Here is a 144,179-nt window from a genome sequence, read left to right as displayed (position 1 = left end):
CTGCTGCCAATCCTCCTCTTTTTGCTGAGGAAGACTGGCCCTGAGCTAACATCCATACCCATCTTCCTCTACCTTATATATGGGACGCAGAACACAGCATGGCGTGCCAAGCAGTGCCATGTCTGTACCCGGGATCCAAACCGGTGAACCCTGGGCTGCCGAGAAGTGGAACATGCACACTTAACCGCTGCGCCACCGGGCCGGCCCCAACAACAAGGAATTCTTGAGCAAGGGGCAAAGTATGAGACAGAGAAAGAGAAACTTCAAATATGAAAAGGAAGAGAGAACAGTCTAGAGAAAGCACAGATCTTTCCTTCTTTGGAGATTTGGGGCAGCACCAATTCTTTCCTGCTCTGTCAGTACTGAAAGACCCTAATGGGAAAATGGATTAACAATAGTGGGTGGGGTTAAGACTGTCAATCATTCATAAAAGGCAGCTGCAAAGGCGCTTGGTGGGCTTCCTCAGCCTCGGCCCTGACAGGCCACCCTACCTTTGAGCTCTGACATCTGGTTCCCCAGCTCCTTTCCCATCATCTGCACAGCCCTGGGAATTTTGCCATCGACAACATCCATCTTGATCGTGCCGAGGTTGGTCAGGAGCAGCATGGGGTCGATGCCCTGACCACTGCTTTTAATATTCTCCAGTACCTTCAGACACTTGTATGACTTGAGTTCACTTATATTCTCCTCCAAGAAAAGATTGTAGAGGCTCATGTCGTTGTACCTTTCAGACTTGAAATGCAGAACTCCGAAAGTGGGCAGGATTTCGTACACTTTGAGAACATCTGTCTTCTGTCGGAATGGAACAAACAGCGTGTAGACAACGACGGGAGCCAGCAGAACGTAAACCACAAGGTTGATGAAACTGAGCAACTGGAAGATGCCGACTGCAACAAGTTTGCACTGAAACCGATCAGGGACAGTGCTGTCATTTCTCAGGATCCCAGATTTGATGCTGCAGACAAACTCATCCGAGAGGGAGGAGAGGCTAAAGTAATAGCCCAGGTAGACACAGGCTAACAGTATAATACTGAGGGTTAGCACCCGGCAGCTGAGGTACCTGACGATTAAATCTTTAGAGTTTTTCTTTGTCTTCAAGTACTGCTCCACAATTGGGTACTTGAAGTGGCTTTCAGATATCTCCCACAAACTAAAAAAAATGAACAAAAATGTAAACCCTTACCAAGGCCATCAAAGATATACCCACATTCAGCCACACCCCACTAAAACCCTCAAATGCCTTCTCTCCTGTACTTCTCTACCTGTAACTTCAGTAGAATACCAGGGAATAAAATCAGGTTTTAAAAAAAAGGAAGAAGGAAAAGCAATAATAAAACACTTTTCCCCTTAATATTTTAAAGGTCTAGTTAGTTAAATGAGTTATATTTGTAAATTCTTAGAACACCTGGCACCTAGTAAATGTTAAATGTTTGTTAAATAAATTTGATATTTCTTATTCTGCTTTTTTTTAAACTACCATTTTGCACTCATGTGTGCAGAATAAGGAAAAGAATTTCCCAGCCCAACTGGAACACATATGCCTCCTATGGGTGAGGGGCGGGAGGCGACAGCTGAGTGTGTGTGGGCTCAGACTGCGGGGCCTGACAGACCTGGTCCAGGTCCCAGCTCTCCCACTAATAGCTAGAGGACAGTGCTTCCAACTGGAAAACTAATAATAAATGCATTTAGTTGAAACGATGCTCTGAGGGTGAAATGAGATAATGTACTTAGAGAACTCAACACAGTGTCTGGAATATATTAAGTATTTTAAAAATGAGAGCTATTAATATTCTTGTTACTATTGTTGATAATAAGAACCAGAGGAAGAATGTCAAAGAGGCAACACACTGCCTATTTGTTCCCTACTTCTCTCGCAGGGGTCTCTGAGCTCAGCAGCCTCATCATCCATTGCGCTTCTCCATTAAGGAGTAGGTCAAAGCAAGCAGGCCACACCTAGTTCCGTAACCTGCCACCCCTACTAGAACTGCATGTGAGAAGATGTGACAGTGATGTTTCACTCAACAAGGGAAGGACTCAACATGAGGACAGGTGTTGGGACAGACAGGTAGGGGAGAGATTTGGGAGAGCAGCCCTTCCTGTCTCCCAGAGAGCGTCAGTAGGTGAGTGATGGCCCCCCATCTACCAGCTATGGGAGCCCTGAGCTCAAACAGGCAGGAGAAGGGCAGAGAACTCGTACCCCAAAACCTGGCAAGACAGCTGCTGGGGGGTAAGTTACCTTTGCCCTGCGTTCTCATTAACACCCGGAACTGGGCTGGCACCATCTGTCACATCGAGGTCGTGCATGCTCTTTGCGGCTTTAATGGCGCGGTTGTAAACCTTGTCAAGTTCTTCCATGATAAACTTCAAATCTGAGCAAAGATGAGGAGCAGCTGTGAAACGCCAGAACAGGGAGGGCAGGTACAGGAGGATCGCCACCAGCAACAGGATGTAGGGGAAAAACTGGAAAACAAGGGAGCAAACCATGGGATTAACGGTCCCCCATCGAAGTAACCTAACTGTGCTAAGTGCTGCTCTCGCTTTTCTCATCTTGAGACAAATGTGAGTGCCCATGTCACTCATGGAAACCAGGCTCATTACCTAATAACCAGATAATGCTTGATATCGGTGACTATTTTTTTCCCCTCCTTCAATAGACTTTAAATTGAAGTAAATGGCAACTACACGGTGACACATGGTCTCTCCTCTCTAATCACAGAATGAAATGAAAAAATAAAATGATGTCCTTTAGAGTAATTCCTCAACAAAATCCCAATTAAGGAACAGGTAAATGTCACAGTGGCCTCTGCTGGGCTCTTTCTTTTTAATTGCTGTGGTTTTAGAAGGTCACTAAGGCAGAGCTGTTTGTTTGTTTCTTTTCTTTCTGGAATATGGGAGAATGTCACAGAAATGCATAACTTCACTCAAAACAAATTTAAAAAATTGTGGCTTTGGTGATCCAGTAATGACTCTATCAAACAGCTGAAATAAGCAGTTAAAATTCACAGAATTCGGAAGGGCCTTCTGTGCTGGGACAGACCTGAGGACCGCCCAAGACCCTCATTTTACAATTGGATCATCTCAAGTCTGGAGAAGCCAACCACAAAGGGGCAACGGTCAGGAGGAGAGCATCAGGATGTGGATGGATATGCAAAACAAGTGAGAGGGGATTCAGAGGTCAGAGCGAAAGCACTCTGTAGCCAGATCTGTGGGGCAGTCAGGAAGGGCTCAGCCTCAGGAGATGGAGGAAGACCATGACCCGCGGGCAGTGCAGATACAAATTTCAGCTCAGCTCAGTGGCCTGTGGATCTAACGGGCACATTATCATTAGTCCTCACAATGAGCCCGGCAAGGCCTTTACTGATGGCTCCATTTTGCAAAGGGGAAGAGGAAGCCCAGAGCAGCTTCTGGCCACAGAGCACAAAGCTAGTAAGTGACAGAGACAGAAGATGAAGCCTGACCTCTCTGCCCCAGAGCCATGACTTTTCTACCTTAATATACTGCAAATTATTTTACTTCTCTGGAAAACTTCTCCCTACCTTTGGACTGCTCTCGCTCTCAGAGTTGTAACAGGAAGAGGCCTCAGTGGCCTTGAGTTGACACAAAACCCCCACCCCTAACATCTCTGGGAGCAGGCAGTAGACCCAATGCCATGACTTCACTGTAAATTAAGATGCACAGAAAGTTTCAAATAGAGTATAGAGCATTCTCAAATAACCCTTGTCCAGTTTTCCCCACTGTTAACACCTTACGTTTCCGTGGTACATCACTGGTACATTACTAGCAACTAAGTTCCACACTTTGATTTGGATTTCTCCATTATTTCTCCAGTATTGTCTTCTTTCTCTTGGGAGATCCAATCCAGAGTGCCCAGTGCATATAGTTGTCATGACTTCCTAGTCTCCTTTGTTCTGTGACAGTTCCCTCAGCCTTTCCTCATTTTTCATAAAGAATAGTATTTTTAAACTCATAAAATAATACATATAGGTTCACAGAGGAAATGAATTATATTAATATAGTTATCAAAATATTAAAAAACAAATTTGCATGTGATTATTAACACATTGAAAGGGCTCTAACAGAAGGTCAAATACCTTCAGTAACTTTGCAGTAGTGAAGAGTAAACAGTATTCTAAGTTACCTGTGATTTCTGTGGGTGAGAAAGTCACTACATATATGTATATACTTATTTTTTATGTTAAATTTTAGTTAGAAGTGCCTAAAAATAAAGTTGTCATGTGTTTTCCCACCCTGGCTCACAGACTCCTTGATGCTACCATGGACCCCACGTTAGAAACCTCTGCTCCAGAACAAAGAGACAAATAGCACAGAGGGCTCTGAAACTTTGCAAAGCTCTCTGATCAATACGGCTGCAACGCTTCAGGGTCCTGACATGGGCTGGAGTTTCTCAAAATTATTAACCCAATTTGCAAAGGGCTGTTACACAATGACACACACAACAGGCTGTGATGAGCTGAATTTTGGCAGCATAATTCAAAGCTGGCTGCAGTGAGAAGCACTGTCCCTTCAACCCTTGCCCACTCTGAAGGGTACCCATTAGTAGAAAAATGTAACTGCATAATATAGAGTTTGCGCTGCTTCCATAACCAAGAGAGCCAGGCATTTTCTTTCGGAACCACGGAGAGAACACTATTGCTAACTTGGGGTTGTGACATATTTTTTAAAAGTCACTTTTGTTCCAAAGCTATCTAAATAACAGTATTTTACTTCAAACTTTTCTTCTGAATGAAACAGTGACTATTTACAGTCTGTGGCAATTTTTCTAACATGCCTATGTGGTGCACTAATTAGTACCAATGAAAGTTCAGCACAGCTCACTGTAATTAGAAAAACGAATGTTTAAAGGTATTACATATTGGCCCTAGGCTTTCTCCTAAAATACCCTGTACCTTGATCACCTCTTTAGGAATGTAGTTGAATGCCCTGTTTCTTGGTTTTCTCCACAATTCAACCTTTTTTTTCTTTTCCATCAAAAATAAAAAGGCGACTTTCAGTGAATCTGTAACAAGCTTGTATTAAAATCAATTCAACTGAAATAGGAATCCGAAAAAGCATTCAATTATCCTCTTTAAAATCCTTTTGTCCAAATAAGGAAGCCAGGAAAACTGCAGGGCCTCGGGAGTGCATCTGCTGGACAGGAACGACACTGCTCAGAAGCCCCATCTCCTCCAAACTGTCCGAGACCAAAGCTGTGACTGCGCTGCTCTCTAGGACGTCCATGTTTGCACTGAGCTCTCCCCACGAGAGCGAAGCTTCTCAAAGCAACATGGAATGAAGGAGTTGGCACAATTTTCAGTCTATTTGCTTTAAAAATCTGTGTTGTTTCTGGAAGGGGTTGTAGTTAAAACAAGAGACCCTCCAGGTGGAAGGAAGCTTGCAGGGGATTGGTACAAGCTCCTTCCACATTCAAATTCCCTCTACCTCATCTACGGCAAAGAAACGTCCAGTGAGGCCTGAACAACTTGTCCCCTGGAATGCATGTGATCATGTCTTATGGGATTAAATGCAGATGGGTAAATTCATTCCAAAACATCGCCTGGGCACCTGCTAGGTGCCAGGCGGTGGGCTGGAAGCACGGTCCTCACAGATGAAGTGCACAGAGGCTGCCCCAGGACCACACTGGCCGGGTGGGAACATAAGCTAATAATTAAATAATCAAAACATAAAAGTGATGGCCACAAAATATGTAGGTTCTAAGTACTGAGGGAACAGACATGTCCGTGGGGAGGTCAGGGAAGGCTCTGTAAAAGAGGTAACATCTCAACTATGTCTTAAAGCACAGGGAGGCAAAAAAATAACATAAAATAAAGCATTATGGTAAGACTCAGCTCCAAATTCACCATCTCTGTGGACCTCCAGATATCCTCTTTCCTTTGCTGGAATCCTTTCTCCTTGTTTGCCTGGTGAGTTCTTACCCAACCAGGGGAGCAAAGGCAGTGAGCAAGACCACAGGTGAGGAAGTAGGAAGAGCTGAGGCTGGAAGGGTGTACTAGGTTGAACGGTGTCCCGCGCACCTGGAACCTCAGAACATGACACTGTTGGGAAATAGAGTTTCTGCAGATGTAATTAGTTGAAATGAGGTCATACTAACTTAGGGTGGGCCCTAATCCAGTGACTAGTATCCCTGTAAGAAGGCCATATGATGACACAGAGACACACAGGGGAGAGGCCATGTGGAGATGGAGGCAGAGATTGGAGTGATGCATCCACGAGCCAAGGAACACCAAGGATCGCCAGCAACTGCCAGAAACTATAAGAGAGGCAAGCAGCAGATTCTCCCTCTGAGCCCTCAGGAGAGAGCCAACTCTGCTGACACCTTGATTTCTAACTTCTGGCCTCCAGAACTATAAGAGAACAAATTTGTGCTGTTTCAAGCTACTGAGTTTGTGGTAATCTGTTCTAGTAGTCCTAGGAAACTCACAGAAAGGGTACGCAGGGACCAAATTACGAAGCTTTCGGCTTCTACATTATTCATAATAGGAAGCTCCTAGAGGAGGGCATGATCAAAATTCACCTAAGAAAGATTACAGCAGCAGTGGAGAAGGGAACGCACTGGAGAGGAGAGAGACAAGGCAGGAGGTTGCTGAGCAAAGAGGTGGGAAGTGACGAGCACTGAACTAAGTCAGCGATGGGGAGAGGGAAGCCAGATTGGAAAGCTCCGCAGAGAGGGAAACAGACTTGGAAGTGACAGAAGGAAAAGGGGAAGAACTGAGGCTAATTCTAGGTTTCCAGTTTACGCAAGGGTGTGGATTGCGGTACCATTAGTTGAAATAAAGAAACAAGGAGGAACAGAGTCAGAGCAGAGGAGAGTGAGGTGGGAGGCAGACGTAAGAAGATGAGAAATTTTGAACATGATATACCTGTAGTCATCTACCTGGTAGAGACATGTAGTAGGTAACTGAAAATGAAGGAAGAAAATCTAGCCAGCTTTCCATTTCAGGATCATGTAACATATAGATGGTTGAAGCCAAGAGCACAGTTGCGATTCTCCAAGGAGAATGTGTAGAAGAAAACAAGAGGAACAGGGAGGGATACGAGACCCTACCACTTAAGGGACAGGCAGAAAGAGAATTTTGGAGGAGATGGGAAGGAATGGTCAGAAGGTAGGAAGCATGTAAGCCAAGAACAAATTCCAGCGGGGAAGTCACACATAAAGATGCATGAAAGATGTTTGTTCTTGGCTGCATGTTGTTCAGACAGTAACCCACTTAAAGATAATCCCAAATATGGAAGTCTAAAGAGTGAAAGGCCACCAAGAAAGGTTAATGCACTCCACGAGCAGCTTCCAGAGGCCAGAGAAGAAAGATGGTAGGCCATTCTATCCTGCACTCGAGGGCACACACCTCAAGTAGCAGGCTTCATGATTCATGACATTCTGGGAGGGATCTAATATGAGGAGAGAAGATGGTAAGCAAAGCATTTGTGCGTAGAAGAAGAAAAAGACTCCTGTCCAGAATTAGAACCAAGTTACAAGGAAGCAAGGAAAAACTTTCCTAAAGATCTGCACAAAAAGGGAATGTCCCATGAGGCAGGGAGTTCCCTTCCAATGGATCCTCTGGAAGGGCTTTAGAACTCTAGATCCGGGGTGAGCAAACGTTTTCCTGCAAACAGCAAGACAGAAAATGTCTATGAGCCGTATGAGCTCTGTTGCAACTATTTAACTCTGTCATAGAGTGAAAACGGACACAGGTAATGTGTAAATGAATGGGCAAGGTTGTGTTCCGATAAAACTATTTGCAGAAACAGGCAGTGGGCTGGATTTGGCTGGAGTGTGTATGTCATAGTTTGTCAACCCCTGCTCTGGATTCTTGCTTCTCAAAGAGTGGTCCACAGACCAGCAACTTCAGCATCACCCAGGAGCTTGTTAGAAATGCAGAATGCAGGCCCCCATCAGACCTACTGAATCTGAGTCTACATTTCAACAAGATCCCCAGGTGATCTGTATGCACATAGAATGTGGGGAAACTGGTCTAGAGGAATGCTGCCCACATGGAACCCAAGTTGGGCCAGCAGCATCAGGATATCCTGGGAAACTGATAAAAACCATATTCCTGGGAGCTGGCCCAGTGGCATGGTGGTTGAGTTCCCACACGCTGTTTTGGCAGCCTGGGGTTTGCAGGTTTGGATCCAGGGCACGGACACAGCACCACTCCTCAAGCCGCGCTGTCGCGACATCCCACATAAAATAGAGGAAGATTGGCACAGATGTTAGCTCAGTGACAATATTCCTCAAACAAAAAGAGGAAGATTAGCAACAGATGTTAGCTCAGGGCCACTCTTCCTCAAACACACAAAAAACACACAAACAAACCCCAAAACTCCCATATTCCTGGCGTTAACTCCACAGGTTTCAACCCAGTGGTCTGGATAGGGCTCAGGATCCTGTATTTTCACAAGCCACCCCGTAGGTAATGCTAAGGTTTGCAAACATCTGGTTTGGGAGCCTCAGAGGTCCCCCTCTGGCTAAGTTTCTGTAATCCACTTAGGAGAAATAAAGATTTGTTTACTCTGCTAATTTTATTTTCTTGTTCTTGTTGTTCTTATTTTGTTTTGCAATCAAAATTCTGCTTCTCTGTTTCAGAAAGAAATCTTGCCAAACAGTTATGAACTTGAACAAAGAGAACAGAACACTCAAAAGAAGCCCAGTTATCAAACAGTCTTAGAGCACCACCTGTCGGTCCCCTTGACTGCACCACATTTCCACCAAAGACTCTTCCTTAGAGGTACTAGAAACCACCAGAAACAAATGGAGAGGGAAAGAAACAGAGAAGAGGCAAGGAGAAATGAAAGGAGAGGTGGGGAGAAATTGCAGCATTAATTATACCAATGCCATCAACTCTACACTGCTACACACTTAAATATGACACTGAGTAATTCCTCTGGGGGGAATTTGGGTCTCCTGGTTTTAAATCTGGCATCACAACTGACTTGAGGAGTGTTCACTAAACCCTGTGCCTATAATCCACTGAGCACCACTCAGAGCGCTCCTAGAGAGCTGAGTCTGGCTCTAAACACGATGTACCAGCCACATTCTGCCCTTCCCTCCCACCTATGAGCACCCACTATGGACTATGTGTTGTCCCAGGGGTACGCTGATGAATGAGATATGGACATGGTCTCTGCCAGCATGGAACTTACTTACAATCTTAGAAAGAAAGAATCAATTAAGCAGAATTAACGCAAGTAATTACCATATCCCAGGGTGACTCCAGGAAAAGCACAAGCTGCTCTGGAATGTACAACCAAGCAACACAGACCAGGGTGGGGTGCAGCTGACGTCCTGCTTGGGTAGCATTCCCCTTTTTACAATCTGACTGTCTTTAGGCAGAGTGTGTGCTCTGCCGTCCACACAGGGGCCCTATGGGCTTATTCCTGGAGGCTTCATGTTGACCCACCTGGCCCTTGAAGCAATGTGACCTGGCAACAACCCTCAATCTAGAAATGAAGGGGAAGCTTCTAGGTGGAAATGACATTTAAGCTGAGACCAGAATAATACCTTAAGAGTTAGCCAGCCTGGTGGGGTGGGGGGAGGGTATGTGTCAGGGGAAGGCTCTTCATAGGAGAGTGTGTGAAACAGCCAAGAAATATGAGACCTGTGGGAAGTTAGGGTCCCAGGGACACAGGGGGACAGTGGGAATGGGTCTAGATGTGAGGCTGGGGTGGTTCACAGGGGCCAGGGGGGGTGAACCCAGGTTGTTATTCTCTCTTCCTTTTCCCAGAAAGAGATTTTATGAGAAAGAAAAAAATGTGAATAAATTGTCTATTATCATCATGTTCATTTCCTCACTTCCCATTCACCCACTGCCATCTGGTACCGACTTCTCCACTGAAATCACTGCTGCCAGGGTCGCCAGTGATTTCACCAAATCCAGTAAGTTTTGTCTCACCTTCATTGCATGGTCTTCTCTGCCCAGCACTTAACAGAGCTCACTGCTCTGTCTGAGAACACTCATCCCTTGGTTTCCATGAGAACCACACTCTCCTTTTTCCATCTACCTTTCTGACTATTCCTTCTCGGTGTCTGTACACATCTGTTCTCCCAACTAACCAGCGAGCTCCCTGAGGGAGGGGCTGTGTCATGTGAGGCTCTGATGCCGAGCATACTCAAATGCACATGGTAGGCCCTCAACCAACATTAGCAAAAATCAACTCTATGTCACTTATTGTTTTCAGTTCAAGAATTTCCATGTCTGTGAAATTCTGCATATTGTCTTAGTCCTTTGAACATATTATTAACAGTTATTTAAATGTGTGTCTGATCCATCTATTATCTGGATCTCTTGTGGGTCTGTTTCTAGTTCTGATTTTTCCCTTGATTTTCTTGTATGCCTGTTATTTTTAATTGAGTGCTGAACATTACATGTGAAAAACTGAAGCAAGAATTTGAGATTCTGGGGGCCTGGCCCTGTGGCTTAGTGGTTGAGTTCAGCATGCTCCACTTTAGCGGCCCAGGTTCAGTTCCTGGGTGCAGACCTACACTGCTTGTTAGTGGCCATGCTGCTGTGGCCCACATACAAAACAGAGGAAGACTGGCACAGATGTTAGCTCAGGGTGAATCTTCCTAAGCAAAAAGAGGAAGATTGACAACAGATGTTAGCTCAGGGTCAATCTTCTTCAGCGAAACAAAACAAAAAACAGAATCTGAGACTCTGGAGGAAGTTACCTTCCTCTAGAGGATTTACTTTTGCTTCTGGCTGGCAGATAGGCTAGAGATTCATTCAAACAGTATTGAAATGATTCAAACCAGGGCTCTAGTCCCTGTGAGGGCTGGTTTAATTCTGGATCACCCCTTACTCTTCAGCAATGGCCTTTCAAGCTGGGGGTGTTGACCAGGGTCCTTCCAACTTGGCAGGTCCCAACTTCAATTTTTGTCTCCAGCCCTGTGAATCTGGCAAGAACTCTGCTTAGACCGTCGGCCAAACTTCCGTCCAAACAAACTAGACTACCACCACGAGAAAGAGGGCGCCTTACTCTCTCACTACTGGAAACCTAAGGCCTGGCCACCCACGCTGCTCTATAAGATTTCCTCTCCTACCCTACAGGGGCCATGGGCTGGGAGCCCAGAGACCTGATTCTAGTCTTACAGCCAGCACTAGTCCTGTGACTCCTGGGCTTAACTCCTAAAGCTGCCCCTATCTTTAAATGTAAAATGCATCTGGATCAGAATCTTCGAATTTCTTCCTGCTCTAAAGTTCTGCAATCTCTAACATCCTTGCCAACTCTTCCATTAGACATCCTAGATTACACATTCTTCTTCTGTAGCTCCATCAATGCCCAGCCCAGCAACTGATTATAACCTTCCATTCTCCTAAGAGCATTGTAACAAAGGGAGTGAAACTACCACAGCATGGATTCAGACTTGCAAACTAGGCTGTTCAACTTCTGGAACTGTGCCCATTCATACTAAAGATCCTTGTCATTTGTTGCCCTGGCTACTAAGTCATGCAAAGTTGCTGAGGACCCAACTAACGCGAAGGCTGAAAGTCAAAGAGAAGAGAGAACCCAGAAGAAGAAAGGAGCCACTGTAAGGCATCACTGTGCTGAGTGGCACAGAATAAATAACCATGAAAGGAACAGGCCTGAGTCAGAGCAAAGGATTTAAACTGTTCTTTCCAAAAAGAAAGATGCTGATTGTGTTTTTGGCAGCAGGTCAAAGCAGGAGAGAGTCACACAAACTTCAGCCTTTGGTTTTTCAGAAGCTAAAATACCATGTTTTCCTAAGTAGATGAGAATACCAGAAGACACACAAACGTTCTATTTGTTTTCATGATGGACAAAAGAACCAGTGGTTGAAAATAAGGACAGGCTGAAACAAAGTTCTACTTTCATAAGCACAGAGAAGACCTAATGGAGACACTTCACTACGCACAGAACGTTCTCCTGCACAAAAGTGCCAACTCTGGCCCACGTTCTTCACTGCCCAGCCTCTGTACACCCCCCACCTCCACCACACCCCGATCCTGGGGCTCTTGACCTGAACTTCCTCTGTGTGGGACACTGGTGTCTTCAGTGCAGTGTTTCCCGTTCCTTGCAGTATCTGGATCCATCAGAAAGTAAAGGAATCTATTCCAGAAGTTGTGCTGCAGCCAACACACCCAGAAGGAGTCATCACTGTGCTTCTCGGTGCTCCAGTAACACACTGGCTAGAAGCAGCTGAACTCTGTGTTGGTCCTTACTTTTTCCAAGAGACGCTGTACGTGTGGTGGACAAGACCCTGGCCAAAGCAGTGTTTCAGTCCTACCTCTACCACTATCAAACAGTGCTCACTGAGGCACTAGAAATGTACTGAGGACCTGCCATGGGCCAGACACTCTGCTGGGCATGAAGAATAGAAAGGTGACTAAGACACATGAGGTGCATGCCATTAAGGAGCTATAATCCAAAGAGTGCCTCAGTTTCCCCATCTGCTAAATTAAGGTGCTAGATCAAGTAATCTCTGAGGCTCCTTTTGACTTGAAAGTGCTGTGGTGGTACGAGCTGAGTGACCATCCATATCTGTGTGGCCGTGGACTGGCACAGTCTCTCTGGGCCTCAGTTCCCACACCTATAGAGCAAACAGGTGAGATTTCAAAATGTCCCCAGTTACCTTATGTAGCCACAATGGCAGGTTTCCAGAATCGCCCTGCAAGGACTCCTTCTGCTGAACAGCAGCCCAACAGTAAGAATCCACGAAGGCAGCCTGACGCCAGGAGAAAGAACTTGGGGAGAAACAGCTTATTTGTGTACCTGAGAAACAAAAACAGATTGTTCCAGATAAATGAAAGCACAGGCGTCTGGACCCTTCCCACCCCACCCATCTCCCCTTCCCTGCCTGAGGTTTCCAGCATTAGCTAAGTCCTGGAGCACCACGACAGGGTGAGGACAGAAGCGAAACCAAACACCCACAACTGTACTAAAGCTGAGTACTGGAGAGCCTTCTGGCCAACACTGGTCATGACAGCAGCCTGGGCTCAGTTGGGGAAAAACCCTTGAAAGAAGTGAACCCACCATAAAAAGAAAAAGTGAGCAAGAAAAGAACCAGAGGCAAAAATGTACAAAGAAGACATGCAGCGAGCTGGTTTAGTTTGGGGTGAGAGTTGAGAGAAGGGAGGGGGATAGGGTGGGGAGGGGAGAAGGGAGGAGGAGAGTCAACGAAGAAAACTGGACTAGAAAAGGAGTCCTTTTAGGCAAAAAACAGAGAACTTTCAGCCTGAGAAAGAGAAGGCTGATGGAACATTTGGTAATCCATCACTGGATGGCCAATCAGCAGTCTTCCATCTCCTCTAAGAAAAGAAGGCACAGGCTGAAGCTGCAGCCTGTTCTCAAGTGGTTCACATTCGGAAGGCACATGCTTGAGACTGCAGACCTCCAGACAAGGAGATGGTCGCCGGATGGGGAACTGGGAAAGCTGGGTCCCAATGAGGCTCTGCTGTTAACTCGTTAACTTGCTCTCCTGGGAAGGAGCTCTGGGACTCGGTTTTCTCCTCTGCAAACTGAGGACTACATTACTTACTACGTGGAAGACTCTTCAAGCTCTCGAGTGCCTTGGACTCATAAAGTGGCCAACAGACCTTTTGGGGTGCAGGGCAGAAGCCATGTCCCCCCTCCTTGCCAGCCAGCAGAGGGCCTGGCACTGAGCCCCTCCTGGCGGCCCCTAGCCCAGCCCCACTCCCCCATCCCATCAAGCACCTACAGGAGCGTGTGTTTGTCACAGGCTCCACGACCAGCTGCTGTCGCCCACAGCAGGCACACTCTCTCCCACATCCATGCAGCATGAGACAGTGCTAAGTTCTTGGGCTCTGACATTAGTTGTATTTAAATCTAACTCTGTCACTCATAGCTGTGGCCTCAGGTCACATAGCCTTCCAAAGACAGGAATCTTCAAAAAGGGAATGACATTAATGTCTATATACTTAGCATAGTGCCTGGTTTCTAGCAGTTGCTCAATAAGTGTTACATTCTTCTATATGAAGTAACTAGAAGATTCTGTTAAAGCTTTAAAGATTGGGGGCCTGGCCACCATTCTCCCTGACCACCCTATGGAGAGAACAAGACAATGGGAAGACACTGAGCTGGACTTCCCTAGTCTCTGGGACATAAAAAGCCTCAAAGGGTCGCCTTCCTCTGGGGAGGGGGTGGCCTCCTTTATCCTTGTGGGAGGAGAGGGCAGTGACAGGAATTCTGTCCAGATAGTAGATTCTTGTGGTGGAGAGGGTGCAAGGAGCACGGCCCTGAGTCCCCCCTCTTCTTCATCAGGTGCCTTTATGCCCACAGACATCAGGAAACGACTTCTCAGCAAGAGTTCTCAGAGGAGATCACTGTGAAAACCCAAATACCATCAGAAAGTGTCCTATAACAGGGTAAGTTCTTGCCAACCAGGAATGGCTTAAATATGTGTTGGGGATGAGGAAAATATTTCAAGGTCCCTTCCAACTCCCTTATCCCATTAAACTTGAGTCTTTCCATTTTATTTTTAAAAAATAGAGTAGTCAGGACAGCACAGGACCACACGGCTAGCCTCACGCTGCTCTCGCATGAGCATGCTTTCTCAAATGCTTCCTACGAGGTCCCACACACCAAGGCTTACTGGGTGTAAGAGCAGATACTACAAGAGGGACCGGTAGGCCCCAGGTTATAAATGGATGGCTTCTGGCAAGTTGCAGCATCTGTCCAAATACTTTCTCAAGAAAACAGACAATGCCATTAGGATTTTATGAAAACCTGTCTGGTCGTAAGTTCCTTAGGTACAGCTCTCATAGCGCATGTTGCAACACGTAGTAACATTCTTTCCATAGGAAAAGGTGCTTCAAGGTCTGTCTTGAGACCTCAGGGGCCTCCCCCAGGCAGTGGTAGAAACTGTTAGAGCATAAATAACTAAACTTATGGTACCACAGCTTTTGAAAAAGAGGAAGAAAGGAAATATAACTAAGTCTGGAGACAGAGATTGAGGACTTGTTGAGCTCATAAGTAAATGTTCTTCATCTGGAATGCAAGGTCAGAAGACAAGAGAGCAGACAACCAATATTCATGGCATACCAGGCAGCCCTTAAATCATTACCTCATTTAAACTTCACAACCAAATTGTGTTTGTGTGTGTGTGTGTGTGTGTGCGTGCGATAGAGAGAGAGAGACAGAGACAGAGAGACAGAGAGAGAGAAATCATATCTTTATTTTACCCTGGAGGAAACCAAAGCTCAACATAGTTCAGTAATCGGTCACCCAAGCTAGTAAACGCTAGCACCAAAATTTGAATCTATATGTATCTCTTAGTCTTTTAAAACACTCCTCTCTGGGCCAGTCACTCCAGCAAGGCCATGCTGGAGGAGGTCCTAGGAGTCAGGGCTCTGTCACACTGGGGGTGGTTTGAACAGATGGTTCCTCCAAGTGACCAAGCCAGCCAGAGCTTCCTAGGAAGGGTCAAGGACAAGTCCACGAAAAGTAATAGATCAAGTCCTGGGTATTGGGTATTCCCAGGCTAGAAATGAGAAACAGAGGAAGTCAAGAGCCAGGCAGGGCAAGAGCCAAATTGGGAATGAAGCGCAGGAGTAAAGGGAGGGGCAAAGCAGGAGGGTGCAGGAGGACCAGAGCAAGCTGGGCTGTGCAGCCGTATACCTTCCCCCCGGTGTGACAGCTCGGCCTGGCTTACAGGCACCATGTCAGGGTGTTCAGCTGCTGCCATGGGGCTAGGATGCTTGGGACCTGGACCATCCCGACTCATCTCTCCAAATGTAACTCCACATCTTTTATCTCATCCACTCTTTGAAATAATATTGGGAGGGAAACAGGTAGTGTTTTCCTAGTAGTCTTTCAGTAAGGAGAGCTTCTAGTCTTTCCCTATTCCATTTTTTTAAAGTGTTGCCAGATTATTCATCCTAAAACTCAGTTCTGATCTTGTCACTCCCTTGGCTCAACGTTTTCACTGGTTCCCCACTGCCTGGAGTACAAATCCAAACTGATGCTGTCACTAGCTCAGGCCTGAGTTACTTAACGGAAGTTTCAACAGCACTTAATGGTTCCTCAAAGTTGTCTTTCAGGTCTTTTCCAGGAAGACAAGCAACCATCTGCCACCCTGAAGTGCTTCAAACCCAACTCCAAGAGTGACGCCTGCACAGACGGGCTGAGTAGTGCCCCAAAAGTTACCTTTGCTTCATTTTAATGCTAATATCTCTGCCCCAGGAGGAGCCTACGGCTTATTAGCATAAGATGCGATGTATGTGAGAGCAAGCTTTCAAACTACACCTGTGTGAGCTTATACCCACCTCTACACGTAATGATGAAACTTCCCTTTTGAACATTCATTCCCCCTCCGAAATAAAAGACACTTGCTTTCCCTTGCTTGAGGAGCCACAGCTTTGGAAATGATTCCCTGTGGGCTCCTTATTTGCTGCAAATAAAATTTACTTTGTGTGACAACTACTTCTGGTGAAGGCTTTAATTTCAACTCACCAAAAAGTGAACCCATGTTGGTTTGGTAACAATGCTCCAATCCAATCCAATTATTGCTACAGTTTGCACAGGCCTGATTTGTTCCTAAATGGCTGCCTTTCCTTACACTATTCCCTCAGCCCAGGGGACCTCTGTCCAATACTTGTTTAAGTTAATGCCCCTCCCTGTCCACCTCCATGGCCCACCCTTTAAGCCCAGCTCAAATGTCACCCTCTCCATGAAGTTTCCTTCCCGCTGAGCTCCCACCACTCTTTAAAGCCATCAGAGACACCTTCAACCATGCTGTACACACATATATGTATATCTTATCTCCTCTAGGAATATCTCAACTCTTGGCCGGCAGGATGAAAACACACACACACACACACACACACAAACATACACTTTGTCTCTCTCAACTTCACACAGCACTCTGTATCAAATAAATAACACCTGTCTGGTGCTTTAAATGTTTCAAAGTACTATCATAAATGCTGCCTCAATTAATGTTCAAGTACCCCTGTAAGATATCACTATCCCAGTTGATAGCTGAGAAAGCAGAGCCCCCTGACCCACAGCGATCCTCCAGTCAGAGTCCCATGTTCTTCCCACTCCGCACTGCTGCGTGTTGGCTGTATGAGTGCTCGCTGATTTCTAGAGAGTAGCTTTAGTGAGATATGTACTGCCTTTCACAACTATATAGAAAGCAAGAAACGAGTTTCAGGTTTACACCAGGAATACTAAATAACATAACTGGATCAAAGTGAGTCTCCTCCTTAGAGAGTTAAAATCAAAACCTACAAGGGGCTGGCCCAGAGCTCACATGTTTGAATCCCAGGCATGGACCTAGCACCGCTCATAAAGCCATGATGTGGCAGCACCCCACATAAAAAATGGAACATGATTGGCACAGATGTTAGCTCAGGGTCAATCTTCCTCACAAAAAAAAAATTAAATTAAAAAAATTTTTTAAAAAACCCTACAACAGAAATAGTTGTCACACAAAGCTTAATGTTATTCACAGCATGCAGCAAACAAAATGGAGACCACAGGGAATAATTTCACAAAGCTATGGTTCCCCAAACAGGGAGAGCAGGTGCCCTTTTTTTCTTTTTTGCAAGGAAGATTGGCCCTGAACTAACATCTGTGCCAATCCTCCTCCACCTTGTACATGGCATGCTGCCACGGCAGGGCTTGACGAGTGGGGTGTAGGTCTGCACCTGGGATCCAAGCCCGTGAAGCTCAGGCCGCTGAAGTGGAGTGTAGGAACTCAACCACTACACCACCAAGCTGGCCCCAGAAGGGGGCTTTTATTTGGGGCAGAGAATGAATATGTAAGAGGGAAGTTTTGTCATTCCCTGTAGAGGTGGGCATAGGCTGGCACATGTGTGGTTCAAATACAAGCCTCCATGTACATCGCATGTTATGTTACTAAGGCTTAAGCTCTTCCAGGGGCAGTGATTTTAGTATTATCATGAAGTAAAGGTTGCTTTTTTACACTTTTCCAATCTTCTGAGCATGCATCATTCCTGAAGTGAGGTTAGGACTGGTCTGAGTTGGTTCAAGCCAATGGGTAGCTGTTCATCCTCCTGAAAAACAACTTTGAGGAACTACTGAACGCTGACGGCACTTGTGAAGCAGCTCTTTAAGCAACTCAGGGCAGATAGCTGGTGACAATCACGCTACTTTGGACTGGCTGAGAGTGCAGAGAGAGCTGCGGGCTTTATGTTTGTGTCTGGCCAAATATAATGAAAGATCAAGAGAGGAAACGCCTGCTCACTGGGCCCTGTGGAAGGAGCCACAACATCTGCTGAGTAAGCGACCCACACCACAGACATCCCCCTCACCCACCCTCCTGGCTTCGGCCTGGAGCCCAGGGCACGGATCACACCTTCCCCCTGAGTGGCAGCTCAGGTGGCCTTTGGTACAGCTTAGAACTGCACCTGTACCGTAGAAGCAGCTGGTGGAGAACCAGAGGGCAACACACAGACTGAGAGGAGACAGGACTGGGACCAGGGAGGGCAAGCCAGTCCAGCGGTTTCTCAGTGGCATCCACCACCGCTTGTGGACTGGCTCTCTCTTCCTGGTCCGACCTCACCAGAAAGGGCTTTAGCCCAGTTTTGCTAGTGTTCCTCTCTCTCTTAATAAGCTTTCTTTTCTTTCTTATGCATTACTAACACCCAGCTGGTTAGGTGGGCTCGCATCCAAAGGGCTGTGAGTTCTGAGCAAGCCTCAGGCCCCCTTCAGGTAAACACTTCCATCCTCCCTTGAGGGTGCCATGTGGGAATAAGTTTACCACCTTGCTTCTGTATTTAAATGCCACACACAACTGGGGGTGGCAAAGGAATCAGGCCTCCTGAGGAAGTTTCCTTAACAAAAGAAAACATGAATAGAAAGATCCAGTTAACTGGCTGGGAGGACTTGAGAGGAACTTTCAAAAGGAAGAGATTCTAAGCTGAAGTAACCAACATATTGAAGCGACTGAGAGGGCAGCAGAAAGCGAGCAAAGGGAAGGACCTCGTTGTGTACTTTTACCCCCTCTTTAGAGATGGGCAAAGTGAGGCTCTAAGACCCTGTGGCTAGTCGGGGGTAGAGCTGGGACATCCATCCGGGTCTCCATCTTTACCTCCCAAACACAAGAAAGAGGAGGCAAAAAGTACACGTTATTTGATGAAATTCGGGTCAGAGACGGTGGAATGAGAAGGAAAGAGCCAGGAGAGTTTCTTTGAGGGGAAGAATAATTCCTGGGGTTGCCTTTCTGAAAAGCACAGAGGGAAAACAGAATGTAATAATGATCATATCAATTATCATTAGTATCTATATGCATTTTAAAAGTTTGCAAAATGTTTTCATTTTGCAAAAAAAAAAATGAGTTCTAATTCACTTTAATGTAAAATATACACACACATATTTCACACATATGTAAACACACATAGGGGATCCAGGTAGATCATAACATAACCTATAAAGTAATGAACTTGAAAGTTCTGGCTATTATTTTAAGGTTGCCAAAAAAACTGAAAACTCCTCTCTTATAAACCCTCAAGTTCAATGAGAATAATTGCATCACAAGGACCCTGAATGTGTGGTATAAAGAGAAGGAGATAGGAAGCAGTCAGCTCTTAAAAATAAACAGAACAATAACAAGCACTCATAGGGATGAAACAGGTCTAAATGACCCCAACACACTGTCATCAAATGAATCTGCCTAAAGGATCCTTTCTTGCCACGCACTCATAGCTGCCAAACACCATAAAATACAGTAAAATTCCCAGAATCTCAGAGTAACTTCTCTTTCTCAAAAAAGAGACAAATCCCTCCCCATTTACCTCTCCGACAGACTTCAACCCAAACTCATCTCTAGCTTCAAACACAAGCAAATAAATATATTCTGGGAAGTCCCAAATTGTCCATTACTGCCTTCACTTTCCCTTTGCAGGAAACGACCCCAAGGCACACATGTGTTTTAAACCAGTGTGAAAACAGAAGTATTCCCTGTAGTCCAAACTAAAAAAAAAAAACGCTGAATTGATAGTTTTCCTTTCCTTTAAACCAAGTTGAATCACCATCTCTCTTTTTTCCACAGCTAAGCCTGGCTTTTACAGAGAACTCAACCAGGGCTAGCATCTGCTCCTTTGCTCAAATGGGCATAATCAAATGCCATCCGCTAAACGAGTTCCAGTAAGTCCCCAGATACTTGACTACCCATCCCCTATTGCACAGAGCAACGAACAACTGCCTGCCATTTCAGAATTAATGGCTTTCCTTTCAGTGTCTAACAGACTAGACAAAGGCCCCATCGGTACACAGTGCTCTTGCTAATGGAGAGGAATAATGGACCTGCCGACCACATGGTCCAGGATGTGTGACCACAGGGCAACACAGCCAAAGGAAACATACAACCAAGCTGGCGAGCCTTGGAAAGAACCTACAAGGCTCCTTTAATTCAGCCAAGAACAATGGCATAAACACTATCACATTTTAGAGACTGCCAAACACAAGAGCAGAAGCGAAAAGGAAGCTGGACTGAGACCACAGCCTCAAGGAACCACGAAGCCAGATTACACGCAGAAGAACAGACTAGAGAAGTCAGTCGTGCTTTGAGGGGTTCCTTTCCTGTGGTGGAGAGTCCAGTCCCTTAGCACATCCAGGAAGTCTAAACCACATTGAAGAAGAACTTGTATAAATTCAATGGGAAAACGTGACAGTTCTCCAGTCAATAAAATTTCCATGACCTGGGTACCAGGGAAAAAAAGGCATAAAAAGAACTCAATGTTCTAGTAAAGATGTAAAAAACTACTCAATGTATTTAAATATCATTTCATTTTCTAAATTTTTGTCATCTGAGATTAACTAACTCAAAATACAGGAACTGATATAACAGACACCTAGGAGCTTACAGTGATATTGACATTTTGCTCTATTTACCTCATCTCTTTCTTTTTAATTAAACATTTAATTTTGAATTTTTTTCAGACCTACAGTAAAGTTCCATTAATACTATAATGATATTCAGCATAAAAAAGAAGGAAATCTTGCCATTTCAACAACACGTGTGGACCCTGAGGGCATTATGCTAAGTTAGATAAGGCAGACAGAGAAAGACATATACTGGGTGATTTCACTTACATGTTTTATCTAATAAAACTGAACTCATGGGGCTGGCCCCGTGGCTGAGTGGTTAAGTTCCCTCACTCTGCTTCAGCGGCCCAGGGTTTCACCAGTTTGGATCCTGGGTGCGGACATGGCACCACTCATCAGGCCACACTGAGGTGGTGTCCCACATAGCACAACCAGAAGCACTCACAACTAGAATATACAACTGTGTATTGGGGGGCTTTGGGGAGAAGAAAAAGGGAAAAAAAAAGAAACGAAAAAAAAAACTAAACTAAACCCATGGATACAGAGAACAAATTGGTCGTTGTCAGAAGAGGGGGAAATTGGTCAAGGTGGTCAAGCGGTACAAACTTCCAGTTGGAAGATAAATAAGTCTGGGGGATGTAATGCATATATAACACAGTGACTACAGTTAACAAAACTGTATTGTATATTTGGAAGCTACTGAGAGAGTGGATCTTAACAGTTCTCATCACAAGAAAAAAACTGTAACTATGTAAGGTGATGGATATTAACTAAACTTATTGTGATAATCATTTCTATATATATAGTTGAGATATATACAAACTAAACAATGTTATGTGTCAATTACATCCCAATAAAACTGGAAGAAAAAATAAATAAAATTTGTAAAAATGAATAAAATACAGTATCACCATTAAAAGAAAAGAATATTACAGTGAAATCCAATACACTCTGGCATTTAGATTCAACTGTTATTAACACTCTGCCACACATCCTCTCTCTTTATTTATGTATATATAATCCATACATTCTTTTTTTTCTGAACCACTTTCCTCTCTCTATATATGTATATATAACATACGCATTCTTTTTTTTCTGAACCATTTGAGAGTAAGTTACAGAGGTCATGACCCTTTACTCTTAGAAGTATATATTCTATTCTCTTCTAAGAACAAGATATTCTTTTATATCACCCAATGAAATTACCAAATTAAAAAAAAATGATACAATACTGCTACCTCTATTTGGATTTCCCAAACTATCTTTTAAAGTAATTTTTTTCCCTCCAGTCAGGATCCAATCCTGCACCATCTGCTGCATTTAGTTGTTATGTCCCCTTGGTCACCTTATTCTGGAAGGCGCCTTTCTCTCATTCACGACTCTAACATGTGTGAAGAACACAGCCCCTCTGTTCTGTGTGATGCCCCTTAATCTGTGTTCGCGTGATTGTTTTTCCAAGCTCCATTACTCACAGGAATCCCATGGAAGGGTTGTGGGTCCTCTGCAGGACACGCTGGGAGGAACCTGACAACAGTTTCCCCCATGATGGGTCATGTCACCTATAACGGTCACTTGGTTAAGGTGTTGTCTGCCAGGCCTCTGCTATAAAAATGCCTTTTCCCTGTGAAATAAGTGGTCTGTGGGGAGACCCTCGGAGACTGTGTACGTATTCTGTTCCCCAACAAACTTTCACCCAGTGGTGAATCAAATACTTCAACTGCGGTTACAAAATGAAGATTTTCCAACTTTATCCTTCCCTCTACATTTTAGCATTTTACTCAAAAGAGGAGCTTCCACTTCCTGTCATTTACGTGTTTGTTAGTATCAATATGGACTCGTGCTGTGTTTCGTTTTTCAGTATTTTATAATCTGTCACTGTTATTCATTTTGATGCTCAAATTGTTTCAGTCCAACTAGCTCCTGTGTCCTTCTGGCATGTGCTCCCCTTGCTTTGAGCACTTCCTTACTTCTTGGCACAAGATGTTCTGAGCTTATCCTGTACTTTCCCTGCCCCAGGTCTGCAACTGGCCATTTCGCCAAGGAGCCCTCGGTTCCTTTTGGTGGGTAATAAAGTTTTAACACCACGATTTGGATGCTAGATGTGCTCATTGCTACTGGGATGTCATTTCTCCTCAGCCCTTTCAGCAGACACAGCTAGGAACTCGATTTGTGTGTGTGTGTGAGAGAGAGAGAGAGAGAGAATTCATACTGAGACTTCTAATTCCAATCCAACACCACCGGATTCTTCCTTACCTCCCCTTATTCCATGTTTGTATCTTTTTTCTTATACAGTGAGACCTCTAGCTCCCAAATATCTCAACATAGTTACGCATTTGCTCAATCCTAAAATCAACACAAAATAATTTCAGAATTTTTAAAGCAAAGACATCTGATTTCATTTTAAAAGATTCACTCTGTATGTTATGGCAATAATTGGACATTTGGAATCAAGGATAGAAGCAGAGAGCAGTCAGGAATCTACTGCAATAGTCCAGGAGAGAGACGGTACGAAGAAACAGTCACAGCACACGTCTACCTGAAGTCTCTTCCATTACCTCTAGGTCCTAGCCTGATCCAAGCTAAAGGCTTTGGTTCTGTGAAATGAAGATTAATGCAAAAGGTCAGATGGAAAGTAGAAAGGGAAATCAACACCAAGATGTCTGCTATAATACTATTTATATGTGAAAAAAAAGTGTTCTGCAAAATCACTAAAATAACAGAGCTTATGGAGCATAAAGGCTTGAGGCAGATCATTCAAAATCTCTGAGGACTTTGTACCTAGAACACGAACCAAACAACACCAATCCTGATGAAAACATACTAGTGTGATGAAGGGGTGTATAAGGAAGGCTGCTGAGTTATGCACAAAAGTACAGGAGCAAAATGCACAGAGACCAGAGAGAACCGCCTGGATGCACTTCCACAACAGGGCACGGGACCAAATGGAGCCAAGAGGAAGAGCATGGGGTGAATGGGCATCATGTGAACACCGTATTTCTCTGCAGCTTGCTTCATCCAGATCTTCTTACTTAGTGACACAAATCATTCACATGCTGGATAAAAGGCAAATGAACCAATGTGACTCCCACATTATACTGGTATTCCCCTATGGACTGCTCGCATATATGCTAATTCAAAGCACAGAATCATGTATTGAAGACCTGATGTCATTTACTAAATACCATTAGGTAGGAATTAGATGCTCTCATTCAATACAATAAAAAAACCTGTGGACTAGTTATCATTTAGTCCCATTTGTCAGATGAGGAAACAGAGGCTCAGAGAGGTTAAGTAACTTCCCAAGTCAGACAGCTAATACTTGATATAGGTGCAACACAATCCCAAGTATGTGGCCATAGTCTTTTCCCCAATGTGGTGACACCCTGGGAACGAGTGATCAGGGAGGAGAGAAGGTGGAGGCTGGGTGAAGTGGAGAATAGGCGTGTGGAATGCAAGGCCAGCCAATAACACAAGAAGCAGTGGGAAAGGGCCAGCTTCAATCTCCCCAGCAGCCTGGTCCTGAGCGCTAGGCTCCAATTCATAACAATGTATCATCAACAACCACAGAGACAAGGAGAGCAGACCCATGTGGTCAATGGCTGGTGTGTGACGACCTAACCCAGAGCATCTACTGCTGCTTTGTGTGGAGTCGGAAAGCTTGCTGGCAGGGTAGAGGGGACTGCAGGCATGGAATTCACCCAGCAGGGACGGAGGCTGGACCCAAGGAATGGAAAGGCCAGATCAAATAAACTATATCAACAAAAACATCACAGTAGGAATACGAGATGTGACAGCCAAGAAACAAATTCTTGCAGCAACTCCAGACTAGCCACACTTCCACTAGAGGAAATGTGGTCTTGCTTATCGCATTTGTAAGAGGGCAGTGGGGAAACCAGGCACTTTCCCGAAATGAACATGAGAAACGGATGTTGCCCGAAAGGGAGGGAGGGGGTCAGCTTAAGAAGAACATTAAAGAAACAGACCACTCAAGGCCAAGGGGCAACTTGGACATGTTTAAGAATAAAAAGGGTTAGAATAGAATAACTGTCTAGCTGGTCTTCACTGACACAGAGGCCTATCGTGTGAGAAACAATAGGGAAGTTTGGTTAGGTATGGGGAACAGATTTTAGCCTAAAGGGGAAAAATTAGGTAAATCTTCTATAAAAAGGGGTTCTGGAATCTTTATTCCTGAACATTGCTTAAAAAAAGATCCCATTATATCCAATAAGCATTGGGGTTTCTCTTTTACTTAGCAGCAAGTTACTTAACCTCTCTGAACCTAATTTTTCTCATAGAATTCCTCTAAGAATTACATGAAATGTCTGCCACAGTGCCAGCACACAGCAAGAACTCAATAAACAGTAGGTCCTATTTTTATTTCTGTGTGTCAGGCACCATGGTGAGCACTGGAGATACAAAGGTATACAGGGTTCCTTTGTCACATCCTGTATTGTTTTCTTCAATGCACTCACAATTATTTGAATTTCACCTGTTCTTACTGGTTTACTTGTTTGTGTTATCTTCCACAAGTCTTGAACATTCCCACCATGAAACCATGCCTTGGATAACTGGGATCTTAGATTTAATTGAGCCGCAGCCTGAAACTAGATCCAACTTTGTTAAGTCCTTTTGCATCATCTCTCCTTCAAAGACACCTTTTAAAAGCTAGCTTTTGTAGTTCTTGCAACAAAGAAACCCTATTGTGTAGGAGAAGGACTGAGTGTCTAAATTCAGTACTGAATCAAAGATTTAGTGACTCCAAAATGAAAAGAACTTACAATGACTGTTACCATTCTGTAGACAACTGGTCATGAGACATCTCTGCAAATACAAGGACATTCTAAATAGACTATCACAGATTTCACATGACAGATGCAAATGTTGAAGTGGCAAATGCTCTTTTCTCAAGGAAGCTCAAAAAAGAAAAGGGACATCCAAGCTCATCAGAATTGGGTATTTAATGTCACCAGCATGCCAGGGACAGCCAAGGACCCTTGCCTTCCCCGAGGGCTCCATGCTGGTATGCAAGGAATGGAAACATGATCCCATGGCAGCAGGGTCTGAGACCCAGCACACACTAGCAGCTTCTGTGCTGGGTTGTGAGCTCACTCTGCTCTCAGTCCACTGTCCCTCATACGCTCGACAAGCAAAGGGCAGAGTCCACGGCGGTGCCCGAGAACTCACGCTTTGGAATCAGAGCTGCACGCCAGCCCCTCTGTGCCCCTGGGCATTTTATCCCACTCCTATCAGCCTCTATTCTTTATCTGTCAGTCATAAACGTGTTGGAGTGTGTTTAGTAGTGGATAACCTTTACTAAGTGCTTCTTATGTCCCAGACACTGTTCCAGCACTCACGTGTGTGTGTTATTCCACTCAATCACCACCACCCTGTGAGACAGGTTCTATTATTACCCCATTTAATTGATGAAAAAACTGGGGCACAGAGAAATTAACTAAACTTGCCCAAGGTCTCAAAGTGAACGTGTGACATGCCAGGATTGGAAGGCAGGCAGTCTGGCTCCAAAACTCACGTCTTAACCACTATTCCACACAATCTCTCAAAAGTGAGAAAATATAACTGTTTTGAACGATTGCTGCTGGCAAAAATATTATGCCTAAAGGACCTAGAACACAGGTGATATCCATATATGGTGGAGATTCCTCAAAAGATTAAAAATAGAACTACCATATGATCCAGCTATTTCATTTCTGGGTATTTCTCCAAAGAACATGAAAACACTAATTTCAAAAGATATATGCACCCCTATGTTCACCGCAGCAATTATTCACAACACTTGGAAACAATCAAAGTGGCCATCAATGGATGAATGGATACAGAAGATGTGGTATATATATATATAACAGACTACTCCTCAGTCATAAAAACGATGAAATCTTGTCATTTGCAACAACATGGATGAACCTTGAGGGGATTATGCTAAGCGAAATAAGTCAGACCGTATGATCTCACTCATAACAAAAAACAAACACATAGATGCAAAGAAGAGACTGGTGGCTACCAGAGGGGAAGGGGAGTGGGTGGAGGGCAAAAGGGATAAAGGGGCACATTTGTACAGTGACAGTAACTAGATTTTTGGCGGCAAACACAATGTAGTCTATGCAGAAGTCAAAATATAATGATGTACACCTAAAATTTATACAATGTTATAAACTAATAATGTCATGTCAATAAAAAAAAGAAAAAAATACAGTGGCTTCATGTGATAAAGGACTGTTATCCAAAATATATATAGAACTCTTAAAATTCAACAATAAGAAAACAAACAGCTTGATTAAAAATGGGCCAAAGACCTTAACAGACACCTCACCCAAGCAGATATACAGATGGCAAGTAAGCATATGAAAAGATGCTCCACGTCATACATCATTGGGAAAATACAAATTAAAACCAGATACCACTGCACACCTCTTAGAATGGTCAAAGTCTGGAACACAGACAACAGCAAATGCTGACGAGGATGTGGAGTAACAGGAACTTTTATTCATTGCTGGTGGGAATACAAAATGGTAGACACTTTGAAAAGTAGTTTGGCTGTTCATTAAAAAACTAAACATACTCTTACCATGTGAGCCAGAAATCACACTCCTTGGTATTAACCCAAAGGACTTGAAAACTTATGTCCACACAAAAACCTGAATACGGATGTTCACAGCAGCTTTATTCATAATCGACAAATCTTAGAAGCAATCAAGACGTCCTTCAGTAGGTGAATGGATAAATAAACTGTGGTACATCCAGACAATGAGCTATTATTCAGTCCTAAAAAGAAGTGAGCTACCAAGCCATGAAAAGACATGGAGGAACCTTAAATGCATATTAATAAGTGAAAGAAGCCAATCTGAGAAGGCTACATACTATGTGATTCCAACTATAAGACATTCTGGAAAAGGCAAAACTATGGAGAGTGGTTGTCAGGGATTGAAAGGGTGGAGATTGAATTGGCAGAGCACAGAGGATTTTTAGGGCAGTGAAAATACTCTGTATGATACCATAATGATGGATACATGCCAATACACATTTGTCTAAAACCACAGACTGTATCACTCTGGTGGGGATACTGACAACGGCGAGGTTCTGCATGTGTAGGGGCAGGGAGTATAACAGCAAATTTACAAACCTTCCCCTCAGTTTTGCTGTGAGCCTAAAACTGCTGTAAAAGGTAAAGTCAATTAAAAACAATATATATATATATATATATATATACCACACACACATATAGAGACAAATACATATATATGGTGGCTATTAACATTGGGCCTAAGGACAGCAGGGGAAGGAAGGCATTAGGAGCAATTGCCTAAGTGCAGAGGTTAGTGGTAACATTTCCCCTCAGACACCAACCCCTTCAGGTGTCCACCTCCAGGCCCCGGCCAGGCCCTCCCAGAGCTGCAGCTTCTCACAGGCGCTCAGCAGACAGGCCCTCCTGCTCTGCCAGGTGAGGAGAGCCCACTGCTGGAGCCCAGCCAGGACCAGGCTTCCAGGCATCGCCTTCTTCCTCACCATCCACTGCGCCAGGCGGGGCTTCAAAGGCGACCATGAAACCCCAGAGCAGAGTCGCTGAATGTGACCAGCTTGGGTCCTTCCCAAATCAGCTCCAGCATCCCCAGGACAAGCGGGAGGCACTGGGAGTGCCCACAGAGCTCCAGCAAGGGCTCCCGATAAACTTTTATAAAATATCTGCCCCATACAAAGCGCTATGGCGGATTCTAAGACATAAGACAGTCCTGGTCCTCGAAGCAGATAGAAGTTAGTAAGTCTGAATTTAACTGTGGTAGCCTCTAACTAGTCTCTCCACGTGGTCATTCCATTCTCCACAATGTACCTGGGGTGAGATTTAAAAATGCCTATCTGACTATGTCACTCGTCGCTAAAAGCCCTCTGGCTGCTATGGATAAACTCTAAAATCCAAATCCCCAGGGCCTCCATAACTGGACACCTGGCATCTCTCTAATCTCTGACTCACTCTTCCCCTCTGCTCAACCGATTCCAGTAACACTGAACTTTCCATTTCTCCAAGAAACCATCTGTCCTCCCCCGAGAGGCTTCACATGCGCTGATGTCTAACTCAGCCCAAGTGTTGCTTCCTCGGAAAGCCATCCCCAACACCCCCGACCGGGCAAGGCTCCCCACCATGGCACCTGTTCCAAAGCACTTACAGCCAGAATTCTGTAATTATTGGGAAGCCAGCGCCCCTGCCAGGCTGCAAGCTCCCGGGACCATACCTGCCTCCTTCACTGACAGGTCCTAGTACACAGCGCAGTGCATGAACAAGTGTCCAATGAAGGAAAACATGAATCAATGGAGGCAAAAGGTGAGAAAGAACAATTACCATAAGGCGGGGTATGAACCATCAGGCCGGAATCAGAAGGATACTGGAGTGCATCTGATAACTAATTTTAGTCCAATGTCCTCATGTTACAAGGGGTGAAACTGATTCTAAGGGGAGATGCCTTCTGGACACACATGCTCCAGCCAGCTGTTCCTTGCTGTTAAGCCAGTAAGTGCCCTAAGAGTGTTCCTTCAGTTCTTAAAAGGGCATCATTTTTCTGTTCCAGTTTTTACTTCAATGTGCGCAACAAAGAAATCAAACTGAGAACATAAAGGCTTAGAGTGTTTATAGAGACTTAAAAGGAATGACGCCTTATTAAGAAGAAGAATGTCAAGACCACAGCCTCTGGACTCTCCTCCCTGGAGACAATGGGGAAGGGAAAGGAGGCAAGTCACAGCTACCATCACCCAGATTCTGAGCAGAACCTCCGGCGCCAGGTAGCGCCCGATTCTGAGTGAGAGCTGGAGAGAAGCGTGAGGCCTCTTGTCTCAGCTTTCTTGGCTGCTCACAATCTTGCAAAGTACCTTTAGATTGTAGATGCGTAATGGACGCTAGTTTCAGAGTCAACCTACATAATTCTGAATTTATACAAATGTATACAAATACAATTCTGTATTTGTACTGAATGTAAACCATGTGTCAGGCCTCTTTCCACGTATCATCTCATTTAATAGACATCATTGTCTGTTTTGCAGAAGAAAACCTAGTCAGAAAGGAGAGGTGAACCTCATAAAGCAAGGGTAGAGCTGAATAAGAACTTCTCTCTCTGAAAAGTAAACTTTCCATGTGGGAGCGACCGTGCTTTTTGAAAACTTGACAAACCTTTACCGATGATCATCAAATGTGGAGCAGATGTTAATATTTAAAAGAAAGAATTGGTGGGCCGGCCCAGTGGTGCAGTGGTTAAGTAAGCACGGTCCCCTTCGGCGGCCCGGGGTTTGCTGGTTTGGATCCTGGGTGCGGACATGGCGCCACTTAACAAGCCATTGTGGTAGGTGTCCCACATATAATAGTAGAGGAAGATGGGCACGAATGTTAGCTCAGAGCCAGTCTTCCTCAGCAAGAAGAGGAGGATTGGCAGCAGATGTTAGCTCAGAGCTGATCCTCCTCAAAAAAAAAAAAAAGTAAAAAAAAAAAAGAACTGTTTAAAGACAACTTCACGTGTCCTCTTAAAGGATATTTGCTAGTTTCGCTGGCTGAATAAACTTAAACAGGAAATAGAGGGCTCAGAAGGGAAACAACCTTTTTCCCCCTTAAGTTCTAGCTTCAAAAAAAGAGAAAAAGATAAAAAGGGCTAATTAAGATAGACCGGGGGGGGGGGGGGGGGGGGTTTGGGGAAGGAGTGGATTTCCTAAGCCAATGGTAACCAGCTGAGACTTGACATCTCTCTAGGATCAAACACCCCAACAGGCAAGGGTAAGCAGCCTGGAGCGAATAAGTAGTCCCTAGAACACGGCCAAGTGTTATAGCAAGAGACCAGAATGATGTCTTGTGAAATCCCCGTGTAAATACGGAACTACAAACTGAAACGGTGAGATGCCATTTCCATCATTAGAAGGGAACTTGAAAACCCTGAAAACGTGAAGCATCATGAAGAAGTGGGGAAAGGGCTGCTCCCTTACATTGCTGATAGGATTGTAAACTGCATTCTGGAGGGCAACCGGAAGCACCTTTAAATTTGAACTGTGCACACCTTGTGACCCTCTACCTGCAAACTCCACCCCCAAGTTTGACCCCAGAACAATGGTTCTCACCGTGTGGTCTGGAACCTGAGACTCTCAGGAGGCTCATGATGTTAACCCTATTTTCACAACAATATGAAGTTGTTATTTGCTTTCTCACTCTCATTCTCTCACAAGTGTATGCAGTGGAGTTTCCAGAAGATACACAGGATACCACCATGTAATGAACAAGAAGCAGACACGAGAAAGCAGTGGTCTTCTATTAAGCCAGACATTAAAAACATTAAATTAAATTAAGTGAGGATTTTAAAAAAAGTTCTCAGTTTTAATTTCTAATATGATAAACACCAATAGATGTAACTCACAAACAAAAGCTTTTGGAATCCTCAATAAAATTTAAAACTGTAAAGTGTAAAGGGTCCTGAGATCTGAGAACCAATGCTCTAGAGAACACACTTTGCAAGAGGAAGCAGATCAAGGATGTTCACTGAACCACTGTTTGTAGTAGAAAAAAGTGAAATGAATCCACATGTCCCTCAACAAAATGATCCAGTGAACTGAGGTGTAGTCATACTATGGACAATTACGATACATCTAAAAAGAAGAGGCAGATCTACATGCACTGACATGAAAATATCTCCAGGACACGTTACAGATAAACGAGCAAATTGCAAAATATTAAGGCATGGCATAATTTTGTGAAAAGTTCAATAATGACAAAATGTTAATAAAATCATGTTTTTCCATATGAACATAGAGCCATGTAGAAGGATACACACTGAAGAGTAACAACAGTTACCTCTAGGGAAGAGACCAAGATTGAAGCATGTCAAAAAATAAAGCTTTAATGTTCCCTTACCACCTGAACTTTAACACAGACACACGCAAACACACACACATATAGACATTTGGCAAATTCAAATAATCTGGAAAATTCCCTCTGCTGCCACAGCAGCAGCATGGTGGTGGGACCAACTGGGGCTGGTGCAATGAGCATCTCAGACTGCCCCACTGCCCACAGCCTGTCTCATCAGCTGAAGCACTGAGTCCAGGTATAGCTGATTCATCCTTCTTGCCAGAACATTTACCACTTTCCAAACCAATCTGGAAGTTGTAATAATTCTCAAAGCACTTCTACTTTATTTAGCCCATCCATCATCTGTTACAGCTTCCCGCAATCACAAAGGCAGTACTAACAGCAGTGATCAAATACAAAAAGAAAGCGGGAACCTTAATGACACCCCAAAATGTAGAGAGATAGTGGTTCTCATAACTATCAAAAAGGAAAATATCCAATAGTTGAGATAACCTGACATATTCTCAACAAGGATCTTGCCGATAATGATCCTCTTCCTATAATTCACAAGTTACGTTTTAAATATTTAATATATTGTGAGGAATCGATCTCCTAAAGATGCAACAATTTGTGCTAGACAAGGTAGTCACTTCGATTGCCAAGTTTTGGTTTCCTTGCTCATGGTTCCAATATTCTACAATTTTACTTATTTAATTTACCCAGGTATCTCCTTGCATCTAGAAATAAGCTAGCATGAAAGCAATAACAGAATGATCTGGTATTTTGTGAGAATTAATAGCCCCGTGGAACAATACAAATAGCCCTAAAAAAGGCTCCCTTTCAAAAGAGTTTTCTACACAATAAGGAAATCATCCTAGATCACTGGATAAGGAACGAGTTCCTCAATGACAATGAGGGAATCACCAACTAGAGTCTTGACTTATTCCACAGAAAGGATAAAACAGATTGAAGAGAGAAATGTTTAAGTAAAATCTTTGAAGATAATTAGGGAAAAAAATAGATGGATATTTAACTGCTCTAAGGATGAGCTCCATCAGTCTAATCAGAATGGAATCAAAGAAATAAAAATTAAAAGATGGACAGTTTTGACAACTTAACTTCTGTTCATCAACTTACCATAACCAAAATTCAACTGAGAAAAAAGTTATCTGCAATAAAGGACAGCCAAAACCCATATGAAACTATGTTATCCGTACATATAGTTAATAAAATCCATTAAGAAGCCCACATCCCCTTTGAAAGGTAAGCAAAAGACAGGAACAGACAATTCACAGAATTATATAAATGGTAAAAATACATATGGAAAAATTTTCAATGCCATAATTGAATAAATGTGACTTAAAACAAGGGCATACCTTTATTCGTCTATTAAACTGTCAGCAATAATCCCTCAATGCTGCCGGTGAGAAGGGTGTCCTTTAACTGCTGGCGGAAGGGCCACAATGAACTGACTGGAGGGTGACCCTACGTGAATCAAGAGTCCTGAGAACGTTCACACGCTGTGACCTCATGATCAGACTTACACAATTTGTTGAAATACTGAGATCTCCATAGCAAAGAGGTTTATGTTATTTATATACACTATTTATAATGCTATTAATATTTACATTTACATACTATTTATACATGTTTATATATATATGTTATATATATACAAATACATAAACATGTATAAATACATATATACATATATGTATTATATTATGTGTACTATATTATTAAGATATTATTTATATATTATATAATATATTATATATAATACAATATATATTATTATATAGTATACATAATATTTACAATGCTTTTTATATAAGCCAAAAAATTGAAAAATGGTTCAATTTTGATACACCCAGACAACATTCAATTTTATAGCCAACAAAAGCAAGTTTACAAGATTTAAGAAAGTGGTGAAATGGCCCCGATTTCGTGTTCGGTTTTTAAAAAGTAGAATACAAGTTGTCAACCACGTATACATAAAAAAGCCTAAGGGAAGATACACCAAGATATAACAGTGGTTTTATCTTCGGTGGTGGAATGACTGCTATTTTCTCTTCTTTCAACATTTTCCATATTTTCAAGAGTAAGCTTTATCTTTATAATCAAATACACATATGTATAAATATAAAGAAAGGGAGTGCAAGCTCTAGAGAACGGATAAACACAGGAGAAGGAGAAGCAGCCCCTTTCTTCCAACATACCTCTTGAACCTCACACAGAGCCAGGCTTGCGCACACAGCTTCTCCTTAGGTCCCTTCTCCCCAGCAACCTCCATCTCCAGCGCTGCCCTCAGTACCCCCAAGGCACACAGCTGTGCCTGCCTCACTCAGCCAGGGCACAACGCTCCCAAACTGCCTCACCCTCTCCCCTCTGGCCCACACTCTCACTGCCTCAGTCAGGGGTTTAAGACAAAAACAATCCAAGGGAGCAACTGGCAGCGGAAGGTTGGTGTCTACACGGTGTTTTAAAAGGATGTCACTAATCCAAACCCAGATTCTGCAAAGTTTCCAAGACGTGCGTTCAGTTTTCACTAGGGATAGGAGTTTCACCTATGTCGAAATAATGGATTATTTTCCATAGCCTCATTTTCTTTTTCTTCTTTCTTTCTCATCCTTACAAAATGTTGGCTTATTATCCGTCAGTTCATATTCCTTGCTCTATTACTGCTATTCTAGTCAGTTCCAGTGACATTATACAGAGTTTTCAAATATTTTTGAAGGAAATTTTTTTTTTAAGATTGGCACCTGCGCTAACATCTGTTGTCAATCTTTTTTTTTTCTTCTTCCCCCCAAAACCCCCCGGGTACATAGTTGTATATTCTAATTGTGAGTGCCTCTGGTTGTGCTATATGGGATGCCACCTCAGCATGGCCTGATGAGCGGTGCCATGTTCGTGCCCAGGATCCAAACTGGTGAAACCCTGGGCCACCAAAGCAGAGCACGTGAACTTAAGCACTCGGCCCCAGGGCCAGCCCCTGAAGGAAATTTTTTTAACAGCAACTCTTTCAAGATACATAAAACTTCCATTTTATAGACAGTATAATAACTAACACTCAGGATCCAAAAATGCTAAAATCCTACTGGCATCCCTGATGATTCTGTTCATTTACATACTCTATTGAACGCCTACTATGGACCAAGTTTTCTGCTGGAAGCTATGGACAGAGCAGTCAACTCGACAGAGGACAGATGGTCCCTGTCCCCAGTGAACTTAAAGTCTACTGGGGAGACAGTATTCAACAAATAATTACCTAACTGCAACTTGTGGTAAGTGCCTGGAAAGAAACTAACAGCGTGCTATGAGTACACATGAGGAAGTCCACCGAAAGTTGCCATTTTACCCCTGAAAGAGGCTATTTCCTTCTTAAAACCATGAACACATCAAAATGCCTCTTCCAATCTTCTGATAGGGTCACACAGAGGGAGCAGAGGTGGAGGGTATACAAGGCAGCGTTTTTTCCTACTTACTGAAATAAGAACTCAGGAACGCGAAACTATCCTGGAAAATGATTTCATCCTTCTGGAAATTGATCCTGCTCTCTTCTCCTTTCCTTTCAGTATTGGGAGGAGGGCAGTATTTATATAGATTTATGTACAAACAAACTTTACGTGTAATAGGTGAAATTTTGAAAGAAACTAAAAGTACATCACTAGAAGAGTGCTTAGATGAATTACATTAAGAATATATTACGCTATGGAATATTATTCTGCCTGCCTATTGAAAATAGTGACGGAACACTTATATACTGACATAGACTGCTCTTCAAAATACACTAAGTGGGGAAAAAGCAAACCACTACGGTATGACTCGATTTGTTTAAAAAAACGTGCACACATTATATTCATGCAGAGAAAGGGGACTTTCAGGCTGTGCAAGTGTCCACGGTGGTCCCATCCAGCTCACAGTGAAGTAGGTTTATGAATCCTTTGCCATGAGAATGTATTTAGGCACTAGTTGTACAATAGAAATACAACAAAAACATTAAAAAGAAAACCACATACGCATCAGTATGCTCTCTGGACAGCAGGCATCCTTCTGGAAGGGGGCCAGGAGGCTCTCTTGGCTCTCTGATTTTAAGTGTGAGGTGAGGATGTGTTCTTAGGGGACCTATGTCCCGAGACCCTAAATATTAGCCCATTCTTATAGACACCCTTCAAAAGAATCAATCAACTTTGCCATCTAGTACATGCTGAAAAGCAGCCTGAATACATTCCCAAAAATGTGCCTAAATTCAGCCACAGCAGAGCAGATGACTGAAGCCACTCTGCTGCTGGCTCAGTTGGAGGAAACAAGAGGAAGCGTAAGCCAACAGTACTGGAAGCAGCCGCAGTTCTATCTGTCCTTTGGGTCACTGTGGCTGGACCAGCGCTGCCCTGTAATGACAGCCGCAGAGCAGAGAAGGCTCCCTGGTCAGACCAGACACCCTTTCCAGGGATCCCCTGGCTTCCCCCGCTGCTCATCTGGTCCAGCCAGCCTGGCTCAGGGCAGGAAGCATCCCGGCAGGAGTCAGAGGTTCTCCTCTCCCAGGGTCTCCTAACATGCCAGGTTATGGCACCTAGGCATTCTCATCAAAGCAGCCCCTGAGGAGGGACATCTCGGCATCAGGCCCCATACAGCCCTAAGCCTAGGGAACTGAAAACCCTATCAAAAGAGCCCAAGAACATGAATGCCACTCAGAGTCTGGTCTGTTGAAAGGTAGCACACTTAAGGAATTCGTTTCTTCGATAGTTTAGATAAGTACTCCAAGAATTTCAGAGCTGGAAGGCCATGCAGTCCACTTATGCCTGTCTTCTACACGGAGGTGTCACCTAGCTATTTCCTCAGTCTCTCTCTCTCTGTCTGTCTGTCTCAGGGAGAAACGTGCTGCACATCTAGAGGCATCTGGGGACAGGTGTCTTAGAAATTGGGGTCCCTCCGTGGCACAGAACTCTTGTCTCCCTGCAGCTTCCACACTGGTGACACTCGCGTGGTCTCCGAGCCACACAGAATGACACTCCTCTGTCTTCCACAGAAGAGCCCTTCAACATTTCGAAGACAGATTCCTCCTCGCCACAAAAATACTGCAAAAGGGCATTTAAGGTACTTGCAGTAAAACCTAAGCTTATAAGTCAAGTGGGGCAACTTTGCCCCTCCCACGATGACCTGCACTCATGCATGCGATTATCAGGGGCGGACATCTGGGAGGAACGTCCTGGCCTCACCAGGACAGCACTTGTGTTACTAAAGGACACGGGTACCACAGCAACCGGGAAGCCTCCCTCCCCACACCATGGACCCCTTGCCTCCAGCTGGTGAATTCCAGGCACTGGCTGGGACCTGGCAACTGTAACCTTTGGCCAGATCTCAGCATCCTTCTTCCATGCTGCCCCTGCCCTGGGAGCCGTGCCCCACCCCACCCCCTCAGCCCAGCCATTCTCCAAGGGAGAACTCTGGAGAATGTGCTTCCAATGTGCTCTGGCATTTCCTTCACTACATTTTTATTGAGCACTTGTTGTACACCAGACATGATGCAAGGCGAGGGAGGGAAAAAGTGAGGGCTGGTAAAACCGAGTCAGTGCTGACTATCCCCTCTCTGGCTCCCAGTGGACAGTTTTGTAGCCCAAAGTCACAATTACATTTAAGCTGTCTTCTGCTGTGTGCCAGTTAACACATAATTGGGTATTTCCCCCTACCCAACTAATCTTACCCTCTAGGGGAGCCAGGCTTGCAGTATTTTGGAAGAGCCAACCAGAAGCAGCAGCCTAACCAGAACAGGTGTACGTTTTAACTCTTACATCAATGCAACAGTCAGAAGCTCACTATCCAAAAGCCTTCAAAATGCTCCCAGACACGACTCAAAATTCTCCCAGCAACTCCCTCCAGAATATTTCTGCTGGCAATTCTCACCATCACAGGGCTGTCAGGATCCATAAGCAGCCACAGACCCAGGCTGCCACAAAGGCTACCAGCGTTGCCCTCCACCTTGACAGTAGGCACCAGCCCTGCTCTGCCCTTCTGCCCCTCACCACTTCTATGATGACTCATAACCCATGAGCAGATGAGCAAGGGAAAGCCCCTTCTGCTCTCCAACCCCACAGCAATCCTCACCGGTCCAGGCAGCCCTACACCAGCACCCTCCACGCTGGCCAGTGTGAGTTGCCTGGGAAGTGAAAGGGCCAGAATTCTCACAGAGTGCACTCTACCTGCAGCCACCATGCTGGGACCCCGCAGAGCCTGCATAAAGGTCAGTTCCCTGCTCTGCCATGGGGCTCTGTGGCCTGGGCAGGGTCTGTCCCTCTTTTCTGAGAGGAACCCAGTGGGCTGAAATACTGAGACAATGGGCCAAAGACTAAGGAGAAGCCTTTAAATGAAGCCCAATATGTTTTATCACATGAGGACATTCTCTCTCTCTAACCTTCAACACCCCTTTTATACACACAGAGAGCCCGCCCTTAATTCTAAAAAACAGTCTATGCAAATTTTCAGATTTATTGGAATCTTTTCTCTAAAGTAAAAGTGTTTCCTTAAAGTAAAAATTGTCACCCAGTTACAACTTGAATCCTATTTTACGGAATGCCAGTTAACGGAAAATTTAGTTTTCAGAAAGTAACTGGAAAAGAAAATTTATTTTATGCTTAAGAAGATTTTATATCACAATCAATGGATTTTTATATATACTAGTTTATCACTACAAGTGCAAAGAAGAAATTTGATGTGTCATCATTCAAGGTGATTTTCTTGTTTCCAATCCTATATACACACGCCAGCTCAGATGGGAAAACCATGAGACTTAGTGCATCCTCTTCCATATCAGGCCCTCCAGACTGACCTGACTCCTACTTTCACGCGACCGTGCCCTTACAGCTCCCACGCCACACACCGTCTCACGCCTCCTTGTTTCAGCTCACACTGCTCCATACAGTTGGAATCCTGCCTCAGAGTTCAGTTCAAACTCTTCCTCGCCCTGAACCCCTGGCTGTTCCTCCAAGTCAAAAGCAACCCCCGCCCCCCGCCGCCTTCCACTGTACCAGGCTTTAGCACACACCTCTGACACCACCCAGATTCCATGAATCCTGTACTAGGAGGGTTATGTGTCCATCTTTTCTGCTCGATCGTGCTTCCAGGGGGCAGGTCCTATATCTTACATGTGCTTGTCACCCCATTGCCAAGAAGAGCACCATGCACACCAGGCTCAATAAACTTGTGATGATCCCAAAGATATATCACCTTTCATTCACTCAATAAATGTTTATAGAGTGGCTTCAATGTGCCACGCAAAATGCCAGCTTCTAGGGATCAACATAAGATCAAATATCTTGTAGGTGAGGCAGCCAAATAGACAGGTCACAGTGCAATGTGCAAACTACAACAGAGCATATTCCAGGCACCAGAGAGGCAGGGAGCAGTTCTCATGAGAGAGACAATGAAGCCATGTTTTAAGCTTGCAGGCTCACCTCACACTCCTCCTAGGGCCAGTACCCACTGACCAAAGTGGTGGGCAAAAGTGCCTGCTCCATTTAAATTACTCCTCTCTCTGTTGTCACTGTTCTCCTTTATTGCTTTGTCTTCATTTTTGCACAAAAGCTCAATTTGCACAAAATCAAATGCTGCATGACGTGACCCCACTGGACAGACTCCAGGCATTAATTTATGTCCCTCTCCTCTCTAAGCCATTCCTCTGTCTTTATCTCATGTGTACTCAACCTGAGAGGTCTTCCCTGGTCCTGCTGGCTTCATCCCACATGCCTGTCCTCTCCTTGGAAGCGTCTGAGAAGACGTAGAAGTCTGCTTGACAGCACTTCACTCAAATCCCTGCCAGCCTTCACCTGCCTACTGCTCAGAGCTGGACACTATCTTGTCATTGAATCACACACTGCTGGATGATGTTACCCTTCTAGCACCTGGCTGGTTGGTAAACTCCCAAAAGGCAGGAACAGAACCATGCCCCAGACTCCTTTCATGTCCCCCTCAATGCACAGCAGTGCTATGCACACAGCACAAGGTCAAGATCCTTGCTGGGTAAACCCACTCCCAACGCCAACCAAGCGACTCTCAGACAACCCACCAATTTGGATGTGTCTAGAGCATTACTGGTGCAGGCGCCTCAGGAATCCCTCTAAAATGTGAGCTGGAGGTGAAGTTTAATCACGGAGGGTAACCAGCTCCTCCCTCCTGGCATCAGGTGTCCAAGACTCGTGCTCCTCTTAAGAGAGACCAAGCCTCATTTACTCCTAGCACTGGGTCCAGCCCACAGCTGCTACTCAAGGAACATTTGCTGAAGGGAGAGATTACCTCCAGGACCCAGGCTACTCGGTGGGTACAGAAGCCTCAACTCCCGGCCATCTGGAGGGAAAAGAAAGCCTGTGACTATGGCTGTCCAAAACAAGGGAAATTGAACTTTTATTTTTCCACAATGAATTTGGCAACTTCCTGCCAAGTTGAACTACTTGGTGCCGTAGATCACAAAATCAAACTCATTGTAACCCTCTTCTATGTGACACTTCCCTCGACTTCACTATTTCTATCAACACCACCACCGTTTTCCACTCCCCCAGGCCTGCAGCCTTTCCATCAACTCAGATCGCTCTCTGCCCCTCATGGCCTATTAAAATCGAGGTACCCAAGTGCTGCTTATTGCTGCTTGCTCTCTCAGAAATCCCCCTTCCACTCTTGGCCCCAATCAGGCACAAGACCTCAAGTGACGCCCCATCATACGGCAACCAGCCTCCCTTGTTCCAACTCCCCTCCATCACAGACCCTACATGCTACCGTGAGGCTATTTACTAAATAAGTGCTGTTTTCAATCAGTCCACCTCTGTTCAAATAATAACTTCACACTTTTTAAACCAACAAAGCTGTACTCGTCTGTTCTAACTGACCCAGGCTCATATTCACTTTCATAACCCAGGAACCCTAACTAACCTTCCTGCCTCAGTCACAGCCTGTCCTCTTCCAGGAACATGTAACATTTTCTACCATCTCAAAATCTTGGCAAAGGTCTCCCCTCTCCTTATCCAAATCCCACACACACACTGTAGGCTCAGGACCAGCCCAATCTCTCACATATGCTTTCCCCAACATTCAGCCCCACCAGCCTCTCTCTCTTTCCCCATTCAGAAGTGTTTCTAGCTGTCAAACACTGCCTTCCTGTTGACTCTTGAACAGTCTCTCCCGTGCTGAAAGTCAGAACCGCCAATGAGGAAGACCCGACACTTATTGGCCATGTGATGCTGCCCAAACCAGTAGACTTTCCAAATCCACAGAACTGTTATTATGATCAAATGAGAATTTACATGATGGAGACTCCATCGCACATTCATAAGGCCCACCAGGTGGAGGATTTCGGCTTCCATCCAATACCTGCCAAGTGCAGGTATCTCGTGTCATTCACAACCCTGCAGAACTAACGCTTCAGTAAATATCAATTAAAATAAGATAATGAAGAGAGAACACACTTTCCATGGAGCGCTTGTCTTCACATCCTCCGTTCAGCCACTCAGGAGCTTCTCTGGTACAAAATTTTAGGTGACTACACAAATGCTTGTAGGGAAAAAGAGAGGAGACAGTTGTTCTGGACCGCAAGGGCGCCGGTCATGGATGGCACATGAACACGAAGCCCCAGTCGGGATCAGTGGGGCGCAGGGAACAGAAGGACTGAGGAGTAGAGATACGAGCACAGTCCACAGGAGGACAAATGAAGCACGTGGACAAAGAATGTTTCAGACCATAAAACTGGGGCTACCTTCCTTCCCAACGGTCACGCCCATCGCACCTGTGAGCGCTGTCAGGGGCTAGCGGAGATTTACGGCGGCGCGCGGTAAAATCACTTCTCCCCAGACCCGGGCACCTCTGATAAGGCCGGCTCAGCCCGGCCGGGCCCGCCCCGCCCCTCTGGCTCCCAGGCCTTACCGATCGAGATTTCCTGCGCGAAGGCCAGCGAGATGAGCAGCAGCGGCAGCCCCACGGCGATGCACGTGACCATCTTGTCCACGGCCAGCTCCAGCCGAAGCCCCTTGAACTTGAGGTCCGAGGGCTCCTTCAGCAAGAAGTCCGAGAATACGTACTCGGTGGCCAGGTGGGCGATGGCCATGGCTGTGGCGCGCTGGGCTCGGCCAGGCAGGGCCTGGAGGGTAGGCCCTGGTACCGCCGGCGTCGGGAGCGCTGCGCGGCGCCTTCAACCTGTCATCGGCCAAACCTGCGGCTTTCGCTTTCCCTTTGCCGGCTCCCCAGTTGCTCCTACATCCCACCAGACTCTGTGTCTCGATGCGTACGGCTCTCAGCGACGCACAGCGCCGAAGCTGCCTCCGCGGGCGCCTGGGCGCACGAGCTCTCGCGCTCTCTCCTCCGCCGCCCGAGGGGCGCGGACACGCCCCCGCGCGCTCGCCGCCGCAGGTCCCTGGGACGCGCGCGCCACCCGGGCTCCGCGCCTGTCCCGCGCGCCGGCAAGCGCGGGAACCAACCACGGAACAAAGCGCTTCCCTCCCGCCCAGGCCCCTCCTCTCCGCCCCAGCAGCCAGAGCTCCTCTGGGGAGGCTCCTGCGCTCTCGGCGCGCTCCGCAGCGCTCTTCCGGAACCATGAGGGGGACTAAGTATCCAGGAGTATGGGGTTTCCGGAAATCGCGGTGACGTGGGGCGGGGTGGGCGCGGCAGCATCGCGCGACCCTGAGATCTACCTGCGCGAAGGGATCTTCCCACCGAGCGAGCGGTACCTCTGAAAATCCTCGAGCCGATCCCATCCTCATTCTCCCACTTCCTGGCACCGGAGAGTTTTGAAATCGGCCCCTTTCTGGAAGAGGCCCCTTATCCTGTGGATAGGATGGCCCCCTTTTATGCCCCACTCTCTTTCTACCTGGCGGAATCAGGTTAAAAGGAGCTGCAAACGCTTCAAAAAGCAACGAGTGCCATAAAAGCCAATAGAGCTGTGTAGACAGCGTGTGTTGAAGAGGGAGCACTGGCCCCTTCCAGGAGCTCTGCGTGACAAGGAGGTTCTGCGGGGTCAGTGGTAGTGAGCCCTGTCATAACTAGGTCTCAGGCCTCCATTATCGCCGCTCGGTCTGCGCTGCTTCTCTTGCTCTCCCAATCAGAGCCTTGGTCCAGGAGCCAGCGGAGGAGTGTCCGCGGGTGAAGTGGGTGTTGAAGGGGAGAACTACTCCTGAACCACTTAGAGAAAGTGGCTGCTGACAAATAGACGAGAGATGCTCTAATCAACAGCCTTTGGAGCAGACAGGACCTTTAAACGTGAGGACTCCTTGGGCTGGACTGGGCTGCCTTCTCTTCTCTTTGTATGCGGGCGGGTCCATACATGCAAGCCTGTTCTATATTTTCTCAGCTCCTACGTGTAGATCTCCACCCTGGCCTGCCCTCCGAGCACGCATCCAAGGGCCTACACAACTCTTCGCTTGGATGGCTCACAGGACTTTAGTCTCATAATGGCCAGGACTGCAAGCTTCATCTTCCTCTCAACCGATAGTCCTCTTCCCCATCTTGCTAATGCACTGCCATCCACCCATAGGCCTGTTGAGGAGGGGGAAACCTCTCCCTCTTGAGTCTTATGGCTGGACTAATAATAAAATTGTCAGGAGACCTGACTGACAGGAGATCATTAAAATGATGTTCAGAGGGTAAAGGAGGCAAGCAACTTATATATATATCTTTTTACACAAAGACACAATACATTTGTGAGGAATTGACAGGACAAAGAAACTTAGGTTTGGGATGTGTAGTTAGTTGTAATTAGTGAGGAACTGAGGTAGTAAATTGGTAAATCTAACAAGGTTTGTTTACATGGGCCTCTCGGCCCTGAATTCCCTAGCTCTGGCAGTAAGGATGTCTCTATCTCCTCCTCCTACAGGGAGGGTACCTTTCGTATGGGAGATTTATTTCCTGCTTTCAGAAGGAACAGAGAGAGGACGATCGAAATTTTGCTTTATAAGTCAAAACGAGTAAACTTAATTCAAAAGAATCAACATGCCATTGTGGGATGTTTTGGGGTAGCCTGCCCTGGGCCCCAACATGCCCAAGCCAGAAACATGGAATGCCCTATTTAACGCTTCCATCTCTCCCAGCTGCCGTAATCAATTTCTAAATTCTCTTGCTTCTCTTTCCTAAATGTAGAAAATCTGACAGTGTTTCTCCACCTACACTGCCAATACCCCCATTCATCCTCTCTCCTAACCACGTACAGGGTTGTACCCCCTAGGCCCACAAGCCATTCTCCCCCACAGCTCCAGAGGGAGCTTTTGAAAGCTCCAATCTGATCATATCACTCCCCTACTTAAAGCGTACATTGTTTTTAGAATAAAATTCAAATTTTTTAGCATGGCCACTGCCTACCTCGCCAGCTTCCCCTTCAGTTCTTCAAGTTAGCCAGGCCCCTTGCCTCCTCCAGGCCTTCCCTTGCCCAAAGCACTCCCACCCGCTGTAGCCTCTTTGCCTGGCCCACTCTTATTCACCCTCCTGATCTCAGCTGCATGTCACTTCCCCGGGAAAGTCTTCTCTCATGATACTAAACCAGATTAGCCCCTTTATTGAATATTCTTGTGATACTGGCACTACCAGTTACCAGCTGTGGGCCTTGGAAAAGTTACTTGACCCTCCTGTGCCTCAGTTTTCTGATCTGCAAAGTGGTTCTATCTCTTAGGATTGTGATAAGGATCAAATGAGTTAATGTGTGCACAGTGCTTAGGACAGTGCTTTGCAACTGTTGAGTGTTGTGTAAATGTTATCTGGTACTGTTGCCCTCTTTCTCCTTCTTAATGATAATCGCAAATATAATTCAACTAGTATTTGTTTAACTGTTCATTTATTTAATGTTTGTCTTGCCATTTTTATGGTAAGCTTCGTGTGGGCAGGTCCATGTCCATGTATACCATTCTTGTCTCCAACACTTACCACAAATGCCTGGCACACGGTAGGTATTTTAATTAATATTTATTAAATGTCTGAAGGAATCTGAAAATATTTCACCATGAAAATTGTTTAAAAACAAGTGGCCCAAATTGCACTCATTTATCCATACATTCAAGGCATAGTAGAGGCCAGTGATGGACCAGTTCTGGGTTCGATGGATGGGGAAGCAAAGATGAAGTGGACATAATCCATTTTCTCAAAGACTTCATGGCTTAGTAAGAGAAATAAGGCATGTGCACAATTAACTATAATACAAGTTAGAAGGGGTAAGTAATATTGTGAAAGGTGGGGTGTGCCAAGGTGGAGGTGTATAGAAAGAGTGGGGCCTGGGAAGATGAGTCAATTTGTGGCAGGCAGAGCTGAGACAAGAGCTTTCTAGGAGTGAATGAAAGCATGGACCATGTTTCCCTTCTCTCCTTGTCAAAATCTACAACAGGCTTAAAGGTCCCCTCTTCTGGAAGCCTTCCAGGATCCCCCTGCCCACCTTCTGCCCCACTCTCTCCCTCAGCACTTCCTTCCTCTGGTCTAGCATTTAGCTCATTTGCCTTGTGCAATGGTTGATTGCATGTCTGCTTTCTCATTAGGTATCAAGTTCCTCTGAGCATCGGGATGGAATTTTAGCAGTTTTGTAAATTGCCCTCAACTCTGGAAGAGTTTTGTACGTTTAGCCGGAAGTCAATCTATGTTTGTTGAATTTACAATAAAGGCAAGAAAGAGAACCTGTCAGGAAATGGGAGGTAGAGACATCTGACACTGGTGTGGGCAAGATGAAGGCGAGGGAGTCAAAGATGAAAAGGTTGGGGCCAGAGAACTTAATTTGGACTTTTTTTCCAGCAGGCATTACGGAATTTTTGGAGAGGAGTAATACAAATAGACTGTGCTTTAAAAAGATTAATCTTCCATTCACACATAGAGTGGATCAGAATGCGGGGCCAAGTGAGAGGCTGTCGAAATTGTCCATGTGAGAAGTAATGCGAGTCCAAACAGGGGTGCTGTCTCTGAGGACAGAGAGAAATGGAACAGAAGACAGTGGTAATTAAGGGAGCCATTCTTCCTGCTGCAAAAACCAGATCAACCTGACATGCGTCAAGGTTCTTTGGGAGGAAACGAGAAAGCAAGAGCCTGGGTTCAACTCCTGGATTTGCCACCTACTTGCTGTGTGACCAAGGATATGTCGCTGAAAATCTCTAAGCCTCAATTTCCTCATTTGCCAAATAGGGATAATACTGCCTACCTCATCGGGTTGTTCTGAGGGTTACGTGTGATAACATAGGTAACAGTGCCTGCCACATCTCAAGCACTTAGCGTTTGATAACTGTCATTACCAACCTCAGGAGTTTAAGGTGTCACATGAGAGTGTATATAACATTGCCTTTTAAAAAAATAGACTTTAATTTTTAGAACAGTTTTAGATTTATAGAAAAAGTGAGCAGATGGTACAGAGAGTTCTCATATACCCCCACTCCTGCACCCAGTTTCGAAGCCACCAGAAATCGCATCATGGTTCTTGATGTTGACAACAGCAGATTGGGATGGGGAGGCAGGGCACACTGGATTGGAAACCGTTGGAATGAGGGATGCATGGGGTGAAGTGATACAGGCAGCAAGTGGACAGTGCTTTAAGTTCTGCTATCAAAGGAACAGAGAAGCTGGGTTCGAGGGGGTTATGGAGTTAAGGACAATGGCTCTTCGTTTGTTTTCTATTTCTAATGGTGGGTATTGCTGATGACGTTGTCGGGAAAGTGGGAGAATTCCCACCCACCGCTTTTCCTTACGGTTCTTACGGCTGGTCAAATAATCAAAGAGGCAGGTTAGCAAGAGAAAAATCAAACAAAGTTTAATAGCATGTATAAATGGGAGAAACCCAGAAGAAACTGAGTAACTCGGCCATCTGGCTAAGTCCACCTGTTTAAGTATCCTCAGCTACAGACAAGGAGGGCATAGTGATCTGGGACTTCAAAGGGGAAGAAGACAATGTACATACAGATGGAATGCAAATGTTTGTTCAACAGGTTTTGCTAGGCCCAAAAAATGGGTTTGTTGGTGTCCTTTTATCACACCTATTTTACATCATACTATAGCTATCACATGATATGAGCTCCTTCCTGAAACAGGCCTTTAGGCAGTTTGCAGGGTGGGGGTGGGGGGGCGGATCGGATGCTCTTCCTGAGTCTTTTGAGCCTTTATTGTCTTCAGCTGGAAATAGTCTGCATGCTAAAGTGGCACATCTTGGGGTGGCCTGCCCTGAACCCTGTCAGTGTCATGCAGGAGGGAAAACTGATAACTGATGGAATGAAGTCCTTGAGAAAGCAAGAAGGGATGAGGTCCAGAGCCAAGTGAGGGACTGGCCCTGCTAGGAGCAGAACCTTCTTCTGTTGCAACCAGAGGAAAAGATATATGTAAATATGGTTGATTTCCTCAAAGCAGTGAGGCTGAGAATGCGGAAGTGTGGTACACTTGAGCAAACAATGTTTGAGGACAGTCATGTTATTTATGGAGATGTACTGTTAGTTTGTTGAGGATTTTGTTTCATTTCCTCTAGCAGGTATAACTAGAATAGTTGCTAAATATCTAAGAGAAAATTCTCTAGCCAACTCCCTGCCCCAGGTCTAGCGATAGGTAATTTCTGGTGGAAAAAAAAAGACATGCAAATCGCCATCTTAAATATGTGAAACTTTATTACAAAGAGAAGTGGTGTAATCAAACTACTTTGTGGTTTCATTTTCATTAAAAAAATAAACTAAGAGAAAAGGAAAAAACTAACAACTAAATAATTTATTGTCTAAGTGAGTTATAAATAAAGCATTTATGATAATTATTATTATGAAATTATACAGCCTACACATGTATGAAAACTGTAGAGCACATACTACAAAATTGCATTATCAGTGGTTAGCAGGCTGGAATCATCCTTTGGGTACCCTGTTTGATATGACATTCAAGCAAACTATGAACATAACTATTAGCATTCACATCTTGTTTTACATAAGACTATAGCTTCTATCAAATTACCTGTTTCCCCTCACCAAGATGAAAATGAGAAGGTATGAAAGGTCCCTCCACCAGAGTATTTATTAGGTCCTAATCATTCACCTGGATATCCAAATGATCAACTGCTAAGGCAGATATACTAATAGCACTCATCTGGCATCTGCATTGGCATTGGCATTGGCATTCCAGGGCAACTTGCCCTGAGCTAGGGCAATTTCTGAGTCTAGTAATAAACAATATTGCTTTTATCAATCTTACATCTAACATTTAGGCTTGCATACAGACAGTATGAATTGCCTCGTAATGGGGTTAGTTGTTCAATATTTTATTTTTGCATTTGAGCCTTGAAAACTGTAATCAAATCTTCAAAGCTGATTTAATGGTTTAAAAAATTGCCATTGGGACTCTCTTTTTTTAGCCTTTTCTTTTTTTCCCCTCCTCCAAAAAGGGCTATGTCTTTAAGAGGCATGGAATTGAGGATTTTGTGAAATTCCTGCTGACCCAACTGGTCAGCTGCATTGATGAATTCTTCCTGGTGTTTTTCACATGATGAGACTGTTTTTATTTCATAGAAGATGGAATCTTGGAAAGATCTCCCTAACTATGAAGCATCAGACTCAAGATTCAAGCCCAGACTTGCCTCCTGCAAGGCGTCCCTCCCTCTTAGAAGCTCCTGCTAAACTCTCAGGGAGTCTGACTCACCGTGGGAGAGCCGAGCCCGCTGTTTCACAGATTCCAGCCCTCCACATTCTGAAACACAGATACGAATTCGCTAGTTGATTTGAGAAAATACAAACATTGCCAAGGAAACATATTGTAAAAATATATAACATGAAGTGAGTCATAAACATTCAAGTATCTCTACAGGTTTGCATGCAAACAGCAGCAATTTAAAAAAATGCTTATCACTTAGCCTTTTGTTGCAAACAGTGCACAGGCTCTTTCTATCAAAGGGGAAAAGGCCAAGAGAGTTGGCTAAAGCCTCCAGAAAATTCATTTGGTTAAATTCCATCAGCAGATACTGATTTAGACATTTCCATGCACTCCTCAGAAAGTTATTTTCCCTGGAATAACTAAGGGAAGCATTTTACATAACAGTGCTGAAAACTCAGTGCCGTTAGATGTCTGAGGCAGTATAAACTCTTTCCCAAAGGTGTCCATCTAGAAACCATCTAGAAATGGTTGGCTAAGGAAGCACTGTCTAATCTAAGAATTACGAAAGATGGAAACTAAAGGCATCCTTCAGAGGGTCTCCCCACTTCAGCGAATTCATTCAGAGAACAGACTGAACCTGTTTTCTCAGTCACGCCTGTTCTCCTCTTTCTGTATTTTATACCTGAGAATTATTCACAGCCCATTTAAAAATAAATAAATAAAAGCAAATCGCTTTGATTGTGTCCCAGAGCATCAGAGCCTGGTCCAGGATACAGTGTGAGCCTTCCTCAGTGAACGATGTCTTGTCCAGTTTCCCTGGTGAGGAAGACCAGTCCGTTCACAGAGCATCCGTGGGGAGTGCGCAGGACTGGACTTCCCGGTATGCTGCCCGCATCCTCGCAGAGTGCAGTCTGAGGGAGAGAATCACCGTGGAGATCAGGAGGAGGAGTCCAATGATGAAAAGGATGACCAAGGCTGCTTTGGCTCCTCTAGGACCCAGATTCTTGCCAAAGAAATAGAGCTGCTCCTTGCCAGATTCTTCTGTGAAAAGAACAAGTGAGGTGTCAGGCCTCTGCCTTTCCCTGGGGGGTGAACACTGACCATTCACCTGCAGGATTCGGGGAGGGATCATTACCATTGGAGGGCACCGTGGCCGGCTGTGATGCTCCTCCAGGAGACTTGGTGGAGTAAGGAATCCGGTTATCTGGACAAAGAAGAAAAATTGATTGTTTTATAAACAACAGAAGTCAAAGTGGATTCTTTTCATGGCATGAGTAGTTTCAAGAATTATGTCATTTCACCAGTGAGGACTTTATCCCATCAGTATCTGCAAGTCTTCCTTGGATTCCCACTATGGTACTCTTCAGAGCAGTACACATGCTGTTCCTGTCCCATCCACCTTTCAAGCTTCTGCTGACCCCTTAAGATCCATCTGAAGCATTATGGCCTCTATGGAATCTTGGCTCATATCCCCAAACTATTAACCATTGCCTCCTACTGCTGCCATTGAATCCTGTACACTGCACTCTATTTTGGCAAGTATCATATTCTATCATAGTTATTATTTATATATCTGTCTCTCTTACTTGAATCTGAGCTCCTGATGGGGTCTCTCCTGCCTCCTGTTTTCAGGGTCTATAGGAAGGCTGGGCTATCACCTAGCATCACTGACAGACAATAGTACCTATGTTCCGAAGGACCGTATAGGTTGTCTCCATGCCAGCATGGATGTGGTCAGACACGTGACAATGTAATAGCCATGTCCCTGGGTGATCTGCGAACAGTTCGATGGTTTGGAATGTCCCGGGAAAGAGATCATACACATCTTCTCGGTACGATTTATCTATCTGTATAAGGAAGGAAAAAATAAAGAGCAGAAATCAATCAAATCGAGAATAGAAACATAGTAGAGATAAATCATAGAAACCAAAAGCTGGTTCTTTGAACAGATCAATAAAATTGATAATCCTTATGGTAGCCAGCCTCCACAATGGCCCCCAATGATTCTCACCTGCTGGTATCCATAACCTTTGTAGTCCCCTCCTACATTCTGTGAGGGTTGGTCTGTGAGACCAATAACATATGGCAGAAGTGATGGCATTCTACTTCCAAGAATCTTAGGCTCTCTCTCTCTTGCTTTCTCTTCTTGGATCACTCACTCTGGGGGAAGCCAGCTCCCACGCCATACCCACATGTTGAGGAACTGAAGCCTCTAGTGAATAGCCCTGTGAGTGAGTTTGGAAGTGGATCCTCTAGCCCCAGTCAAACCTGATGACTGCAGCTCCAGCTCACATATTGATTGCAGCCTCATGAAAGATGCTGAATCAGAACCAACTAGCTAGACTACTCCCAGGTTCCCAACTCAGAGAAATTGTAAGATAATAAGTGTTTGTTGCTTTAGGCCACTAAGTTTTGGAGTAATTTGTTATGCAGCAATAGATAACTAATACAAACCTCTAGACAAACTGAAAAAAGACACAAACTACAAAAATCAGGAATGAAAGAGAGGACATCACTAAGACCTTATAGACATTAAAAAGGATAATAAAGCAATATTATGAACAACTGTTTATCAATGAATTCTACAACTTGAATCGATGAATTTGTTAGGATGAAAACCGCTGAAGATCACTATTCAGGTTATCTATTAAAGAAACTGAAATTATATCTATTAAAGGAACTGAAATTGTTTTAAGACCTTCCGACAAATTAAACTCCAGGTCCAGATGGCTTCATTGGCAAATGCTACCAAACATTTAAAGAAGAAATAATACCAATTCTAAGTAAACTCTTCCAGAAAATGGAAGAGGGAGGAATACCAACTCATTTTATGAGGCCAGCATTACCCTGATACAAAAACCAGACAAATACTTTACAAGAAAAGAAAGCTACAACCAATATTCTTCATGAACACAGATGCAAAATTCCTTAACACTAGCAAATTGAATCCAGCAATATATAAAAAGAATAATGCATCATGGCAACTGGTGTTTGTCATTATGGTTCAACATTTTTCTCAAAGCTGGTTGTCAAAGCCGGGTCAACATTTGAAAATCAATCATTGTAATTTACCAGTGTACTAAAGAAAATCATCTATAGACTAAAGAAGAGAAATATGATAATCTCAATAGATGCAGAAGAAGCCTTTGATAGTATTTAGCATCTGTTCATGATAAAAAAAGAAAACCCTCAGCAAACCAAGAATAGAAGGAAACTTCCTCAACTTGGTAATAGGATCTACTAAAAACCGACAGCTAACTTTAAATTCAATGGTGAATGATGATGCATTCCCCCTAAGATTAAGAATAAGGCAAGGATGTCCACTTTCACCACTTATATTCAACAGTATAGTAGAGGTCTTAGCCATCGCAATAAGGCAAGAAATAAAAGGCATACTATTTGAAAATAAAAAAATAAAATGTCTCTATTCACAGGCAACATTATTGTCTACGTAGGAAACCATCCCCCCAAAAGCTACAAAAAAGCTCCTAGAAGTAGTTTAGCAGAGTTGTGGGATACAAGATCAATTATGCAAAAATCAATTATATTTGTCAATGAGCAATTAGAAATTGTCAATGAGCAATTAGAAATTGAAATGAAAACAGTATCATTTACACTATCACCAAAACCCATAATATACTTAGGTAATAATCTAACAAAATCTATGCAAGATTTGTATGCTGAAAACTATAAAACACTATGAAAGAAATAAAAAAAAATCTAAAAAATAGTCAGATATGCCATGATCATAGATTGGAATGCTCAATATTGTTAAGATATCAATTCTTCCCTAAACCAATGTATAGAGTCAATGCCATTCCAATCACAACCCCAGCAGGAAGATTTGTGTGTGTGTGTGAGGAAGATTGGCCTTTAGCTAACATTCCTTGATGTTATGTGGGATGCCACCACAGCATGGCTTGATGAGCAGTACTAGGTCCATGCCTGGGATGTGAACCTGTGAACCCCAGGCCCCTGAAGCAGATGACATGAACTTAACCACTACGCCACTAGGCCGGCCCCATGAAGGAATTTTTAAATCAAAATCAACAAGCTGTTTCTAAAATTTATATAGGAAGGCAAAGATCTATAATAGTTAAAACTATCACCACCTGATTTCAGGACAGTGTGGCATTCAAGAAAGGACAAACATATAGATCAATGTATCAGATTAGAGAGCCCAGAAGTAGGCCACATATATATGATCATTATGATTTTGACACCATGGGAGAAAGGGTAGTCTTTTCAACGTATGGTGATGGAGGGAACAATTGGACATCTATATGCAAAAAATAAACCTTGTACAATATATGTAAATTATCTGGATCAGAGGCCTAAATATAAAACCTAAAACTATAAAACTTCTAGAAGAAAACCTTTGTGACCTTAAGTTAGGCAAAAAATTCTTACATATGACACCACAAGCATGATCCATAAAGTTGGACTTCATCAAAATTAAGAATTTCTGCTTTTTGAAAGATAATGTTAAGGGAACAAAAAGGTAAACCAGAGACTGGGAGCAAATATTTATAGAGCACATAGCTGGTAAGGGATTTATATCCAGAATAGATTAAGCCCTCAAACTCAACAATAAGGAAATAAACAACCCAATTAAAAAATGGGCATAGAATTTGGACACTACACCAAAGAAGGTTTACAGATGGCAGATGGTAAATAAACACATGAAAAGATGCCAATATCATTAGCCATTAGGAAAATGCAAATAAAAAATGAGATACCACTACACACTTAACATGATGGCAAAGCAAAAATAAAATAAAAATGGAAAATACCAAGTGCCAATGTGGATGTGTAATAAGTGGCATTCTCATGCATTTCTGGTGGAAATGCAAAATGGTCTGCGGAAAATCATTTGGCAGTTTCTTGTAACGTTAAGCATACACTTACCACATGGCCTACCAGTCTAACTCCTAGGTATTTTCTCAAAGGAAATGAAAACTTAGGTTCACACAAAAACACGTACACAAATGTTTATAATGACTTTACTGTAATAACCAAAAGCTGGAAACAATCTAAATGTCCTTCAACTGGGGAATGAATAACCAGGCTGTAATATGTATATCCATAGAACGGAATACTACTCAACAATCAAATGGAACAAACTATTGATACACACAACAGGATGGATGCAATTCAAATGCCTACACTAAATGAAACAAGCCAGATTCAAAATGCTACAGACTGTACGATTCTATTTACGTGACATTTCAGAAAAAGGCAAAACTGTTGAAACAGAAAACAGATCAGTGGTTGCCAGGGGTTAAGCATGGGGAAGCAGCTCGCTCTAGAGGGTGCAATGGGGACAGTTTAGGGGGTGATAGAGGTGTTCTATATTGTGATCAGTGTTGGTTACATCACTGGATGTGCTGATCAAAACAGACCTGTACACTAAACAGGGTGAATTTTATTCCATGTAAATTATACTTTATTTTTTAAGTTTATATGGATAGGAAATAATTTTGTATGTATATAAAATAATTTTTATAATTTCATATAAAATAATTTTTATAATTTTATTAGATTTTAATATAAGTTTTTAAATGTAGGTGGAAAAGTCAAGTTCTGAAAAGCAGCATAGCCATCTAATATGTGAAAATATAATCATTGCAGGCTAATACTTTGTGTCTTAAACTATGTTGAATTCAATATACAGAGAGGAAAAGATATTAGATGTTTTATTAAAGTTACTGTTTATTCCTGTATAACTAGAAAAAGACCAATGCAGGTTTTCCCCACAGATAAGATGTGATTATTCTTTTCTAGTCTACTTCCTTGTAGACTGCACTGAGCACCTGAGATGACAGACTATTTGGACCTTATGCCTGGAGATTCTGAATCAGCAGGTCTAGGGTGGGGCCTGGCAATCTGTTTCTTAAGCAGCTCCCCAGGTGCCCGTCTATGCAGCCAGCACTACCCATATGGTACAGCTTGATGCTAGAAAGGCAGGAGGCTGCTCATGGTCTGGCCTAGCTCACTAGGGCAAAAGTCAAGATAAAGTTTTCGGCTCAAGCCAAAGCTTGAAATATCTCCTTTACTAGATAGGGCTATTCTGTTGGCTAATCACATAGAAAAGAAAGGGAAATGGAAAGGGAAAGAAAAAAAGGAAGGGAGAAGAAAAGAGACAAAATACTATGGGTGTTTGCATATACAATATTAACAGCATAATCGAGAGTGGTCAGAATTATCCCCATGTAACTGGTGAGAAAACTCTCATCTGAAGCTTGGAGAGTTTTCTACAAGCACAATAAATATATGTACATATTAAGCAATATATACCAGGAGAAAGGCATAACCACATTATTCTATTCCATTCTCTAAGATGAACCATCACCCCTCACAAGGCTTATTGTCAAATAACTCTCTTATTTCACAGTGGAAATGCATTGAATCTATTAGTTGAAAGTCTTCCCCAAAGCATGTTCCTTATACTTACTTTGAAAAGAAAGCTCTCAGCATGATAATGGATGGTATGTATGTCCACTTCACTTCCCATTCCTATCAAGTACCAGTTTGTCATTGTACCTTCATTCATGATGAGGCCATGAAGATTCCCAAAAATCTTTCCATTAATAGCTAGAAAGGTGAAAAGAAAATAACCTTTGATTAGTGAGAAGACACCCATTACTTAATCTGGTTTTAGAAATGGTTCCAGAAGATCTCTAGGTCACCAATATTTTCATTTGCTGGATAAACATGTAAAAATCTCACTCACATTTACCAATGTCCCCACCATTCTAAACCCCAAATTCAGATTACTAAGAAATCCTTGTTTATTTGGCACATTCTCTCTATGAAGTGGATTACAGACTCGTTTGTAAAGAAGCCAGGTTTATACCATTCAACTGATGAGCGGACTAAAGGACAGAGAATCAAGTTCATATAAATAAAAATTGAATGAGTTAGAAGCTATTTCCTTAATATTTCACTTTCTGAGAACTAGTTTGGAGCAAGTTCTTGAGCCTGGCTGAATCTCCAGAAGAAGGAAATCTTCACATAGGCTGAACCCATGACCTTACAATGACCAAACCAAGCTCAAGCTGGGTTGACACGATGGGTCTCTCACTTCTCTGGTTTCTACTAACTTTTTATTTTGTGCATCATGACACAACCAAGTGAGTTACATTCATTAAAAAAAGAGAGCATACTAAAAAACTTTTGGGAGAAGAAAGCAAAATTGATAAGGGAAAGAGTAGCTGAATCAGAGATCAGGCTATTATATTCTTTTTTTTTTTTTTTTTTTGGACAAAGATTAGCCATGAGCTAACATCTGCTGCCAATCCTCCTCTTTTTGCTGAGGAAGACTGGCCCTGAGTTAACATCCGTGCCCATCTTCCTCTACTTTATATGTGGGACACCTGCCACAACATGGCTTACCAAGTGGTGCCATGTCCGCACCCAGGATCCAAACCAGCAAAACCCAGGCTGCCAAAGTGGAACATGTGAACTTAACCACTACACCACCAGGCTGGCCCCAGGCTATTATATTCTAATCAATGTTAGCAGTTAACTAGCTTTGTGACCTTGGGAAAGGCCTATCTTTCTGTATACTTTTGGTCAAAAGTAGATATTGGCGAGAGAGTATAGATTTTTCAATTAGAACACGTTACTCTCACTTTAAAAAAACTGCCTTAAAATACATAGAATTAAATAACATAGACACATTAAAATAGAAATTTTGTAATGGAGGCAGCTGAAACTCTAAAAAAAGAAACCAAACAAATTCTGGAGATGAAGAACACAATGAATGAGATAAAAAAAAAAATCTAGAAACCTTCAAAAACAGAGCTGACATTATGGAGGATAGAATTAGTAATTTAGAGGACAGAAATATAGAAATGCTTCAGGTGGAGGAGAGAGAACTAAGAAAAAAAATAAAGAAATTCTTTGAGAAATATCTGACTTAACTAGAAATACAACATAAGGATTATAAGTATTCCAGAGGGAAAATTGAGGGAGAAAGGAGCAGAGAGCTTGTTCAAAGAAATAATAGCTGAGAACTTCCCAAACCTGGGGGAAAAACTGAACTTACAGATACATGAAACCAATAGAACTCCTAATTACATCAATGCAAAAAGACCTCAAGGCATATAATAGTAAAACTGGCAAAAGTAAATGACAAACAAAAAATATTAAGGTCAGCAAGGCAGTGAAAAATAATCTACAAAGGAACACCTATCAGGCTTTCAGTGGATATCTCAGCAGAAGCCTGAAAGACTACGAGAGATTGGAATGATATATTCAAAATACTGAATGACAAAAACTTTTAGCCAAAGATACTCTATCCAGTGAAACTATCGTTCAGATACGATGGATAAATAAAATCTTTCCCAGATAAACAAAAGCTGAGGGAGTTCATTACCACTAAAGCTCCCTTACAAGAAATGATCAAGGATGACCTCATACCTGAAACAAAAAGGCAAAGGTTTACAAAGCCTTGAGCAGGGAGATAAAGAGACAAAATCAGACAATTGCAGCTCTCTATCAGAAAAGGTTAGCAAACAAGTATAACATAGAACATAAAGGGAAGAAAAGCACCAACAAATAACTATAAACACTTCATATTAATCATAAACTCACAAGACAAAACAGAATAATTTGTGATAACAATAACTTAGAAGGGGGGCCGGCCTGGTGGCACGGTGGTTAAGTGTGCATGTTCCACTTCTTGGCAGCCCGGGGTTTGCCAGTTCGGATCCTGGGTGGGGACATGGCACTGCTTAGCACGCCATGCTGTGGTAGGCATCCCACGTATAAAGTAGAGGAAGATGGGCATGGATGTTAGCTCAGGGGCAGGTTTCCTCAGCAAAAAAAGGAGGACTGGCAGTAGTTAGCTCAGGGCTAATCTTCCTCAAAAAAAAAAAAAAAATATATATATATATAATAACTTAGAAGGGGAAGAGGTAAGGGATGGAACCTACTTAGACTAATGGAAACAAGAGGCTATGAGAAAATGGACTACCTAATCTATGACATCTTTTATACAAACCTCATGGTAACCACTAAACAAAAAATCAGGGCAGAGACACAAATCAAAAATAAAGAGAAAACTGAGAAAACCATCACAGAAAACCACAGAACTGAAATGGGGGTCAGGAATACAAGGGAAGAGAAAAACACAAAATATAAACCAGAAAACAAGAGATAAAATGGCAGTATTAAGCCCTCATAAATCAATAATTTCTCTAAATGTAAATGGATTGAATTCTCTTATCAAAAGACACAAAGTAGCTGGATGTATTAAAAAAGAAGACCCAACAATATACTGCCTCCAGGAAACACACCTCAGCTCTAAAGATAAACACAGGCTCAGAGTGAAGGAAATGACAAACAAAAGAAAGTAGGTGTTGCCATACTAGTATCAGACAAACCAGACTTCAAGATAAAAAAGGCAACAAGAGACAAAGAGGGGCAGTATATAATAATAAAAGGGACATTCCACGAAGAGGGCATAACACTTATGAATATATATGCACCTAACAGAGGAGTGCCAAAGTATATAAAGCAACTATTAACAGACCTAAAGGGAGAAATTAACAGCAACACAATAATAGTAGGGGACACCAACACTCCACTTCCATCAATGGATAGATTGTCTAGACAGAAAGTCAACAAGGAAATAGTGAGCCTAAATGAAACACTGGACCAAATGGACTTAACAGAGATATATAGAACATTCCATCGAAAAACAGCAGAATACACATTCTTCTCAAGTCCATATGGAACATTCTCAAAGATAGACTATGTGTTGGGAAATAAGGCAAACTTCAATAAATTTAAGAAGACTGAAATCATATCATGCATCTTTTCCAACCACAATGCTATGAAACTAGAAATCAACTACAAGAAAAAAGCCGGGAAAGTCATAAATATATGTAGACTAAACAACATGCTACTGAACAACCATTGGCTCAATGAAGAAATCAAAGGAGAAATAAAAAATACCTGGAGACAAATGAAAGTGAAAATACATCATACTAACTCTTGTGGGATGCAGCAAAAGCAATTCTAGGAGGGAAATTCATAGCAATACAGGACCACCTCAAGAAACAAGAAAAATCTTAAGTAAGTAATCTTAAGCTACACCTAACAGAAATAGAAAAAGAATAACAAACAAAGCCCAAAGTCAGCAGAAGGAGGGAAATAATAAAAATTAGAGCAGAAATAAATGAAATAGAGACCGAAAAAAAATAAAAACAGTAGAAAAGATCAATGAAACTAAGAGTTGGTTCATTAAGAAGATAAACAAAATTGACAAACTCTTAGCCAGACTCACTAAGGAAAAAAAAGAGAAGGCTCAGATAAATAAAATTAAAAATGAAAGTGGAGAAATTACCACAAATACCACAGATACACAAAGGATTATAAGAGAATACTATGAAAAACTATATTCCACAAATTGGATAACATGAAGAAATGGATAAATTCTTAGACTTGTAGAACCTCCCAAAACTAAATCAAGAAGAAATAGAGAATCTGAATATACCAATCACAAGTAAAGAGATTAAAACAGTAATCAAAAACCTCCCAAAAAATTACCTAAAGCAATCTACAGATTCACTGCAATCCCAGTCAGAATCCCAATGACATTCTTCATGGAAACAGAACAAAGAAATCTAAAATTTATATGGAATAACAAAAGACCCTGAATAGCTAAAGCAATCCTGAGAAAAAAGAACAAAGCTGGAGGCATCACAATCTTTGACTTCAAAATATACTACAAAGCTATAGCAATCAAAGCAGCATGGTACTAGCAGAAAAAACAGACACAAAGATAAATGGAACAGAATTGAAAGTCCAGAAATAAAACCACACATCTATGGATAGCTAATCTTTGACAAAGGAGCCAAGAACACACAATGGAGAAAGGAAAGTCTCTTGAATAAATGGTGTTTGGAAAACTGGACAGCCACATGCAAAAGAATGAAATTAGACCATTATCTTACACATACACAAAAATTAACTCTAAATGGATTAAAGACTTCAATTACATTGAAGATCTTAAACCATAAAACAACTAGAAGAAAATATAGGCAGTACACTCTTTGACTTCAGTCTGAGGAGCATCTTTTCAAACACCACGTCTACTCAGGCATGGGAAACAAAAGAAAAAATAAAAAAATGGGACTACATCATACTACAAAGCTTCTGCAAGGCAAAATAAACCACGGACAAAATGAAAAGACAACCCACCAACTTGGAGAAGATATTTTCAAATCATATATCCGACAAGGGGTTAATTTCCAAAATAAATTAAAAACTCAAAGAACTCAATGACAACAAAACAAACAACCTGATCAAAAAAATGAGCAGAGGATATGAGTAGACATTTTTCCAAAGAAGATATACTGCTGGCCAACATGCACATGAAAAGATGTTCAACATCCCTAATTATTAGGGAAATGCAAATCAAAACTACAATGAGATATCACCTTACATCCATCAGAATGGCTATAACTACCAAGACAAAAAATAACAAATGTTGGAGAGGATGTGGAGAAAAGGGAACCCTCATACACTGCTGGTGGAATGTAAACTGGTGCAGCCACTATGGAAAACACTATGAAGAACAGTAATCAAAAAATTAAAAATAGAGATAGCATGCGATCCAGCTATCCCATTGCTGGATATTTATCCAAAGAACTTGAAATCAACAATTCAAAGTGATTTACCTACCCCTGTGTTTATTGCAGCATTATTCACAATAGCCAAGACATGGAAGCAACCCAAGTTACCATAAACTGCTGAATGGATTAAAAAGATGTGAAATATGTGTATATACTACTCAGCCATGAAAAAGACAAAATTGTCCAATTTGCAACAACATGGATGGACCTTGAGGGTATTACGTTAAGTGAAATAGAGAGAAAAACACCACGTGATTTCACTCACATGTGGAAGATAAACATATGGATAAAGAGAACAGATTAGTGGGTATCAGAGGGGAAGGGAGTTGGGGGGTGGGTGAAAGGGGTAAAGGGACACATATATATGGTGATAGATAAAAATTAGACTATTGGTGAGCACGATGCAGTCTATACAGAAACTGATAAATAATCATGTCCACCTGAAATTATACAATGTCATAAACCATTATGATCTCAATAAATAATTGAAAAAAATTATTATTAACATAATTGAAAAAATAAACCAATAAAATAATTGGAAAAAAAACAGGTCATTAAATTTGATCAACTAGAAATTGTGGTGTGTTCTTACAGATATATACCAATAAGTGATGATTCACTTTTTAAGAATTACTTCACAGTCTTATAGCTTAGGGAGCTCAGCATTCAGAGATAGAGATCTCTAAACAGTTGATCCAAAGCCTCAATAAACCTTGGTGGCAGCCAACCAATGGCTTGGCTGTTTCCCCATGAGGGAAAGCTTTAAGGGATTTCTTCACTCCAGGTGCCCCTGAAATGGGAAAAGTCTCAGAGAAGGAGGCTGGGGACCACCTACAGTTAGAGCAGGCTCTATGAGTTTATCTCAACAAGGGTCTTCTTTTAAACCTCTGATATACCATGCATTTTGTTGCTCTCTTCAAAATCGTCAGTACGCTTAAAATCTCGTGGATCTTTATTGAGATACTTCTTAATATTGTCATCCAGATACCAAGATTCATTCTCATTAAATATCAAAAACAAGAGAACAAATTCGTAGTCAACATCGCTTCTTCTTCCCTTTTCATTCAACACTCCTTCTCTGCATGTAATCAGAGGACCCATCAAACCACTATATGTATCCTGAAAAAAAAATAAAGTGAATTAGAAGAACCGTTAAATAACTAAATAATGCAGATTAGGTGCTAGTAAGAAAGTCATTGTAAAAAGACTATTGACCATGAAATAAGAAGAATCAGGGTGATCTTTATGAAAATTTTGGAGTATACCCAAAAATTTGCCACAAAATGAGCTCCTTAAGGCTGAGACTGTCATTCATTCATTACTAAGTCTCCAGAATATAGCCCAGAATCTAGTACATAGAAGGTGTGTTGAATAAATGAGTTATTTCTTTTCCTGTCTGCTTTCAAGTGAGACTGTATTTATAGCTATACAGATGCTTATATTCCACTTTCTACGGGTAAAAGTGGACAGGGTGATTAATAAATGATATGGGACCATGGATGACCTCTATGTCAAGTTGTTCAGCCCTGAACTTTCTTTGAGGAAAAACTGCCACATTTCCAATTGCCTCCTTAGACAGTCCTCCTGGATGTGTTTCCTGCAACAATTCAAACAACTGAGCATTTCTAAAATGAATTTTATTATTTCCCTCAAACCATTTCCTTCTTCCGAATTCTCAACTTCTGTTAATAGCACTGTGATTTTCACTGTCATTTAGGTCAGAAAACTTGATTTCAGTGTTTAATTACTCCTTCTTCCTCACTTTGTCCCATCTTGTTTGCTGTCAAATCATACATTTTGTTTCCTTTCACAATGCTCCTCCATCGTGTGACTTCCTTTCCATTCCATCTGCCACCCTTCTAGTGTAGGATCTTAACACCTCACCCTGGACTAGCAATTGTCTCCTCTCTGGTCTCTGGCTCACCTCACCTCCAGCCCATCCTGTTTACCTCTATCAGATTAAACTCCTCACTGCCATATCTAGAAGTCTTCAGTGATTTTCCAGTGAGAGTCCTACTAAATAAAATACAAATCCTCCACAGGTACTCAGGCCCCTTGTGGGCTCTCCCAATGGACTTTTCTAGCTTAAGCTCCCCCACTGCTTCCTTTTGTACCCTATAGGATCGCCATTGGGACTCTCAAGATTTCCCAAACACACTTTCTACTTTCCTATTTTCAGCTTTGCTCATAATGTTCTCTCTTTCTAGACTCTCTTTCCAATGCCTTCTATATAGCTCTGCACTCCTATAGAACTCATCAAAATCAGAGTTGTATTATAATTATGAGTGTGCACATGTATTATTTTCCCCAAAGATTCTAAGTTCCTTAAAGGCAAGAATATTTGCATCCCTCATAGAACTTGGTGGGGTCATTTGTACATCACAAGTGCTCAATAAATATTTGTTGGGACGCACAAAGGAATAAACAAATACATGTAGGTTTCCCATAATTCCAGTAGGTAAGCTTATTTTTTCAAGCGTCTTGTACGTCTCTCCTTAACTCTTGCACTATCCAATACAACTCAAGGACATTAATGCAGCCATCTATTAGTAAAGAGAAAGGTTAAGATAACCCTTTACTTTTTTTTTAATAATGGGTAATGCTTATGTTTTATATCGGATTTGACTTTACTTTGGACTTTGATTTATGACATATAATTAAAGATTAGTTGTTTTACACACACATATCTGACTCAAATTCAATATTAAATCTTTGACTTTAATTTCTACGTAAAGTTAGCTTTTTTATCATTCAAATAGTTAGTAATTTCAGTTACCATGTTTGGAGTGTGCCATCTTTCCTGGGCCCTGACAGCTGTGATAATGCCTTTTAAAATGACATATTTCACACATCAAAAACCTTGGTGTAAATTATATTAAAATATATTTTTATTTTATAGTTATCTACTTACATATCCTCTTTTGCTCCAAACTACACTGCAAGTTCTAAATTTCGTAATTGAAATATTGGGATTTGGTTTTTCCCTCTATAGATCAAAGGTCAGCAAACCTTTTCTGTAAAGTGTCAGATGCTAAATATTTTTTACTTTGCCAGCCATATTGTTTCTCAACTACTCAACTCCACCATGGATGATGTAAACAAACAGGCATGCCGTTGTTTGCGACCCCTGCCCTAAACCCTAAACACCACTTCACATACACCCACAGAATTGTAATAACCTGAATAGTCAACTGAAAGCCATATTACTTAAGCATTATGGTTGCTCTCTTCACTTTACCTTCACAAAGTTTACTGTTGAATAGTAAACCCATGGAATACAATTTGGGTCAGATGGCCCTGGACCGGATCTTTTAGGGACATTCCATCTGTAAGTTCTTATTTCTCCTGAAATAAATAAGAAATAGGCAGAATTTACTAGTGTCACCTGTTCCAGATGATTTGCCTGAAGAAATACAAACAGATGTTTATGTATTTTGCTTAGTGTTTGTTGCTGGGGGGAATTATCCATTCATTAGAAATGTTCCCATTAAACTCGTATCTTGATTTTCTGAAGTTTCAAACTGGCAGATTTTTCATTTCAGATGACAGCCTTCCCTCTAGTTTGCCCTTTCTATTGTCACCTGATGTCTTTTCAGGAAATGCAGACATTTTATACCTCACTGCTTCTTCTACTCAAATTTTGTATCTCCGTCCCAAGAGCTATGCTTGAACACACTTCAGTTACTGTGAGTCTCAGCCGTGGCTTCTTATGGAACAATCAGGGAGTTTGGTAATCTCTCACTGCTCAGGCCTCACCCCAAACCAGTGAAATTAGAGAATCTGGGGTCTGGGACTAGGGCATCAGTATTGTTTTAGAGCTTCTTAGGTGATTCTAATGTGCAGGCCGGTGAGATCTAGTTAGAACCGGAGATAATCAGAAAGACTTAGGACTTCCTATTTACCCTATTTATCCAAGCTACTTAACCCTGCTGGCCTTTAGCTTCCTTACTTATAAAGTGAGTTAGTCATCCCAGTTTTCAGATTGTTGTGAAGATTAAACGAAATAAAATATCTAGGATAGTGCCTCCCACGGAAGGCAGTCAATAAATGTTCATTTGTATGTATACTAACAACAAATATGCAGTCCCTGTGTGTAGGCACCACATCTATGTATCTTTTGTGGCTGACCCAGAGTCTTACAGAGGAGTCATAAATAAACTCACATAAATTAGCGAGACAATCACATTGTAAAAGTCTCAAAAGTCACATTTAAATCATTATTTCCTTTTGAACCGTGTCCCATTCCCACCATAATGGGACAAATAACCTATAGCTGAATGTGAGCCACAAAGCAAAGCAAAAGTAATGCTTCCATGGAACTTTACTCCACATTTGGTCATATGCCAGTGGGTTGGCAATACAACTTCAGGTCTAATTTCCATTAGGTTTCATTATAGCACCTATGCCTTGTTAATCACAAGATAAACGGCTGATATTTAGCTTCCTAAATGCAAGTGGCTACAGGGGTGGTGTTATTAAATTTGGAACATTCCACTGTTCACCCCAATGGGGAGCACAGCTCTAAACAAAAAGAAGATGCTCAGTAGATGTCTGTTGAGTTATTTAATAAAAGAAGAAGGAGAAATTTGATAGAAGCTGCTTACTTTTCCTATGATGCTAGTTGGCTCTTATCTCATGCATGCCCAGATTAACCTTTCTTCTCCCACTTGCCTAGACATCCTGCTCAAGTTAGTTTCTTGCTCCTATCCCCAATCCCTGGGCTCTCCCAAACCTTTCAGCCTTGTCAGAGACCCTTGTGGGGATTCTCTTCCTTTGAGTTCCAATAAGGAAAATGCTCCTTTGCCATTTTCTAATCATTTTTCTCCCCACTCCCATGGCATCCATATCAAGGACTCTTTGAATGCCAGTCAGCATAGAGGAGCTGTGTCCCTTGCCAGTCTTCACCGTCAGTACAACAGCCTGTGAGCAGTCACCCCGGCTTGCCCACAGCCCTACCAAAGCCCCCACGAGGGCCTGATTGGCACCTTTCTTCCTCCCTCCACAGTCACTTTCAACCATCAAAAATGAATAACTTTACTTAATGGCCTTTTTGACCCATTTAAAACCCTTTCCCTTGGGGCCGGCTCCGTGGCCGAGTGATTAAGTTTGAACGCTCCGCTGCAGTGGCCTACGGTTCGGATCCTGGGTGCGGACATGGCACCGCTCGTCAGGCCACGTTAAGACGGCATCCCACATCCCACAACTGGAAGGACATGCAACTAAGATATACAACTGTGTACGGGGGGGTTTGGGGAGATAAAGCAGAAAAAAAAAAAAAAAGGAAGATTGGCAACAGTTGTTAGCCCGGGTGCCAATCTTTAAAAAAAAAAAAACCTCCTTCCCTCTTCATCAAAGCAAGACACAATCATTATAGAAAATCTAGAAAATCAAAAAAGTGTGAGGTCGAAAAGACACTCACCTAACTACTACTCAAAATATCACCATGAAGATATAACCATCATTAACATTTTGGCTTATTTCCCTTCTGGTCTTTCTTCTACATTTTGCTTAACATGATGCCACAAGTCTTTCCCATGACATTAGAACCTTCTTAAATATCATTTAATGGCTGCAAAATAGCCCACTGTAAGGATATTCCAAAATTTGCTTAACTATTTCCCAATGGATAGACATTTAGGAGTTCATGAGAGGTTTCTTGAAGCAGCAAAACACAGGCTTCTGATACAGGGGATGCGGTGGGGTGGGGAGAGGCAGGAGAAGTTGGAATAGTGGCTAATGAAGATTGTCCGTCCCCAAACCCCGTCCTTGTATAGGTACTTTGCTGACTTTTTCTAGTGATGCATTAGATTGTTTTCTTTTCTTCCTTTTATGCATCTTTAATTTTTTTAAGTTTATATGACCTTTATTATAATATCTGTAGTACTAAGCATTATAATGTTATTATACATAAGAGGTAAAATGGAATATAACTCCCCTATAATTATATCTATGGTTGCTGTCAGGTTCGTAATTGAAGGTCACAGTGGCTCTTGACATTTATTACAACTGCACTTCAAATGCGTAAATGTGATGAGAAGCCCCTTAAATTGTGAGATCTTCTCTCCCTTCTATGCATCTTTTAAAACCCAACTGGAATTCTACCTCCTTTATAAAACTTTCCCTAGTTGCTTGTAATTTATCAATCAATCTTCATGAGATTTCCTTCCCTGAAAGTTTTATAAACACTTCCAGATATATTCCTGAAATTTTTCACCACTTAGAGTGTCATCATGTATAATCTGCTATGTAACCGAAAGGATTCACCTTGGTTTTTTTTCTTTCAAACTCATTTTAAGCATCTTAAGAGAAATGTGTAGTTAAGAACTCAGGTTCTGAAGTCAAACAAACTGGGGTTCCACCATTACTAACGTACAACCTGGTCAAGTTCTTTACCCCTCTGTGCTTCATCACCTGTTAACTGGACATAAAAATACCAAATTTCATCAATTATAAGATGCACACTTTTCACATTTTAACAAAACTGAATTTAGGATGCGCTTTCAATCAGTAGCATGTTAAGGTTTAATTGGTGGCCTTTTTTTTCTTTTATTAGTAAAGGATAAAATAATGATGGATATTGTAATCACTGGTATCAGATTCAATGAAATACGCTTATGTCTGCCTAGCTGGGTTATTGTAAGGATAAATGACTTTCATGGTTGTTTTAAAAATATAAAGCACAGCCCCTGGCACAAGACTAACATTCAATCTGTGTGAACTATTTTGATGTCTTACTACCCTTTCAGGTCCCTCATGCTGCCCTAGAAACTCCGTAAACACTTGGTCGTTGGAGGAATTATGATCTCATATTGGGGGTGACTAGGCGATGGCTGGAACACACTGACATTAAGATGAGCTCTCCAAGACCCTACAGAGATCAGAAAAGAGCTGAGTCTGGCATCCTTATCAGGACAGACCAGATCTCCGGTATAACTTACCTGGCTTTGTGATGGGCACTTGGAGTTGCTTCCCACTATCCATGATCTCCACACCCTGGGCTAAGATGGAGAAGGGTTGCCTGGCTTTGTTCTTAAACACGATCAGGATGGAGTCGCCCACCTCAGCATGAATCATTGGGCCTAAAGGCAAAACACAGGCCTGTGTGCATTATCGTTGCTCTTTTCAACATTGATGTAATTTATATGTAGGTAGCGTTTGGCAAAATGAAACAAAGATTAGCATCTTCGTTAATGTACTTCCTTTAGAGGGTGATATTGTCTAGTATTAAATATCACAGAGTGTTCAGCAATTTGACCAATCTGGCTTCAAATCCTGCCTCCTTCACTTATTAGAGAAGGCTTGAGTAAGTCAAGGCCTGCCTGAGTCTCGATTTCCTCATCTGTAAAATGGGTTTAATAACACCTTTCTCATAGGGTTACAGTAAGGACTAAATAAGATAATGTATGTAAAGTGCTTATTTCAGTGCACTGAACCACAGTAAGTACTCAATAAGTGCTTACATTTTTACTACTGCTCTGACATGATCTCTAGGAAAAGCCATATCCACATGACACACTGACTTTCAGTTGTAATCTCTCTGCATGTAACCTTTGGTAAGTCTGAAATGGCTCACTATCTGGTAAATGGGTATAATAATAATAATGAGGATCCAATGAAATAATGTGTAAAAAACGGATTTGAAAGATAAGAACAAAACTGAAACATTTACATATTGATTTCTGATCAACAGAGTCATTTCACTAATGCATGTCCAGTGCTGCCCCTCAGTATCTAGATACGTTGATGAGACATAGAAAGAGAAACTCTTCAGCTTCTCACGTGCATGTAATTCTGTTAGAAGCAACCAGCCTGGGTGCCAGTGGCACTCGGGTCCACATCCCACTGGAGAGGCCTGTGCCAGCATGACAGTTGGACACCCCTCACTCATGCCAGGTGCCTTTCACCTCTTGGTGCCCAGAATGTGACATAAATGCAGTTTGCCCAGCTCACACCCCACATTAACAGAGCATCAAACACTCTGGTCTTCACGAGGCCCCGCTTTGAGGAGGATGGAAACAGACTCCTTTGTGGAAGCACCTCAGACCTGAGCCCTATTTATTTGTGTTCTTGGGCATCTACGGTATTCTGCATTCACAGGGAGATAGAGTCATAGTAGGGGTCTGACCACACCTGTCCATTCTTCACTGATTCAAACCAAGACCTCTAAAGGCCTAAAAAAAATTCTAAAATTTCTTGCACTATTATTATCTTTGGAAGAAAATATTTAGTATGAATCAGAAAGTATTTGAAAAATGCTCATTTTTTAAAAAATGATAAAACTAGAAAAGAAATTTATAGGCATGTTTTTAAACAGTAAATTTGGGTATAGTTACAGATAGGTGCATGCGTATGCATACATTAAAATCATTATTTGTGTATTAACTCCCACTTAAATTACACGTGCCTTGCTGTACTGGTGAGTAAGAGCGAATGCCTTCTGATTTATGGCCTGGTAGGTCACGGGGAGCAGTCACGAATGGAGATGTGCCTGCCCTTTGCAACTTCAGGAGCACAGGCCTCTCCTGAGCTGCAGAAAACGAATGGGTGGGCCTCCCGCTCCCCTGGCTGCAGTGCCACTGGGTTGGCCTCTGATGAAGTCACTCGTTTGTGTCGTTTTACTGAACAGCCCCACACCAGAGCTCTTTGGGGGACAATTCAGCCTCCTTGGCAGGACCAGCACCTTTTCTTCAGAGCTCAGTTGAGACACATGGCTCTAAAGGAGGAATGTTCCCACCAGGGATGACTCATTTGGTGTGACAAACAAGCTTGCACGCCAGTGTTAATAGATGGTGATGATGCAGGGGGAGTTGGGTGGGGCATTTAATAATTCATCAAGCTGGCAGTCATGGTGCCCTATTTTGATATTAAGAAGCACTGTGTAAAGCCATAATATTAATGTAAGTTACCTTGTGATTTAAAAATGGGAATGGATTTCAAAATGTTGTCTAGAATAGCCCTCTGCCTTAAGATCTTATCTTCACAACAGGGTCAGGTTTGGTGACTCCCAGGTGAAGAAAAGTGGGGCAGGTCAGCAGGAAGAGCTTATCTGCTCACCAGATCAGGCAGCCCAGGGCATCAGACAGGGGGAGTTGGTTCTGAGAAGGCCATGAGTTAGCACCTCCAAAACTGAAAGCAGGCCTTTGCTCCTTAGCACTCCTCTCATGTAAGGGGTTCCTTTTTTGCCAGAATCATTTTTATGGCGTATAGTTACAGCCCTGTGCATGGGTAATTGAAGACCTTGAAGAAATTATACAGACACTCTGCCTGCTATTCTGAGGCATCAATTTGTTTCAAACTAAAATTTCCTGGCTCAGTGGAGAGTGGGAAAGAAACTTCAGGACAACAGGTTCTGGTTAGACTGCTTGATGATACAGATTCCTGTTTGCACGTTATCTGGTAGTCCAATTATGATGATTCTCTAGGTGAGCCGAGCACACAGCGTGCTCCCTGACAATGGGAGAGCAGGAAGATGTCGTACTTGGATGAATGTAGTCAAGCTCCTCTGTTCCTGCCTCCCTTCTCAGGTGTGAGTCTCACAGGATGTGTGTGTGTGTGTGTGTGTGTGCACGCTTGGGGCTGGCAGTGCACGGCTGAGATCGGAGCCATACCCAGCAGGCCTAAGTGCTCCTCTCGCGGTGGTCGGGCTTTGATCTCCACAAATTCTCCGTTGGTGTACTCCCTGTAAACCACCTTCTTGTACTGAGAGCCAATCCAGTTTTCAGTGTGGTTCATAAATATATCTCCGTGTCTGCAAATCAGAAGCACCAGAAATTAAAGTTGTCAGAAGGTAGAAAAAGCTTGAGTGCTTCTCAGTAATTTGGGGGTTCTCCAGAGCAGTGCTCCCCAGACCTAGCTGCGATCAGGGTCTCCCTGAGGAGCTGGCCTTCTTCACTGGGTTCTCTGGGAGTGGGGCCAGGAATCTGCATTTGAAAGTGCCTCCGGGAGTTCTGATGTGGGCAGCACAGAACTAGCCCATGGTCTACTCTTGGGAGCCACTGCTCTAACGCCCTGCTGGGTGCTGAATGCAGCCAGCCTTAGTTAGACACTCCTAAGATCCTCTTGAGGTTGCACTTCTCTTCTTGTCACTAACTAACTTCATACACGCCCATGCATGCACACCCACACTCTACCACCCAGCATTCCTCCAGATTTCATATGTATCACTCTATACCTTGTTATGATTTTCCACTTTGAAAGAGCTCAAGAAAGTCTGTGGGTTGTGTATTATGCATATACCCATATAAAAATATGGATACAGTTGATTCTTGTCACTCACAATAGTTATGTTCTAGAAAGTCACCACAAACGCTGAATTAATGAATACTTAACCATTGTTCCTAATGGAATACAGGCTTCTAACCTCTGGCCACAATATTTTCATTAAGAGATCAATATATATCTTTGTTTTGTATGTGTTTCTGTTTAAAGACGTCTTATATAATATCTATCGCTGATTCATTGTCACTGAATTCATGGCCAACAGCACTATAACTCATGCCTGATAAAGCTCATTTAACACAGGTATTTCCTCCATAAAGCACATCACAGCCTTCTTGTGCTTAGGAATGCTAGACGGTGCTTCAGCACTACGCTGGAGGGCCATTTTAAACAGCAAAATCACCTGAAAAGCACCAAAATGCAAAAAGACCAGCCAAACATGTGGCTCTAAATAAACCACCAAAAGGATCCTTATCGACAGTATGAGAGCTGAAACAGGAAGGCAGAATGAGGCCTTGTTTGACCTTAGTTGGGAACGTGCTCATCGGGTGACACAACATTTTCACTGCTTTATGCATCTCTGTGAGCAATCACAAAAGCACCATAAGAATTGATTTTGGGGTAACAAATAAATTTGAGCCAGGAGGCGAATTCACAAATATGGAATCTGTGGATAATGAGGATCAACTACATATTTAATCTATCACTGAGATAGATCATCGCAAAAGACAGAAAAAAAAGAAAAAACCCTGTCAATTTTATCTCCAAAATATAGTGGGTCTCACATCCTTCCATTTCCCACTGTTAAATTGCCCACACTCTAATCTAAGCCACGTACGTCACTTACCTGCATTAACCAGAATTATCCCTAATCATTTTCCCTGCCACCTATCCTCCTCCCTTCCCTTTTTTCTCTACACTGCAGGCAGAATGTGCATAAACTATAAATTCGACCAAGTCGGTCGTTGTGGAAAACCTTCTTATGTCTCTCCACTGCCCAACTCCTCAGTTTGGCTCTTGCAGCCCTTCACTACCTGCCTTTGCTAACCTCCCAAGCCTTGTTTCCCATCACTGGGCCCCACATGCTCTGTTTGGGTCATTCTAAGCATTCATTCTCTTGAACCCCATGTGCCCTCACCACCTCCAGGCCTTATGTGTGCCAAAAGCACACTTCCTAACTCTTCAACTGGCCTACTCTTCACATCCCAGCTCAAAGACTACTTTCCCTGACCACCTACCCTCTCTCCACCATTCCCCCCAGACAGGGCTGTGTGCTCCTGCTGTGAGCTCCCTCTGCACCTTGCACTTCCCCTCCCATAGTGGTTGCCTCACTCAGTATGCTCATTCTAGTGTCTTCGCCAGGGACCATGAATTCTGTGTGGGAAAGGACCCTGTCTGCTTTTCTCAGCACTGTTTCACCAGCACTTTTCATGATGCCTAGCATACAGTAGGTATTTAACAAATGTATATACACCTCCTACCCTACACTGTATGCTTTCCAAGGGAAGAGGATTTTTCTTCTACTTTTATTTTCCAGGAGTCCTAGTAACATGTGTGGTGTGGCAAACACAGACTCTAGAGCCATACTCTGCTGTTTTCCAGCTTCCCTCCTCTGCAAAATGAGGTGACAATAATGCACCTACTTGCTAGGGTTGGTGTGAGGATTACGAGTTAAGATCTGTAAAGCACTGCATGAGACATATATTAAGTACCATGTAATCATTTGCCCTATCATCGTCTCACTAGGATGTCGTGTGAGATGCTGAGTCAAAGTTGATGAAATGGGTCAAGTGTGTTATGAGGGTCATATCAGATAGGGTTTGGAAAAGCCCTAGCAAAACGCCTGGCTCGTGGTGGGTGCTCCATAGATGACAGTTATTATTTCGAATCCCAGGTTAGTTAAATTACATGCGTATCAGTCCACAAGCTCAGGAGTACTAGGAATACAACGTTAGTTCTCTATTGCAACTTAATCTGTTTTCAAATCCCCTCCTACTGTACAAACTCTGTCATTGAACCGATGGTCCCACTTATTGCCTTTCTGGGATTCTGAGGCCTTCCCAGTGTGTTAGGAAGCCCCAAGGAAGGACATTCAGGTCCCAAAGTAAGGCAGAGGGTCTGTGCTGACCAGGACAATAGATGTCTCAGGGCTAACCCGCACAGAGAGGTGGTTTGAAAACCAGATGTGTCCCATGCTCTGACCTTGGGTCAAAGGGCAGAGGCATAACAACTGGGGTGCAGAAAAGGCGTTTTGCTCTTGGGCTCTTATCTACAAAGGTACCACAGATGTGCTAATAACCTGTCATTTCAATTCTGTACTGCGTTTTTATCTACAGATCTGTTGTACTTTGAATATGTGAACATGCTATCATTTCACTTTGCTTTTGTTTATTTATGGGCAATATCCAGAGTGGCAGGAGCAGGGTGCAATCACACCTGGCACCCTCCATCACTCTGCGTCACTTGGGAGACATCCCAGAAGACTGAAGATAGAACATCCTGCCAGCCCAGAGGGATGGGGGACCTAAAACAGAAATTACACTGAGTATCAAGAAAATAATGAAGGCTATATTTCTTACACACTCACGGGCTTGAGATTGTACATGTGACAAAATTACTACACAATTATTTCTTTAGTTATGGCAGCCTTTTAATGAAACAATCAGTTTAGAAAAGGCCAAATTAGTATTTATTTCATTTTCCACTGCACCAGCATCAGTCTTTAACTTGTATTGGCGGCAGGGATTTGTATTTGCAAGAGAGGGGTGTCTGGTTTAACAACTGGATTGGTGAATAATCGAATTAATTTTAAATTGTCCTGTCCTTGAGGCAAATCTTTTGAAAATGGAGTCATTTTATTTCTTCATTTATCCATAAGGTGGCAGGGTTGTACTATGTTTTCCAGGAGTCTAAACCCTTGAAACAGGCCAACAAGTAAGAAGAGAAACCAAACACGATAAGGTTAGGGATAGTCGCATGTAGAGGAGTTTGTGTGTGGCTTAGCCATAGAGAATGAGGTGAGGGTGGGGATGTGATAATAACGAACAAAGAGGAACAGGACAACGGTCAACCTGGCATGGGGTGAGGACTCAGATTTATCCTTCAAAAGGTCTATGTCCAACTCTAACTCTACCAGTGACTAGTTGGACAACCGAACTCTGTGCACCGAGTCTTGTCGTCTGCAGTGGGGACAGTGATACCCACGCCGATGGTTGTTGTGAAGTGGGGGCTATTGACCTTGGGGGAAGAGGTCTGCAGGTCTGAGCCTCTATACCTTGACTCCACCCCAGTGCGCCCGGGGAGCTGAGGGCCGATAAAGGACCAGTGCTCACAAGCCTGCTTGCGGCTGCGCCTTGCTGATTCAGTGCTCAGCGCTGCCTGACCGCGCTGTCACCGGAGGGTCAATCTTGCGGACTTTCTAGGTACGAGGCTTAGCAGGGAGATCTGCTCTTTCAACCCCAACTCGGGGACCTCTGCCAAGGCAATGGCCTCCGACCCTTCCTTGGTTGTCCCCCACCATATCAGCGCTCTATCAATGACCCATCCTCAGTTCCCCTTCCCCGCGGTCCTCAATCTACATAGCCCACGTTCTCACCCCGAATCTACACATCATCCCTGCCTCCCGCTGCACCCTGTTGTCTTCCTTAAACCTTTTCCCTCTAGACTCTCCCTCAAACGCCCATCGTTAGTCCGACAGCCATGCTTGGAACCAGCCCCCGCTAGCGGAGGTGTACTGAGCCTTCCTCCAGCGTGCCCTCAAAACAACTTTAGACTCCCTTTCTGGGGGAGAGACGGGCAGTTTCCCTAAGCTTTTGTGCTCGTAAATAAAAGTCTCCGTCTGTGGGAACTGTCCAGACAAAACCAGGGCATTTTCAGTTTTCCACATTTGATAAACGTCCACAGAGCATGTGCAATCCCACCCAAGAGACTCGGCGGCTTCGCCTGTGGTACCTTTCCCCTCCTGCGTCCAAGTGCTGCTTTTCGAACTCCCAGTTTTTGTTAGGGGCATAATCCCATTCTACCTCTTCAGCGGCGATGTAAAAGGTTCTTATCATCCCGTACGGCTGCTCAGAAGGGTCCTTGTTGCCACAGCTGTTGACCTCGTATATCTGATTCATGCCTCTGGCGAAGTGGTGCAACGTGGAACAAAACAGCCTGAAAATACCTGAAAGAGAAACGGCATGGGCGGTGGGTGGCGCTCAGTTTTTCCGTTTTTGATTTTGGTTTGCTAACAAACGTACATGTTTTATTCCGAAACAAATAATCAGTAAGGTGGATTTTTAAAATATCAATTTTATATAGTATTTTTAAATCAGACTGCAAGGGGAAGAAATTACTTTGAATATATTGATTTACAGGGGAAAAAATCTGAAATTTATCTGTAATGGAAAAATGAAACTTGCAGTTGCTACCAAGAAACGATTTCTCTAGGTCTTCCCTACTGTACACATCTATTAGAAGATAGTCATGCCTGGAAAATCAATGGTAAGTATGATTATTTTAGCCCTGCCCAGTTTAAAAACATGTTATTACCTGCACGATTAAGATCCTAGACAAAGTTCACATTAGGTTACATTTCTGAAGTCATGTATTTTGACCTAAAGAATTTCATAAACTATAAAGCACAATACACATATAAGATATTATCTTTATTATTAAGGTCAAATATACCACTTCATTAAGCCCTTGAGCAAAGGAAGTTCTCATTTCCCATGGTAGGTCTACATTATGCTAGATAAAAGAAAAAGAAAAAAAAAAAAGCAACTAAATTTCCCTCCATAATACCAACAATCCTGTCTGACTGGGAATCATGTAATTTTTTAAACTAAATTTTCTAGGTGCAATGGTATCAGGTAGGTATATCTTAGTTGAACTCACCATAAAATCGTGTGAAACAAAATTATTGGAAGATATTAACGCAGTGAAATTATTGGATTGATAAATCTTCCCTTCCTCTAGTGGACTCTGTTCTTAGTGTATGCCTCTCATTAACCATCCACAAGGCATAGAGAGAGATTTTATTGTGCTACACATGTCTACATATTGCCAAATTACGCCTCCAGGATGAACAAAAACCACTGGGTGTGGGTACCCCAGCACCCCCAGGCACTGACGAGGACCCTCATGAGGAAGGGTCTCTGTGAAACCACAGAGAAGACACCTCTGAAGACAGACTTGGAAAGAGCTCCCTCTGCATATGTTGCTTTCCAGGCAGTCCATTATTTCTGTGTTCATCATGTTCTTCAATAGTCGAGGAATTATATTCTCTAGGAACAAAGAGGAGTTTAAGGCCTCGATTGTGGTGATGGTTTCGCAGTTGTATACTTATCTCCAAGCTCATCAGTTTGTATATATTAGATGAGCATACCTCAATAACATGGTTTAAGAAAAGAAAAAACAAAGAAAATGAGTTGCAGCCTACAGTCTGCTCTACCCATGTCTTGGGCACTCTTTTTGATGTGGGGATATGAGACAGGAATTGTTGACATAACCAAGCTTCTAAGCAGTCTCAGATTTACACTCACCATCAAACATAAATCAGACAACATTTTATGAAATGTCTCTTTAGAAGCCTGTAGGTAATACTTAAAGCACTGGAAGAAGTAGCCAAGTCTCTAAAATTATTCCAGCTGCCTCTAGCATGAGTGCCTGTTTCTATGGGTTAAAACTATTTGGCTGTTTCCCTCCCCTCCCTCTTTGGTCTTGAAGAGTGTATTTACAAAGAAAAATCATTCTACAGTAATCAAAACAGCATGGTACTGGTACAAAACAGGTGTACAGATCAATGGAACAGAATTGAAAGCCCAGAAATAAAACCACACATCTATGGACAGCTAATCTTCGACAAAGGAGCTGAGGGCATACAATGGAGAAAAGAAAGTCTCTTCAACAAATGGTGCTGGGAAAACTGGACAGCCACATGTAAAAGAATGAAAATTGACCATTCTTTTTCACCATTCACAAAAATAATCTCAAAATAGATTGAATACCTAAAGGTAAGACCTGAAACCATAAGGCTTCTAGAAGAAAATATAGGCAGTACACTCTTTGACATCAGTATAAAAAGGATTTTTTCAGACACCATATCTTCTCAGACAAGGGAAACAATAGAAAGAATAAACAAATGGGACTTCATCAGACTAAAGAGCTTTGTCAAGGCAAGGGAAAACAGGATTGAAACAGAAAAACAACGCACCAACTGGGAAAAAATATTTGCAAGTCATATATCTGACAAAGGGTTAATCTCCATACTATATAAAGAACTTACACAACTCAACAACAAAAAATCAAACAACCCAATCAAAAAATGGACAGGGGACATGAACAGACATTTCTCCAAAGAATATATACGGATAACCAATAGGCACATGAAAAGATGCTCATCATCACTGATCATCAAGGAAATGCAAATCAAAACTACAATGAGACATCACCTTACACCCGTTAGAATGGCAAAAATAACCAAAACAAAAAGTAACAAATGTTGGAGGGGTTGTGGAGAAAAAAGGAACCCTCATACACTGCTGGTGGGAATGCAAACTAGTGCAGCCACTATGGAAAACAGTATGGAGATTTCTCAAAAAATTAAATATAGAAATACCATATGACCCAGCCATCCCACTCCTGGGTATCTAGCCAAAGAACTTGAAATCAGAAATTCCAAAAGTCCCATGCAACCCTATGTTCATTACAGTATTATTTACAATAGCCAAGACGTGGAAGAAACCTATGTGCCCATCAACTGATGATTGGATGAATGGAATACTACTCAGCCATAAAAAAGGATAAAATCGTCCCATTCACAACAACATGGATGGACCTTGAGGGTATCATGTTAAGTGAAAGAAGCCAGATAAAGACAATCTCTGTTTGACTCCGCTCATAGATGGAAGTTAAACATGTAGACAAAGAGAACAGATTAGTGGTTACCAGGGGAAACGAGGCATAGGGGGTGGGCACAAGGGGTGAAGTGGTGCACCTACAACACGACTGACAATAATATACAACTGAAAGTTCACAAGGTTGTAAATTATCATAATCTTAATAAAAAGTTAAAAAAAAATCATTGTGTCCAACACATCCCTTGGTTGGCTGGTTCATAATTGATTAATTATACGAATGTAGAGAGATTGAATGCTAGAAGTTTACAAGGCAAGGATCATGGAGCTTCCAGTCTCTGGCAGTTCTTGGGCAAAAATTGTAAAGCCCAAACCTCAAGTTTTTAACCAGTGACACCAAGAAGTATCTAAACTGCTGTTCCAGTATGATGCAAAGAAGTAAACATCCACTCATGGAGGAGACAGAGTCAGGAAGTACTCATCTTGGGTAGCATATTGGTTTCTTTTTAAGACTAATGGAAAAGTTGGGTTGGAGGAACATGTTGAATGCCCACAGCATTTGCTTGCTATTCTTATTTTTTATGCAACAGCATATGCTGTCATGTGTAGTTCTATATCTTTTGTAAAAATGCCCAGATTATCTAATTAGCTGGGAAATCTCTAAGAGAAGGGACAGGTACTGGTACTTCAATGGGCCTTCCATGGACTTTGGACCAAGTGCAGCTTGTCCTCTGGGGAAACCAAGGGAACCCACAGAATGAAAATAGAGAAGTCCCCAAGTAACTCATCAAGAGTTCACTAACAGTCTCCAGAGAAGGGAGACCAGGCCACGGCCATAACCTGGAAGCATCTGCTGGGCTGTCCATGCTTGGTAGATGCTTCAGAGCAGCAACTAGAATGATGTTTGTGCTTAAAGAGAACAAAAAATATCGTCTTTCTTGGGGCTCAGTTGGTCATGGATATGAATCAAGAGCATGATCCTAGGATTTGTATGGCAAGGTCATTTCTGCTTTGTGGATGTTATTTTAAATGCCTCGACAATAAAATAATTAGGATTCCCTGATTCTAATCAAGACTATATCTCCTCTATACCCTCTAAAGTGCCCAAATTCACCAATTTCTTCTCGGGGAAGATCCTAAGAGTATATGCCTGAAGACAGGAATTTGGTCACCTGAGATGGCCCTGTCAAGTTTACCTGCATGGTCCGGCTGCATGAAAGCCGTTGTGGAGATGTGGGGAAACAGGGCCAGCGTGTCACGATGAGTCCCTCGTAGGTGGATGGTGTTCCCTTGAAAATAAACTCCATGCATGTCGGTGTCAGTGCCCATTCCAATCATATGCCAGGAAACTCTATCCTTTTTGCACATGGTTAGGCCTGGCTGGTTGCCATACATGTAGCCATTAATAGCTAAATGGAAGGAAAAAAGATAGAGCCCACTATAATTATGTAGATATACTGAAAACACATCATGTTAGTGAAAGATTGTCAATGTGTATGGGGGTGGGGTGTTTATGTGTTCAAGTTCTAACTATTTACAGAAGATCCATATTATCAGAGAATAAATAGTACTGGGCAAAAGCCACAAGGTGAATCAATTTAAAATGGAGACTAAAACTAACAATGAATAATGAAAATATACTAAAATTGTGAAAATGTTGTATTTAACAACATATACACAAAAGCACTAATTCTAAGAATAATAAGGAATAAATCAGATTGTTTTCTGGCATAATTTTTTCTGACAAAATGGATTGATGATGTAAGATGATATCCTTCTTTTCACATCGTTTTGAGGATTATAAAGAGCATCATACTTGTAAAACTATTTTATGGACTTCACGAATTTTCCCAAAATCTTCTCTAAAACTCTAAATATGAAAATCATTTTCCTTTGAGGTTCTTATCCTGTCATCTCCCTGAGAAAGTGTCTCTTTCTCAGTTACTAATTCATTTAATTTTGTCAGATCCTCATTTGCCGATGACTTTGCATTTGATTCTAGCAGTTATCAGACGTCCCTTTACTGATTTCATGGCTCCTGCATCATTTGAAAGATTTGCAATTGATTGACATCGTATTTGCACGTCTGGTCAGTGGACAGGGATTTTTTAGGGGGAGAGGGATGCTAAGTTTCTAAGAGGTTAGTCTCTGAGTAGGTAATTTTGCATTTGATAACTTTTATTTCCCTACCCAATAGAATAACTGAAGGGACTTTGAATAATGATTACTTAGATATGAAGACTCTCAGTATCTCCTGAAATGAAAATCATTTTTATCTTTTACATCAACCTCAATCCATGGATAGTGGCTGCCTGGAGCAGTGCCTTGAGAAGAGTTTAGAAATAACATTCCCACTCTGTGGGGGATGACTGCCATGATTGAATAGCACTGTCTGAGGGGTGAGTGTACATAATCACATCTCATGCTTGATAGATAAAGATTCTATGCCCCTTACTCCCTATTAATGCCCATAGGAGGAAAGAGCAACTACCACGCACATGAAAGATGTTCTGTAATAATTCCATTGTCAATAAAATTACTTTTTATTTCTTTGTCTGCAGAACCAGTGGTGCTTGGCAATTTTACTCAGATATCTAGGGTTATTAGTAGAGATTTCAAGAAGCCCTGGGGCTTCTGAGAAGAACATCACATTTTCTGAAAAAAAATCTTTAATAATGCTTTTTCAAATAAATTCTATAAATCTTGTCCATTGAAGGTTAAAGAGATACCATTGTAAATTGAGGTGCTAATAATTTAGTCTTTGGCTGGCTGCCAAGGAATCTTCTCTTGCCTTGGAACTCTAAAGCCTCTCTTTCTGGAATATTTATTCACTCATTCATTCATTCAACAAACACCTGTGAATGTAGACCATAGAATACATGCAATGCAGAGCATTGTATACTACGTGAGGCACTCTCTCTTTGGTGGTGTTGCCATTTTTCTTTGTCCCACTCCATGAAAGCAAGACCAGAAATAGAATTCAATTTATAATTAATGCAAAATCTGAAACGATACATTATTTTCCTTTAAAAATGACATATTCAGCATGTCCAAAATATGAAAATGTGCTTCACATTGCCAAACCAGGATGGGGCTGGATTTGACAGGGTCCATTATGCTGTTTAATATTTTTTATATGCAAGCCTCTCTTATGATAAACTCCTTTTGCAGCTTAGTTTCTCCACTAAGGAATTGCTATGTTTCCTCATTTCTAGCTTAGTTTCCCTTTTTTACTGGCTACTAGAAAGGTTGGAAACAAATTTCATATTTGGTTATAACAAAACTTTTTGTGGAAGATGATACTGAAAATGCATTACTCCTTGCTTTCCGTTGGTCCAAGAGGGGACTCCGTTGGAACGGAGCATCCAGAAGCGTGTGAGTCTGTGAGCTGGCTACTGTGAGTCACCTGGAATCTTGGACGTTTTTGGACTTCCTTGGGGTTAGGGGGCGATTAGGGACTATTTTGTTATTTTCCCATAATGTTTTAAAGGCAATAAATAGAGGTTACACTTGACCCTAAAACAAGCAGTTTAGCCCCTGTTATCCTACAGTGCCTGCTTTAGGCGCGTTTGTTGACTACACATTCTCGTGGGCACCTGAGTTTGAACTCTGGCCCATTACTCTGTTACCTTGGGTAACGTGCCCAAGTCTAACGAGAATCCTGGGTCAGTCACATCAGTTACAAGGTGGTTTGCTAATGTAACAACTGGTATAAGAGAAACAGAGAAGGAGAATTAAGCAGTTCCTCCTCAACAAAGATCTAGGATAGGGACGGCCAGTATTTCACAAATTAACGCGTTAGACAGTCATTCATACTACCTGATAAGAGATACTTTGCTGTATAATGATTATCTCCAGTTATCACTTGGGTTATCAGACTTAATGCTGCCATTGTGAACCCGAGGGAGGGCACTTTGTCAGTAATTTTTCTACATCTAAGATGGACTGTGATCTTTGCTAGTTCAAACTCTGTGTTGCTTCACCTAAGGCTGATACCGTGTTTTAGAGGTATTAATTAAATTTCACAACATCTGTGGGAGATAGGGAGGTTTCACCATACCCTGTGAGGCTGAAGCCATGAAATAATTTACTCATGACCGAAAATAATACCCAAGAAACCAAAATAAAGGTAAAGTATTTCAAGTATTTTCACTTCGAATACAATTACGCCTTTCCTTGACAGGAGGGAGAGTCTTTTCTCATACCATGCATTTGGTTGGACTTCACAAACTCTTTGTCTTCTTTGTCAACACTGAAGGGACGCCAGGTAAACTTCTGAATGTTTTCATCAAGATACCTGCTCAGATTCTCATCGAAGACTGTGAACAGCAGGTAAAATTCCTTGTCTATTCCTTTCTACAGAGAAAAAAGAAATGAACACATAAGAAGTACAGCTGGGAGGAATTCTTAGTTCTGCTTCACTTGCAAAGAAACACAAAGTAAATTAGGATCAACATCAGCCATAGATTTCCTGGGTCATTTTGTGAATCAGGATTCTGAGCGTGATTCTGATAAATTCATTCCACACCCCAAAAATCCATGTTTCTCATTGTAACCTTCTCCCTCCCCATGTGACTTCCTGCTCAGAATCTTTCCTACTCTGTGGTACTCCCATTGTCAGGCTGGTCATCACGATCTTCTTCTCCTTACCATGGCTTCCATATCCTGGCCCCAGCCTCTCTGACTTCATCTCCTTGTACTCACCCTCTAGCTTACTCCAACCTCCCCAGGCTTTTGCTCTTCTGTGAACACACCAACTTCATTCCTGCCTCAGGGCCTTTTCATGTGCTGTTCCTACTGCCTGGAGAAGGTTCTCCCAGGTCTTGCCCAGGTCACTCCCTTACTCCATTTAGTTCCCTGTACAAATGTCACCTCCTCAGAGTGCCCCTCCCTGACACCCTGTCTAAAACAGTCACACATCTGTCACTCTGCCTGCAAACTTACTTTATTTCACCCTACTTTACTCTTCTTCATAGCACTTGTCTCCACCTGAAATTACGTTTTATTTGTAAACTTTGTATTTGTGACTGTTTTCCCACTGCAATGTAGGCTTTGTGAGGGTGGCGATGTTTGAGGCTCCTCTCTGTATCCTGAGCTCCAAGAAAAAAGCCTGGAAAGGCAGGAACCCAATATGTGTTTGTGAATGAAATAAGGAAATCATATAACCCAGGAGACTTTGCTAAACTATGTTAGCTTGAGTTGATATTGGGGGAATTAGGGATTACTTCCACTGTGTGTATTCCTAATTCCTCATGTCTGAAAACATGGCATCCTAAATTGCTGAAATGTACTTTTCTTTAAAGCTCAACCAGAGAGGTGATTGTGTTTCATGCCCCTTGATGTCTTCCTACCTCTAATCAGCTCCCCTCCAATCCACCCTTCATCCTGCTGCCTGCTCCAGGGGGATCCTCAGCAATGCCATCTGATCACATCTCTCTCCTTCTTACACTGGACAATACAATCTAAGCTCACAGCGATCTGGTCCCTTCTTACCTTCAGCCTCCTCTCTTGGCCCTTCCCTCCTGGCTCTTTGAGGCGAGGCCAAGCTCCTTACAGCAATTTGAACTTGCTGTGTTCTGCAGGTCTCTGTCTTTCGTGTACGTATCCCCCAGCTTTGACCATCTGCCACCCCAAACCAACCTCAAGGGCCTGCTTAGCTGCCCCACCTCTGTGAGGCTTCCCTGACTCCTCATGGGAGACGTGGATCCTCCTTGCTTTATGCTCCTGCTACACCTCATGTGCACTGACTGCTTTTATCACATGGTGTTTTAGGAGGCAATAGTTTAAGATCATAGGCTATGAAAAGAAACAATGTAGGCTTGAAATTTTTCAAAATAAAATATTAAAAAATTGGGGGGAAGTAGAGGGTCAGACTATATTTTTAAAAAGTATGGGCTATGGGAGCAGGCAGACCTGAGTTCTAATGCTGTTCTGCTTACCTGCTGTGGAAACTAGGGCAAGTGATTTATCCGCTATAAGCCCCAATTCCCTCATTTGCAAAATGAGCATAATAATAGTCCCCACCTCATATTTTTGTGAAGGTTAAATTAGATAATATAAGTAAAGTACTCAACACATCTGGCAAATAATAAGTAGACAATGTTAACTGTCATTATTCGCCGTGATTGCAATTGTCCATAGTATAAGAATAAACCATTGAAAAGAGTTGAGTTGAAGAACCTCATCATCTGAGAGGTATTTGGAGGGCAGCTGGGTCTGCAAGAGTGGGAAATCAGCCCAGAAAAGGGTTAAAAGAGAGAAGATAGGACCCTGTGTGATGGTTAATTTTATGTGTCAACTGAACTGGGCCATGAGATGCCTAGATATTTAGTCAAACGTTATTCTGGGCATTTTCATGAGAGTGTCTTGGGATGAGATTAACATTTGAATCAGTACACTGAGTAAAGCACTGCCCTCCCTAATGTGGGTGGGCCTCATCCAATCAGTTGAAGGCCTCAATAGAACAAAAGTCTGATCCTCCCACAAGTAAAAGGGAAGTCCTCCTGCCTGACTGCCTTCAAACTTGAACACTGGCTTTTTCCTGCCCTTAGCCTCACACTGAAACATTGGCTCTGCCTGGATCTGGAGCCTGCTGGCCTTTGGAGTAGAACTATACCCTTGGCTCCCCTGGTCTCCTGCTTGCTGAGTCAACCTGCAGATCTTAGAACTTATCAGCCTCCATAACTGTGTGAGCCAATTCCTTCCAGTAAATCTCTTTCTGTTTATGCATACATCCTAATGGTTCTGTTTTTCTGGAGAACTCTGATTAATATACTCTGCTACTTGTGTGTGGAATGCATCTGAGTGATGGCTTGAGTCTGCAGCACAAAGCTCTTTTGTGGAGAGCACCTATATCAGTACATTCTGGGCTCCCACGGCAGCAGGGAAGCCGGGAGGTATGAACCATAAGCCATCACACAACTCTGAGTGCTTAAATGAGGAAGTGGGAAACGAGTTTTGAAACGAGGCTGTCCTGAAATTTTCAGTGTTCATTTTCAGGCCACACATTTAACATTTGAGATGTGTATAATAGGGCATTTTCTGTTAACCAAACGTCTTAATACAACTTTGAAGATAAGAACGCTCACCCTGTATTTCATTTATTCAAACATAAATATTTTTAGAGTGTCAGCGATGCACCAGGCATTGTTCTGGGAAGTGAAGATAAGACAGACAAGGTCCCTGCTCCATGGCACTTACATTTTTGTAGGAGGAAATATACTATGCACATAAAAAATAAAGAAAGAAAGAAAATGTCCTAAGGTGGTAAGTGATATTAAAATCAGCTAATGTGATACTGACTTTAGCTTAGTGAGCAGGGAAGGCTTCTCTAAGGAGGTGACAAGAAGAGCCAGCCTTGCGAAGGGAAGGCATTCCAAACAGAGGCAGCCTAGTAGAGAGGTGCTAAGCCAAGGGTAAGCTTGACCACTTTGATGAACAGAAGGGTAGTGTGGCTGGAGCATAAGCAGGCAGGAGGGAGTGTAGTGAGAGAGATCAAAGAAGGAGTCAGAGGCTGGGGCGCATAGGCCTAGGCTAAGAAATGTACATTTTTGTTCTAAGTGTGATAGGAAACCACTGGAGGATGTTAAACACGGAAGTGACTTGATCTTATTTGCATTTTAGAAAAGTCACACTTGCTGCCCTGTGACGAAATAGATCATAGAGAAAAGACAGGACATGAAGAGGAGACAACATGTGATCCTAGATCAGAGCCTGGACCAAGAAAAACGTATTTTTCTTTTGCTGTAAAGGTCACCCATCAGACAGCAAAATTTTAAAAGGTGTGAAAATTTGATAATAGTATGTATCAAGGTTAATTTCCTGACTCGGATAATTCTACTGTGTTTATGTCAGGGAGTGACCTTGTTTTTCAGAAACTATACACTGAAGCGATATCATGTCTGCCACCTACTCTCAACCAATTCAGGAAGAAAAATAGTCTAGAAAAATAAAAATGAGAGAATAATAAAGCAAACAAAGTAAAATGTTTATATTTGGGGAATCTGGGTGAAAGATATACGGAGAATTCTTTGCAATCTTTCCGTAAGCCTAAAATTATTTCAAAATAAAATGTATAGGATAGATATAGATGGATGGATGGGTGGATGGATGAATGGATGAATGAATAGATAGATAGACTGATTGATTGATTGATAGATAATAGAGAAGGGAAGTAGGAAGTTTGATTGAACAGTTATTGTGGAAGGTCATCAGTTTTAGAAAAGGGCCTACTATCACTCGGTATGTTTTATGACATCCATTTGCCACTGGGAGAATTTATGGCAATTTACTGGAAGGAGATGCAAACTCCTCTTTACACGTTCATCTCTCTACCTGCCTAGAACAGGCCTAAGTTTTTACCTTAGAGGGTCTGGCTTAGTATGTGTTTCATAAATATTCCTTGCATTGAAAAGAACTTTCTGTGTGGTCAAATGGATTTCTCTCTCAGGCAAATCCCAGGTATGGGGTGTTTTAAGTTACAATTTTTTTTTGTAAATTTTGTATAAGTGGACTGACCATGAATGGTACTTGGCTCAGGCAACAACTCCCAGAGATTAGAAGGTGCTTCTGGCAAACCTCAAAGTCACCATTCAATGGATGCAACAGGGGCAGAATCAGAACTACCTAACGAAAGTTTTCTGGCACTAATTTCCTTGGCTCAGGGATTTAGCTAGTAGGAAGCAGGGTAGTGTATTGGAAAAAGAACAAAGCTGGATGCTCGAAGTTCCATGATCTACTGCTGGCTTTCACTACTTCCTAGGTGTGTTTCCTGGGCTGTCAAAGTCTCTGAGCCTCAGTTTCTTCAGCTTTAAAATAGGGTTACTCATTCTGCTTTGCCTTCTACGGTTGTTGAAGTACAGTGTAAATATTCAGTCTTGTCGCACAAGCATTGTTGAGGGCCATTCAGAGGTCCAGGGACACACTGAGCTTCTAATAGACATTTCCAGGATTGGTCCTTTGTGCAGGGAAATAAAAATCTGAGATGGACCAAGATACTCTGTCCTCTATCTAGAAATTCCTTTGAGCCCATAAGCGGGTCTGTACAATGCAAAACATAAAATATGCCATTTAAATAAATAGCCTCACTATTTCTGATTGGTGAAGTAATTCGAAATGGTTAAATGACTGGATTTTCCTCTTTTCATCAATGTGTTTTTTCGTTTTATTTTTTTGAGGAAGATTAGCCCTGAGCTAACATCTGCTGCCAATCTCTTCTTTTTGCTGAGGAAGACTGGCCCTGAGCTAACATCCATGCCCATCTTCCTCTACTTTATATGTGGGACGCCTACCACAGCATGGTGTGCCAAGGGGTGCCAAGTCTGCACCCGGGATCCGAACCAGCAAACCCCTGGCCATCAAAGCAGAATGTGCGCACTTAACTACTGCGCCACAGGGCCAGCCCCCATTGATGTGTTTGATATCACGTAGACATGGCTTGAAATGTTATGCTTTGCCACAGCCATCAGTGCAGCTGTCTAGGCCTCTAAGGTGGGACTAGCAAGAAATTATCAACATGCTTTCTCGTTCGCTCAGCCATCGTGGTTACTTCTGGTTTGCAATGGTGAGTTACAGCGCTTCTCAATCCTGGCTGCATGTTGGAATCACCTGGAGACTCTGATTTAATTGGTCTGGAGCACCTGAAGAAAAGATGGGTAAAAGGTCCCCAGGTGATTCTAATGTGCGGCCAAGTTTGAGGAACCTTGTCCAAGGAAAAAGCATCCCAATTTGCATTCCATGTGGATCTCTGAAGATTCTAGAATCAAAGCAATGCACAGGGAAAGAGACCTACTGAATCCTAGCCACAACAAGCAGAAACCCTGGGTTTGTGGGTGAACATCTGTAACTTTGGGAAGTCTGATCTTAAATCTACAAAAACATAACGGAAAAGTCCCATTATGTAGAAGTCAATTTCAAGAGGAAGGAAGAAAAAGTGCTTTTTGTGACTGCCTCTTTATTACTATCTAATCTCCAGCCATATTACTGATTTCTCCCACATACAACCCTAAGAAGAACCTGGTGACATCCGTTGGCCTACCTGTGTCCCATCAGCATTGAGAGCGCCCTTTTTACAGACTAGCAAAGGCCCTACGAGGCCAGAGCTGGTATCCTTGATTGGCTCAACCGCTGAGAAGTAAAGATAAGTCAGACAGGGGGGGTCACCAGCTGCTGGGCTCACGCTTTCAGGCACCATCCACCTGTATGTGAAGCTTTCACCTGGCTTAACATGTGCCCCTGGCTTCAGGAATCCTGAGGAGATAAATGAAACAATTACTCAAAGCAACAGCCGAGGACATTAAACATGTCAGACTGGGTCTTCCAGCTGTGGGTGTCTCTCTCTGATGATGTGTTTTGCAAAAGGGTAGTTGTTTTTGCTTATGCATCTTACCAGGGGAGGCCACTGCCACAGTCTGCTGTTTCATGAGATAGAAGTTATATCCAAGGATTGTCTTTTTCATAAATTACGTTTAGTATCTTCACAGATACTCTTTCTTACTCAAATACCAGGTTTAGCAAATATTAAAAGAGTGATAATTGCCCATTTAGCAATTAAATATAAAGCCATAAAATATCTTTGGGTGCCTTCCATGTGGAATATATCATACTTGGCCTTCTATGTGGAATGTATTGTATCACAGAGGATAGCCCAAAAAGTTAAGCAAGAGACTCATCTTTAAAGAGTTTGAAATCCAGAAAGGAGAACTAGGAAATAACTCAAATAACTACAAGATAGAGGAGGTAAGTGAATGCCCTAGGTTGCAAAACTGATAAATAGCAGATCTGGGATTCACACTCAGGACTGATTCTGCAGACTGTGCACTCAATCCTCACGTTGTATTGCCAAATGAACACATTGAATCTCTCCAAGTAGACTGAGGCCAGAGACTCTCTGTATCTTGTCCAGAGCTTTGCAACAAGGTGCCTAATAAGTTTGCTGTGTTAAACAACAGAAAATATAAACATTTGGGCTAGCGCTGGCATTCTTTCTGTGCACACACAAGAAGTCATTGTGAGCATTTTGACCAAGGAAGAGAGTGCAGGTGCAGGAGACACTGCTGTAACAGAGGAGGGTGAGGATGGGTCTGGGGAGGGGGGGTTCTCCCTCTATTCCTTCCTTCTCTGTCCCCTCACCATCACCACAAAGCCTGCTCCAGACTGGGCCCAGTGTCACACTGGGGTGCGAAGAGGTATCCCAGGCAGCCATGACATCTGTTACAGTGACGGGAAGGCTTCCAAGGAGACCAGCAGTTTCCCAAGAGCAGTATCATGAAGGATGTCATGGACAGTAGTTCCTGCAACCACTGGGCAGAAGCTACCTTTCTTACATGCAGAGAGCCTGTGCTACCTACTCTGTGATGGGGAGAGTCCATACATGATGATAAGCACATAATACTGATTTTAAATAAATATTTGTTGAAAGATACAGAGAAAGACCATGTGTAAGATTTTGATGTCCACAGAACATTGGCAATCAGATTTTCCTCTTAGCCTTCACGCCCAGGATCACATGCGACCTGCAGCAGGAAAGCTCTCCATCTTAGAGAAGTCGGGGTGACTATGAACATAGTTTGTTTTGAAATTTATTACATTACTGAGGGAAAAGGAAAGGAATTAACATTTCCTAAGAAGCTGCTGGAGGCCAGACCTACAGTCCTGAATTCTCTCCATCTCTTCACGGAGACTTGTGAGGTATCATTATCTGTGTTGATAGGTGAGAATAATAAGGTTTAAAAAGTTGAAGTAATTCCCTGAGCTCACAGGGCTGATAAGTGAAGGGACCAGCTCGCTCATCCTGTTTCCTCCCTAAGCTCAGGCTGAGACTTACCATCGACGTTTGGGGCTGCATCAGAGGCCTTGTCATAGATCACACCATGGGGCAAAATACTGTAGACTTTGTCAGCTTTGTTAGCAAAGGTCACCAACAGGGTATCGCCTACCTCTGCCCTGATGACTGGACCTGAAAAATATTGAGAGGAGGAGAGACGAGATGATGGAAAGAGACAGAGAGAAGTGAATATGGGCAAGAGAAGAGACATCCCATGTAGGTATATGCCCAGCTTAAACCTCCCCTTCAATTCAAAACATGATGGATGGTTTTACTCTACCAAGAATTCCAAGATGGGCTTCTGCCTCAGAGAGTCTCTTTCTTTGAGCAAAAGTTGCATCAACATATTCCACATACTGAGCCTTCCAATATTTTCCTCCTATTCTGTTGTCCCCTTGTGTGAAGTAGAGTTCAGAGTCACTGTGGAAAGAATAGGAACCTGGCTGAGAATACATCTCTGCATATCCACCAAATGCCTTAATTATGGAGCTTTATTGTCTTTTGCCCATGTTCACCAACCCATCTTCCCCAAAAAGATGGCACAGTCTTCAACAAAGTTCCCAGGAATAGCCAACCAGCCTTAAAAGTCTTCAGAAGCTGGATGATGCTCAAGTTCATTTCTCTCTTAGCCATTGTACTTTCTTTCCCAGAAGTCCAGCAACTGACAAAGGCACAAGTAAACTCCTTACTTACCAGTACTGGGGTCCCAGAAGGGTGTCCTACAAAGTAACAAAGAGCTAACCAGTTTCTTTGCAGAGTGAACATCCCTCTATCTCTTGCTGATGTCAATATGAATAGTCTCTGCATCTAGTAAGCTCTTTGAGATCTGGGATGGTTAAGGAATGCAGTGTCTAGTTAACCAAATAGTTTAAAGGAGAGTTATCATATAAACTATATACACTAAATACCAAATTTCAAAGTATTATTGAAATACAATAATATAAATTCTGACTGGCCCTATCGCTGTCTTATTTCATCTCTGTCAATGGTACCATCACTTTTGCAATCATGCAGGTTGCCTTTGTCCTCTTTTTCTGCTCATCCCCTTATCTTGCCCATCCTGACTTTGTAGCTTTTTATTGCATCTCTCCTTTTCTGTACCTTTTTTTCATCTTTCCTTTCCTTTCTTCCCACTGCCACAACCCTAGTTCATGCCTTCATCACCTTGTGTGGACCATGATATGAAGCCCCTGACTGCACGCTCTGCATCCTCTATCTCACATTGGCTCACTCAGTATACAAACTTAGACAACATTAGTCTCCAAAATGATAATTTTCATTGTCATTTACCTACTGCAACATCTTCAATTGCTTCCACTTGCCAATCAAATAAAGTTCAAAAGGATTATAAGCCCTCTGCAACTGATATCCAGTTTACTTTACCCCAATTCTCTCTCTACTGCTCCATGCAAATGCCTGTTCCCCTAGGCAAATCCTCCACTCCAGTCATTCTGATGTCATCACTCTCCCCTATATGGTAGGTACTTTGCATCCACTCCTACGTCTAAAATTTCCTTCTCTTCACTGTTCACTTATGTAAATTCTATGATTCTTCAAGACCCTGTTTAAGCCTACTTCCTCTGTGAAGTGTTCCTGGCTTTCTTAGTTCACTGAATGCCCAGAGAACTCACTGTCTGGATGGTTCATCTTAGTCTTATTCGTAACCTGCAAAGTTGCTTCTCTTCCCCTGTGCATACAGGTTCTTCACCTGAAGGTAGGAAGATTGTCTTAGACCTCTTTGCATCCCTCATGTCGCTTAGAACATTGTGCTTTCATATATTAAATTAAATATTGATTGAATATAGCTTAATATTTCATATCTTATAAGGTGCTCCAGAATTCTGGAAAGCTTCTAAGACATAATTTTCAATGCTAATTCTTATTATTCTGTTTATGGAGAAATACTGGTAAATAGAGAATATTGAGATCAAAGTTTTTTATATATGGTTGACACAAATTTTTAGGCAAGGCTCAAGTGCATCAGTTTGGTGGAAGAATGAATGAATAAATGAATGAAATTTACAAAGAAAGAAACAAAGGGTATCTTATTGATCACAAAGAGAATTTTTAAAACATTATCTCAAAGATAAAAAGAATCACAGGGTTATAGCAATACTTCTTGGTATCACATTGTACAGTTTTTAGTGCTTTCACAGACATCATTGCATATGAGTCTACAATAACAAGTCCCAGGAATCCACATTCACTTAATGAATTGGTAGATTCAACTTGAAAAATACTATGTGCCATGGGAGCCCAGAGAGAAAATGATTAACTGTGACTCAGGAGTCAGGGGAGGCTTCACTTAAGAGGTGACATTAGAGTTAAATTTTGGAGGAAAAATGTCATTCTACTGGACAGGGAGGAAAAGGACATTCTGGATAGAGGGGGTGTAACTTGCGTCAGGCTGTCCTTGAACCAAAAAGGATAACCTTCCTTGGTCAGTTCATTTCCTTTGAGATTCCTGTCTTATTCCCTCTTCAAAACTGTCTGTTCCATGTATACAAAAGCCTAATTCTGTTCTCTGTTAGCTTAGTATTTCTCGTGGCAGTTTGCACATAGTAGGTGCTCAAGAGAAGAGGAATGAATGAATGAATGACTCTAGTGCTTTGATTTAGCCAAGAAACCACAGAGCAATAAATACTCTGCCAATTCTCAGCAACATATCTGGGGCTCAGAACTCCTTAAGGAGTGTCATTATGCTATCTACGCAGTATGTGCTCGCAAGAACAGTGCCTGGAATACAAATGAGATCACAGGAAAAAGCCTAGCGGATGCCTCTCTTATGAGAGGCTTAGAAACACCAGCAAAGAGAGCTTACCTGCCGGAGGTATTTAGGGGAAGACCATTGAATTTGTTATAGCCTTGAGGACCATAATCCCAGAGAATTTTTTCAGCTGCTATAAAGTAGTGCCTCTGTTTCCCTTTCATCTTGGGGTGAGAAATACCACTTTTGCAATTCCCAACATTGTATTGCCCCAGCATACCAGCTGCAGAAGAGAGGAAAACCACAAGACAAGGTATAAATGCTCACAAAAGAAATGATACAGGAAAAGATTGATAGATTTGACTTCATGAACATTGAAAACTTTTGTACAGGAAATAAAACCATAAATGAAGTTAAAAGTAAAGGATAAATGGTGGGGAGAGGGATATTGTAACACATATGACAAAAGATTGATATGTAAATAATCTGACAAATAAGAAGGAGAAAAGTAAATTTCCTAATAGAAAATGGACAGAGGACATAAACAGGTTATTCACAAAAGATATACAATTGGCCCACAAACAAATGAAGAAAAAAAAGTTCACCCTTAGCAATCAAGTGACACTTGTTCATTTATCAGATTGGTAAAGATTAGGAAGACTGATCATTCTCAGGGTTGGCAGATGAATGGGGAAAAGGGAATGCTCACACACCACGGTGAAGAGTAACAATTTCTCAAAGGGAATTTGGCAATATAGGTCCATAGCTTAAAAAAAAGGGTCAAACTCTTTGACCCCAGGAATTCCAAATCGAGGAGTTTTCCTAAGAAAATGTCAGACAAAAGTATAAACACATCTGTAAATTGATGTTTATCATTATTATAATAGCAAAAAAAATAGGGGAAATCTAATTGTTAAGCAATACAGTGCTGGTTAAGTAAATTGTAATCTCCTTATAAAAGACACTGAAAGGATTAACAATGACGTAGTAGATCTATATTCATTAACATGGAAGTATATTTCCAATATATTAATAAGCAGGAAAAGTGAGATATCGGGAACTATTAATAAATTGATGTCATTTTATAGATAACATATGCATTTGTGTATAAAGTTCTAGAAAATAGTGAGGGAGGATATCATCAAAATGTGATACCATTATTTTTAGATGGGATTCTGATTTAAAAATTGAATTACATGTATTTTCTAATGTTTTTACAATAATTTTTTCTTAGGGTATGGACAATTTAGGAATACTATATTTCAGTAATGTATAAACATCAGTGTATGTCCACAGCTACTGGCCAAGCTTAGCAATCTTCCTAGTCTCAAATGACTGCTAATGCCTTGATTTTAAAACTAGTCTCTTCCCAGATTTAACAGCGTGAGACCCTTTAAGAATAGGGATTCTGTGTGTAGGGCACTTAAGATCTACCCTATTAGGAAATTTCAACTGTACAACGTAGTATTGTTGACTGTAGTCGCTGTCGCTGTTCCGTATATGAGATCTCCAGAACTCATTCATCCTGCAAAACTGAAACTTTGTACTCTGAGATCTGGTGTTCTCACCATACATACACAAAGGTAATTATGTGAGGTAATTGATATGTTAGTTAGCTTGAGTGTGGTGATCAGTTCACAATGTATAATACATCAAAACATCAAGTTGTATATCTTAAATATATACAATTCCTTTTTGCCAATTATACCTCAATAAGCTGGGGGAAAAAAATAGGAAGCTCATCTTGTTCATCTTTGTCTTCCCAGAACGGTGACTGTACATATTAATTGATCAGCTCAATATTTGTTGAATTGACTTGAATTGGAATAACCCAGCTGCCTAATGCTAAGATTAGCTGCTTAAGGTGGATGGGGACAAGAACGTGTTAGGAAAGCAGTGTTGAAAAGTTACAGCCTTGTACTTGTTGGTGACTCTGTGTAGTATCCAAATTGATTCACGCATTATTTCTTCTGTGTCTTTCCCATTGACACATTTTCTTTTCCTATTCTTTTTTTACCCTCTTAGGCCAGACCCTTTATATGCCGTAACTGTAATGTTGCCAATGCTTCTTAACTAGTATCCAGTGGCCAGAATCTCTCCATCAAATCCTTTCTGCACACAGACGTCATGTTTATCTCCCTAAATCGCTGCCCTGATTACGTTACTAATCAGAGGATCTAGAAGGACTCACTATTGCCTTCCAGACATAATCCCACCTCCTTAGCATTGCCATTTGAAGATGCTCCCACTGAGACTCAATCTGCCTCCCCCGGCTTCTCTCTCCTCACTACTCTGGCATAAGCCTATAGTCCAGCCAAGTAAAGACCTATTCTATGTGGTCCCAAGGAATTAGGACCAAGTCATTCAATAGGCATTCAAGTCAATGTTTATGGTGCATCTCTCACTGGATTTTGTCTCAGTATAAGGAAGAACATTCCAACAGAACAGCCCAGAGATGAAACGGCCTCTACAATTACTTAAAAGAGATGTTCCAAAGGAAATTCAAGAATTAAATGGGGGATCGGTCCAGATTATCTCTAAATTTCTTTCCAATGCTAAAAATTTGTTATTCTATTTACAGTTGCTCATATAGAACATGCGTTTTTCCCAGTTCATGTTGCTTCCTCTACCTGGAAAGCCTTTCTTCCCTTCTTCATCTATTCAATTCCTACTCATGTTTCAAGGCTCAGATTAGGAGCCAACTCTTCAGGGAGCCTCTCTGCTCCAGAGAAGTGAATATAGCACCCAAAGAACATTTATCTCAGTGTCCCTCAAATTTTATTCATTTTGTAACTATCTAACTACCTTTAAGTACTAGATTATAGGCTCCTTGAAGGTCTTATCATTTCCTTCAATCACCTCCTGCCTTATTCCTAGGGAGGTGATCAATAAACATCCATTGATAAGAGGCCAAATAAATGAGCATTGTGCACTTTCCTGTATATTTAATATTTACTTAGATATAATACATACAAGAATCTATCTAACAGCAGGCACTAAATGAGCACCATTGACTATGTGGTTTAACTGTACCATTCTAAGCATCTCCCCACTGGTCTTTGTCCTTTTTTTACCTTGTAGGTGATCACTGACTTGGCAGGTTATCATCCACTTCCCAGGATTCTCAACTATCATTTCTGTTGTCAGAAAGGTGGCTGGGAACAGGTTGACAACATCAGTCCGGTGCCCTCTGCTGATGAAGGTGTTACCATAGAAATAGATGGAATGGATGTCTATCTCATTCCCCATCCCAAACAGGTGCCAGGACACCGATTCACCAACACACATTTCAGGCTCAGGGAAGTTTCCAAAGAGGTATCCATTGAGGGCTGAAAAACAGAAGCACAGTAGTGTCGGGGACTCCCCTGCAGAGGCGAGGGGAACCAGAAACGATGGTAATACACTGTCTAGCACAGCTGGAAAATCAGCACAGATCATTGCTTATAATGAATTTGTACAGAAACGCATGGCTCCCTTCATAAAATATAGTCCCAGCAAGGAATGAAAGGCATTAGTCTTTTCAAGAGAAAAGCACGCAATCAAAGTGAAGATCAGCACACAGGAAAACAGCCTGGGAGCTGCTATGTGAACACAATAATGAGATCAGGAGGAAACAGAGCCTGCTCACACCTCCAGGATGGCTCAGCCACCTCCGATGGAGCTCCTTCATTTGCATATCTGCCTTACCCATTGAACTCTGTTCCTCACAACTAGAAACCCTGTCTTGCCTATTTTACAGCAATCAGGACCTAGCAGAAAAGCCGGCTTTAGTAGCTACTTAATCTACGTAATAAAAGCATGCCCTAAGGAGGAAAGGAAAAAAACTGATTAGAAGGGACTTATGAAATTTGTTAAAGTTTTGCTACTTTAAAAGCAGGGAGTAAAAACAGTTTTTACTAGGTCTTGCTGGGGGAGAATCTTACTGATTGAACTTACGCCATAAGTTCAAGACCCAGTATCTTTGAGTCATCTAAATGGCAGTAGGGACTTGACCAAGTACACAAAAAACTTGTTTTGGGCTTTTAAAAAATCATAACATCACTTCTTAAATTCAAATTGAGTTAAAAAGCGATTGTTACTGAGATAATGATTAGGCAGCACAATTAATTCGAATAACTTTAGTAAATTTAAATACACTTATCAATAAATCTTGTATTGATTGAACATCTTCTATAGACTAGTTTGGCTTTTTTTAAAGGTAATTTTTTCTGTTCTTGGTTAGGTCTCCTTTGCCTGTCTGAAGAATGATTGGTAGTTTTCAAATATCTACTTCGGCATACAGACTGATTTTTATTTTAAATGTAGTCTATATTTGCTTATGTATTTCATTCCTTTTTGTTGAATATTTTTCACTCCAAAAGAGTAAGAGGAATTATACGGGCAGCTGAGTCTTCAATCGTTACAATTAGCAGTTTTCAGCACGGTTTGAGATCACCACTCCCGTTATGTCAAGAACGGGGAGAAAAGTTAACTGGTCGCAGCAATGATTTGAATTGAGGTCTTCATTTCTTCCATCCTTCACTTGTCCCCTGCCTCCCTCCCTCCCTTCTCTCCTCTCCTCTCACATCCTTCCCTCCTAAAGTATCCTCCAAGCATCCACTACAACCAAGGTTGCTGAAACATCACTAGAAGGAAAAGAGGGCATGTGATACAACAGAGACAGTCAGTGTACCGACAATCATACCTCGAGGCACTTGGGAATCAAACAAAACCCAATTAAAATTTATTTGCTATGGCGTTGGAGGAGGTCATCGAGAGGACACAACCGTCAGGTGACCCGCAAGGTGAACCAGGCAGTGGGGTGTTTGTTTATACTGAAGATTGTCTTTATGTTCACTAGAACTCTCTAGGAAAGAGTGGAAGGAGACTACTCAATAATTCCCACATCCTAAAACTCTGCATTAAGCCACTGCTGCGCAAAACAGGATGGGCAAGTGTTCTGTCTCGACTGACAGGATAACTATAGAAATTCACTACTTTCAACAGATACAGGGTCTGGTGCATAATAAATCTTGTTGATTTAAAGAATGTCTGGGAAACATAACAAATTCACCAGTGTATATTTAAACCCCATGCATAGCATAGTTCTTAAAATTTAGCAGCCATCCAAAAAATGGTTACTGGATAAAGCAAGAGGTTGCAAACCATAGCACTATTATACGATGATGATTTCATTCTCAGTCTCCTGTCAATCCCCATCCTCTGGGCTCAGCTCCTGATTCTTTCCCTATTACAACATTAATGCTTCCACTTTCTGTATCACAGCTTTGTCCATATTTCATACCCAGTTAAGCTTTAGCTTATCTATTGCCCTGTCCCTCCTCAGATTGTTTTGGGTTTTGACATGTATTGTGTTTCATATCACTTTCCAGTTATTCAAGTATAAATCTTGGAAAACTAAGTTTGACACTTCTGTGTTTATTGCATCCCTGGTAGTACCAGATATGGAAAAGGCACTCGGTACATATTCGATCACATGGGAGACACTCACCATGCATTTTGTTACTTCTCTGGAAGACAGTGTCTTCTTTGTCAACTGAATCGGGGTCAGTGCAGAAATGTCTGATATTTTCATCGAGGTACCAGCTTTGATTCTCATCCACCAGAGTAAACATTATAACAAATTCTCGGTCTACATCAGTCCTTGTCCCTGAATATGTATTCAGCATACCTATCAGGCACATTCAAAAGAGTAGAGAAAAAAGTTCAAGGTGGACTAAATCAAGATGAGCTTTTGAGGCAGCCGGTGGCATAATGGTTAAGTTCATGCGCTCCACTTCTGTGGCCTGGGGTTCACTGGTTTGGATCCTGGGTGCGGACCTAGCACTGCTTGCCAAGCTATGCTGAGGCAGCTTCCCACATAGAAGAACTAGAAGGACGTACAACTAGGATATACAGCTATGTACTGGGGCTTTGGGGAGAGAAAAAAAAGAAAAGAAGAGGAAGATTGGCAACAGATGTTAGCTCAGGACCAATCTTCCTCACCAAAAAGGATAAAAAAAAAAGATGAGCTTTGCTTCCTGCCAATGGTGTGAGATAAGTTTGAAGTTTGTCAAAGACCTCCATGTACAGGAGTACGTAAAAGCAGCAAAGGGCTTTAATGGAAATAACAGCACCATAGAAGAGAAAAGTCATAAAACAGAAATCTTCACAACTGCAGCCTCAAAAACCTGGCTATCCCTAAACGAAGTCAATTTCATCGATAGAGCACAGATACACTAAATTGACTAATTCGGACTAAAATAGCAAAGTGATTATGTGGGTGACATAATGAAGCACAAGCATCCTGGTCATTTGACTACCTTTGGGTGTCAGTGTGGTATGAACAGCTATTAACACGGAGTATTCCTTAAAAATATATGTATAAGTTTCAGAATGCTATGATGGTTCTTAGGCAGAAGACTAAATTATTGCCCCTGCTATGAGGTCGTATTGATATTCTATGTTAGAATACAATTTTCCTAATTCTTTAAGAAAATTTGGAAGAAGAGGCACATTCTGTGTGGCACAAGGGAGGTAGGCAAGACAAGACCTGAAGTTCACATACACTTTTCAAGACACTTGGGAACAGGCTCCTGGGGGGTTGAGGAAGGGGGTGAGGAGCCTCCTTACCTTCTTTGCACACCAACAGTGGGCCAATTAGCCCAGAGCAGATGTCCTTAGGGGCGTCAATGTGCGAATGGTACACCCAGGTCAGGCAGTTGGCATCTGCAGGAGCAGGGGCATATTCTTCTCTCACTGGCCAGACGTAGGTGTAGTTTTTGCCGGGAGGAACCATGTCATCATTCTTGTTCCTTCCAGACGTTCCATCTGGGTAGAGGGCTCCTTCCAAGAAAGGAGAAAACCTGGTTAAAATATAGAGATCGCATGCTATCGTGGAGAGCCAGAGCTTTGGAATCAAACACATATGAATTAAAACTTATTTGCTATGGGACTTGAGGCAAGTTGCTTAAATTCTCAGTGTCTCAGTTTTCTACCAGCAAAGCTGGAATGTTGAGATCCACCCTACAGGAATGTGAGAACTAGATGAGGCAACATATGTGAAGTGCCCTGCACAGAACCAGATGCTTAATAAATGTCCTTAAAGAGCCCTTCTGATGGGCTTCCTGTACCAGTCAGAGAGATTTCAATTCACTTCACTTCTCATCAACTCACGAAGGAAAGGAGAAGCAGCAGTGGAAATAGTGAACTTCTGGGGCGCTTATTACAGACTCATTGCCTGTGTGAGGTCTCGTGAGAGATAGGAAGGAAGAATAAGACATTCCTCCTGCCACCAGCGATCTTAGACTTCTGTTGGGCAAACCGGAATATGTATTATGAACACATGGGACAACTGAAGAATAAAGTAAGGTGATGTGCTGAATGTAATTTTGAGCCTGTGCAAGGTGGAGGGTCTACCGCAGAGGGAGTAGGGGCGAATGGGCAGAGCACTCCCTTTCTCTGTTCTATAAACTACGATTGCACAAGACTTTTCAATTAAGGAAAGTCCACTGCCAAAAACAGTTCAAACACCACCTGGGCATAAGGCGGGAGACCAACGTGTATATGTTATAATTATCAGAAGCTTCAAAACAGAGTTGGGATTTGAGGAGCCTTGAAGGACTGGGAGGAGTTGGATGGTACTGAGAAGAAGCTGGAGGGTGAGAGGCAGAGAGAGAGATGGATGTGGACTCACCCCAAGTTCATTCTCCATTCTTTCATTTGTTTATTAATTCATTCGACAAACCTGTATTGGATGTTGACCACATGCCAGCAAACGTGCTAGGCCTTAGGAATACAAATCCAAATGAGAAAGCAAGAGCCAGTATAGCCAAGGCAAGCCAAAGAAGGATATAACTAAAAAATATAACATTGTCTTTTTAACAAATTCTACCATGAAAACAGAATTTGATTTTTGGAAAAGGATGCCAGGAAAAAACAACAGCTAAGCCCCTATTATGTGATACATATAGTGGGTACTTCGTGTTTATTATCTCACTCTTCAAGCCAACCCCATATGGTAGGTATTAGTATTCGTTTTTACATTAAATTAAGTAACACTGCCAGCAGGTGGCTGGGCCGGATTCCAGTCTAGTTGTGTCTGACTTCCCACTACACCATGATAACTCCCCGCAAATTATTGGGGATATGATGTATGGACTATTTTTACATATTTATTCACCTTATTTTTACATACTTTCTTTTTACGTATATGTTTATGTAAGACTTTCTTTTGCATGCTGGCATTTAATTACTTTTATTCTGACAAGAATAGGAATCATTTTGCAAATTAAACCAATATCCTGTGTAATACTCAAAGGTAAGGTCAGAGAGCAAAACCTATACAAAGAAAGCAAGAGATGAATTTAATTAATTAGACCCGTTCAGTATTAAGTGTAGCTCTGACTTTCCTGGTTATATTTAGGTCATACTGATATACAGAGGTTTACAATATATATTAGGTTTTTATAACTAGGTTATGCTGTTTCTAATAAAAGGAATCTTATCAGTTCCTTAAGAGAAAGGAACTTTTTGAGGCCAGCCTGGTGGCATAGTGATTGAGTTCGTGCATTCCACTTTGGTGGCCTGGGGTTCGCAGTTTGGGATCCTGGGCATGGACCTACACACCACTCATCAAGCCATGTGGTGGCGGCATCCCACATACAAAAAAAAAACAAAAATAGAGGAAGATTGGCACAGATATTAGCTTAGCAACAATCTTCCTCAAGCAAAAGGAGGAAGATTGGCAACAGAAAAAAAAGAGGAATTTTTTGCTGGTACTAAATTCTAAAAGAATATTTTCAAGAAAGCCATTTTATGCAAATTATTGAGTAATATAATGAATTATGTCTTTGATGTTTTCAAGAATGGTTTCCAAATGTGCAAAACTATTCTTTCCAAAAATAATTTCTTTCCTCATCTCTCAGTATAAGGTGAGACTGTAACATTGAAAAGTATTTGACAAAACCATTTTTACTCAAAGTTAAACTAATGTATTTCACTCCTTTCTAATTTGATAACTGATCTAACCTGATAGGGGAATAGGGAAAATCCAGAGTGCTACCCACCATTCATTAAATCCAAAAGGCATTTAAAAAATTCCTATGTTACCTAGCCTCTCAGAGACATTTGATATTATTGTCGTTTTCCTCCCTCTTAAAAAGTTCTCCTCCCTTAGCTCCTGTGACATCACACTGTCCTCTCTGGAAACTCTTTTTCAATTTAGTTTTCCAGTTCATTCTCCTCTATTTGCCATTCAGTGTCAGAAATCCTCAAGGTATAATGCTGGCTCCCTTCCTTCCATGCCCAAAGCACCCTCCCTGGTTAATAGTACCCATCCCTGCAGTGCACCATCAGCTTCATGTCAGAGACTCTCACTTTTATCTCCTGCCTGACCTGACCTCTGAACTTTGCATTGATATCCTAATGTCTACTGGACATCTCCACTTGTAAATCTCAAAAAGATCCCAAAAGCAATCTTTTCCAAAGAACACTGGCCCTCCTCTCCCAAAACTGGTCCTCAACCACTGCTACCTGTCTCATGAAAGGCATCACCAGTACTCAGTGTCACAGCCAGAAACTAAGGAAACAATCTTATCTTCTTCCTCTTCTTCTCTCCCCATTTCCAAAGCACCATAGGTCCTGTCCTTGCTTCTTCTCAAATTCACCCATTTATATCCATCTCCACCATCATGACTGTAGTCCAAACAACATCATCTCTCATCACTCAACTTCTGCAGTGACCTCCGAGCCGGTTTGCTGCATCTCTTGCCTCTCTAATCCATTTTCCAAGTCAAAACAAGAGTTATCTTTTCAAATCTCAAATCTGATTATATTGCCCCCTACTTAAAATGATTCCATGGTTCCCCATCACTCTTGGGATGAAAGTCAAATGTGCTGAACATGGGTTGTAAGGTCCAGCATGGTCTGGCTCAAGAAATCTTGAACTCCCTGGACCAGGTCAGTTTTCTAAAATGCATTCCCACAGAAAGAAGGGCAGTAGAGCCAGTGGTTAATTCACAGCCATTGAAGTGAGACTATGTGGAATCAAATCCTATCTGCATCGCTTGTTAGCTATGCGACTTAGGTGATTTCTTTCTCTTCTCTGAGTGTTAGCTCCTTATCTGTAAGATGATGATAATTATAATCCCTTCCTCATAAAGTTGTTGAGGCTTACATGACATAATATCTATAAAACATTTATCATGGTGCCTGGTATATAGTAAGCATTCAATAAATGTTAGTTATTATTTACTCATAGCATTTGCCTAATTTTTTAATTATATATGTATGTGTGTGTGTGTGTGTGTGTGTACATATATGGTATAATTGCTGAACATCAGTAGTTCACATACCCCTGGATAAACTTGACACTGTGTGAAAGCAAAGAGGAGAGGCAAAGGGCCCAGTAAAAAATAAATGCCAAGGCAGACAAAAAATGCCTGAACTTTGAGTGTGTTTCCTATCACCTGCGGATCCAATGGCAGAGAACAGAAGACTTACTGATGCTGAAGCATAACCTCTGTCCAGTCATTTGCTGACCTCTAAGCTAAGCAGATATAGAGGTGAGCCCTAGCAGCCAGGCTTAAAAATAAAAGCAAGAAAAAAAAAAGAGCAGAAACCTTAGTGGCCACACCTATAGGGAAGACAGATTTCACAGATTTAGCCCAGGCAAGTTACTAAACAAAAAAGCAAACAAACAAACAAAAACAAACTTGGATGAGACAGCAATTCAAATCCAGAATTGCTACAATATATTCTCAATAATGTCCAGTGTTCGACAAAAACAACCAAAAAAATGAGACATGCAAAGAAATAGGAAAGGGTGAGACATACTCAGGAAAGAAAGCAATCAATAGAAACTATCTCTAAGTGTATCCAGATGTAGAATTTAGCAGACAAAGACTTCAAAACAGCTAGTATAAATATGTTCAAGCAACTAAAAGAAATTTGGTTTAAATAATTAAGGGAAAGTAGAACAAAATGATTCAACAAATAGAGAATCTCAATAAGGAGATAGAAATTACAAAAAAGAACCAAGTTGGAGTTTGGGCATTGAAAAATACAAAAAATGAAATAAAACATCCTCTAGAGGGACTTGACAACAGATTCAAGATGGCAAAAGAAAGAACTAGTGAACTGGAGGATAGAGCATAGAATTATCCCATTTGAAGAAGACAGAAAAAAATTGAAGAAAATAAGCAGAACCTCAGAGACCTGTGGGACAATATTAAGTGTATTCATATATGTGTAATAGTAGTCTTCCAAAGGAGAGGAGAAAGAAAAAGGGGCAGAAAAATATATGAAGAAATAATGGCTGAAAAGTTTCCAAATTTGGTGAAAAACGTTACACATCAAAGAAGAATAATGAACCACAAATAGAATAAACACAAAGAATCTACACATAGACACATTGTCAAACTGTTGAAAGAAAAACGCAAAGAGGTAACATTGAAAACAGAACAGAAAAATACTCATCGTATACAAGGGAGCATCAACACAATTAATGGTTGACTTCTCATGTGAATATTGGAGATGAGAAGACAGTGGGATGACCTACTTCAAGTGCTGGGGAAAAAATGCCAACCAAGAAAACGATATCCAGCAAAACTATCCCTCAAAAAAAGAAGGCAAGATAAAGATGTCCTACATAAACACTGAGTGAATTTGTTGCTAGCAGACCTGTCTTATAAGGAATACTAAAGGAAGTCCTTCAGACTAACAGGAAATGACACCAGAGAGTAACTTGAATCTATGGGAAGAAAGGAAAAGCACCAAAAATGGGAAATGTGTGAGTTAATATACAAGACTCTATTAATATATTTTTCCTTTCTTCTTTTAATTTCTTTAAAAGTCATAAGGTAATATAAAGTACTAAGTATAATATCATATTGTTGGGTTTAGTTAGAGAGAGATGTAATCTATGTGACAATAATAGCTCAAAAGAGGGGGAAGAGGATGGAGCTTTATTGGAGCAAAGCTTCTACGTTTTACCAGAACTAAGTTGGTAAAAATGTGAAGTATATTGTGATGAGTTAAAATGTATATTACAATCTCTAGGCCAACTATTAAGAAAATAACTAAAAAGTATACAGTTAAAAAAATCAACAGAAGAATATAAATAGTACACTAAAAAATATTTGTTTCACCATAAAGAGGTCAGCAAAGGAGGACCAGAGGAACAAGAAAGACAGAAGGCATATAGAAAATAATTAGCAAAATGACAAATGTATATCAAACCAATCAATAATTACATTAAATGTGAATGTTCTAAATACCCCAATCAATATGCAGAGATTATCAAACTGGACAACAAAAGCTAACATCCAACCATAAGCAGTCTATACCTTAGATTCAAAGACACAGATAGGTTGAAACCAAAAGAATGCAAATAGTAACAATATGAGAGCTAAAGTAACTCTCAGTAACAGGCAAAATAGACTTTAAGAAAGAAATATTGCTAGAGACAAAGATAAGTATTTTATAATGATAAGAGTCAATGTATCAGGAAGATACAACAATTATAAATATATTCATATCTAAGAAAAGAGTCTCAAAACACACAAAGCAAAAGTCGACTTCACTGGAAGGAGAAATACACAACTCAACAATAACTGTTGGAGATTTCAATACTCTTCTCTCAATAACTGATAGGACAACTAGACAGAAAACCAGCAAGGATATAGGAGACTTCAACAACACTATCAACCAACTCAACCTGACATCTCTAGAACATTCCACTCAATGACTGCAGAATATACCTTCTTTACAAGAGCACATAGGACATTCTTCAGGATAGACAATAAGCTACATATAAAATAAATCTCAATAAATTTAAAACAACTGATAAGATGCAAAGTATATTCTCATACCACAATGGAATTCAATTTGATATCATGAACAGAAAGAAATCTTGCAAATCCTACAAATATTTTGAAATAAAATAATACATATCTAAATAACCCATAGGTCAAAAAAAGAATCAAAACATAAATTGTAAAATATTTTGAACCACATAAAAATGGAGAAAAAACATACCAAAATTTATGGTATACAGCTAAAGTAGTACATAAAAGGAAATTTAAGCTTTAAACATTTATGAAAAAGGGAAGAAAAGTTTCAAATCAATAACATAAGCTTCTCCTTTAAGAAACTAGAAAATGAAGAGGAAACTAAATTTAAAGCAAGGAGAAAGAAGGAAATGACAAAGACTGGAGCAGAAATCAATGAATGAGAAAACAGAAAAACAATATAAAGTAGATGAAACCAGAAGTTGGTTCTTTGAAAAAGATAAACAAAACTTTATTTAGAAGTTTCTAGTGAGAAAACTTTATCTAGACTGACCAAGAAAGAGAGAGGGCACAAATGACCAAACCAGGAATGAAAGAAGGGGCATCACCCTGACCATACAGAAATCAAAAGGATCATAAGGGAATATTATAAACAATTTTATGCCAAAATATTAGACAATTTAGATGAAACGGACAAATTCATAGAAAGAAGCAAATTACCAAAACTGACTTAAGAATAAATTAAAAATTGGAATAGACTTATAATATGTAAGGAATGGAGCTAGCAATCAAAAATATTCCCTCAAAGAAAAACACAAGCTGAGATTGTTTCACTTATAAATCCTATCAAATACTGAAAGAAGAGAAGATGCCAATCCTTTACAAAATCCATCAGAAAATAGAGGAAGGAATAGTTCTGAATTCATCCTATGAGGCAAATATTAGCTTGATACCAAAGCCAGATAAAGACATCACAAGAAAAGAAAACTACAAACTAATATTCCTCATGAAGGTAGACACAAAAATTCTTAATAAAATATTAGCAAACTGACTTCAGCAACATAGTTAGAGAATTATACCACAACCAAATAGAATTTATGCTATGATTGCAACATTGGTTTAATATTAAAAAATAAATCAATGTAACATAACACATTAATAGAATAAAGGGAAGAAAACTCACATGATCATCTCAACAGGTGCAGAAAAGTAATTAACAAAATCCAGTATTTATCAAATTAAAAGCTCTGAACAAACTAGGAATGGATGGGAACTTCCTCATAAAGGATACCTAAGAAAACTCATGGCTGACATGTTTAATAGGAGGGAGACCGAATGCTTTCTTCCTAATATTGGGAACAAGGCAAGAATATCTGCTCTCACCACTATTATTAAATATTGTCCTGAAGGTTCCAGCCAGTGCAGTAAGGCCAAAGAAAAAAATTAAAGGTTTACAGACCGGTAATTAAGAAGTAAAACTGTCTTATTCACAGCGATGTGAAGCTGTATGTAGAAAATTCCAAGGAACCTTCTAAATGTCTACTAATAGACAAATTTAACAAGATGGGAGGATACAAAATAAATATACAAAAAATCGATTGTATTTCAATACACTAACAACAAATACTCAAAAAATGAAATTAAGAAAACTATTCCATTTCTCACAGCATTAGAAAGAATAAAATACTTTGGGATAAATTTAACAAAAGAAATGAAAGTCTTGTACACTAAAAACTAAAACATTGTTGGGAGAAATCAAAGATTTAAATTTCATGTTCATGGACTGGAAAACTCAATATTGTCAAGATGGCAATTCATCTTTAAGATGTAGATGGCAATTTTCCCCCAATTGATTAGTAAACTCAATGCAATCTTCATCAAAATCCCACTAGCTTTTTTTTTTTTGTAAAAATGAACAAGCTGACCTAAAATTTATATGGAAATACAAAGAAGAATACTTAGAAGAGCTAAGAAGTCTTGAAAAGAAGAACAAAGTTGGATGATTTATACTACCTAATTTCAAAACTTACTATAAATCCACAGTAATTAAGACAGTATGGCATTGGTACAAGGATAAGCTTATAGATCAGTGGAACAGAATTAAGAGCTCTGAACCAAACCCTTACACTTAGAGTCAGTGATTTTCAATGATAGCTTCTGATTCATTCATCTTTTACTCCCGGGACCCACAGTCAGTCTCTGGCATCTACTGGATGTTCAAAGGAAGGTTTATAATTGAAGGCAAATCTTTTAAAAGCACTGAGAAGAAGTGAATTGGGGGCCCAAAAGCACATGAAGTAAGGACCTGGCCTTTGCTCCAAACTTTACCCAGAGTTCCTCTGGCAGAACTAGGAAGGTTAAGAATAAACCTGTATATCTTTTTCGGAAAAATGTCTGTTCATATCCTCTTCCCATTTTTTTCTTTTTCTTTTTTTATTTTGAGGAAGATTAGCCCTGAGCTAACATCTGCCACGAATCCTCCTGTTTTTTGCAGAAGAAGACTGGCCCTAAGCTACCATCCATGCCCATCTTCTTCTACTTTATATATGGAAGAGCTGCCACAGCATGGCTTGAGAAGGTGTAGGTCTGCACCCGGCATCCGAACCAGAGAACCCTGGGGCCGTCAAAGTGAAACGTGTGAACTTAACTGCTGCACTACCAGGCCAGCCCCACTCTGCCCATTTTTTGATCAGGTTGTTGGTCATGAGCAAGAGTGCAACAGGGGATGTGAAAAATACTTTAGTCTCAAAAGCCTAAGAATGTTGTTTAAAATTTTTTAAAAGCAGTAGGGAAGACTCAAGAAATCGTACTGTTGAAACTCTTAAAGCACACGCAAGAAGACTATATTTTCCTTCAGAAAGGAAGCACTGAAGACAGGAGCCGTAAGCAGGGAAGTTGGGATCAATTTACACTGAGACACGATCCCCACAGCCAAGCCTGTTACTGGTGATGGGACACTGGAACCTGTTGGTGCCTGCTGCTCTTTATCCAGTGTGCCACCCAGTCATGACTGATGGACAAAGAAGGACGTTAGTGTGCTTCTGGGGCTCGGTGGGGCATGTGCTAAGGGCGCCCAGAACCCAGTTCTGTATTAACATAAAAAAGAGTGAGAAAGGAGGGAGGAAGGAAGGAAGGGAATAAAAAAGGAAGACGAGAGAGAGGAGGGGGGACAGATGGGGAGAGAAGGAGACTGGGAGAAGACAATGAACACGCATAACCATTGTGCTCTCAGAATCCCTTTCGCTGTAACTGACAGCTGCCTTACACTGGAAACAGAGACAAGACACCCATAATACAGGATTGACATTTACCTTCTGAATCTTTGTTGTAGAAGACTCCATGTGGGTGCAGAGAGTAAGGGCGGGAGGCAAAGTTCTTTAAATGGATGACGATCACATCACCCACTTCAGCCCTCAAGATGGGGCCCAGGAATCCAAGCCAGGGAGGTTTGGGGATCTCCGTGGAGTAAGTCTCATCTGTGTAGTGTCTGTAAACAGCCTTTTTGTAAAGACTGCCTATCCTGTTGGGCCCTCTTTCGAGAAATAAGGTTGCAAGTCTAAAAGTAAGAAGAAAAATATTCTATAATTAAAATTAAAAGAGAAGTCCAAATAGCTTACCTTAACGGTTCATGAAGTGCTTGCACGTATGAGTTCTCGTTTGGGGTTCACCATAACCCTGTGACCTCTGAAGAGCAGAGAAGATTTTCCTTAAGTTACTGATGAGGAAACTGAGGCTAAGAAAGTTAAGCGACAAGCCAAAAGGCAAAAAGAGTATTCACAACCAAACTAAAACAAAGCCAAAATACTCTAAATTTAGTCATACTGTCCATTTGCCCCTTTTCATTCAACACACTCCCCTTCACTTTTTCATTTAACAAACACTTAATATGCTCTTGCTGCATTCCAGCACTTTGCTGGGTGCTGTGGAGGAATACAAAAGAGTTTGTGTTGTAACAGTGGGAAAATCAAGGCACCACATAGATCAGCTATGATTAAGTAAGTGCCAATTCTGTGGTAGATACAATGGATATAGGCTCGATTTTTATAGGAATATATTCATTCAGAGAAGATTGCTGTGGGTCAAAGAGGTCAGAAAACACCTCGTGAAAAATGAGGGAATTAAGGAGAAGTCGGATTGGATAACAAGTGGAAAAATGAGGACACTAAGCAGGGACAGAGCATGAGCAAAGAGGAAGAAGTACACATGGAAGGAGGGGAAAGCAGGTTATAGGGTGGGCACAGGTCTGGAAGGTAAGGAGTGAGAATTTGGATACATGTAAAATCTGGGGAAAGACTGACAATGAACTTTAATTCCATGTTGAAGAATTTATCTTAGAAGCACTGAGGGCTCACTGAGGTTTTTCATACAGTGAGTGATATGATAATTGGTGTTTATGGACTATTCTTATAGCACTGGTGTGCAAGTTTTAGAGGAGTCAGGCAAAGGCAAGGGGTAGGAGGGCTGTCAGGAGACCAGCAGGAGGTGGTACAATAGAAAGAAAGGGATGGATGTGAAAAGACAGGATTCTAAGATTTGATGTGACCAGATGCCTTCCTGGGGCCCCAGGGTGAGGGAGAGACTCAGTCCCATGGTCTGGGAGTCTGAGACAATAGCAGCACTGGTGACACCACTTCAGAGGTGGCCTTCTCCTGGGGAGGTGGAACCCTGTTCTCCACTCTCAGACTGTATGCTTAGCGTGGGGCTCCAATCCTAGCTCCAACCCCAGAAGTAGTGGCTTCTGCTTAAGAGAAAGCTTCACTACTCCTGGGTGCAGCCATCCCAATGTAGCTGTGTTCTCTCTGGGGATGAGAGGGAAGTCCCACTCTGGCACATACTCCTATATATGTGCATGCATGCATTATCTCTCGGTTATTGAACAAACTTTAGTTATGTCAAGCCCCATACTCAGTCCTGAGGATACATAGAAAAAAGGCAAAGCCTTGAAGGAGCTCTCATTCTAGAAGGGAGAGTTATGAACACACAGATTATGTTCTGGGGCATCTAATCTTCTGTGGTTTCCAAGAGGAAATAATGCCTAAGATGGTTTCAAAGAGCAAAGAGGAGTTACCCAAGCAAAGAAGACGGAAAGTGCTGGTGTAACAGACATCTTGGAGTTTTGCCAACTCAGCTCTCACTCCATTCTTTGGTCTAAGAGCACACTTTCCCCATTCTCATTCTATGTGCTTTGGATGGGGCTCCACCTCCAGCTCTAGAGATGGAGCAAGGGACTCAGCATAACCTATCAGCACATGAAGTTGCTTCATACGTTGTTGACAGGAAGGGCTTGTGATCCAGGCATGGCCAGTTGGTGTTATTCCTCCCCCAACCAAGCCACCCTGGATCACAGTGATTGGTTCAGGAACAGCCACAGGGTGGCTGGTTGGTTTAATCCAGGGGACTCTAAGGACTTGTAAAGGATCTCTTTCTTGTGCACTTGGAACCAGGCGTGTGAGTCTAGAGCTTCTGGCAACTATATGGCCAACCGAAAGAGAGAGCCTGCTTGGGAGTTGTTGTATGTTCCTCTAATCTCTTAAATTTTACTATTTACTTCTTCCCTCTAATCAACTACTACTTGCTTCCATCACTACTTTCCTTTTCATTTTTCTCTTTTCCATTTATTGTATTTTCTATCCTCTTTTATTCACTTCCAATAATTCATTCTTTCAAAAAAGTATTAAGCTCTTACCAGATGTCATTCAGACCTTCTCTTTTCTACTCTTTTGCACTCCCACCCTCCAACCTTTTTCTCTTTGTGTTTTTCCCCGTTCTCTTTCTCAATTCTTCCCAATAGAAAGCTATCCCAGCCTTTCCTAAAGGGTGCAATCCAGGGTATTTAAGAGTAATCAGGAAGCTTACTCTGGGTCAGGATGAGTGATTCTTGGAGTTCTGTTCATTTCAGGTCCACAGTGAGTGTCAGAGTAATTCTAGGAGGAGTAGACCAGTTGGATGGAGAAAACCCTTGTAGATCTGTTCTATGACATGGTGGCCCAAAGGGTTTTGAGGCGACTCCAATCTCCCAGGTTCCTCCAGAGTGCCCTGCACCTGTTCCTCCCTGACCTACTTTGATTCCTCCTCCTCCTTTCTGAGTCAGAAGCCTAGGCAGATGCCCTGATTCAGGAGCCTTGTCCTTTCACAGGCCCCAGCGTCAGACATGAACAGGCAGAGCTATCAACCCGTAGAACTTTGTTGGAGTTCACCCTATAGCTAGACCTGAGCCACATTCTCATTCCACCCAGAGACAGACCCAGGGGCAGTGATCTTCCTGAGATAGACGTATTTCCTGGACCAGAATATATAAAATTTATATCCCTGTGTGACTGTGTCCCTACGATAGGACAAGCCCTTTACGACTTCTGTGACCACTGTGTATGGGGATCAAAGGGAAGACCCTCCTTGCCCTGTGATAGGCTCTGTCTTCATCTGTCAGCACACGTGACCCCTTTGAGAACTCTCCTGGTGAATCCTACATACATCTCCTCTATTTCAGTCCTGAGATGAGCTTGAAAACCTTTTTACTGACTTCCAACAAGTAAAGATTGAGGACCTAAAGCATGCAAGGTGCAGGGCTAGGTGCTGTTTTGGATAAAAATATGAACAAGACACAACCCCAGAATAAGTAAGTCTATGATCAAAAAGAAGGGACAAAGACATTGATACCTACTTGAAAGAGACTAATAAGAATTGTAAGAGAACACCATGCTCTGGGGATTTAGAAGAGAGGGAGAAATAATGGGCACTCCAAGTGGAAGGGACAGTTTGAGTAAAGTGTTCAGGGTGGGGAAATTAGAGGTCAATTCAGCGAATCTCAAGCAGCTTTCTATGCCAGAAAACTTGACGGGAGTGAAACTAGTAAAATGGGAATGCTGGGTTAAGGTGTTTGAATGTAGTTATATCTGCAACTAAGAGTCACTAAAGATTCTTGGGCAGGGAAATTTGACCAGATCTGTGTTTCAGGAAGAGAGTTTTGGCAGGTCCCACACCTAACTTCTCTCCATCATACCTGACCATATGATATTGCCCATCTGCTTCTGCTCACTGGACCAAGCCACTTGCTAAGCTTCTACCCTGAATACCTAGTCATGACACCTGTACAGCTGACCAAGGCTCTGTTTAACTTCATACCTGATTTGGGGAATTTTCTTCCTTGAGATCTGACCATAACCCAGCTAAGTCGGCCTCTCCCAGTGGCCCAGATGTGGTGTCTGCTTGCCCAGTCTGGTCTGGGTCTTTCTTTGGCCAATGTGGGAAATTTCACCGTCCGTCTTTAATTCAAAGTCTTTCCCCACTGCTCCTCCTCTCCTTCTTTCTGGGTCTGGCCCAAGCAGAGAATTCATTTGTTGATGGAGCCACACTGGGTCTGATAGTCTCTGCATTAACTAATGGTTTTGTGTTTACTTCATTAAGATAGGCACTTCATTAAGCACTATAGATCAAAAAGCTAAGGAAGAGATATTTTCAGGTCTTCATGTTCATTTACTCGAAGAGATTATCAACTGTTCATATATCAGTGACTCAAATACAAGCTTCTAAGCAGTTCCTACTACAAAGCTCCCCAGCAGTCTCTAGTATGAATGGCAGTTTTGCCCACTCTGCAGACTTTTCAGGATGATGGAGTCAGAGATCAACGTGTCGAGTAGGCAGGCATCCATCCTGCCATGGAGCAGAAGGTAAAAATAGGAGATAGAGGAGAGCGTGCCTGGGTCAAGCTAGTTAGAAGAATCCAAAGCCTCAAGTCAAAGCAGGAAAAATCTTTGGTGCAAATGGCCCGGCTTTCTTCTCCAGCCTCATTCCTTCCCTTTTTGCCCAACTCCCATGTCCTCATGCTTCTGTCCGGTTTGATGCTCACCCTTGTCAGAACAGACTGTGTCCTCTCAGCATTCCACGAATTCCACACATTCTTTTTCTTATGCCTGGGTGGTCTTTTTCATTCTTGACCAGCCAAATATCCTTTGAGTTCAGTTCAAACTCTTCCTCTTTACCTCATTAGAGCAGAACAGTGCTCTGTTCATGCACTAATAACACACTTGCCAAAATACGTTACAATAAGATACGTATATCCCTGGTTTGTGAGTTCATTGAAGACAAAAATCCTTCAAATATCTTTTTCATTATAATGCTTAGCAATTGCCTAGAAGAGTTGGAGCTTAACAGCTTAGAATTTTAAAAACCTTGAATTAGCCCCCAGATTGGCATTTGAAAAGTGGGATAGTTTTACAGGCTACATTTGCAGAAAGGTGTATGGTATTATATTTGACTTTGAATATCCTCTAGGCCCAGGATGGCAAATAGGTTGTAACTCATGCACCAGATCTGATTGATTGGTAGTGATTGCTTAGGAAAGAAGTCAAGATTGAGTTGAATCACAGGGAAAGAATGCCATGATCCCCTCAAGATGTCTACTGTGGACATGGCTCTGGGGACATACTCAGTACGTAGCTGCTCTCTCTGCTCTACGCAGACAGCCAGGTAGCACGGTTCTCCAGGGTCTTTGAGTGTGGCCTTCTCTACAACTAGAAGCCATAATAATATCACTACTGGCAGAATGTACACTGAGTTGCTTTCCCATAGCAGCAGTGGTTAGAGAATGATCTAGTCATGTTCATTTGCCAGCTCCCCTTTGTAGCCAAAACACAGAAGGCATTATATCCAATGATGCCTGGGTCCAGCATTTGTTCACAAATCCAGTGAACATCTTTTCAGAAATCCAACATGTGACCTTATGAGTTTTGGTTTGCTGGACCTGCCTTCCAAAGACTGTTTTCTTTCTCCCATGGACCTGCTGACAAATAGGGTTACAGCCACCTTGCCTTTTGGTAACTTATAAACTGAAACTTGAAGCACAACAAAATTAAAAAGAAAGCATTTAATCAGAACATAGCATGATTTTGATGTCAAGTTAGAAAGTGGTTTCTTCACAACCTTGTTACTTCCTTGCTCTAACCAACTGAGGCATCCCGCCCTCCCTAGACAACCTAACATGATCACAGGCCATGGTCAAACCCATCAGCAGTGAAGCCCCTTTTAATGAGACTGGCCTTGGCCTCGGAGGCAGGAGAGTTTCCAAGGGTCCTCAGTGGATCCAGATTAAGAGGTGTTGCTGCTGGGCCTCAGCTCTAAAGGGCACTGAGACATCACTGGGGAGCTGGAGGCATCCCTGGGGGGACAAAATTCACCAGAAATGACATCGAAGGTGGAGAAAATGACAACTTCCAGAACTTCTCTAGGGTGAGTATTGTATGTGGTTGGAAAGGATCAGCTGCTTGAGATGAGGTTTGGGAGGTGGAAGGTGGAGACCCCAGGGGATGTGCTCTAGTAATAACAGGTGGTCACTGAAATCCCTCCCAAGGAGGATTGGTCCAGTGAAATGTAGGGTGGACTCCTTCTTCTTGCGACCAAGGGCAGGGTAAAAAACTGCCACCAGCAAGCCATCTTCTCCTCTCCCTGGCACTCAGCCTTTCCTTCAAATAAGAGTTGAACAAGTATTTTCGCAAATATCAATTGAAGGAGCCTCATATTATTTATCCGCCCAGAGCACCAGATTACTGCCTGCCCAGACACCCACACGTATCAACCCTGCCCTGCCCTGCCCTGGGTGTGGAGTCACTGGGGAGGACGGGCAGGGCCTGGGACAAAGGAGGAAGCCATGGATTCAGGCCCCTTAAGGAGGATCCAGGGATGGGCCTGACCAGAGAAAGACCAGCATCCCAGGCATCACATGGGCAGTCCTCCCAGGAGCAGCAAGACTCTCCCCACCAGCCACCAAATTCAGCTTCCAAACCAGAGAATGGGCCCAACAAGACAGGAATCCTGACAAAAGGGTCAGAGGATTACAATGATTTTGGTAGCAAAAGCTTCGAAAGACCGAAATGTTCTTCAACTGGTGACAGGTAAATAAATTATGGCACATTCGTAACACATGGCCATACAAAAGAATAAGCTGGTTCTACAGGTGGTAATATGGTGTGAGCACCAAGATACCAAATGCAAAAGACAAATTGCAGAGCAGCATGCAAAGTACGATCCCACTGGTGTGTTTTTAAGCAATATACATATACGTTTATGCAAAGAAAACATCTGGAAAGTGGTCAGGGGACACATGAAAGTGTAGCCTCTGGGCCATGGGACTGAAGTCACTGGCAGGAGAGAGAAGGGAGGAGAAGTTTACTTTCACTCACCCTCTTCCATAATGTGGGCGTGTTTTCCTCTGTACCTTTGTATTCACCTTCACAATAAAAACAAGCTCACGTTTCATTGAGAAAAGAGGTTACAGGCTGTTTGGCTACTGAAAGGCCAAATTTCTCTTCTCATGTGCCTTCTACTTCTGAAAACAAAGCTGCCACTGTGACATGTGTTGTTAGAGTAAGTTCCCTTCCACAGGAGGATTGGCATCCTGAGCAAGAAGCACAGTGCCTGCGCCCTTTTGGAGGGAAGAGAATCCCTGCTCACCCTCTGGCTTGACAAGCCCACTCTCCAAGGCATCAGGATTGGCAAACTCGGGTCTTTGTACCCTCGGTCTTCTGCCTCTGTTTATCCACCGAGCCTGCGTGTATCTGCCCAGGAGCAAGAGCTCACCGTCTTCTACTCCACAAGGCAGACGCCTATATTTCACTGTGCAGGGGAATGGGATAAAAAGCTTGGATGCCTGACATGGGGTTTTATGATAGAGGCTCTTATGTTTCCCAGCCTCACTTGCAGCTTGCATGGTCATACAACATAGTTCTAGCCAATGAGATGTAAACACATGTCACTCATTGGTACTTCTCTGGACTCCATTGGCAAAGATCCTTTTTGTCCTTTGCTCTTCCCCGTATTCACGCCTGAAATGGAGATATGATGACTGGAGCTTCAGCAACCATCTGGAGAGAATGAGGCAGAAGGTCACACCCTAGGGGTGATCAAGTGGAAAACCAAAGGGAACCTGGGACCATGAAGATTGCCAACCTCTGGATCTCTTCTGTGTAAGCCAAAAAATATATTTAAGCCCGGGTTTTTCAAGTTTCTGTTAACCAGCAGCTGAACACAAGCCCTCACTGAACAGGCTGTTCAGAAGGAGAAGGAGGAGAAGAAGCAGTTCTTCCAAACTGAGTCATCCTCAGGCTGGCTAATTAGCCTCGGAGTAGGCAGAGTTGCCTGGCTTTATAGCTGACACTGGGTCACACAGTAAGGCAATGACAGAGCAAGAATTAGATTCAGAATCTCTGATATCCCCTCCAGGTTAAGCCTGCTGTGTAAAAAGCTATTATGATGTTATTCATAGGGCCTTGTTGTTCCAACAGACTCTGCAAGGAAAGATGGACATCTGACCCTCCTCGCCTCTTTACTCTGGGTTCCCAGCACACACACACACACACACACACACACACACACGCACGCAAATGTATACTGAGCAAGAGCTCTTTACCATACGTTGTCTGGTAGAGCCACCCAAACAAGAGGAGAGCATATCAGAGGGAGGGGAAGTGTTCCCTGAATTCCTATAGCACTTATTGCATATGCTGCATATTTTAGCACTGAGTTATGTATTGACTTGTTTTGCACATTCCTGGACGTGTGTCAGTCTTATCACCTAAACAGCCACAAGACACCCCAATGGGGGATTAGAAATGCCCCCACTGTAAAGCAGTGGTTTCCAAATGTCTACCTAAGTGCCAACTGTATCAGAATTATCTGGGACATTTGCCAAAACTTTAGGTCCCCAGGTCTCATTTCAGGGCAATTGAATCAGACTTTCTGATGTCAGGGCCGTGGCATCTATATTTTTCCTGAGCTCACCAAATAATTCTTATGGCAGAGCTTTCTGGTGCTTGCCCATTCTGATTCATCTTTCCTCCCAGCAGAAGGGGAGAGCAAAGAGCTTTTACAATTAGGTGGAGCCATGGGATTTTGGCAGGTGGGCTTTGAGTGGAAATGACATGTGGTATTTCTGGGCCAGGGCATTTAAATGCCCATTGCAAGACCCTTTCACTTCCTCTGCTGCAGGGGAAGCCTCAAGTAAAGATAGTGAGGCCTCAAGATCCAAGCAGCCTGGTTGCCAGTTTCCTCATGGAGGTCAGTTGTCCTGGAGTCACGTGGTCCTCTGTGAACCCAAGCGTGTGAGAAATACACCTCTGTGGTGTTAATCCCCTGAGATTTGGGGATTGTTTGTCACTACAGCACAACCTGCCCTATTCTGACTAATATAATTCTGATGTTCACGCAGGTTTGGAAATCACATTTCTGTAGTACTTAGCACAAAAACCATGGAAACTATTTGAAACCACAGGGACTATTGAAAGTAGAAAGGTAGGGAGGGTTGGGAGTAACAAAAAGTAGTCTTTTTAGTGTCTAGGCAGCCAACCATCCCTAAGAACAAATTGTGCATTTGTAACAGTAGGACAGAAGCTCCAGCTCCTATGAGTTCTAGAAGATGCTAATTTTGCCCAAGAAACAAAGCAAGGGGGTAATGTAAAGGGAGCCATCCACAGGAAGCACCTCCAATTTAGTAAAGGGCACTCATTGGAATGGCTGCCATGGTGGGTTGTATATTATTTAGTGTAGCTCTAGGACAGCCCCACTGTGACGGACTAAGCCATCACTGCCCCTCAGGTTCATTCCCAACCTACATTCTGACATTTTGACTCAAGCTAAGGAGATATCTATTTCCTGCTGTGAAGGAATCCGTTTGGGCTGGGAAGCTTCACATTAGCAACTGCTTTAAAAACCAAAGGGAGGATATAATACATTCACATTGCCAAGACCAAGACCAGTACTGTGAAGGGAGATACCTTCCAAAAGCAGGCAAGAGTAACATGCCTGTGGGGTCATCTAACCAGTGCAGAGATGGATTTCCACGTTAGATTCTGAGGAGGTCATAGCTCATAAGTGGTGTGCACCTCACCAGCACCACCGTCCCAGACAAGCTGGATCTTTTAGTGGGATATTTTTCCCATCCATTCGACCATTGAGCAACTCTTGAACCTCTACTGTACATGAGACATTAATCTCGAACCTGGGGCCAAGATGTATGAGTCTGAGGTCCTTCACTCAAGAGATTTACCATCTGATTGGGAAACAAAACATATGCATTGGAGAATGAATAGCAACACTTGGTTTTCTATATTAAGCGGCAACTACATCATATATAGCCTGAATGACTGAGAGTGTTGTGGGGGTGGGGGAATGGGGTGAAGAGAAACTGAGAAGTAACATCAGCAGAGGGTGTGGTCAGAGAAGATGTGTGAGATCATTATAGTCACAATAAGGACAAGCAACATTGTTGTCTGAGCTTGAGATGGGACATTGTTCACAGAGGAGAAAACAGGAGTAAATTGGGACAAGTGCCACTTGGCAAAAAGAAGGATGGAAATGGTGATATGTTGCAATTCGAGTAAAGCCAAGCCTTCCTTAATTAGATTAATAATTTTAAAACCATCCCATCCATGCAGTGTGGTCCTGTACACATCCTGTCATCCTGTGTCCCCCGGCACCACCTAAATCTTGAATTCTTCCTTCTCACAATTCATTTCCACGGAAGTCCCTCAGAACACACACAAGGCATATTAAAAACAAATTCACACGATAAAGGGAAAAGACAATGAGCTTGAATCCCAAGTCCCCCACTTGAGGTTGTGAGATCTTGGGGAAGTGACAAGTTCTGGGAACCCCAGTTTCTTCCTCTGTAAACCAATGACCATGATAGAGCCATGGTGAGGAGTAAAGGAGACGAGATGTGGAGACCCACGCAGAGCGTCTGGGAGAGTGAGAGCTCCATCAGTGGGAGGAATGATCATTTCTGGCGAAGCTCTAATTAGAAAAGAGGAAAATGTGACCCTTCGAGTTCTGTTTCCCACAGTGCTCCTGCCCTCCAGAGAACCGTCAAGATAGGAGAGCTCCTGCGATGACTAACATTTCTGAGGGCTAACCCAGTGCCAGGCACCACATCTGAGCGCTGACAAATCTCCTGTCATTTGAGCCTCCTGATACCCCCAGGGCAGGCTGATAATGGCTTCCAAAGATAAGTCCACATCCCCCTCTTTTTTTTTAAAGATTGGCACCTGAGCTAACATCTGTTGCCCATCTTCTTTTTTTTTTTTCCTTCTCCCCAAAGTCCCCCAGTCCATAGTTGTGTATTCTAGTTGTAGGTCCTTCTGGCTCTGCTATGTGGGACACTGCCTGAGCATGGCCCGATGAGTGGTGCCATGTCTGCACCCAGGATCCAGCTGGTGAAACCCTGGGCCACCAAAGCGGAGAGCACGAACTTAACTGCTCGGCCACAGGGCCAGCCCAACACATCCCCCCTTATTTTAAAAAAGGGTCTTTGCAGATGTGGTTAAGGATTTTGAGATGATTGGATTATCCAAGTGGATCCTAAATGCCACCGAAAGTGTTCTTATAAGGGGGAGATTCGACACACACAGAGGAGGTGATATGAAAATGGAAGCAGAGAGTGGAGTGATGCCACCACAAGCCAAGGATTGCCAGCAGCCATGAGAAACTGGACTGGGCGATGAATGGATTCTCTCTTAGAGCGTCCAGAGGGAGCATGGCCCTGCCCACACCTTTGCTTCAGATTTCTGGCCTCCAGAACTGGGAGAGAATAAATTTCAGTTGTTTTAAGCCTTCCAGCTTGTGGTAATTTGTTACAGCAGCCGCAGGAAAATAATATACGCCTAGAAGCCAGTACTATCATTATCCCCACTTTACTGATGGGAAAATTGAGGCAAAGAAAGATTCAATTACTTGCTTAGCAAGTGGAGCAAGAATTCTAAGCTTCTCAGTTGATGCCAGAGCCCCATATTCGCCAGCAAGCCAGGCTGCCTTGGCTTCTCTGTTAGACTACTGCTGGGTGACATTTCACTGGGGAAACTACCCTGGGCCTCCTGGTACCCCTGACCAGGGCAGGAGATCTGTCACTCCTCTGCACGGCATGGAAAGCTTTTATGACAATGTCTGGAACATACTAAGGACTCACAGACAGTCAGCTACTATATTGTCTGTGAGTTCTCTCAACCCCCGCTAACCAGCTTTGGAGCCCCACCATCCGGAAATGGGAAAAGGAAGAGGGGGACTAAGAGATTGTTTGTCAAGGATGAGAAATGGGGAGCACTGAGGTAGGAGAAGGTGGCAGGGACTGCCAGCTACCTTGCAATATTCATGTTCCCCTTCTTTCTTTGCAACAGAATCAAATCTCGCTTTTATTCAGGCTGAAAAGCATAGCATTAAAAGACTATATTTCCAAGCCCCCTTTGTGGCTTTGAGTATCCAATGAGATGTAAGTAGAATAGGTTGGATGGGGTTTCCATGAGAGCTGATACAGCAGCAATTGTGCCCTTCTACCTTTTCCCTTCCTCTCTTCCTTCCTGGGAACATAGACATGAGGACTGGAGTTCCAGCAGTCATCATGTGCCCATGAACTTCCTTGAGGAGTGAAGTCACAAGCTAAGGATGGTGGATCAGAAATATAGAAGTCTCCTAAAATCCTATCATACCAGCTGTCCCACCAGCCTTGGGTACCCGCCTCTGGATTTCTTTCATAGGAGAATACAAAAGTTAATTTATTTAAGCCACTTTTTCTTCTTGTCTCTACTGGCAGCCAAAAGCAATCATTAACTCATATAGGGAATAATAGTAACCCCAAGAGAGTCACATAGCATCATATCCAACTCATGATTTTTTTCTGCTGATAAGAAAGAAGTTGAGATTTGAAAGTTACCATCTGTCTAAGATGAAGCCCGAACGAGATGATATCCTTCCTTTTATTTCAAAGCTTACAAAAGCCCAACTCTTCCCCTCCCTGCTTCCCTTCAGTTGGCTCACATAGACATATAGGTCTGTCCCTCACGCCTGTCCTAGGCCCTGCTCCCAGGGTGTGCTCAAAACCCTTTGTCATCAACTGGGCTGACACAGTGATGTGGTTAGATAGACTCGCTCAACGGACCCTACAAACTTGGGGTTTGAGTAGTGGTCAGCCTCACTCATGTCCAATTGTGGCTCTGCGTGTGAGTTAGCACCCGAGAAAACCTCTGCATTCCACTGGGAAGAAAAAGCCTGCATGTGTGTTAGTTGCATAATGAGGTCTTTGGTGAGAATTGTGGCTTTAAATAAAGTGACCCCACTCTGGTTCCATTAAAGATTAGGCTTTACCACCAAAGCACAGTCATACCTTAATTAAGCGCTTTATGAGCCCAAGCAGGACTGGCTTGAACAGATCAAATGCTGACACCCTCCCCAGGCAAACCAAAGGAGCCCTGGGTCCCCATCAAGCACAATGGGGAAGAGGAGGAATTTTTCACCAGGAGAAAATATTTCTAAATAGAATGTAACTCCTAAATTCTAAACTTTCTAGGAAACATTAGTGCTTATAGTCTCAATTAATAGTTTTGAACCCTATGATCAAGCAAAGGTACCAAGTTGGAAAGTTAAACTGACCATCTGATTGCTATAGGGTCACAGTGAAATGATTTCAATGTGTTTCCTAGCTCATCCTTGGGAATCGGGTTTTACTAGGCCCTTGGCACTGCCTATCTTGGTTTCCAAGCTTTTCTACACCACTGAAACCTTGGCACTCACCTTCCCATTCCTCTAATTATTTGCCCATTCCGCTTATTCAAAGATAAAGTAACCAGAACAATGAATTTGACGAAGTGATTAGTTTTTACTTTAATGATTCCTGGTGACTGGCCTTGTGCTCAGTCCTCCATGGGTTATTGTCACTGACAAAGCTCTGTGTAGAGCAGGGAGATGATTAAATATATGCCAGGCCTTCCTCTCTACCATCATGGGACTTATGCTCCAGCTCAGAGGTGACCGTGTCCATCAAACAAACAGAGAGCAATGCAAGGAGAACAAATGCTGTGTCCGAGGCCTGAGAAAGACACCATGCTCCATGAGTGGCCAGGAAGGAAACAGATCAGAATAAGCCAGGGCTGTGGGAAAAGCTTTGTGCGTGAAGTGAAGACTTAGAGATAGTTGTTAACAGGGGGAAAAAATGGATAGGTGAATAAAAATATAGAATACTTCAAAAATTGTCACCTATCTCCACTCTCAGGCCTTCTCCGATTCTGATTCCCAGGTTACACATTTGCAAATCACCTCTTACTTTTCACTCACCTTTGCAAAAATCTTTCTAGAACTGGCCAGTCAGGTAAGATGTTTTTCATTCAATTTCAAAAATTATTTCTGATGTCTTGGAATTACACTTTTCAAGTGACTTTAGGGATTATTTTCCAACTCTCTGGTTATACAAATTAAGGAAACTGATGTTCGAGAGATTATATGACATATCAAAGGTTACATAGCAAATTGGGGGCAGAGCAAGGACTAGAAGTCAGGTCTCCTGATTCCTATTTCAGGCTCTTTCCCTTCATAGTGGAATACCAGGCACCTGGCTCTCTTGGACCTCTAAATGTCAGGCATTTGTCTGGGTGTGAGTATCCTAACCAGCAGACTGTCCTCAGAAACACAGTCTACTCATCCTGCAGGAGGCCAAGTGAGAGGCATGGTCACATCATCCCAGATGACTCCTTGCCCCTGGGGAAATGACACAATGCAACACATACTGAACTCCATCTATGTCCCACAAATGTGGCATCTTCACATGTGACACCCGCGGCACCTGTGACACTTGTGAATTGTGGCACCTGAGACATGTCCTGTGGTCTTCCAGCAAGAGTCAGTAGCCTACCACAACTATGTCTTCTTAAGGACTTGCCCTGAGCCATCTGCCACCCCAGAAGCACTTCCTGACATGGTTGCTGATAAAAGGGAACATGCATTGTGTACTCACCCAGGCTCCCCTTTCAAGAGTCAGGAGTCAGCTCCACATAAACGCTGTTCCTTTTGGGGACTCTGGCATTCCAGGTATAACATCTAGTATGCCAGCTGCTCCTAAGGGGCAGGAGTCCTCTCATATGGAAACCACAGCATTTGTTAAACCACCTCACCCTAATCTGATACCAAACAAACTGCGTGTTAGTCATGCCTATTTTCTTTCCCTATTTTCTTTTTCCCCAACATAACTATTTTCATATGTTTTATTGTACTTTCTTCAAAGTAACATCTTTGGGCTGAAGTGATCAACAGAGAGCCCCTACCATCTTCCTGTCGCCAGCTGTGAGGAAATAGCATTCTAGGATTTGCATACTTATAGTACTTTGAGCTTTTGAGTGAACCCAGGTAACCGGTCTGGTCACTGACAACAGTGATCATTTTCAATGTCTCTCTGGGAAGAATGGCAAAAGACACGAAACCTGCCTTTGGTAAGAATTGGGTCTTTCTAGAAAGTTCCTATTACTGGAATCCCTGGCTTCCCTCAAAGCTGAGTTTAATTCAGTGGGAAAGGATCACCGTCGCCAAGAAACAGGTTGTATGGTGGAAAATACGGGCTCTGGAGCCAAAGCAATGTGAGTTTGGTGCTGCCTTGTCAAGTACTTAACCTTGGAGCCTCGATTCCTGGTTTGTAAAGCAGGAATAACAACATCCGCAAGCAAGAATGAACGAAAGTTGCCGGTGGAATTCCTGTCAGAAGAAATGCTCACAAACAGCTGGACTGGCATTTTAGGAGAAAGAGAATGCTGTGCTTTTTACTCAGCCATATAGAAAGGCAGTCCAATAGCACATTAAGTTTGAAGGCCATGCTCACCGCACTAAACAGACACAGCTTGAATAGTCACCCTTCTAATAGCTGCTCACAACGACCATTTTCTGTTGAGCCATTTTTGAAGACAGTAGAGCTCTATTTTTAGGGAAGGCTACTGGCAGTTAGGGTAGCCTTTCAATCCCATATCCGTTTGTCATAGTAAAGACTACCACTACCAGTGGTCAGAAGATGTGGGATTGGAAGATATCAAGAGCTTTCTTTGAAATAGCCCCTTGGACATGAAATTCCCTGGTACAAAGCTTAAGGAAAAGTCTTTCTTGGCGGCCTGGCTGGCATGAGCATTTTCTTTCTTTAATAAACAAAACATGACTATGCCATCTTTGTGTTGTTAGAAAACCTGGAAGCTGTGTGTCCAAGCCAAGTGGATCTGGGTCTTTCCACAGGGCAGGGGGACCTGGCTTTTAGAGACTTGCTGGCAGACCCCATGAATCTTAGCAATCAGCCTCATCTTTAGAAAATGGAACTTGGATATTGAATGCAATGGTCTCTGCCTATCAGAATAGAAACCAGTACCCAAATATCCAACAATGGTTGCCTGAACACTTCAAAAGATGTTCTAAGAACCACAAAGTTGAAAATATGCACAACAGCTTCTGGAGCCAGAAGGTGCCTTCATACGGAGCTCCAGGGAACAAATAAGATGCATAAGACACTGGACTCAGAGTGGGAGAGGGGGAGCAAGGGCTATTTTCTGCCAAAATAAAAACTCAGGGACACAGAAGACTCTGGCATTATCTCACCCAGCTGTACCACGGACTCTGGGGCTAGGAATATTGCCCTCAGATTGAATAAGTTGGGGCTGGAACAAACCTCTCACCTGTGAAAAAGCCATTTCTAAATGGACACAAGGAAACTCTTAAAATATAAGCCAAATCTTTTGTAACTGTCCCCTCTTTTAAACATTGCAAAACAAAAATAAAACATAACTACCTGTAGCATCCTTATCTCCAACTAGGATGTTTCATTCTAAAATAAAACTAAGGAAACACTGTGTGTTTCAACAGTGAAGAATCGTGAAAATTCTCAAATTCAAACTGAGTCCAAAACCCCCTGGAAGTTCCTGGTGGTGCCTAGTGAAAATTGTCCATACATAGAGTAAGCCATTACCGAAAACACCCAGCTGTGCATACGGCTCTTCACAGACAAGGCTGTGAATAGATAGAACTAAGAAGGTCTCTTCCAAATTACACACCCACCCATGCTAGAGCTCTCCAAGCAAACACAAAACCCCTCCTGTTGATTTAGATCAACTCACCTCCATTATAACCACCCAAGGAATACAACCTTCCCCAAGCAGAGTCAAAAGGAAGCCAAACCTGGGAGTTTCTGGGGACCCCAAGTTCACTCACTTGTCTTCTGTGAAACTTTTCCCAGTAATAACGTTCTTTCCTTGGGGTACATAGTTCCAGTACTCTTCCACAATCCCAATGTGGTATGTTCTGGTAACTGCGCCAACCAGCCCAGACAGACCCAGGAATGTGAGGAGAAGTATGCAGTTAGCCTGCTGCTTCCGAGGCATTTGTGGATGTAACTCAGGCAAGCAGCCTGTGCTGGAGGCAACCCTGCCTGTGCCTCCCCCTCACTCACAGCTAGTTATAAATAAGGATTGGCCAAGGCCCAGCTCCTCCTCCTTAGGTAGCTTGGGGTTGGGACAGAGGCTGACAACTTGTGTAAGCACAGCAAACTCGATGGAGGAGTTGCTATGACGACAAAACTTTTGCCAGCCATCCAAAAAATGTGTAACTAGCTTATTTTTTTACTGCACCAGTTAGACAGGCTGTTTCTGTAGGTTTTGGTGCTCTGCTCTGACGGTAGTCATTTATCTTTGCCAAGAATGGCAGGGCAACAAGTTGGGCTGATGTTTCTCCATTTCCTCCTCTTTTTTTCTCTATACCGAATACAGGAACATATTAAAATCTAGAAACTGGACTGGCTTGAGTGGAGCATCAGGAAATATCCCAAGCACTAAAGAAGGCTTCATCTCTTTCAGCAGTGCAGAGGAAGTGATGTAATCACCCTTTGCCATCTCCAACTTGTTTTATGAGGCTACATGAAACGATCAACTCACATCATAAAGTTCAGAACAACATTGTAAAACTTCACTAATTCTCCATTTGCTCATGCACCATCTCCCCCAAATTCTCTCAAATCCCCCCAACAAAAATGAGGAGGCTAATCACCAATTCAGCCAAAATTTGAGAGGCCATCACCCCCTAACAGTGAGCTGCCTTTCTCAGGATGATTCAAAATGATAAGAAAGGAGTACCCTTCAGGCACATGAAGACAAAATCCAGTAGCAGGTCTTAGGACAAAATTCAATAGCAGGTCTTTGGGTCCAAAAAAGGTGAAGGGAGTGCCTGTTCTGTGTGCTCTGATCTGTGACCTAGAATCTCAGTGTTGAAAGACCTCACCCAGCCCTGGGAGACAGCCAATCGGATCCCCACACAGAGTAGCTCTTGAGGCAGCAGCCGTGGAAGGAAGGAGACAGCCTCCTGGCTGGGTTTTGAGGTTGGACAGACCTGTGTTTGAATCCAGTCTCACCACTGACTAACTTAGTAGCATTGAAGAATCACTTGACCTCTCTAAGCCTGAGTCTGGAAAACAAGGATGGAGGGACTGTGAAGGAGATTTAAAGGATGACATAGAAGCAAAGCTAGATGACCCTGGGTTTGATGATGATTTTTCAGATACAACACCAAAGACACAATCCATGAAAGAAATAATTGATGAGCTGGACTTTAAAAAAACTGACAATTTCTGCTCTGTGAAAGACACGGTTAAGAGAATGAGAAGAGAAACCACAGACTGGAAGAAAATATTTGCAAAAAACACATCTGATAAAGGACTGCAATTCAAAATATGCAAAGAACTCTTAAAACTCAGCAATAAGGAAACAAACTACCTAATTGGAAAATGGGCAAAAGACGTCAACAGATACCTGATCAAAGAAGATATATATACAAATTGAAAATAAGCGTGTGAAAAGATGCTCCACATCATACGTCATCAGGGAAATGCAAATTAAAACAACAGTGAGACATCATTACACACCTATTAGAATGGCCAAAATCCAGAACACTGATAAGCTCAAATCCTGGTGAGGATGTGGAACAACAGGAACTCTCATTCATTGCTGGTGGGAATGCAAAACGGTACAGCCACTTTGGAAGACAGTTTGGCAGTTTCTTACAAAACTAAGCATACAGTACACATGAAATATCTTACCATTTTATTTGTCAATTATACCTCAACGAAACTAAGAAAAACTAAACATACTCTTACTGTGTGATACAGCAATCATGCTCTTTGTATTTACCCAAAAAACAAGAAAACAAGTCTACACGAAAACCTGCACACAGATGTTTGTAGCAGATTCATTCATAATTGCCAAAACTTGGAAACAACCAAGATGTCTTTAATGAATAAATAAACTGTGGTACATATAGAAATGGAATATTATTCGGCACTAAAATGAAATAAGCTATCAAACAAGGAAAAGACATGGAGGAAACTTAAATGTGTATCCCTAAGGTAAAGAGGCCAATCTGAAAATCTACGTATTGGGTAATTCCAACTAGGTGACATGCTGGAAAAGACAAAACTGCGGAGAGAGTAAAAAGATCAGGGGTTAGCAGGGAGGCAGGGATGAATAGATAGAGTACCCAGGCTTTTTAGGGCAGTGAAACTACTCTGTATGATGCCATAATGGTGGCTACACATCATTATGTGTTTGTCCAAATCCATAGAACGTACAACACCAAGAGTGAACCCTAATGTAAACTATGAGTTTTGAGCGATAATGATGTGTCAATGTAGGTTCATCAGTTGCAACAAATATATCACTGTGGTGAGGGATGTTGATAATAGGGGAGGCTAAGCATGTATGGGGGCAGGAGTATATGGCAAAACTCTGTACCTTCTGCTCAATATTGCTGTGAACCTAAAACTGCTCTAAAAAAAATAAAATCTATTTTAAAAAAAGAAGATTTAAAGATAATGCCTGCAAAGTGCCTATCACAGCCCCCAGCACAGAGTAGCTGTGCAGTAAATGTGAAAGTCCTTCTTCCCTATCCACCCCCTCTAAGAGAGACTGCTTCCATCTATGTAATGAGAGACTTGTATTGCCACCAACATTCATCTTCTTCTTTCCCAGAGTCCCAGAATCCCATCTACCACACCTCTCACCAGCCTCAAGTAAGAGAGTTCTTTTTCTTTAAATGGTAGATACTCTATAGATGTGCTGTAGCATGAGTTTTGAAGTAATGCCCATCTTAGCCAATAAAATACATTCTGAGCATCCTGTTTCATAGCCAGGCTCTTAACATCTTTGATTTATTGATTTGTCTTTATGTCAGTACATTTGCAGAGCAATTGCCACAGCACATTTCCCTTTAACTCAAATCTGCTCTTCAATGTGGGTTGGAAAGCTTGGTGCGAGTTTATCATTTTAACAGCCATGATAGAGGAAAGACTCACAGGGCGAATCTGAGCATGGCCTCAAAATAAGTAGAGCTTTAGGAGTTCTTGGAATTTGGAAATGTCCCAGAACCAATAGTTTTTTGTTTATGTCCCAGAGAAGGAGGCTATTTGGGGCCAAACAGGCTTGATGGGGTACCAAAAACTTCATTATGTAGCATTCCACCCAAATTCTTTTAGATGGGAGAAACAGAGATATAAATGACACATATCAAAAACACAAAAGAGTTAACTTTCCTACCCAGGATACTGAATGCATACAACGAAAACCCTGAGGAAGGTGTCACCTACCTTCTGATTCAAAACTAGGCCCACAGGAGGCTTGAGGAGACAGGAGAACCAGGCAGCCATAGCAGATGTGGCCAATGCACTCAATCTATCCACAGCCGAGAACGTGATCACGAGGGGCGAAAGAATTAGGGAAAGAGTTTCCTAAAACCAGTGAAATAGTGTTCTGGAAACCTCTCTGAAATTCTTCCTTACTCTGGGACAATAAAGATGCTCAACAAGCATCTGAATTACATAAGAGCTAAAGAAAAGAAAAGGAACTGGTATAGGTGAATACAGTGTTTGTATAACATACATTTCTGAAAACCCACAATTAAATACAAGATGTGATTGACAATGCCTGGAATTTGACTAGGAAATCTGTGAGTAATAGTGTTAACAAACACTTTCAACTTCATTGGACATGATTCAGACATAAATAAAGCAGAGAAACTCAACATTTATAAAGCACCAACTATGTGAGATGGACAGTCCGAGATATTCACTCCCTTATTTCCTCAATAGACTCACCAGGTTTGAGATATGGTAAATTTGACGTCATGCCTCAATAGAAGACAAAGGTAATCTTGGATCAAACCCTTTTCTCTGAAACATAATACAGGATATCAAACAATAAAACTTTTAGTGAGAGAAACCAATTCAGAGAAATAGGATTTTAGCTAGCCTTCATTGGATTGTCATTTTAAATAATAAATAAAATGTGAATGATGAAATTGGCTACCCCATTCTTTAGACTTCCTGCATGTTTTAAGAGATACATCAAATGCTCCTTAAGAGATTCTCCATATCCTGAACTCTGGTCTAAAACTCCCATTTGTGCAGCCCTCTCAGGGCCCTGCTACAGTAGAGCGCAGTTCTCTGACCTCACTGGGACCCTCAGCTCCTTGAAGGTACCTCATTATTTCTCACCTGGAGCCTTAGGGCTCCCTAACGGCTCTCACTGGGGCCAGAGTGACCTTCTTGAATGAAGATAGGCCCAGGTCTCTCCACTGCTTGAGATTTTTCAGCAGCTCCCCATGGCCTTCAGGATAAGGGCTGACAGCCTTGGCCTGACTTTCAAGGCTGGTCCTGATCTGACTCCTGGGGACTGGGGCTCTCTCCTCAACATTTAGTCCATGCTCTGAGCATCATCATCACGATGGCAACCAGGGTGCCCTTCGTCTGTGCTCCTGTCATCTCCGTGTACACGGCTTTTCCATAGAACTTATCATATGACTCAGTAATCACCTGTTTATCTGTTTGCCCTCCCACACAAACACTCAACACAGGCTTCCTATGGGCAGGGACTAGGCCTTGTTCATTCTTGGGTCCCCAGTGTCTGATGTTAAATGGTGAACCAATGCATGTGTGAATGAATGAATAAAAGAATATTAGATGTTTACCAATACATACCAAGTGCATGTTATGTAGGGTTTCTACACTAAGCCCTTTACATGCACTATCTCATTTAATTAGTACAACAACCATATCAAGTGTGCACCATTTCTATCCCTTCTTTACAGATGAGAAAACTGTAAGTTTAGAGAGGGTAGGTCATTTTCTCAGTGCCCCACAACTGGTAAGTGGTAGAGTTATGTGAGACTCCAAAGCCAGCATTCTGACCCAAGGCCCCCAGACTGAGGAGAAGGGGGCATCTTCTGAGAAGAGATCATGGTTGCCTGCTTCAAACCACTAGGTGGGACCTGCTCTCTGTAAAGACATAAGAGCAGGACTCTTCAAGGATGTATCCATTGGAGGAGGATGCCAAAATTCCCCTCCAGCCCAGTGCGTGCACCTTTGACAGCACAGGCAAAGCCTTGATCATTACCTTGAAAACACCACACATACCACACCGCTTCATTTCTCCATTTAATATCCCAGCCCTCCTCTCACCCCACTAAAATCCTTCTCATCCTCCCCAATCCTCCTAGGCTTTTCCTTTCTGGAGCCTTCCCTGGTTCCTGCCATACCCACCACGCCTTCCATCCCATGCCACAGCAGTGATCACTCCCTCCTCTGTGCTTCCTCTCAGCTTTGCACACGTGTTGTCCCTGTTTATATTCTTGTTTGCTTACATGTTGGTCTCCCTTATTATACTCTAAACTCCTTAAGACTGACCCGCCCTCGACACCTCCTTCTCACTACACCTGAAGTCCCAAGGCTTTATTAAAAGATCCTGCTGCTCAGTGGCTGCTCCAGCCTCCACTTGCCATTCCTGGGTGCCCCATCTCCAGACTCTCACTCTCTGAGAGTTTCACCCCTGCCCATCCTTTCTGGACCTTCCACTGGGCTGGGCTGGGCTGGGCTGGGCTGGGCTGGGGTTTTGGCCTTCTCTCTCCCTTGCCTTCCTCCCTCCCCAAATCCTGTCTTTCACTCGTCACTCAGCTCCAAGCCCTGAGATCTGAGAGCCAGTCCTGCCTTACCCTCACACCCAGGTCTGGTGCTCAGGCCACTTCCTGTCTGGATTGGGAGATTTGAATGGCATCTTGTTCATGTCTGTATTCCCAGTGGTTAGCACAGAACCAGTGGTTAGTAGCAGGCCCTGAGGAAAAAACAATATTAACAACTGTGGCATTTGCAAAAATCAGGCAGTGTATTTACTGTTTCACATAGATTATCTCTGGCTCCTTGTAATCATAACACTCTAGGAGGTAGATATTTTTACCCTTGTTTTGCAGATAGAGAAGCTGAGGGTTGGGAAGGTCAATAACTTGCCAAGCCCATACAGCTAGAAAATAGCAGAGCCAGGAATCAAACCCAGGTCTGTCTGACCATCACGCTCAATAGATGTTAGTGGAACTGGACTAAATTGAGAGCCAAGGCCAGGTCAGGAGACCCTTTCAAGGAAGGAAACATTAGCAATATACGAGGAGTTTCTGTCACCAACTAGTTGCCCCATGAGAAACTCAAGGGTGGGTTTGGAAGCATTTAACTGTTTTTCCAAATTGTTCTTTTTCCTTTTGTTATGTTAAGGAGATGCAATCACCAACCACCCTGAACCAGACCCAGCCTCACCACAAAAGCTACACCTATGACCTCAGCCTCACTTTTAATGCTATGATGTCTCCAGGAGGAGCTTAGGCATTATTACCATAACTTGCAGTGTACATGGAAGCAGGTTTTCCAACTGAGTCTGTGCAAGCAAATACCCACATCTCCCTTTTGAATATTCATTCCCCATCCGAAATAAAAGGTCCCTGCTTCCCTTTGTTCAGGGACGTCATGACTCTGGAAATGATTCCATGTGGCCTCCCATTTGCTGCAAATATACTTTACTTTGTGAGACAACTCCTTCTGGTGGAGAGGCTGATTTAACTCGCCAGGAGGGAACCCACTTTGCTTCTGATAACATTTCTTCAAACGTGACCTAAGAATTTGAAAGGAACAGAAGGTAGAATGCACATGGGCAAACCCTCCACCAAACGAAAGTCCAGTGATGAAATCATTCATTCAACCACTTGAAAATATTTACTGAACACCTGCCTTGTTAACTTCTAGTCAACTGGGAATGAGACATGCATGTTTCCTGCCTTCAAAGAGGTTCTATTCTTGTGAGGAAGACAGATTGTAAACAAAAACAAGTTATAAAATATTAATTAAAAACTTTAACTTCATATCATGATGAGTTCAGTGAAGTTCAAGTTAAAGCCACTGTGAATGGTGTAGGGAAAATGCCAGGACGGCACTCTGGAGGTCGCTGAGGTCTTTGGGGAGGTGGCCCCGCAGCTTGTTCTGAGGCACGCTTATGTTTTATAAGGTGAATAGACCAGAATGAAGTTCCACCGCTAGAAGCCCCATCCACTGCCATCATCGAAAAAACCCAAGGTCGGGCCCGAGAGACGCTTTGGCTGAGGAAAGTTGACAGGCCACATCCCTGCCCGGTGGGAACTTTCACTGGGGAAGTGCCTGCTGATGCCTCATATCCCACACTCCTGAGGCAAACCCTGGTGCCAGAGACTCAAGAGAGCCAGGCTTCAATCACAGATAGAAAAAGAAGAGCCGAGGAAATGGGCTCCCATCCACTCTCTCCTCAAACTCCTCTGTCTTCCCCTCCTTCCATGCAAACCAACTCAGCCAGGGGAGGTGATTCAAGCCCCTAATGCCCCTTTGATATGTGGATCTTCACAGGTTCAGGTAGGGGAGGGGAGAGGTCAATATAAACACTCAGAGTGTTAGCAACATTCTGGCAACCATTCTTACACAAGCCCACACAAGAAACATCAAGCCCACTAACAGGAGCAATCTGCCTGGCAGGCCACCCTCCTGGAACCAGAACTGGCTACAGGGCCCTGGGCAACCACATAAGCACAAGTCCTAGAGCCCCAGAGGCATCTGGTCAACCCCATGCACAAGCTGGGGGGTTGGAGAGTGCCCCAAAGAGGAGAAATGGGACGAGAGACCAAGACCCATCCAGGTTCCCATCTGGGCTCAAAGTACCCTGTGCAGATGGCTCTGCTAGGCCCAAATAGTCCCAGACACCAGAAGGGAACCATCACTCCAAAATGAGGGTGCTCCTAAGGGCCAGGGGTCAGAGGAAGGACCTCATCGCCCAAGTCTAAGGACAGTACAGGGTTCAGCTCTCCTCTCAGCGCTAGTGTGTGTGTGTGTGTGTGTGTGTGTGTTTGGAGGGGAGGGGAACAATCTGGCCATTGTGGTTTGGACATAGGGTTTTCCCATAGCATGTCTTTGGTGACACTTCTAGACCCTCATTCTCATTCAAAGAGAAAAACCAAAGCAAAGAGCTGGAAAGTCCTCAGAGACCTACCCCATGTCTCTTACCATGAGTAAAGGATCACACATTCATGCACTTCTCCATAGGACGAGGATTACCCTTCACTATCTCTGTCACATCCTATCTGTGCCCTGCTGTCCTGCGTACTCAAATCTCAGAGCCAGCTGTGTTGTAACTGGGGCACATGCCATGTGATTGTAACTTCTCCTAATCCCAGTCACTAAAGCTCTGAGACTCCCCATGTGTTCACAGTTCAGAAACAAACAAGGCAATGGTCTGACAACTCCCTGGGTGGTCAGTAAAAGCCAGATTCCATTGCAACAGAACTGCGGGGTTCTTTTGTGAGACCTCGAATTTTTACTGTAGATCCAATGCTCTCTTAAAATAGGTAGGTCCTCCCTGAGACTTGAAGCTTGTTTTGTGATGATCATGGTTGTAGTTGCCTTGCTTTGTACTAGTGGAGAAAGCTCCATTTCCTTTCATCATTACTGACCAGAGAAGAGGTCTTAGGGACTTAGAGAAAGTTCTCTTGCCTGAGGCCCCAGGGTTTCAGAGCCATGTCTGTGTGAAGGCATTTGGCAAATCAGGATGCTATATAGGACTGGCCGAAGGTCAATCCAGACTTGAGATCCTCCCCTTCTCCCACCCTTCCATGGTTCTTCCAGTAATGGCTCAATAGGGATGTCCTCAATACACCCCCAGTGACCTGGGCTTATGGAATGCAGAGGAGCAGGGCAAGGCACTCAGGAAGGGGGTTACCAACTCCCCAACCTGTTTTCTGGGAAGGTACCAGGCTGCTCATCTCAGCACTTCTGAAAAATCCCTCCTGAGGAACAGAGCTCTTCAGAAAGCCCTGTTATGTGGCATCAAAGATGCTGGTTAAGTGGAGCAAATTTCTGGGTGTGGGTGGCCACAGGAAGTAAATTCCTGTTAAAAAGGAGGGCCCTGGCTCCAGGTGGGGCCTGCCTTAGCTGAGACCTCCCCGGGACATAGATTCCCAGGAGAAATGCTTCTGACGATCAAAGCACCTGGTGATTCTGTAGAGAAGGTCTTTATAGGTAGTGCTTCAGCTCCCAGGTTCGGGCACGTAGGCACATGTGGCATGGGTTCTGGTCCCTGGCCAGGGCTCCCTGCTCTGTCCTGATCATTGACGCCCAAATTCCGCAATCAGAACTTCCCGATTTTTGCTTAAGATGAACCCTGTAAAAATGCAAATCTCTCATGGTATTGGTCTCACTGGTTGAAGTTGCCGTCAATGAATGAGTTTATTAGATCCTTTCCCATCCATAGGTTTAGATTGGGAGGAGAAAGAGAAGAAGCATGAAGCATATGGTCTTCCAGGAAGAGGTCCAGTAAAGCTCTGCTTCAAGTCAGAAGGAACCCAGGTGACCATCTGGTTCAGAAGTCCCAACTCAGAGCCCACAGGCCAAATCCAGCCTGGGTTCTCGGTTTAGAAGAGCATCTACTACAAAATCTAATTATTTCCTTTAAGTAGGATATAAGCCCTCCAGTTCATCATAGACACCCCCCTCCACTCCTCACTGTCTCGCATCTGTTCACTGCATCTATTCAGGACACCTGGTCCAAAGGTGACCTCTGAATTCTAGTCAAATTTTCCACTCAATGCAAATTCACCCTTCAACAACATCGTGCATTCTTTCTTCATTCATTTATTCATATAGTCATTCAAAAAATATGTACTGAGCGCCTACTACAGGCAGGCTTATAAATTCATAGAATTTTAAACCAGGAAGAGTCATTGAAGTTGTTTGGTGTTATCACTTCATTTCACAGGTAACACGACTGAGGCCAGAGAGCTGCCTGAGTTGGGTAACCCCCCAAAGTTGCTCCGAGGCTGAGCTGCGTTTAGTGAGAAGGTGGGTGTCCAGATGTGGTTGTCTTGCTTGAGACTGCCAAGCTCCTCCCTGAAACCCAATCACGCTGTGACTCTGGCACTCCCCTAATGTGCCAGTTCAATGACTCTCAAAGTGTAGTCCAGGGGCCTCTGGGGTCCCTGAGATCCTTTCAGGGGATTTGTGAGGTTAAAACTATTTTCATAATGATACAAAACTATTATTCGCTTTTGAAACTTTCATTCTCTCATGAATATATATTGAAGAGTTCTGGAGGTGCACGTCGCGTGATATCAAAACAGATTGAAGGCAGAAGCAGATTCGAGATATGTCATTGAGCAAGTTGGCATAACTTGATAACTGTGTCACTGTTCTCACTAAATATCTTTTTGGAAAACATATTTTCATTTAAAAATCTGTTACTTATATTAACATTTAATGGGTTTTAGTTTGACATTTATTATTATTCTTTTAAAATGAGTTAATTGTTTTGAAACATCTCAGTTTTAATTTCTAATGTGGTAAATATCAGTAGATATAACCCACATAAACTATAGCTTTTGGGGGTCTTCAATAATTTTTAAGAGTATAAAGAGTTACTGAGTTCGAACGTTTGAAAACTGCTGATCTATTCTGATAAACCAAGCAAAGGTAAATTATATTACTTGAATTTTTCCGACAAGCATACAGTCACATGTAAGTTGTATAATTCTTTTTAAAAAGTGAATGTGGCTCTATTTTTGCTTCTTAGAAATGGAAAGAGGAGGGGCCGGCCCAGTGGCCCAGCGGTTAAGTTCTCACATTCCGCTTTGGTGGCCAGGGGTTCGCTGGTTCGCATCCCGAGTGCGGATATGGCACCACTTGGCAAGCCATGCTGTGGTAGGCGTCCCACATATAAAGTAGAGGAAGATGGGCACAGATGTTAGCTCAGGGCCAGTCTTCCTCTGCAAAAAGAGGAGAATTGGCAGTAGTTAGATCACGGCTAACCTTCCTTAAAAAAAAAAAAGGAAAGAAATGGAAAGAGGAGCTTTGCAGTGTGCTGGGCCTGGCGACTCCTTCAGTTATGTCAAGGCTCAGTCTGACTTGAGCTTTCCCACCACAAAAGACTTAGAGGAGTAACCCTGGCCCTGGTTATCAAAGGATGACATTGGGGCTGATGTTACCTGGAAACACATCCCAACTTCCAAACCCTCTCCTCCTGCTCCATTTTAGCAACAGGTCCCACCATCGCTAAGGACCGAGGCTTGGATTCCTGTTTGACTCTTTCCTCTCGCTCTCTGCCACACTCACTATTGCCATCGCCTTGAACAGCTCCAGTTCCTTTCCTCTTCATTGCAACAGCCATAGTTGAGACAGTCACTATCTTGTGCTTGGCGATGGCCCTCATGTCTTCACTGGTCTAAGGGCTCCTCTTGTTTCCTCCGTGGTGACTCCACTCTGTCCCCAGAGTAATCTTTCTATTATATGCATCTAATCATGATCCACCCTGCTCAACCTTCTTCATGACTTAAAAAGCCCTTTGTAATCTGGCCTCTGAAGACCAACCAGTCTCACTGCCTCACATTCATCTTGTGATTGGGATTTGATGTCGTCAAACTCAGCAAGCACAAAGGGGCCTCAGGGCCTTTCCACAGACGGGTTGGAGTTCCCCCAGCCTAGAATACACTTCCTTCCTGCTTGTCTACCTGACAAACTCCATACCTCAAGTCTCAGCTCAAGAATTCCCATCGTCTGGAGAAATCTCCATGTCCTGAAAAGGATGGGTACAGAGTTAAGCACACAAAAAGCGTTTGCTAAAATAAATGAATAAATACTTTATTTGAAAAATCTTCCTGTGGTGTCTGTTCAATTTCCCTGCCTTATTAAGTGTAGCTAATGAACTGAATTGATAATTGCCACCAGCAGGGTCAGTGGTCTTTGCTCTGGACACCAGGCCTCATTGTACACTCTGTAAAGTAGAAATAGTGACCTCAAATAGAGGTTCATTGACCTCAGGACTTGACCTAGGAGTTATTTTTCTCTTAATAGATCTTAATATCAACTGTTTTCTTCTCTTTTGCTATTTCTCCTTAAAATAGAATCACAGGGTGAGATCGAGATAATGTGGTTCTAATAAATTGGTTTATGGTTAATTGGTTCTGTCATTTTAAGGTTAATAATACAATACTTACAAAGCTTTTATCTAATATAAATAATGCATGGATATTATTGTCATTTTCTCATTAAAAACAGTACTGCTTTATAACATTAATTCTGGCAGCATCTTTCTTGTAGCATCAACACGAAATAGGATAGGTTGTCATGGAGTCTTTTGCCTGATTAAAATGACCTGTGATCCCTATTTCTTATTTTTTTTTGCAGGGGAAAATTTGTGCTAAGCTAACATCTGTTGCCAAGCTTCCTCCTTTTTCCCCTTGAAGCCCCAGTACGTAGTGTGTATAGTTGTATGTTCTCCTGGTTCTTCTATGTAAGCCGCCACCACGGCATAGCTTCTGACAAATGAGTGGTGTGGTTCTGTGCCTGGACACCAAATCCGGCCTGCCAAAGTGAAGCACACTGATCTTAACTGCTAGGCCATCAGGGCTGGTTCCCTATTTCTTATTAATGAAAGAAACGTTATAGAAAGAAAATAGTCTGTTGAAATAACCCATGTCAAGCACCTAAAGGAGGGTTTGTCACACGGCAGTGAACAATAAATGCTAGCTCTTCTCCCTCATACCATTACGTCAAACCCAACAAACTAAGTCCAGACTTTTCAGCATGGCATGGAAAGCCCTGCTGATTTGACCCCTGACCGCATCGGAAACCTGCTACTCTCCTTGTGAAACTTTGTATTCCAGCAACATACCCTGCCAGTGGTCCCTGGGTACACCAGGCCACACCTCCTCTTATCTCTGCCTTTCCTCATTCAACTCCTCTTCTGCAAATGCCCTTGCCCCGTCTCACTCCTTCCTGTCATGCTGGACGACGCAGAGCAGGTGTCACCTTCGTTGGAAGCTCTTCTGGTCCTCGCCAGCTTGGGTTAGCTGCTTTGCCTTGAAGCTCCTGCCAGAACCTTAGGCTGACCTGTGCTAGAGCCATGTGACCTTTGGCACAGAACCTGACCTCCCTTATCTCAGTTTCCTCATCTATAAAATAGAATAATAATAGTTTTAACCTCTCAGGGCTATGGGCATAATTACTTGAGATTTATGTAAAGTGCTTAGAATAGTGTGTGGGACATATTAATCACCCCCTACACACTAGCTATTATATTTATTTTGGTAGCACTTACCACATTGAAAATATCTGTGCACTTATCTGGGTATCTATGACTTTGTCTTTTTTCTCTGTCTCCAAGAACCTAGCAGACCTCCTACTGTGCCCTCGAAACTGAACTACCTCTCTATATCACCCAAAACTCTCTTTTCTACCAATGTCTTTATACCATGGTATCAGCAGAGTCCAATATTCCACATTCTGATCCTTCCCTTTACATCATCCATACTTTGCCATTTTTAATAGCTATGTAAGTGTTTATTCCCTTTATATTTTTGTAATTGATCTTTTTATAAACATCTTTGGCATTAAAAAAGAAACGCTTCCTGGTGGCAGCAAGGAATTATTTGGTCGAAACATATAAATGCTTTTACAGTCCTTGAGAAAGCTTATGACACTAATCTCCAAAGAGACCGGTCTAATAAACCATTTCTCAGGAACCTATTTCTCCCCCAGGCTTGTCATCACTGGATTTTATCACTGGTTTTGTTACTTTAATGGGGATGGAATAATACCTCCGAGATCTTATTTGCCTGTTTTTAATTACTAGCAAGGATGAACATTTTATCACGTAAGATACTGTATTTTTTCTATCAGCAACAAAACATCTACTCTTTTTTTTTTTTTAAAAGATTGGCATCTGAGCTAACATTTTTTGCCAATCCTCTTTTTTTTTCCCTTTCTTCTTCTTCTCCCCTAAGCCCCCTAGTACCTAGCTGTATATTCTAGTTGTAGGTCCTTCCAGTTGTGCTATAGGGGATGCTGCCCCAGCGTGGCCTGACGAGCAGTGCCAGGTCCATGCCCAGGATCTGAACTGGTGAAACCCCGGGCTGCCGAAGTTGGCACGTGAACTCAACCACCCGGCCATGGGGCCGGTTCCTATTCATTTCTTACTGCACTCAAGTGGAATTCAAATGGTAACGTTATACATTTCTATTGTCTTTATCCTTCTTCAGGTATAAAATTTTCCCCACTTATTCCTTTTCCTTTTAGTGTGTATTTTACAGCATTTTCTGCTACCACAGATTTTTGCACACGAATGGTGCCCCTGGAGTAGGACAACACGCTGATACTGACATTCAGGTTGTCCCACGACAGTTTTCAATAGTATTTGATTATGCTAATTTGTTTACTTCAAGCTCCTTTTTTGACAGCTGGTTTTCAAACAGTTCCTTCTTTGACTTATTGAGAATCTATTCCAATGTGCGGCTCTAAGTTCATTTTCTTCCCCGGTGAGATCCAGTTTCTTCAAACGCTGACTCAATAGTGATTCTTTTCCCTATTCCAATACTGCCTCCAGCACATTATAAAGTTCCATGCAATTTTGAATTTCTGAAATTTCTATTCTATCGCATTGGCCAATGTTTCAAATCAAAGCTATACAGTTTTAAGCAGTGTTACTTCGTAAAATGATTTACAATCTATTTGAGTAAGAAGAATGCTATTAGAGATCTAAAATAGCTTTGCTGTTTTTACCCCTATTTCTTCCTCTGGGGTGGAGAAGCGAGAACAGTGGGAGCCAGAGTGGTCAGGGAACCTTAACTTTCTTTCTCAGCCTCAGAGTTTGGGTGGCTGTGATGGCTAGCGCAGACATCAGAAACTGGCTGCCCCGCCTGGCCCCCGCTCTTATTTTGTTCGCCCTACCAGGCTGCTTTTATTTTGGTTTGTTTCGACTTTGAATGTCTTCAGGTAAAGCACACTTGCACCAGTTCTCTACAATCCCCACCAATCCCTGGCACCTTACACTGGCCTGCTTATCTCAGTTTTGTTACCTGCCTGATACCTGGAGCCATTTGAGTTTGCAACCCCTGGCAAAAAGTGTGTCTCAGTGGTTTTTAGTTGTGAGTTGGAAATAATAATGTATCTCCTCAGGTTTTTGAAAGGATTACAAGAGCTATCATGGAACCATTGCCCACTGGGAGAAGTCTTTTACTTCAGTGAAATTTTCTTTTACTCTGTCCACCTGCAGGGGCAATGATAACCTTGTTCTTCTCTGAGGTCAGGAGAGGGATCTTGGTGATCTTTGTATCCCCACCCCATTGCACAGTGTCTACCACATGGCAGGGGTTCTATTGGCCAAAATCTATTGAATATGAGTATATGGATGCCAAGTGCCCAGGATCCATGTCGTACATATAAGGACCCCAAGTCACACTCTAAAAGGGCCCACACTCCAGCTTGCCATTCCCCAAACATGTGGCCACATTCCTGTGACAAGTCCCCTGTCATTGGTCTCTAGCCATGCTGATGCCCATGCTGAATTGGTTTCCGTTTTTTACTTTGGTCTTAATTTACAATACACTAAGTAGCAGCTGCTAAGCCTATATTCACCTGTGTTTAGTCTTCATGGCCTCCAGTGGCTGCCTCTCCCATTCAGGCAGACAGAAGAACTCATTGTCAGACAAGGATCTTAGTTGTAAAAATGCTCTGCTCTCTAAATTATGAGTAGAGCCAGGTCACTGGAATTACCTAGAGTGTTAAGCTCTATCCATCTATTTTCATTTTGAATGATGCCTGAGAAGCCAAGATTTTACTTCATAACCTAAGGCAATGCTGCTAAAATGTTTCAGGCCAAATAAATAATACGTATTTAAAGAAGTCTGCATATTACTGAGTGGAGAATTTTTAAGATTTACATTGTAATATACTAAATGAAACTAACTCATTATTACCAGTCCTATTCAATGAAATATTATAAAAATGGTCAATAGATAATAGACAAGAATAAGAAATAAAAGGTACAAGACATGAAAGAAATAATCACTTTCTAAATTAAATGATGAGTGTTCTTTATCAAATTACATTTTTAAATACAATTATGTGCGATGCATAATGTTGTATGGCAGATCTCTAGAACTTACTCATCTTATATAATTGAAACATTCTACCTATAGAATAGCAAAGCCTCATCTCCCCCTTCCCCCAGCCCTGGCAACCATCATGCTGTTCCTTATTCCTATGCATTTGTCACCTACCTCTTATAAGTGAAATCATGCAGTATTTGCCCTGCGACAGGCTTATTTCACTTAGCATAATGCCCTCCAGTTTCACCCAAGTTAGGGAGTTTTCTTGTTTTGACCATGCGCATATTTCGAGATTCTCAGGTGACTATTACCATAGACTGAAAGTTATTTCTTCTGATGAAAATTATTTATTGGCAAATATCTGTAATTTGGTGTTTATGGAAATAAAATTTATGGCAATAAATAAAATTATGATGTCATTAAAGTTCGGTTGAGAAGCAATTTCTTTTTTGTTGTATTAAATGACATCAAAGACTCCTATTAAGAAATACCTTATTGGCAGAAAATCAATTGCTTCTAGACAACCGCTATTTTACGCTTTTCCAGTAGCGGAGGAGAGAATGGAATGGGGAATATGCTTGGAGAGAGAAGTAGGGGAAAGGAAGATCACAAGCCTATAAAAGAAAAGAGAGGGCTAGAGGGAGAATCTTGGGAAGCAGAGCTGAATATAAAAAGAAGTCACTGTGCGTCAAAGCAACAATGGGACATTGTTTTATATCTACTAAACTAGAAAGAATTAACGAAAATATATGTTCGAAAAAGGTGTTAAATCTAGTAAAATAATTTTTGGTAACATCATCAATTGGTTCAGCCTTTTTGAAAGAAAATGTGTAGCACAGCCGTCTTTAAATATCATACCTTTTGAGCTGGTAACTTTTGTTTTTTATCTCCTAAGGAAATAATCCATGTTATTAGTGGGAAACAACAAAATCCACTTTGGCTAGTTTAGGCAGAAAGGGAATTTATAAAAGGACATTAGGAAATTTACAGAAACTCTGGGGTATGAGACAGAGAAGAGGCTTGGGATCCATGCATCCAGGGATAATGGCCAACCCCATCGTGAGGGCACCAGGAGCTACTCTAGAAGCACCACCACTTGGACTGGAAAGACTCTGGAGTCTCCAGATGACATACGTCCTGGACAACCAACCCTCTGCTGTTGCCTACAAAGAGCCAGAAGCCTCTGCCCCCAAGCTCACCAATAAAACTGTATTTATACTGTGATTAAAAGAATGTAACATTTATACAAATGAAAAGGAGTAAAAGGATCAAGGATGATAAAAGTATAATATTTTAGGACTGTGGGATTATACGTGAATATTTTCTTTCTTTTATTTATAATTTTAATAATGATGGTATAGTATTTTCGATGTCATTTAAAATAAAGAATGAGGTAGTGATTGCCTACCCACCCCCTTCCTCAAATGCTGAACTTGAATAAAGGACAGTATCTAGATAAGCTAAAAAGTACACAGACACACCTTCTTCTACCTCCAGGGCTCAAGGAATAAAGGAGCCTGAAAATGCTTGAAGGGAACAGGAAAAAAAATTCTCCCCTGGAAGCAGCCCTTGTTGGGCCCTGCCTAATAGAATGGCTGTCTATGGCTCTTCTTTAAATGTTTACTTTTTACTTGCTAGAGTGGACTAAAACGGCATCTTTTCAAATCACTTCCCGTATCAGCAGCAGTCCTGGTTAATATCTTGTCCAGTGAGTGCCTTGAGAGGTCATGGTATTTACGACCCTAGATCCTTCTGCAGGTCCCTTGTGCAGAGTAGGGTGTACAGTAGCCGTAGTACATACAGTTCAAGAAGGAAATGAACGTCATTAGACCACTCAGTACTTACTAGGTGTCAGGTTCTGGAGCATGAATTTAGGTGAGTATTTTAGCTTAACTTTCAAAACAAGGCTGTGAGATAGGATCATTATTCCTGTTTCAAGGGTGAGGGAGTTGAGGTTCAAAGGATTCAGGAACTTGCTAGCGGCTTCCAATTCTGGCAACGTAAAGAGAAAATGAAGGCACCTGAAAGTCCTCCACTCTCACACCTTGGAAATGTTGGATATATTTACTACCAAAAAGAAAAAATTTTAATGAACTCACAAGAAAAAGGAAGAAATGTGCAGATGTCAGAGAAAGAGAAAGGCAAAAAGTAAAGTAGTGAGAATAATGAATAGTGAGAATGGACCCTGTGGCTTCCTAGGGAAGATGACAGAACTCAGAAACTTAGGGGTTTCAGTGTTACCCAAGCCTGTGAGAACTGGAAATGAGTTCTTGGTCCTGCAAAGACTAGAAAGTGGAACTGAGACACACACGCACAGCCGGGAACATCCACAAACAAAACGTTCAGTAAAAAGGCGAACTAGAAGGAACAATCCATTCACCAGCACTGAATGGCAGCAGAGAAAATCACTGTTTTTGCCCAGAATCTAAGTGAGGAAAAAAACTAAAATAGGGGCTGGCTCCACAGCTGAGTGGTTAGGTTCATGCACTCCGCTTTGGTGGCCCAGAGTTCACCGGTTGGGATCCTGGGCATGGACCTAGCACCACTCATCAAGCCATGCTGTGGTGGCATCTGACATAGCAGAATGAGAAGGACTTACAACTAGAATATAGAACTATGTACTGGGGTTTTGGGGAGAAAACAAAAAAAAGGAAGATTGGCAGCAGATGTTAGCTCAGGGCCAATCTTCCTCACCAAACAAAAAAGCATAAAAACAAAAGAAACTACATTAAAAAATAATAATTTTTTTAAAGGCTTAATAATGGTCATTTTAAAACTGAAAGAAAATAAAACAGTCTCAGTCGAGACTTTGAAAACCTGGATCTTTGTTTCATGGGGCTTTAGGTTTGATTTTCTCTTAGTTATTTCTCTTTGGTTATTCTCATGGTCCCAGAACCCCAGGCCCAGAAATTCTCTTAATAATTGATCCCAAGCCACTGATGCCCCATTTAACATCAACAGAATTAAATGGCAAGCCTCTCTGGAGATGGGCTCTCACAATCCAGGCCACGAGAGTTTCTCGCAGGAAAAACAAGTGCATTTCATCAGAGATGAGCTCACAATCAAGATTTTAAAAATGCATAAGGAAAAAATTCACCATGTGCATGGGTCAGCAGACACAGTAAACAGCAGGATTGGAGCCCTAAAAACTTGTGATAATAGAATGGAAATCTAAAAGATATGACATAAGTATATTTAAATTAATTAGTGAAGAAATAAAACCCTAAGAAAATAGTATCATTATGAAAAACAATGGGTAGATTTTTAAAAATAGAATTTCCAGAAATAAAAAATACAGTCATTGAAATTACAAATAGTAGATGAGTCAAACAGCTTATTAGATACCTGAAGAGAGAACAAATCAACTGGATGATAGATCTTAAAAAATTAACTGGGGGAGGGGGGGCACTGCTTGGGCACAGGGAAGGCAATCTTTACACTGCTGATGAGGCCCCAGGTGGCCAACAGGGCCTGGCAAGCACCCCCAAGTCTGTATGAAAACGCATGGACAATTCCAGATATGCTGTCAATGAGGAGAATTGGCTTGGCCCCAGTTTGGGGCTATTTAATTGTTCATATTGCACTATGAGTTTTTCTTTAGCTGGGCTAACTGGTTTGTTGGATGGATTTATTGCTCAATACTGGGACAATCAAAAATCAGCTTTTGTCCACTTGTTGATAAAATACCTATTTGTACCACATACATTAGCTTGACCTATGCAGATCTTATTCCAGCTCCACTTACTTCTGTGATAGTTTCAAAAGATGCAATGCTGACTGCTGTCATTTTTATGTCAGATATTGAACTCTTCCAAAACTGAGAGCACTTGCTAAGTATTTCAATCCTTGCTGTGCCACTGCTAAATTAAAACCAACCTTCATCAGCAAGGTAAACACAGCAGTCCAGTTAATCTTGATGACAGCTTCTTTGGTAGCTCTGGTTTTCAATTATGCTGACAGTATTTATCGTCAGGTAATAGATCTTG

At 42.4% G+C, this 144,179-nt stretch overlaps 2 protein-coding genes and 1 pseudogene across 3 annotated transcripts in view; 1 reads left to right on the top strand and 2 right to left on the bottom strand.

Annotated features, from left to right (window-relative positions):
- PANX1 (pannexin 1) overlaps positions 1–41,991 on the bottom strand; it is a 47,770-nt gene extending 5,779 nt beyond the window's left edge. Inside the window, 4 exon segments of the mRNA XM_046637485.1 lie at positions 492–1,150; positions 2,237–2,460; positions 12,605–12,744; positions 41,519–41,991. Of these exon segments, the coding sequence (XP_046493441.1) occupies positions 492–1,150; positions 2,237–2,460; positions 12,605–12,744; positions 41,519–41,699 (1,204 nt within the window). The 5' untranslated portion in view covers positions 41,700–41,991.
- Positions 41,992–47,180: 5,189 nt separating this feature from the next.
- HEPHL1 (hephaestin like 1) lies at positions 47,181–124,589 on the bottom strand. Of its 2 annotated transcripts, none has more exons than XM_046685420.1 (20): positions 124,153–124,589; positions 107,478–107,722; positions 98,009–98,221; positions 96,888–97,067; positions 94,471–94,725; positions 91,511–91,679; positions 88,970–89,109; positions 88,690–88,821; positions 86,902–87,113; positions 81,071–81,221; positions 78,062–78,274; positions 73,978–74,191; positions 69,417–69,556; positions 66,747–66,887; positions 63,047–63,153; positions 60,705–60,927; positions 54,618–54,757; positions 49,848–50,010; positions 49,299–49,367; positions 47,181–49,201 (listed from the first exon to the last, which is right to left on the bottom strand). In XM_046685420.1, exons 1-20 carry the CDS (start codon positions 124,320–124,322, stop codon positions 49,002–49,004), a joined length of 3,477 nt encoding a protein of 1,158 aa, XP_046541376.1. In that variant the 5' UTR covers positions 124,323–124,589; the 3' UTR covers positions 47,181–49,001. The 2 variants fall into 2 exon arrangements, with proteins under 2 accessions (XP_046541376.1, XP_046541375.1); XM_046685419.1 differs by having other exon boundaries at positions 47,181–49,204; positions 124,153–124,585.
- Positions 124,590–143,646: 19,057 nt separating this feature from the next.
- Positions 143,647–144,179, top strand: part of LOC124225565 (cardiolipin synthase (CMP-forming)-like) — a 666-nt pseudogene continuing 133 nt past the window's right edge.

Source organism: Equus quagga, chromosome 14 (genome assembly GCF_021613505.1).
Source record: "Equus quagga isolate Etosha38 chromosome 14, UCLA_HA_Equagga_1.0, whole genome shotgun sequence".
In the NCBI taxonomy this organism is placed as follows: Eukaryota; Metazoa; Chordata; class Mammalia; order Perissodactyla; family Equidae; genus Equus; species Equus quagga.
Note: the sequence above shows the minus strand (reverse complement) of the source record. Positions and strands in the feature narration are given on the sequence as shown.

Bases quoted from the DNA above. Each gene is read 5' to 3' on its own strand.
- HEPHL1 (XM_046685419.1), bottom strand. From the start codon at position 124,322: ATGCCTCGGAAGCAGCAGGCTAACTGCATACTTCTCCTCACATTCCTG. The intron at 94,726-96,887 runs GTGAGTGTCTCC...TCTGTTTTTCAG, and splicing joins GAGAAGTAACAAAATGCATG to CCCTCAATGGATACCTCTTT. The intron at 49,368-49,847 runs GTACTATTGTCT...TTCTTTGTCCAG, and splicing joins TACGGTCCTTCGGAACATAG to ATAACCGGATTCCTTACTCC.